At 34.2% G+C, this 144179-nt stretch overlaps 5 protein-coding genes and 2 non-coding genes across 19 annotated transcripts; 4 read left to right on the top strand and 3 right to left on the bottom strand.

The window, feature by feature from the left end:
* Positions 1 to 11859: 11859 nt before the first annotated feature.
* eve (homeobox protein even-skipped) lies at positions 11860 to 22791 on the top strand. The gene is made up of 3 exons (XM_077442343.1): positions 11860 to 12247; positions 15621 to 15829; positions 21587 to 22791. Exons 1-3 carry the CDS (start codon positions 12109 to 12111, stop codon positions 22496 to 22498), a joined length of 1260 nt encoding a protein of 419 aa, XP_077298469.1. The 5' UTR covers positions 11860 to 12108; the 3' UTR covers positions 22499 to 22791.
* Positions 22792 to 68408: 45617 nt separating this feature from the next.
* LOC143920381 (adenosylhomocysteinase-like 1) lies at positions 68409 to 108520 on the bottom strand. Of its 10 annotated transcripts, none has more exons than XM_077443257.1 (10): positions 108276 to 108520; positions 105064 to 105389; positions 76033 to 76232; positions 74373 to 74511; positions 74128 to 74295; positions 72813 to 72945; positions 72609 to 72735; positions 72281 to 72538; positions 72021 to 72188; positions 68409 to 70673 (listed from the first exon to the last, which is right to left on the bottom strand). In XM_077443257.1, the coding sequence occupies exons 2-10, from the start codon at positions 105302 to 105304 to the stop codon at positions 70515 to 70517; spliced, it is 1593 nt and encodes a 530-aa protein (XP_077299383.1). In that variant the 5' UTR covers positions 105305 to 105389; positions 108276 to 108520; the 3' UTR covers positions 68409 to 70514. The 10 variants fall into 10 exon arrangements, with proteins under 10 accessions (XP_077299383.1, XP_077299392.1, XP_077299387.1 ...); XM_077443266.1 differs by lacking the exons at positions 105064 to 105389; positions 108276 to 108520 and adding exons at positions 85964 to 86118; positions 89938 to 89973 and having other exon boundaries at positions 68415 to 70673; XM_077443261.1 differs by lacking the exons at positions 105064 to 105389; positions 108276 to 108520 and adding exons at positions 85964 to 86118; positions 89639 to 89719 and having other exon boundaries at positions 68415 to 70673.
* Positions 108521 to 125806: 17286 nt separating this feature from the next.
* On the bottom strand, positions 125807 to 129798 carry Dbp45A (putative ATP-dependent RNA helicase Dbp45A). Its single transcript, XM_077442392.1, has 8 exons — positions 129650 to 129798; positions 129363 to 129556; positions 129080 to 129291; positions 128700 to 129005; positions 128392 to 128619; positions 128193 to 128320; positions 126339 to 126492; positions 125807 to 126239 (listed from the first exon to the last, which is right to left on the bottom strand). Exons 1-8 carry the CDS (start codon positions 129726 to 129728, stop codon positions 125852 to 125854), a joined length of 1689 nt encoding a protein of 562 aa, XP_077298518.1. The 5' UTR covers positions 129729 to 129798; the 3' UTR covers positions 125807 to 125851.
* Positions 129799 to 131123: 1325 nt separating this feature from the next.
* Positions 131124 to 134095, top strand: Cks30A (Cyclin-dependent kinase subunit 30A). Its single transcript, XM_077443103.1, has 3 exons — positions 131124 to 131399; positions 132988 to 133115; positions 133212 to 134095. Exons 1-3 carry the CDS (start codon positions 131344 to 131346, stop codon positions 133271 to 133273), a joined length of 246 nt encoding a protein of 81 aa, XP_077299229.1. The 5' UTR covers positions 131124 to 131343; the 3' UTR covers positions 133274 to 134095.
* A 775-nt stretch (positions 134096 to 134870) lies between these two features.
* Positions 134871 to 143197, top strand: LOC143920281 (uncharacterized). 4 transcript variants are annotated; one of them, XM_077443099.1, is made up of 6 exons: positions 134871 to 135028; positions 135155 to 135230; positions 140226 to 140645; positions 140791 to 141110; positions 142390 to 142624; positions 142689 to 143197. In XM_077443099.1, exons 3-6 carry the CDS (start codon positions 140588 to 140590, stop codon positions 143033 to 143035), a joined length of 960 nt encoding a protein of 319 aa, XP_077299225.1. In that variant the 5' UTR covers positions 134871 to 135028; positions 135155 to 135230; positions 140226 to 140587; the 3' UTR covers positions 143036 to 143197. The 4 variants fall into 4 exon arrangements, with proteins under 4 accessions (XP_077299225.1, XP_077299226.1, XP_077299228.1 ...); XM_077443100.1 differs by lacking the exon at positions 135155 to 135230 and having other exon boundaries at positions 134896 to 135028; XM_077443102.1 differs by lacking the exon at positions 140226 to 140645 and having other exon boundaries at positions 134904 to 135028; positions 142689 to 143196.
* On the top strand, positions 137072 to 137144 carry TRNAM-CAU (transfer RNA methionine (anticodon CAU)). Its single transcript has one exon. It is a non-coding gene; the product is annotated as a tRNA-Met (tRNA).
* Positions 137514 to 137605, bottom strand: TRNAI-UAU (transfer RNA isoleucine (anticodon UAU)). The gene is given in 2 exon segments: positions 137514 to 137549; positions 137568 to 137605. It is a non-coding gene; the product is annotated as a tRNA-Ile (tRNA).
* Positions 143198 to 144179: the final 982 nt, after the last annotated feature.

Here is a 144179-nt window from a genome sequence, read left to right as displayed (position 1 = left end):
AGTGAACGTTGACGCAAAGTAAAGTGCCTCCTTGAGGAAAAAATCGCGGTTCATTACGCTCGTTTTATCGCACGTTAGCAACTCACGTGATCATATCAAATCGAATAATTGCGTAAATTCCCACCGTGACTCGTTCGTTACGATACATATTTTTCAACATTTGTAGATATAGATGGAAAAAAATACAGCGGAGTGCTTATTTATAGAAGTAGGAGTGCTCTAACAATACGCTAAAATCTTTTAGAATCGATAGACGCTTCAAAAACACATTAGTACCGAGACAATCTGTTTGGAATTAGCGCTCGAATAAAACAAAACACTTCATCTGGTTATATCGAGTTGGCGATATTTTGTCAGGTGTAGTGTATATCAATCGCCGACACTCAAATTAGAATACAGTGTACTCTCGATTATCCAGGCTAATGTTGGGGAGTACGGGGCCGGATAAATGAAAAGCCCGGATAATCCGAACTATCAATTTTTGATATATTTTCTATTTTTTGAGTAACAATAGAAATGATAGACATCCTCATAAATGATTTTCAAATCTTACTTTAATCTGCATATGATAGAGACTCGTTTCCCCAACTTTTTCGGTGTATTTCGTCGTCGAGTTGGTATATACATACATACATATAGTATACACAAAACACATCATATTTTATGAGATAAACATTAACTATTACAAAAATACGGATGTGACCAACCCATGACTAAATCTATATATTTGAGGAATATAAGAAGTATAAAAAACAATATTCGGTAATGAAGCATACATATTCGTTCACACATACCAGCTATGAGAGTACTTTCGATACAAGTTTGAGCGCTAATGTAGGGAAACTCACACATGACAAAAGTTCAACTTCCGGTTGTTTGATTTTGTTCAAAATTATTTAATCACTTAATATCACCATGAAGATTATAAGCATAAAATATCAAGAAGATAGAAATAATTTAAAAGCTCGAAATAAAATAATGAAATATTGTTGACAAAAACTAAAAAAAGTTAGTACATAAAAAATATAAATATAAATTTTCAGCTTGATACGTTCAGCTGCGTGGAAAATATCGTGTGGTCACAACATTTTTGACTTTTCTTAGAGGAAAATCCCACTTCCGGTTTATAAAATTTGATAATTTATTTTATTTTCATCACATTAATACAAGGATTATACTTGATTTTTTTTCCTGAAGAGTACAAATATATAAAGGTTCGAAAAAATAGTGGAAGAAAAATCGAACAAGAGTGAACTGCCACTTCCGGTTGACAAATGCTCACCAAATTTAATATCTAACTTGGCATTACGCTTAAACTTCTAGATGTGAAACTTAAGTTCAATACACTCAAAGGTTTCCGAGAAAAACCTCAATTCTCTAAAGTAAAAGTTGTACTTCCGGTTGAAGTAAAATATATAAAAACGTATAAACTTTATAATTTCTATTAAATTTACGTTAGGTTTTTGAGCTATTTTTCCTATTATGCTGTACATTAACATTAGAATGTTATAATACTATGATTACTAACCAAATTAAATTAAATTGTAAAATAGAAAATGATCAGTAGATCAGTAGCTATTAAAATAGATATAAGATGTATTGTGAACATAATTTCGTAATAATAAAAAGCATTTAAAAATTAAATTACATGTAAGAAAGTTTCAGTTAGATCCGTTGAGCGGCTTGGGAGATAATTTAATCTATAAAATTTAAAAAAGAGGACACATATAAGGGGAAGTACCATTGTCAATTTAAAAATTAGAAAAAAAATCATAAAATATCGTAAAGCATTTCAATAACTGATACCAAGTTTCAGTTCGATAGGACTAACGGTGTTCAAAAAATCCCCAAAATATACACACGCACATTTTTTCTATGTAGATCATAAAAATCAGCTGATAACTAAAAATAATTGTATGTGATGTATGTATGTAAGCTTATTGTAAAAAACTAAATGTATGTAAGCTTATTGTAAATCATATTAACAATTAGATACAACATGACTTCCTATTGAATACTTATCTCGCAGATAAAACCCAGTGAAGAGATATACTTTTAGTCGTGAAATGTCAGATCTGACATATTTGGCCAAAAATCAATATATATCGTGTATTACCTTACAAGAAGCTACACGCCAAATTTGAAATTTATATATACATATGAAAGTTAAAACTATAAATATTAATATATTAAAGATAACGAGAACCTATAGAGCAAATTTTATAAAATATAGAGTGAATTATAGTCGTTTAAACAATTAAAATCTGATATGGCCATATCAAGGCGAAAAAGTTGGAAGACACGGGACGAACGCTTGTTAAACGTCAAGAAGGTCTACGTGCCCCGTTTTTAAAACGCGTTGTATACGATATTTTATCTCCAACGTAATGGCAGACGATACATTAACGTATATTGATGACCAAAATGAGCAATATGGCAAAGTATGAAAACGATCGGATAAGAGATATAAAAAATGACCACTTACACGAAAGCCATGTGAAATGCAAAGGAAGTATGTAATAAAAACGTGATCATTCTGAGTTCGAATCAGTCAAAATCTCGAGCTCGAATTTACACATAATCACAAAACTTCATCTATTATTACTACGTACATAAACAAAGTAAAAAAGGTAGATATCTATATGCAAAGTTTTTTCAACACATTGGATGAAATATCATACTATATGTACATTGGAATCCCCTGTAATCCCGTCCTAGAATAGGCGCTTCGGTATGTTCGAGTTACTAAAGTCCCCTTAGCTTTTTTTTTATACTGTGCACCGCGTTAAGTGGGGCTAAAAAAGTGCACATGTGTAAACACGGCATTCGGATCGTCCCTTCGTAGGTGTTTTTAAATCTGTGCAATAAACGTGCTGGTAGGAATGGGAAGCGGGAAGTGCCCCGAGGCGCCCTTAGCCCTTACAACCGAATGCACTTCAATCGAGGCGCCATTTGACATGCCGCGCTTCCGTTTTTTAAACGAGCACGCTCGTTAGACAATTACCCACTTGAGTTTATTTGAATGCATACCGACACATTAGGGAAGTCGCATATACATACATACATATGCACATATACCACAGATTTGTCAGTCAAAAATAATGTACACATATAAAAGGTATAATGAACATTTATACGAATTGTAAAAAAAATAGGTTGTTGAGATTTTTTCTTTCTATTATGCACTGACATTAAAATAAGATCTACGATAAAGACAAGTAAAATTTGATAACGATGATCAATGGATCAGTATATATTATATTATAGTTAATCTGATTAGCGCGAGAATTTTGAGAAACAAACTGCTGTATCTTTCGTGCAATGTGTTGTAGCATTGTAAAGGCGTAAAATAATTTCTTTTTTTTCATAAAATTATTTCTTATCTATATATACATATATAATTGAATGTCTGTTTGTCTGTCTGTCTCGTATAGTCCTAAACCACTCAACCGATTATGATGGAACTTTCAGGATTTGTTGTATGCATATCCGGGAAGCTTACTGTGAAAAAAAAATGGGAAAAAACCTCTTAATAATAATTAATAGTCGTAATTACGATTTTGCTGACGTGAAAGTTTGAAGCGCCATTGTGTAGTCAAGGAAATGTGTTCGTTGGTAAGCACGTTACCAGTTGGTTTATGACGACACGGCTTTGAAGAGACACGAGTTGAACTCCAACCATCACTTGAAACGGGAATGGGAATTGCATGCCTTATTCTGGCATTGCAACGCATGCCGGGTTCAGCTAGTAATATTCTTACAGTATAAAGGTCTTTAATACTATTAAGTTTTGCTATCCATAACATGACGTTGACAATTACTTTTATCGTCTAAAATATATAAATGTCCATTAATATAAAATATATACGTATTCCATAAATAAATTAATACAATCAACAACTCCGGTATTTTATATTAAAATTTTATTATATGTAAATATTTTAAAATACGAAACACGAACTCAAAACTAACAAAAAATAAACGTCAATTTCTACCGACCGCTATACTCGCGAACAATGTTGTATTTCTTGACCAAAATGCAATGCGAAACTGAAACGAAATGTAATTGGCCATCGCGGGTCGAGTGCGGGGTGAATGCGATAGATGGACGAAAGAAGTGCTTCCATTCAAAGACTAATTTCGTCCATCTATCGTCAGTTCTTTTAGCTACGTGACCCGCCCATCGCATTGATTTCAATCTATTTACCCTCACTGTTAAATCAACTACCTTTGTCATACTTCTAACCCACGTATTCCGTTTTCTATCTCTCCTTGTTGTGCCAAGCATACAGCTTTACATACTTGTTTGAGTGCAGTGGATATTATGGTGTTCAATGTTTCACACCCATACGTCATCAGTGACGATGATTCATTACTGGCAGAACACACTGATCGATATCGTATATTTATTTGCAATAAAAATCATCTAAATATATACTTACATATCTATACATATTATTTTTATTTAAATCGTAAATTATTATTACATACCTATATACATTTTATTAAATCTTGGTTAGATCATTCTTATTATTGTTTCTATATTTTATGGGATATGAGCATAGAAGTAGAATGCACTTCTATGGATATGAAAAATGAGCAATTTTTACAGATGTTTTGGCTTTTGTAGTCTCTAACTCAAAATATAGTATTGCTGTGTCAAAATTGAGTGCTTAAATCAATAGTCAGATATTTTTTCTATTGATTGTGATTTTTTATTGCTTTAAAATACCTATAATTAATTATTTAGCGAATTTTAAAAGTCAAAAATATACTATTTTGTTTTTCAAATATATATGTATATTTTGAAAAACAAAAATATCTTAATATGAATCAGTCGAATATATTCATAAATACCATGATTTTGACAGCTTATTTTAACTCAGTTTAAATTTATGGATATTGTAAATGAAAGCTGCATGCTTCTATTTTCTACTTTTGCGTTTGTGTTCATATTTTGTCTTTGATTACTTTTTTTAGTGTAAATAAACTTTTTGCAGATAATTTATGTAGACTTGATCATTGTTTAATAACTAGAGGTAGGATAGTCACAGTGCTATCCATTGTTCGGCAAACCTTTAACAATGCATTTACAACCTTTGAACAATACACGGCCCCCTCAGGCTCTGGTGACTATTTATAACAATGCATATAATTTTGTCTCTAGAGTAATTTTCGTTTCATCTTTTAGCGATTTAGTACGATGAGTATGTTTTTTTTTTAATTATTAAATCTAATCAACTACAAGACACTTGTATTCTTATAACTAGTCACCGGAGCCTGAGGGGGCTGTGTATTATTCAAAGGTTGTAAATGCATTGTTAAAGGTTTGCCGAACAATGGATAGCACTGTGACTATCCTACCTCTACTTATAACTTATATTATAAGAAAACAAGTGTCTCAAGTTATAAGTTATAATTCAATAGACTATTTCTTAATATCTTCTTTTTATATTATGTGTATTTAGTGAAAAAGGTTAAACAATGAGCTGAATGAGAATGTAACTAATTTAGTTTTAAAAATATCTGAAGAGATATTAGAAAGTTATTGACTAAACCTGATAAACTAATCTTATTGATGATTGAAATACTAGTAGATATGTATTTTGATATTTATATGTTTTTATAGTTCATAATAGCTACTGATCCAGTGATCATTATTTATCAAATTTTATACGTTATACATATTTCTTGTCAGTGTTTATATTTTATTTTAATTTCAATGTATGTATGTACATATACAGCATAATAGACTCCAAAACCTATTTACATACAATTCTTATAAATATTCATAATACATTTTATATATACACAAATGATTCATAAAGTCATAGGAGTTATATTTGCTGCAATATGCAGTCTACATTTTAATTATGAATTGAATATTTGATTGCTTATTTTGCTTCATACCGAAACAGCGAGCAGGAAGATTCAAAATATACAAACTCCTCAAGGGCAATACAAAAAAAAAATCCTTATCTTACATTCAGGTACAGTTTGCCTCAATTCATTGCCGTCGCTTCTATTATCGCTATATTTCTGGAAACATTCCTACTTCCTAATTTTATTAGTGGTAATAAGTGACCGTCGTATATCATCTGCGAGCCGACAATGGCGACCGGCGGATGCGCCCTTTTCGCCCAGCGATAATTTCAGAAATTTCTTCAACGATCGTAAAACACTTTTGGAAGCGCTTGTTGTACCCTACGTATTTGGGTTTTGTTGTTCTAAAAGCGAAACTTTTCAAAAGTTTATTAGCCGGTGTCCGAACGCGATGATTTCAAAAGGCGTCGGCTCGTCAAAGGCCCTTTTTGGTCGCGTCGAAATTTATGTCGTTATTGTTGTGACTCGTCTTTGACGTCTATTTACCACGGCCAAAAGATGATGTCTCTAACCACGTCTACAGCATGTTCCAAACTTTTCACCCGAAACGTTCATTTCAAAATAAACAATCAAATGTTCAATTCATAATTAAAATGTAGACTGCATATTGCAGCAAATATAACTCCTATGACTTTATGGATCATTTGTGTATATATAAAATGTATTATGAATATTTATAAGAATTGTAAATAGGTTTTGGAGTTATTTTTTTATCATGCTGTATACATATGTACATACATACACTGAAATTAAAATAAAATAAAAATATAAACACTGACAAGAAATATGTATAACGTGTAAAATTTGATAAATAATGATCACTGGATCAATAGTTATTATGAATTATAAAAATATATAAAGATCAAAATACATATCTACTAGTATTTCAATCGTCAATGAGATTAATTTATCAATAATAATCAATTAATTTCTAATATCTCTTCAGATATTTATAAAACGAAATTAGTTGCATACATATTTACAATAGAGATTGTGATTTCAACAGCATAACCGCAGAAATTAAAATTAAAATTTTCCAATCAAACCCACACACACACTCGGATTACCAGTCCTCGTAAAAGTGATTTATCAACACTTTAGAAAAATTTAGCAATTAAGAAACGATCATTATTCGAATTCGCCTAATAATTTATCAAAGACATAAACACGTAGCTCACTAAATAACGTTTTATTGGCGCACAATAAAAGTAAACAATTTGTAAATCACTCTGTAGTTGAGTCCGAGTCGAGCTTTCGGCCGCATAGCTGTAAATAAATATCTCGCTAATGTACCTCGAATTTTGACCGGCAATATAAATATTTGTTGGCTATGAAGAAGACGGCGAAAAAAAAATATAAATGAAAGAAACTGCGTAATGGTGCTCCAGTAGTCTAATGGCCGTTTAGTTAAAGTTTTCGCGTTTCAAAAGAATGTAATGAGTCCAGTGCGATTATTTATGACCACTAAAACGCTCGACCGGTCCCATTGCTTTATGTCTTTATGATGAAATAAAATGTTGCTCTATAGAAGACACGTAAATTTGTGAAAGATCATAGCGAATTTGTTGTAGATATATGTATAATATTATATACTAAATCTGTGAGCGTATAATATCGTATAAAGAAATTATGGCAAAGGTTTGATTATATTACATTTTGTTGATAATATCGGATCGAGTGTGCTCAATTTGACAATTCAATAATTATCTTAAAGGATACACGTCTTTCAAGTCGGATAATAGTAAATAGAAAAGAAAACTTTTAAAAGGATTAACGATAACTTATACCCATTTCAATGCGATATACCTGCTTTGTCGGAAGTTTCAAACTGTTCTAAATCATTATCGTTTAAATTTTCAATAGAAATATCCTTTTTTAAGTGCTTTTAAGGTCGATGGAAAATTTAATAGCAACTAAATTAAGTTATTTTTGAATAAAAGTTAGGAAACAATCGAATCAATATGAATTTTCATAATAACAATTGAAAATAATATTTTTATTGCGATTGAATTTTTGCATCGGAATAAGAAGTTCAAGTATCTATTAATAAAATTTGGAAACCGAAATTGCAAATTATATATGTACGTACATATAAGGCTTTGATTTCAATTGTTCTAAATTTATATCATTTTATTCATTCAAAACCGGAATGATGGTAGTTTTTAAAATAATATTTTAAGTAAAACAACTATTCGTCTATTGTGATTTCGCAAGTAGGTATAATATATAATTAAAGTAAAAAATAAAATAAGTAAGAGGCAAATAATGGATATTTATAAACATAGATGGTGGCAATTGAGTACCTATGTAAATTCACGTGCGTTTGGGTCTGTAATTTGGAGTCCCACTGAAATTAAATTCTCTCTCTTGATAAAAATAGTTCAAAAAAAATTTCTTAGATGCCTTTATACGAGGAAATATAAACATTACCCCTATTTATTTCCTACTGCCTTTTTACAAGGTATGCTAAGCTTTGACTCACTATCTTCGAGAATAATTATTGCCATTTCCAAATATTTCTTTGGAGTATTAAAGTAAAGAATCGACAACCCTTCGATTTTATTAAAATTAAAATTTTCGGCGCCTGAATGCGGTAGACCTTTGCGTCACCATTTGCTTCTCCAACCTATTCCTGCGAAACCGTCTGCTTTCAATAACTCGTATTTTGTAAAGGCTATCCGGTTCCTTAATGTGATAGATTAACATTTGGACCTGTTCAATTGGCATGTTGATGGGTCAGTTTCTTGAGATTCAACACGAGACTGAATGATATGAATGATTGTTAATTTTTATTTTATTTTTTTGACTGGTGAGATGCTTTGGGGCAACCTGTCAGGTCACACTGGTCATTTTATTGTTATTATTATTATAACATAATAAATAAAATTTATATGAAAGATCGAACAGATATGTCGACAATCAGACAATCAGCAATCGCATCAAGTATTTATTAGTTCAATAAACTAATCAGACTGAATATCTATTAAAATAAGCTATGCTAAATAAACTATGCTAAATTCCGAGAATACCAACGATATTAAATTTCAAGCTTCCTGATGAACAAAATAATTGTATGATATAAATGTAAAGTCTGTCGAATGCTGATATATACAATTAGAAATTAATTATTTGTATATGATAATATTGATAATATATAAAACGTTTGACGAATTAGTGAAATCCGAACTATATATTTAGATAAAGGGATTATGAAGTGTGTGTGTGTGTATGTGTGCGATAGGATTCGCTCGCGCCGAAAACGTTATATAAAATTTGATGTAACGGTTACGAAGCACATATTTCCAAGGCAAATTTAATTTCCTACAACCTTCTCGTTTACTGCCTATTATTGCCGTTCAGTCGAGCGAATCGTGCGTCTCTCTCTCGCGCGTGTAAAAGTCGAAAGGGACGAAAGGGACGCCGCATAATTATCCTTATAATCCTCTGGTTAGCTCGTTTCGTTCTAGCGCGGCGCATATAAATTACGCGGAAAAGAGATGAAAATGTACCGAGGCAGCGGCACTTCCGGACGTTATTCCCGACTTGAAAATTATTATTATTATAATATTATACTTATTAATAATTTTTATTCATTTTAGAAATCAGTTTTGCCTAATATAACTGAATACACACGAGAATAAAAAAAACACCCTAATTCATTATTAATGAATCATTAATACCCACCCCCACTTTCACAGTGTATTATTTCAGTATCAGCTAAATAAATTTATTCGCATTAATGAAATTATCATGTAGATATGACCGACGATTTCAATACAGTAATTATTTTTATAAACAATACAAATACCTAGGAGCAATGATCAATACGGACGTCAGTTCCGAAATGGAGATAAGAAGAAGGATCGAAATAGCAAGAAATGCCATCGGCAGCATTAAAAATGTTTTATGTTGTCGAAGGTTGTCTATGAAATTGCGTTTAAGAGTCCTTCACTTCTATGTTTGGTCGGTGTTGCTGTACGGATGCGAAACGTGGACACTGTTAGTGGCATCCATGAACAGGATAGAGTCCTTTGAAATGTGGTGTTACCGGAGGATGCTAAAGATCTCGTGGAAGGAGCATTTAAGAAACGAAACAGTCCTCCAGCTTCTTCATAAAAAGAGAGAGCTTATTGACACGGTGAAGCGCCGTAAGATGGAATACTTTGGCCACATTATTCGCGGCCCCAAATATCGCCTTCTACAAACAATCATATAAGGGAAAATAGAAGGCAAACGGTGGCTTGGGAGAAAGAAGCTCCGGAACATCAGGTCATGGATGGGACTCGGTCTCGAAAAGCTATTTCGGCTTGCCCATGATAGGGAAGAATTCGCACGGGCCATAAACGATGTCTGCCCATGGTAGTCGCCTACGTCTGAATACGGATTCGGCATTAGAAGAAGAAGAAGAATTATTTTTGAAAACGCATTTGAAACTTATTGAAAAGTCCATGCGCTGAATTGTCATCCGCTGAGTTGTCGTTGCGCTGAGTTGTCTGCGCCGAAAGGTCGGCGCTAAGTTGGTTTGCGCTGATTTGTCGTGCCACCATCTAATATATAACTTCGAAAGAGACTTTGTATCTTTGATTGGATACTTCGTAAACAAAACAGTTTCTATGACCATTGTTTAAGTTGTTTATATTACAAACACTGAGCGAAGCCGGGTAAAACAACTATCATCTAAGTAAATTAGCCATTAAACAAAAATTAAAAAATATTATGTTAGATTTATACAAGAAGGAGCTGAATTATTTAGGTTTATTGTAAATACATTAATGTGTTGCAAAGTTTAAATAAATTATACAACTATTATAATAATAATAACATATATGTATGTGTGTATGTACGTATGTGTGTAAGTATGTATGTATGTGTGTATGTATGTATGTATATATGTGTGTGTGTATATTTATTTATTTATTTATTTAAAGTTTGGACCGTTGTAGCATTACAGGAATTCCTAATGCGCCACAATGGTCAAAAATATAACAGAAAAGACAAGAAACAAAATAATAGATTAGACATAACAAAAACAAAACATATATATACACAAACAACTAAAAATAATAATTATTATTATTATATATCGTTTATCGTCTTGAATTCATTCTATGTTTACAAGGTTTTTGTATTTCGTAATATTCTTTCTCGATTATGATTTTCAAGTTATGAATTCCATAATTCCATAAGTATATATATATATATATATATATATATATATATATATATATATATGTATGTATAGGTGTATGTGTATATGTATATGTATACATGTATGTATGTGTGTATGTATGTGTATATGTATGTATGTGTATATGTATGTATGTGTATATGTATGTATGTGTATATGTATGTATGTGTACATATATTAGTAAACAGTGGACCCAGAGCGCGCTGTTCATTGTTCACATGTTGTAAATGCATTGTTCAAGGTTTGCCGAACTAATGGAGCAATAGACGGCGCGCTTCCGGTCCTACCTCTATATATAAGAAAGCAAACTAACTGTTTGTGGTGTCGCGGATTTGTCACCACAATGGTGGGGATAAAGCCGAGTCACTAATTTATGTAGACATAGCAGGTATGTACATATATATAATACTTATATTTAAGAGAGCTCTCTCCGCCAACAAACTATTTGTTATAGTTTGGCGGATTTATTTATATATTTGTAATATGTGTGTTTGAAATGAATAAATTTCTTCTAATAAAGCGGAAAAACGACCGAAAGAGCCGAAGTGAGCACTAGCGCGGCGACAGTAAACGGCTATGATTTTATATGCCTCTTTATAGATTTTGTCACCCTTCTCTGTCTTTTTGCACGCGGTGGAAAGAGATAGAGTGCGTGATAATTTGACGGCGAGAATAGAGGCTTGTGATTGGTCCGCGCGGACACAGGAGGCGGAGCTGAGGGAGGGTCCACGGCCAGCTTAGAGATGAGCCGTACGTTTGCGACAGTAGTATCGAGTCGGCAGGTGCGTTGAGTGCGTTAATTACCGCTAACTACCGAACCGATAAACGCACTCGGTTCCCGCGAACCGCAACACATTCTCTACACCGAACCGAGCCTTTCTTCATTTTATTACCCAAACTATATTTCGGTGATATTCTGACATGACGCTCAGCTGACATCGCCCCAAGACTTGTTGATTTTATTTCGAAATATAATCAGTTGTTATAATAGTGCGATCCGTTGCTAGTATTTGGATAAACGACTGCTTATAGGGAAGATGCAAGGATTTAGAAATTACGGTGTGGACGTGCACAAGAACGGGAGCGGCTCTCAAGGCTCTATAGTGGTCGATCTGTTGCCGCCGCAGTATGCCGGTATGGGTGCACATTCGCCGCCGGAATCGCCGAAAAGTAAAGGTAATTTTTTCATTTTTATATCATAATATATTAAATAAACGTCCGTAGATCTAACGATCAATTTTTACAACTGAAAAATCAATTAGAAATACATTAAATATCAGTACGAAGAAAAAGTACAACATAAGTATATCTTCTCGCTATCTCAATTATGGTAAAACACATATCTATGCATTCATTAGTTAAATTTTCCACTAGAAAAAACAACAAAATAGGAATTTCTTAGAAGCTTCTTAGTAGTTTGTATAAAAAACTGTATCGAATTTTAAAATGTAATATTTTTAAGCTACAGATGAGTGTATTTCGTATATTCATAATAAAATATATAATTTCGAAAGAGACTTTGTAACTATTGTTGGTTCGTAGAAAAACAAATGAATATTCAAATAAATTTAAATAAAATAAAACTATTCAAATAAATTTAAATAAAATAAAACTATTCAAATAAATTTTATAAAATGTTTACTATTAGGCCATGTTTAAGCGTTTGATATAATACATATACCGAGCGAAGCCGGGTAAAAACACTAGTCAATTATAAAATGTAGAAAACTTGATTTTTTAATAGATTTGTATCAGCAATTAGATATATCATATTTAAGTTTTTTACTGCACCAAATAAGAGGTATGGATTATTACTACTTTTTTAACTTGCATAGAAATTTAGAATAGTATGCAATATAAAAGCATAATATAGGTTTTTTTAATAATTAAAGAAAAAAATGAAGTATTATCATAAACGTGTTAACCTTTGGATGCTCATCTGTCATTTGAAATCAATACATGAATTATATTCGATAACACTTCTATGTAAAATAAACCTGCACGGAATGCAAAAGCCTGCACTAAATTGTATGCAATAAATGCATTTAAAATATGCTAAAAGCATTTAACGACTTAATGATGCCATCAACTTTTTTCCGTCGAAAGGTTCGTCGAAATTTTTTACCTGTTACTTTTTTCAATGTGGGTTTTAAATAAGTCTGACGACATACAATTTAAATTGTATGTGTAAAATCCACAAATTTTTCGCCCCAATTCAATAACGTTAAATATCTCTATTTATTTATTTTTTTTGTCGACTAAATAATACCTTTCAGCGCTTTATTGTATCCACACGCATTGACCGATAAATTCAAAGCATTGTATGGCTTATTTTGCGACCGCAATTTGCAAAGCGAAATGTACATAAATTCGATTTATCTTTAGCGGGGGTGAATCGTTCATTCGTCGCGTATAATTGCCGACCGTTTAATTGACCGGTTCGCTCGATTAATTTCCGCCGTTGACCGGTTCGCGACCCACACATTAAGAGCCGATGCGAGGGTGGAAAAATTGCCAGGGCAGGGGTGCATCGGCAATTCGATTCGATAAATAAATGCCGTGACACGATTTGAGAGATTCCCATTTAGATATATCGATGCGGAGTAAATTGGTATTGTGCGTAATCTCTCGCTGTAGTCGCTTTTTCGGCTTCCTTTTATTACGAGCTCGCAAAGGGCGGCCGACGAGAGTGTTTCCGCGCGTTTTTCCCTTCGGGCGTTTGTGTTGTTTGCCGACTTTTAACCGATAATGAAACGTTTAAAGGGTTGAGATTTTTTTAATGTTTCCGAAGCGACCGAGGACGATGCTAAAAGCTACCGTAAATAAACGAATAAATAAATAAATTTTAAAAGATTGTTCAGTAAGCGAATACAAAAGCTGTGGGCGAAAGCCTTCTCGGAACTTTGAGGGTCGGAGCCGAGTGGAAATTAGCGAAATGAAAGGTTTCGCAAATGATTGAAACGAGCCGACTTGTTTGATTTTTCAACATTTCAACGAAACATTAAACACTTTAATGTTTCGTTGAAACATTAATTATTTTTTTAAAATAAATTTATTTAATTCACAAACAATAAATATAATTAAAGTTACATATGTTGGTAGTACACGTATATTTCTCATATTAACAATAAAACAAATTATTAAACAGCAACAAATTGACTTATTGATACATCCAGTTTGTCATGATTACAAATAACATATTAATGATTAATATCCAGATCATAGTAGATCATCCCACAGGTGAACTAAGGGTTTGCTGAAGGTTCCCTTTCAAAAAGATTCCGAAAATTATATTACATACATATATTGTTTGAACTATTGTTCAAACTCATTACTCATTTTTAAATTTAGTAAATAACAATAAATGGCATTATTTATTTAAATTAGGGGATGGGGACCCAAATCGAGTTGATCCGCCACTGTATATAAAGTGCACGATGTTGAACAATAAAAGCAAATAATTTGAAAAATATTTGAGATATTTAATTTAAATTAAATAAATAGTAAAAGGTTTAAAATTACTTTATTATTATAAGAATTGTTACAACAATTATATTATATTGAAATTAATTTATCAATTTTTAATAGAATATAAAGCAACAAGCATATAATTAGTTGATATTAAATTGAACATTACAGCACTTTAAAAAATTATTTATTTTTTATACAATACATTGACACGTTTTTTCCCAACATAATTTTCAAATAAACAACATTATTTAAAACTTCCATTTGCATTATACACCTTTCTCTTTTTCTAACGTCTACTAAACATGCAATCTCTTTCTGTTTTTTTTTTATAAATGAAAGTAAATCTTCCTATGAAAAATACTAAACTGCTGAAAAAACATCGTTTTAGCCGCTTTCGAATCACAACCTCACCTCTACACAATTAAATTACATCATAAATATCACAATCCAGTCGAAGGGCAACTACATACTAACTCAAGATATATTACACCAAGTAGTCATATTTAGTACGTATTTGTTTAAATTTATAACCGATTGATTTATTAAAACTGGAATGGTATTTAAATTGCACGCCGCTGTTGAGCCACACATATACATATAATACATAAATCAACACGAAACTTAGAAGATAATTAGAAATCTTAATCAATTTACAATGTCGATAACGTCTAGACTGCGGTGAATTACGATCACTAACGATCAATTAACCACCTGGCCAGGCTAACACGTATACTGCCTACGAGTAGGTTAAACGTTTTTTTTATGATTTCAAAACCCAAAACTACATACTAACCGGAAATGCATATCCGAGTATCATACATAGAATCTGAGCATCCTTGGTCCATTAGCGTGTTTTCGGTAGTTCCCAATACCCACATATGACCACTTGTGACGTCTAGACAGTAATTAGTCTGGAGTATATGTTTTTAAGTGGTGTTTTGATGCCTAATTTGTCAAGTTTTTAATTTTATGCCCTTGTCTGAATTTTTGCATTTCTTTTTGAATTTAATTTCGTGGCAGTAAACTTTGTTTTATGATGGATATTAATTATTCCACTTGTGGTTTTTTTTTATTCTAGATTGTACTAGTCCTGGCCTCGACCAGCATTCGTCGTCTATGAGCTCGTCTGCGACTTCTTCGGATCCGAATATACGTCGTTATAGAACTGCGTTCACTAGGGAGCAATTGGCTAGGTTGGAGAAGGAATTCTTCAAGGAAAATTACGTATCCAGGCCAAGAAGATGCGAACTGGCTGCTCAATTGAACCTACCAGAGTCGACTATAAAGGTGTGTATTTTGATTCAGTGAATACGATACGAAAAAACAATTTAGAATGGTGATAAAGCTTTGATGATTATTTTTGTAAATTTTAAATAAGTGTAATTTTATCTCAAATAGAATTGGGGTGAAATTTCTTAATCTTGGTTATATAATAAAACCAGAAACACAAATTAAGATTTTTCTATGCGAAATTTTAGCGTTCGATTTAATCTCCCTTTGAGTTTAGGTACATATGTACTTAATATCTTAAATTTTGTTCTCGTGCCTTGATTTAGAAACTGAAGATCTATGATATATATATATATATATATATATATATATATATATATATATATATATATATATATATATATATATATATATATATATATATATATATATATATATATATATATATATATATATATATATATGTATATATAATGGTTCATAAAATCATCTTATATTAATATTTATTATTAACTAAAGCGACCATTTTCGATTTTTATATGAAATTATACTTAATTATGAATTTATAATATGAAACTGATCTTTTAAAAGAAAATGCGCAGTTAAATAAATACAAATACCATCATTTTTAATATGATGTAATCAAATTAAATCTTTATATCCAAAGTCATACAGAATTTGATGAATTTCCATTCGTAAAAAATAGGACTTTACACCCGGAAAATTATCGTTTGACAATTTCAAATGAATGATTCAAAATCTAAGAACGCATTTATCACGATGATGATAATTTTCAGTTGTCAAGTTAAATTGATTAAATAATGACGGAATCGTCTTATGTTTTATGATATTTTTCATTCAAACAAACAATGTCACATAATTATAATGTATCAGAAAAACAACAAATACAACCAGAAAACAAGTTTATAATTAATTGCCTGAAATTCATTCGTAACTTTCATTTTAAATGATTTTAACTACAGATTGATCTCAAAAATTGTGGTCGGATTATTTCCCACAAAAGGATTGCTAACACTTGTGTTGTACTAATGTGTTGGTTTTATTATTTTATTTATTTTTAATTTTTATATGTAGAATCCTTGGGTAAAAAGCTTTGCACTATTAATACATGAGCCTTTTAAATAAGACCCCTTCTGATTAATAACGGCAAATTCAACGCGCATAAATACATACGTATATATCTACATATAGTCGACACAAATGCATTTTACGATCGCGCTAATAATTCGAACCTAATTTTATATATGAAATTACGCACATGAGTGCTAATCATCGATTGCCAATATAAAACATTCTCTTTTTATTTATACGTATTATTGCACTCAGATATGTATGAATAAATGTAGCGGTGATTTTTTTTTTATTTAAAATTTTAACATACGAACGAACGGTAGCGGATTTTATTTCGTTAATATAATATGTATAATATTAAAATAATAATAGTAAATGTAAGATAATACGACTTGTGGAAATTTACATTTGCCTGCAATAAACACGACGATGCTAAAAATATCGCAGACGACAAATTAAAGTCGCGTTTTGGCGGCATTTAAAAAAAAAATGACAATTAACACGTTAAAAGCCCGTCATCGAGACGCCATTTTGTTGACATTAAAAATTTTAAACATTTTTTCCTTCGTATTTGAATTACAATTATGTACGAAACTTTTAGATTAGATTTTTTTTTACTCGGACAAAGAACACATTAGCGACCCCATGAAAAGTAATCAAACGTTTTATTTTTTGCATATTTTCGCAATTTTTTTCGTCGTCGGCACAAATTGAACATAAAAATTGTCATTGTTTCGCCGCTCGAAAGAGAGAGACGTGTTGACTGAAATTATTATCTCGAATCATCAGAGCCGGCGGAGGAAAATAAATAATACAAAAAACGAGTTATTTCAAAGGTGTCGATTTTTTTAAGTGCTTCGCCGCCGGCATTTTCCGGATTTATAATCAATATAAAAACGAATCAACCGGTAGCCGAGGTGATTATGGCGATCCATCGAAACATTCAACACGGGTAGTCGATTACCATAATATGATACAAACGTATAGACGTATTGTAAAGTCACATACATACATACACACAATGGAAGTGGTGGAATTTTGGTCGTTTTGAAATGTGATTTTAATGATTCGGGAGTGTGTTTGGGATTTGAATTTGAGGGGTTATTTTGCGCGGGGGTAGACCGGGAGCGTGTTAGATGTATCATGTGGCTGCTAAGTGGCGGTCGACTTTGATCGTAGGCCGGTAGCGGCCCAAACACCATAAAACAACACCATAAAACGATACACCATTGGCGGCCGCTTTGTCAGAGACACGTGACGGGGATGCTGACCGTCGATGACACACATTAACCGAAGCTGAACTGATTTCTCATACAGTTTACGACTTTAAGTGTAGGTACTCAAGTTTCATCCGAGTTAATTTTGGCCGTACTTAAACTTGTACAATGACGTTTTATTGATAAAACAATTAATCGACCTATAAAATTGTATAATATGTAATAAATTTTAAACCAAAAAGTTCATCATCTCGAAAGTAATATCTAAGCTTTATTCGAATTTACGACTGGAAAAGTACATAGATATATGTATGTGCTAAGCTCGGATCTACGTGACGAGACAGAATGTTAAATTACAGAAAACACAAATATCGGAAGGCAAAGATCTTATGTCGAAAGATCTTACTCACTTAATTTGATCGAAAGAAATACATACTCACTTAATTTGCGCGAGCAGAATACAACAGGAATAAGAGGAACATGCTTTTCCTCCCGTATTCTGCGCACGCACATTAAAACGGGAGGCAAAGCCTGTTCCTGTTGTATCCTGCTCGCGAAAATTAAGTGAATATGTACGTGAGTATGTATTTCGACTTACGATCTTTCGATTTTCGATCTTTGCCTTCCGATATTTGCGTTTTCTGTAATTTAACATTCTGTCTCGTCACGGAGACCGGTTAAACTCATACAAAATCTTTTCAATATCAATCTTACATATTTTTTATTACATTTTATACCAGCAAGGCCGGTAAAAGTTGGAACTCTCGACAGGGTGGACCTTCTAAGCTCGGAAGCGAGGCTCGGTCGAACCGCTCCTTCCTGTCATTGGTTGCTCTTTGCAAGTGCTATAGTATTTACGTACCCTGAATTAACTTGACTTTTACCTAATGACATACTCCGACATATAATGCCTGGTTTGCATATAATTTCGGACGGTTGGGTAGCGTATGGAAATATTTTCTCCCGTTTTTTTCACAGTAATCTTCCCAGACATGCATACAACAAATCCTGAAAGTTTCATCGTAATCGGTTGAGTGATTTAGGAGCCTATACCAGACAGACAGACAAACAGACATTCAATTTTATATACATATATATGTAAGGAGATATTTCTTAGATACTATTTATGTATCTATAGGAACTAAATTAACTAACTTTCGGTCAATTTTTAAATATTTTATAAACTAGCTTTGTAAATTGAAACGTTGAATGAGTTGAACGATCTCTACGACTGAAAAATTGCATCATCTGTATGACAAAATTCCCAATCGATTAACCTTTTCTAAAAAAAAATTACAGTGATTGAGTATTTTATCATAAGTCAATATAAAAAAGTCAATTTTCAAACACACAAACTAAAAAAAAAAGTGATTCATATGAAGAATCATTAAAATTGAATCAAATGTTACATATTTAATTTTAAATTCGCTTCATAGTTGTGAAACCTTCATAAAAACGTACACATGCCATATTAAGGGCTATGCAACATTCGAATATTGAACAATAAGTTTTTAACTATTTATATGAAGTTTTGGTCAAGATATTATTAAAATTTCAACAGAATCCTAATGTGGAACGTTAAATACAATCAAATGTGTTGTAGATCGAAACAAAATAAATAAATTCATATAAAAAGTACTCGAATATACAGATTTAGGATCTATAGTCATAATTAATACATTGACATATATCCGCTTTATTGGGAAGTTTGGCTGACTATTTGGAACAAATACTAAATAACGAAAACCAAATGATGAAACTAATAGTAGTCTTTCAACTTATTAGAGGTAGCCGGCTATTTGGGTCACAGTATTGTGGATCAATGTGTCCAAATTAAGCAGAATTTGCTTTACGTCATTAAAAAAGTTTCAAAAGTTCAGTACATATTTGATTGAAATATTCAATTGTATCATACGGTATGATTCATACAACCGCTTCATAACTGACCCATCCATACCTTATAAGCTTTCGATCGCCTTCAAAACTCCAAACACTTGACCATACAAGGCGGTGAATAAGATTTTCGACAATTGATCGTACCGGTAGTGTCTGACCTCGCTCTCCTCCGCTCTCGCAACTCGGCTCGCGGTGATAATTGTCATTGAAGACGTTTTCAATTAAAGATATTTCTTTTGTGCGTCCCGGCCCGGTTTATTGGGATCCGATCCGACATATTTCCCAACATTTCGAGCCGTTCATACATACATATATTTAGATGCGCGTTTGTTTGACGACATAATGCATACACACTCTTGCCGAGGCTCAAGTGTTAATTAGCCATCACTGGCCGACAAAGAACTCCGATATCTCCCCACTCGACAAACACCCGAACATTATGTGAACAAAAAAACACTCATCGGGATTTCCCCACACCTCGCTCAAACACACATACCACTTTTCAACAGTGCTGTTCAACTTAAGCATACCTTATTGTCGTATAAAGCTGATGAGCCGAGAGTAAATCGAAAAACGGCTACGGAATATTATGTATTCATATAAGAAGTATGAACGCAATAGATAGGCAAACATACTCATATTATCATCGAGAAAATCGAATAAAAATTTAAATTTGAACCCACGACCTATTGTAACTCTGCTGGTAAAAAAAGCCTAACTAGTGAGCTACGCTGTGGTTCGAGATATATAACAGCCAAAAACCAAATAAGGCAACCAAATAAAATAAGATTTATGTAAGATTTGGCTTTGAACGTGTAAGGTGTGTGGTACAGAGCGTGTATGGGTGGAATTTTTGTGTACTACCTACATAGCTTGTAACCGGTGACTGGAAAAATGCACTCGAGATAGTTGCACTCTCGAGACATCCAAACTTTCAAAGATGCTCAAGGAGAACTAACGCAATAGAATTCCACAAAAAAGCGTCTAGGGATAGTTGTATGTTATCCGAGGGTGCTAAACTTTTTGTGCGAAATTCTATTGCTTAAGTTAGGACTTCTCGAAACTGCACTACTATTCAGTTCAATTTAGTACATCTTTCCGGGAACCCTTGTAACCATAGATAGAATACTTGCCCTAATAAAACACTGTATGATCTAACCCACGTGGATTATTTGGAATCCCTTTGAATCCTGATCCTACATATGTATATTACATTGAAAATTCAAAATATAAAAGTAAAAGCAACATGTAGATATGTACAGGATGCAATAGCTCAATGGTATTAGATTTAATGACGTTTAAATAGGACTTCATTAGGTAGTACCTACATATTTGTTTGAGGATTAGATATATGTATAATATAGAGCACATTATTAAAAAGGCAGGTCTTATTTCATTCCCCATATAGCTATACGCTTCATAGTTTTGAAACATTTTTACTAACCACATTATCCCAAGCTTAAGTAAGGGAAGCAAAACCAACTAAGTAACGAACTGCCTAGACATTATAGAGAAACAGAGTCCTGAGAGTCAGGTCAAATTCTAAATATTGATCAATAAATGTGAAGCTCATCAACATATTCTTATATTCTATCTCTTTTGTCCTCAGGTATGGTTCCAAAACCGACGCATGAAAGACAAACGCCAACGCATTGCAGTAGCTTGGCCTTACGCAGCAGTCTACAGTGATCCAGCATTTGCTGCTTCAATCCTTCAAGCGGCAGCCACATCAGTAGCACTTCCATATGCCTACCCAGGACTGACACATCCAGGCCTTCAAAACCCGGCTCTCCTCTCGCACAACCCATCTGCAGCCGCTCACTTCGGAAACCCACAACTTTTGAACCCGGCGGGCAACTTATTAGCCCACCCAGCAGCCAACCACTTCAACCCTTACAGCCATTACGCAAGATACGCCCCCTATCCCATCCCAGCCAACACATCCCTGTCCCAAAACGGAATCAACCTATCCCAAAACCACTCTACAAGCCCTCAATCACCCATAAGATCAGCAAACTACTCCAACAACTTACTCCATTCAATCAATCTGACACACCAAGCCCTGAATCCAGCACCGCAGAATGCTTATTTGGGCATGGGACGCAACCAAAAAGAAGCAGAAGTACCTAGAAGTTCCGTATCTCCGAACACTGTGTCGTCCAGCCACAGAATCAAGAACAATTCAAGCCCTTGCAATTCAGACATAAGCGTCAATTCAAACTTGAGCTTATCGCCTGCTAGTCATGCCGAGCACAACGACATGAACGAGTCTGGAGCGAAGCCTCACGTGGAGAAGATCCTGAGCCAGCTGAACCAGAATCGTCCGTATCATCAGCAATACAGCGAAGTTCTCCGACAGCATCATCTGGAAGGGTATGGCCTGTCAAGCTCGGATAGGAGTTTGTCTTTGCAAAACTCCATGTTGGATTTCGAGCATGGAAACGACCGCAAACTAGAGCCACAGACTACGATAACCCAAGACAAGCCAAAGCTGTTCAAACCCTACAAGAGCGAAGCTTGAATGATTGAATTGATCAAAAGCTGATGTACCAAATTATATTTATTTCGTGTGCGCGCATGTTCGATTTAATTTATTGTTGTTAATATTTGATGTATTTTTTATTATTATTGTATAATCGTACGATGTTGGTATTGTTGAACAATAGACTTATTATAGGTATTGTATTATTGACTAAAATATAAATTAATTAGGTAGTATTAATAAATTTATGTATAATCGTTCGGATCGTTATGTATGTATTTGTATATATGTATGTAGATATGTACGCATTAAATAAGATTAATTGCATATTTAAAAAAAATAATAGTAAAATTAAAAATGAATTTATTATAAATGAGTCATAAATGTTATAAACTTTGATGCTTTTCTATGTAAATATTATATTATACTGATTGTATCTATGATATTATTATAATAAGCGATGAAATAAAATAGGTAATATTATATGAAAATAATACACTTTTGTTTTATTTATTTATTTGTTTTACAATTGAATTCGGATATTACGAAAGTCAATCAAAATTTTATTATCAAGTATACATATACATATACCTATGTATGTATATACATATTATATATAGGTACTATTTTCTGCAAATCAATCGACTTTTAATAGTAAACGTGTTTCTAACTTAACATTTCGTTTCCAAGAAGATAAGTGGAAAAAAATCTAAAACATATGAAGACGTAACTGACTCAATAAATAAATAAGTATATGTTCAAAAAACATCTATCTGTAACAAGTCAGACTAATAAAAACCTTGTAAAATAAGAAAAGGTGACTATTTATTCCACGAGAAAATTCGACAAGAATATTTTGCCTCTGATCCAAATCTACATATTTCGCTTCTGATCTAAAGACATTCAAGGAATTGTCGATGATGATGCTTACAACAAAATCTTGAGCGTAATAAAATTCAAAATTTAATAATAGGAAAGACTTGCCACCTTACTACCAACTAGTTAATTTAGAAATAAAAACAAGATCAAATCTACAAGTCTTTATTTTAATTCAACGCCTTGGATGCACTAAGGGGGTTGACAGTTTATTGAATAACAAAAATCTATACTTCTATTCAACACGATATTCTAGTGAACTCATTGGATAAATAGAACATTATAAAAAAATCATATTTGATAAATGAAAAACAGCTTACAAAAAGTTTTTCTTTTGGAAAATCACTCGAGGGGGGGGTTTACGCATATATTTCAGCCCCCCCTAAAACAAATCCTCCCTACGGCCATGAGTTCAGACCTCTTCTCAATTTGATAGAAACTACATTTCAAATCTGCATACATTGGGTCACACTTAGTTATTAATGGCTTGTATTTTGCTGGGAAGTGTTTTACTCTATTTAAATATTAAATGGCCAGTATTTCTGGCCACAGTGTCATATTGGGGTGACCTGTAAAGACACTGTGCTATATTTGTGTATTAAACAAATAAACAAAGATTAAACGGCCAGTGACCATCGTTCAGTATATAATTGGTCAGTATCTAATATATCATTTCGAAAGTGATTTTGTATGTAACTATTGTTGGTTCGTAGACAAACAAATGAATATTCAAGTAAATTTAAATAAAGTAAAACTATTCAAATAAATTTAATAAAATTTTTACTATTAGATTGGCCATATTTAAGGGATTTATATTACAAATGACGAGCGAAGCCGGGTAAAAACACTAGTAAATAATAAAAGGTCAGTATTTCTATTAAATGGTTATTATTTAATGGTCAGCATTAATGTTAGATGGCAAATTTTATTTTGAGGAATGACTAGTATTACTTTTTCGTTTGTATCAATCACTGATCTGATAGACAATCCCATCCAATATTGGTTATTTGTTCTGGCGAATGTATGTATGTAGGTGTGTTAAATTTTTATTATTTTTAAAATGTCCATTTGTTATTTATATTGGTATTTAATAATATAATACTGACTATTTTTTAATTAAAATACTGGCCGAAAACTGATTTCTATACTTACTGAAATTGATTAAAATACTGGCCATTTAATTTGTTGCCGTTATTAATTCAATATTCATATACATAGATGCGTACGATTATGAAACATACGTACGTATGTTGTATGTATACTTTCACACATACTGGCTATGAGAGCATTTTCGATACTAATTGACCGACAAAAGTTGTATCGAAATTGACAAAAGACAAAAGTTCTATGTACTTTCGAATGTCGGAATTTGTTCAAATTTTTTTTAATACCTAACATTACTATAAATATTATACAATTTAAAAGGTCAAAATAAAATAATGAAATATTGTTTTAAAAAATATTACTACTTCCAGCTTACGAATTCTAACCAAAACCTTATCAACTCTAAGTTTGTACATAAAGAATACAAATATAAAGCTCGATACATTCAGGGGTGTGGAAAAAATCGCGATTTCACAACATTTTTTACTTTTCTAAGAGGAAAAAATCCTACTTCCAGAATATTTAATTTAATTTTTGTTTTATTTTCATCGCATTAATACAAGGATTATACTCTCGTGAAGACCATACATGTTAAAGAGGTCAGAAAAAATAATGGAAGAAAAATCGAGTAAACCGCCATTTCCGGTTGACTGATGCTTACCAAATTTTATATATAACTAAGTATAAAGCTTAAAATTCTAGATATGAAATTTCACTTGAATAAATTAAACGGTTTCTGAGAAAAACATAAAAACCCTCGATTCTCTAGAGTAAAAGTACTATTTCCGGTTCAGGTAAAAATATTCAAAAAATATTACGTTATAAAATTTATAATTTCTATTACAAGTAAAAAAAATTCAGTCCCATTCAGTTAAAGATTGGGAGATAATTGAATTCAAAAACTTAAAAATAAGATGACACCTATTAGGGGAGGTACCATTTCCGGTCAACTAAAAAATGTGAAAAAAATTAACGTCGTATCGATAAGAATTTTAGTAACCGATACTAAGTTTCAGTCCGATAAGACTAACGGTGTTCAAAAAATCCCCAAAATACACAAACACACACACACATTTTTTCTAGATCATGGAAACGTGATCAGCAATCAATTCCGAGTTCGAATCAGTCAAAATTTCGCATGATTATTGTTACTACATACATAGATAAAGTAAAAAAGTCATAGTCGGAGTCGCTTGATTTAACGACTCCATAGATATAGCCCTCTTGAAAACACCTACGAGGATTGGATCATGACGGTGTTACCTTATCGTTACCTTATTACCGATTTTCAGTTATAACTTTCAGATCGACCCTTTCAGAACACCCCCTACCCCATTCAATCGAGCCAACACGTATACCTTTACGTACCTAATATATCCGGTCAATGAATATAATGTATTAAAGGTGTCGATCTGGATTCGAACCTGCGTTAAATGGTTCGGCAGTCAATCACTCCATTTTGTGGCACAAAGCCGCGCACCATACTACCCAATAAATCCACACTAATTTATCGCCGGCTTCCTCTGCTTTATTGGAATTAAGCCTAATTTGGCCAACGAGCCCGCACTGAAAGGGCGCAAGCGACGCGTGACACTGCTCCGAACGTCGCCTCTAAAACTCCCTTGAATAAGGCTCACTTTCGCTCGCGCTTGTCGGAAAATCGTTCCGTACGCGTTCGTCGGATTTGGTTCGTGGGATGTGAGGGCGTTAGGTTCGCTTTCGCCGATGGTCGTGTCGTCTCTTACGTCGTTTGGACGTTGCGGTGAAACATTTAATTTAGTTAACCGCGGCCAATAAAGATTTTGCTCGAGGCGCTGTCGTCGCGTATAATAAATTCATCGCGCAGATGCAAAATTAGCTCGCTATAAACGCACTATGCAATTTCAATTAAGCCAAATTGCACACGTCAATTGTTGTAAATCTCGACTAGATATGTTTTGCATTCGAATGGCTTTACGGTGTAGGTGATTGCTACGATTTTACGGTGTAATTATATTATATTATTAGGAATGTTATATTATATTAAAGTTGTTTTGATGCACTTGATAATAAGTGGTATAACACCGATAAAAGATCAGCGCACAAAGTGGTATTTGGCCAATTTTTTTTACGTTGTTTTACCAGAAAATAGCTTTCTGTACGAGTTATTGACGATTGTAAACAATCTTAAAATTGTTGATAATTTTTCGAAATTCCTCAAGTTTCGCAGGAGGGCACTTCGTAAAAGTTACTAGTTTCTTCTCAATCTTTGAATTTTTGAATAAAAAGCCTTCCTATAAAAAATTATTATATCACGTAGATGTTTTCAGGTCATAATGCCTATGACAGAATCCTCAGAAGCTGGAATTTAAATAAAGAATGTAAATAAGTAAAAAATTGGAGTTCCAAAATATTATTAATTCTTTTTTTAAGGGGCGAATTCGGGCAAATTTTGTTTTACTAGAATAAAAGTAGAAATCCTCAAGTTTCATATCACATTATTTGATTCGGCTTAAATAGACACAATACGTTTAAAACCATCATTTGTACAAAAAAGTATAGAAATCCCAAGTAAAAATAGTAGGGCTTGTTGACAGGTCGAAACATGTAAAATAAAATTTTAATAGGAATGAAACTTAGTTTAATATAGTGTAAATATCTTATTCTTTAATGTATATACTAAGTTTTCTACCAAAAACACTTTTAGCATAAAAATAATCACAAGGAAAGTTGTTTAACAACAAAATGCGCGAACAAGCAAATTACAGGATTCGACTGCGACTACATTTGGCTAGTGAGCTTAACCCAGGTAACGCCATATTTATCTACACGTTTTGGGACCCCAACATAAACTCAATTTGTAAAAATTTAAATTTTTGATTTTTGATCAGCTTTTGAGGCCAAATACCAGTATGTGCGGCGTTCAATGTATGTTTTTGATTCACTATTGCCAATTTCTTAAATAAAACCTTGCTTTTTTGCTGTACAATTGAAAATAGTGAACCATTTTTTGTAGACTAAAGTATCCTGGCTGCCTAAGTCTGGCTATAACTTATAACCGGAGCCTGAGGGGGCCGTGTATTGTTAAAGGTTTGACGAACAATGGATAGCACTGTGACTATCCTACCTCTAGTTATAAGTAGATGTAGGATAGTCACAGTGCTATCCATTGTTCCATTGTTGTAAATCCTTTGTAGAAAAGGTTCGGCAAACCTTTAACAATGCATTTACAACCTTTGAAGAATACGCGGCACCTTCTGGGTCCGGTGACTAGTTATAAGTCATAACTTATGACTAGAGGTAGGACTGAAAGCGTACTTTTTACAGGAAACAGGGCGTTTTGGGTCTATTTTCCAGGAAATAGAGCAAACTACAAAAAAGGTGCAAAAAATGTGCAATCATAAAAATGAACAATGCACGGCAAACAATAAACAAAAAACGGCGCAAACTTGGTCCGCTCTTTACTTATGAGTTATGACTAGAGGTAGGATAGTCACAGTGCTATCCATTGTTCCATTTTTGTAAATCCTTTGTAAAAAAGGTTCGGCAAACCTTTAACAATGCATTTACAACATTTGAACAATACGCGGCACCTTCTGGGTCCGGTGACTAGTTATGACTAAGGGACGGTGGTCAGGTTGGTCGACGGCTGAAAAAAATGGTTCACTTTTATCAATGTCTATTGACAACCTTTTTTTTGGTCCCTTGCTTTGCAGGACAATAGTAATTGACAAAAGTGAACCATTTTTGTGGGCATATATTGGCATTGTGACTATACATACATACATATGTATGTATAGCCAGCATTAGCCAGCAGCATAGCTCGGACGTTAAGCTTCTGCTTACCGTCAAGAAGGTGCCGGGTTCTATCCCTGAATGAAAATGAATTTTTCAGAGTATGCTGTTGGTCAGACTTGGATTTGTGACTCCAGGTTGATCGTTTCCTATCAGAGTTTGCCAATTTTCTCTGATTTCATTGTTGAAACGGTTCCCGGAAAAAAAAATTGGCTAAAAATCCTTCCTACCTACTATGTCACCACTATTTGAAATTTGATGGATGTACAATAAAAATTTATGTACAATTCATAGATGTCTCGTTAATTTGCGAGTTTTTTCAGTGTCTCGCAATTCAACGACTTTTAATAAAAAAATGCTGCATTTGTATTTGTAATTGGCCAGGAAGGCGCATTGGGATTTACCTGTAAGGCCTTCCTGGTATAAATGTAAAATAAAAATAAAAAAAATAAAAAATAATATGTATGCATGTATATTACAAACAATCTTACATCACTCTTCAATCATACGTCATATAATAAAATGAATTGAATTCTCACTTGTATATTATATTGTATATTAAATTCTCAAACATATGCGTACAATACATAATGCAAACAATTTAAACCAAAATATAAATATTCATTAATATACGCAAAACGATATTTTATCCTTTACAAATTTGCCTACCATACGAATTTATTATCATAGCAAAACGTTATCCGACCGACAAACATAACAACAAATTATTCACTTCAATGCGAATATGAGCGATTTCAAGATCACACACTAACGCAATTTATTCCTCGGTCGGGAGCGCTCTAATAGTAACAATAAATACACACGTAGATACTTATTTATTACATCGTCGGTTTATACACACACATACATACATAGATTGTGTGTAAAATCTCGGCAGACAATAAAGCTGAACCGGTGTCAGGTTTATTGGCAGGATTTGAGGCGAGGCGTTAACCCCTCGCCCACCCCGTATTATTATTGAAAATGATTCGAAGGGTCGCCCGTCGGCAACGGGTCGAATCCCGGATTAATTAAAACAACATTCATTTACTATTCCGTCGCCACATTTAGCTACACCTGTTCACAGCTATTACATATACACGTATAGAATTTTAATGATTTCGGTAGCCATTCCTCGAGGTATACTCATAAAAATTATCTGAGAATTTGGCAGATCAATTCAAACATTATGTTATGGATGTAGTTTTGTATAATGGAACCAACTCACATGAACTATTTTATGTATATTTATTTATTTATTAGTACTGGAATCACCCCAAGGCGACACATATGGTTAGATTAATTTTAATACATAACCAGGACTCGAAATGAAAATTTCCACGAATGGGAACGCTCGATCATTTTCAAAACATGAATCTAGGTTTTGGTTTAAATATATTTTTGAGCTCTTTTTCCTATTATGCTGTACATTAACATTAGAATAATATAATACTATGATTGCTAATAAAATAAAATAAAAATGTAGAATAGAAAATGATCAGTAGATCAGTAGCTATTAAAATATATATACATACATAAGATGTTTTGTGAACATAATTTAGTAACAATAAAAATCATTTAAAAATCAAATCAAAAACATGAATGTGATATGTATATATGTTACAGTGAAAGCATATTTCAAGTGAAAATACATTTTCACCAATTCAAGCAGTGAAAATGTATCAAACAATGAATTTACAACGTTTAAATCTATAAATTTAATCCTAACAACCCAATCTTAAATGAATAGGGCCAACCCTTACTTAACCTAACCTAGCCTAACCCGTAAATAATACCAACCTTAACAATCTAATCTTAAATGAATAAAACCAACCCTGAAAATGTAACTGGTTATGATTTGACTGAAACCTCAGTGAAAATATATTTTCACTTGAAATATAATTTCACAAGTGTGAGACTTGCGAGAACCGAGCATGCTGTCACATTCGTGCTATGAGTTGTAACATTGTAAGGACGTAAAATAATTTCTTTATTTTTTTTTAATTACTTATTATTTTACTATATAATATTATTACAATATAATTCAATGCAAGGTCTTCATTAATATTACTGTATGTTTTTGACAATTACTTTTATCGTCTAAAAAATATTAATTTCCCTCAATATAAAATATTATACATATACACGTATTCCATAAATTCATTAATAATATCAACAACTTACGTATTTCATATTAAAATTTTATTATTGTAAATATTTCAAAATACGAAACACGAACTCAAACTAACAAAAAATAAAAGTCAAATTCTACCGACCACTATTCACGCACGAACAATGTTGTATTTCTTGACCAAAATGAAATGCGAAACTGAAACGAAATGTAATTGGCGATCGCGGGTCAAGTGGGGGGCGAATGCGATAGCATGTACATTTTACGTAAATCTCGTTTGAATATAATAACATCCGAAACTATATTTACTTTATCTATGTACGTAATAAGTTATTACGTATAAGTTATTACTAATAACAATAGATGAATTTTTGTGATCATGCGTTATTTCGAACTCGAGATTTTGACTGATTCGAACTCAGAATCGATCACTGATCATTTTTTCATTATCATGTGTGTGTGTGTCTGTGTATTTTGGGGATTTTTTGAACACCGTTAGTCCTATCAAACTGAAACTTATTGTATTGGTTACTGAAATTCTTATGAACATGACGTAAATTTTGACCGGAAATAGTACCTCCCCTTATAGGTGCCCCTTTTTTTAGGTTTTTGAATTTAATTATCTCCCAAACCACTCACTAAATCGAACTGAAATTTTTTCACATGTAATAGAAATTATAAATTTTATAACCTAATATTTTTTTTGAGAATTTACATTAAAAATAAACCGCATAATTTGCATTAAATAAAATCCACATAAAAAGAGACCCGAGTGTACGTATGTATGTATTATATTAACCATAATGTATTACAGTCGGTTTTATAGCATTGCAATCAACACAAATTAATACAAACTAAACTTAATGGTAAAAATTAAACACGACAAGACTTTTACAACATATATGTACTAAAACGATTACACAAGAACGATCAAAATTGCACAACGATTAACTTTGTAAGCAACAAAAAAAGCTCCACTCCATTCTCAATTTATCGCACACGCGGATTTCATTGAACCTGTACCAAGTCATAAATTATTTATTCAATTTTATTATATTTCACGTATCAATTCACCGTTGGTATATACATACATATTTTTACGGCACTGTATCCAATTTGTTTTGAATTGGAGGTCGCCAACTCCCTTACGACGATAAAAAATGTATTTCTACACACACACACACACACTGGACAATTATTTATTTAATATGAAAAAGGGGTGGCGAGGATTACGCGAGATTACTGTCGCCACCTGAGACCTGGCCCTAGAGGCCCCCAGAGTATCAAAATTGTAAACCCCTCGTAAAAAATCTCGTATGTGCATAATATGTCACCGACAATGTGCGAAATCGTGACGTGCTATAAAATTTCATGCTTATGTACATCCATACATACATATATGCTATTTCAATTGAGATACTCGATGTATGGATGATGTTGATGCTGCCACCAAAACGTTGAATAGTATTGCCACTTCAAATTAAACTATTAACTTGCTTGCATTTTTTGTATTTAGAAGTTGCATAGTTCCGTTGAATCTTTAAATACTTTATCTATATATTTATATGTATATAGATAAAGTATTTAAATATTCAACGGAACTATGCAATTTCTAAATACAGCTGCCAAGCCCATGATGTGCCGTTCATTGCTGTGTGTTTTCGCCCTTAATTCTGCTTTTCCAAGTTTCTGGACATACCGAATTAAAATAAGTGATATAAATTTGTGAATTAAGTCATACAATAGTGTTTTTTGAACTGAAGATTGGACTTTTCTCATTTTCAAATATAACGGCTCATATCTATATTGTATTTTGAGATTACCCTAATGCTGATCCGTGCTTTAGTTATGAACAGATAACGGCGGACAAGTTTCTTTTGCAAAAAAAAAAAATGGTTCACTATTGTCCTATAATTATTTTTTTGGCATTTGGTATTTCTGTGTGTTTTTAGTAAATACTCTTTATCTTAAGAGTTTTTAGCAATAATTGTCTATCTATCACATTTAAATTGAATCGTTTCATTATTTTGAATTGTGATTACAATGAGTTTTGACAAAATATGAAAATATCTTTCACCAAACAACACAAAAACTATTATTTTGAGCATTTTGATCGAATAAACTTTTAGTATCATAAAAATTGAAATAAATAGCATAAATATATTGATAATATTACCAATTATAATATGTAAAATGAATATTGATTAAACTTAAATTAATATATGTACATACATATGTACATACCTACTATTATGTATTTTCATCCCACCGTTGAAATATTAAGTTGCTAAGTTTTATCCCCAGTGATGATACCGATTTTATATTTTAATATTAATATATAATAATACAGAACATTAACATATAATAATATTTTATATGTTGATATTCTGTCCATACTGTACACTCTAATTATGTATGAGCTCCTGTTCATACTGATTGTCTTGACTATTTATTATTAGTCACCGGAGTCTGAGGGGGCCGTGTATTGTTCAAAGGTTGTAAATGCATTGTTAAAGGTTTGCCGAACAATGAATAGCACTGTGACTATCCTACCTCTATTTATTATACTAAACTAGTCTGATACTGAACTGATACTAATGTGAGGATAAAGTTTATATATATTAATGATTTGCTGATATCAATGTTTTATTTAGGCCGTGAGAACTAGAAGCGACGCCGATTTTATGATGATGTCAACGTCTGATGTTCTTGTCTTATCGAATTATTGCATTTGTGCAAGTCTCATATTAATTTAACTTAGAACGTGAGAATTTGATGATGTCGATATTTTGCATTTTTATATTACATATATATAGGTCTCATCTGTCTTTGAATTAGGACGTGTGAATCTAAATAATGTCAATGTTTGAAATTCTTGTCTAGTTATATTTGTATATGTGTTATATCACTGTGAGAATAATTTGTGTAGGGTCCATAACATATGTATATGTTAGTTATTTATTTATTATTTTATTTATTTTTTACATATAAATATACCAGGAAGGCCTTACAGGTAGCCCCAATGCGCCTTCTTGGCCAATTACAAACATTGCAGCATTTTTTTTTATTATACAAGTCGCTGAATTACGAGACACTGAAAAACTCGCAAATTAACGAGACATCTATGGATTGTACATAAACTTGTATGTACGAATGTATGTATGTAAGAATGTACATTAATCAATCTCAAATAGTGGTGACCAAGTAGGTAGAAAGGATATTTAGCCAATTTTACCGGGAACCGTCTCAACAATGAAATCAGAGAAAGTTGGCAAACTCTGATAGGAACCAATCGACCCGGAGTCACAAATATCCAGGTTTGAGCAGCAGCACTACAGATATACAGATTTCAATCAAGGTTTTTTACTGTGAGCTATTTTTGCACAGTAGTAATTGACAATGGTGAACCGTTTTTTGTGAGTAAAAACATCCTGGCCGCCGAAGTTTGCTCATCAGTAAAGAGCGGACCAACTTTGCGCCGTTCATTGTTCATTGTTCGTCGTGCTTTGTTCATTTTTATGATGAACCTTTTTTATGATTTCTAGCTTTTTAGTTTGCCCTGTTTCCTGGAAAATAGACCGAAAACGCCCTGTTTCCTGGAAAAAGCAAAAAGCTGTTTCCGGTCCTACCTCTACTCATCAGTAGAGTGTAAAATAAAAATGAACAATGCACGGCGAACAATAAACAAAGAACGGCACGCTTCCGGTTCTGCCTCTACTCATCAGTCATCACTAGAATTCGGCAGATGAGCGTGCTAAAATGGGTTCCTGTTGTCAATTTCTATTGTTAACGTTTTTTTTTTGCTCTCTAGAGAGCAATAAAAAGGCACCGTGATGCGCCGGCCAACTTTGCGGGCCAAAGAGCGAACCAACATTGCTACCAACAACATCTCGAAAAATTCTTTTCAATCGAGGTCAGCCCATGGGATCGAACCCGGCGCCTCTCGCTGCTAAGCAGAAGCTTAACGACCGAGCTATGCTGCTGGCTAATATGTAAATTAAATACAAATTGATATTTTTTGAAACATCTTCACAAAAAAGTTTTACAATTTGTAATTCCCTCCCACTTTTACCGCACCAAAATACTCTCAAGTCTAAATATTGTTTTGACACAGAAAATCAAAGTCAAGCGAATGTCATATTCGATAGTGCATTGCCCGTAACATATGTAGACAAACACAACACACTTAATACGCTGAGTGAATAATTATTTTTTGAAACTTGCCAAGAGGAATTTAGTCGGAGTTAATTCGGTAATATCACACACATAGGTACGGGTGTACATTGTATGTATGGACATATGTATATACAGGGTGTGTCAGAGGAGGGGGAGGGTGAGTGTTTTGTGTATGCGAATAATCGTATGGCACGTGACCGAACAATCGGATGGCTCTGGTCGGATTACGGAGTGTCCGGATAATGGGGACACAGCGATTCCGGCAATTGACGGGGTGCATGCACAATTAAGCGATCGGATATGACAATTGATTGTCCGACAATGAAAACATGGGGATTGCCCTAACTCATGTCTGGACTCACGAACGAACCATCGTATCACTAAAAATATCAACGACGAAGGTAAACTATACTAAATTGTAACTAAAATCGATTTTCATGGGTGAAAATGATCCAAAGGGTCGTTTTAGTATAGATCACTGTCAAGCAAGGATAAATACTATCATAGAATTTCAACGATATTTATTTATTTATTTTTTACATATATACCAGGAAGGCCTTACAGGTAAACCCCAATGCGCCTTCCTGGCCAATTAAAAATTACAATTACAATGCAGCATTTTTATTACAAGTCGTTGAATTACGAGACACTGAAAAACTCGCAAATTAACGAGACATCTATGAATTGTACATACATTTTATTGTACATTAATCAAATAGTGGTGACATGGTAGGTAGGAAGGATTTTCAGCCAATTTTTAGACGGGAACCGTTTCAACAATGAAATCAGAGAAAATTGGCAAACTCTGATAGGAAACGATCGACCTGGAGTCACACATATCCAAGTGTGACCAGCAGCACTACAGATGTACTCAGAAAAATACAGGTCTGATCATTGGATCGAACCCGGCGCTTCTCGACGCCAAGCGGAAGCTTAACGACCGAGCTATACTGCTGGCTATATCTATATATTTTGAAGAACTGTTTTCACGTGGATGTTTGCATTTTTATGGTTGTGAAAAGGGCCGACCCTGAGCATACTGTCTCAATTTGAATGTTTCGCACCTCGATGGGTCACTGTTCGAAGAAGAGTATCTTCAAAAGTCATACAGTTTTTCATATCTTCATCCAAGTTGTCGTATTTTAATCAATTTTGGTAACTATGTACATATATAAATCAGTTTCCAGACTAACAAAATGAGCAGTATTATATTATTAAAATGTCAGTATAAATTACAAATGGACGGTATACAAATCTGATGTAGTACATTCAACCAGAGCAAATAACAGTCCCTGTTGGATGGAATTGTCTATCAAGATCGCATCAACCTTGTGATGATCCCAACCAAAAAGTAATACAGGCCATTTGTCAAAAGCAAACATACCGGTTAAAAATAGTACTGACAATTAATGTTTAAATACTGACCGTTTAAAATAAATATTGACCTTTTATTATTTATACTGACCACTTGTATACTGAACGATGGATATCTACTAGTCATTTAATATAAATACTGACCTTTCATATTTGAACACTGACAAAAATTACATGTCAAATACAACCCGCATTAAAATATCTATCATCTAGTTGTAAATAGGTTTTTGAAATCATTTTCCTATAAGGTTGGCAATCGCTTTTGCGTTCATTTCACTTTGACAGTTCGAATGTCAAATCAAAGTTTAATCTTATTTCACCGCGGCGGTAAATGTACCGCGGGGAGGTCTATGAAAACATTGATTGTGTACTAACACTAAGAGGGTCCTTTATTTATGTTCACTTGTTACAATAGTAATTATATGTAAAAAAGATGGTCGTTTTCGTTTCTCAGCCTCGGAGCCAATGGGACGTTGCCAGAGATTCATTCTGCTTGTTTGTACAAGAGCGATGATTATGCCATCGTCTTCATCTTTAATATGGACGGTATCTAAAAGCGAATTCATCATTTTATAATGAACTTGTTACATCTCATCTACATAAATAAATCATCGGTAACATTATTTGTTTATCTTTGTTACTTTGTATAACATTTTCTATATGTCATCTATATATTATAATATATATTCAATTGTAAATAGGTTTTTGAGCTCTTTTTCCTATTATGCTGTGCATTAACATTTGAATAATATAATACTATGATTAATAACAAAATTAAAGTTAAATAGAAAATGATCAGTATATCAGTAGCTATTCAAATAGATATAAGATATATTGTGAACATAATTTATTGATAATATAAAAGCAGTTAAAAATCAAAAATATATCTACATATATGCAAAACGACTTGTTTTCATTTATATAGATTCAAATTTAGACAGTGAGTAGCTTGGCAAGGAAAAACAATACACGTTCCAAATTCTACGAACCACTCGCATATACATACATATATCTACATACAAACATTGATAATGAGTATGATGAACTAAAACAGAATTTAAAAAAAATATATACATATGTATATGAAAGTTTTCCCCTGGACCCATTTCATTCGACGATATCAGCGCGTTATTGTTCGGGCCCGTCCTTTCACGTACAAAAACATTAATTTTCCCCCCAAAATCGGCATGGACCTTAACATCAGTTACATCAGTCGACCCACACACGCACGACATATAATGTGGATAGAATAGCCGGAGCCACACGCACAATTAACACCCTCGATCCAATAAAAATGTAAATGCTTTTCGTGCGCACGCGCACTGGCGTTAACTGAGTTTCACCGAGATAATTGCCCTGTCTAACGGGAAGGGGAGCTCATTGAGCATCATCAATTAAGACGATCTGATGATGTACCCAGTGCCTATGTACTATTGAGTGTATGAATCTACTTCTGGTAGCTTTCGAGCGAGCCGAGGGAATCGATTGTGGAAGAAAGCGCGGGGAGATATGATATAAAACTGTCTATCTGTATTATATATTGTATATTATATAATGCCATTATTTAATATTGTTAAATGGTGGAGTGCACATTGAATCAATACATATTGGATTTTGCGATGTTTGAAGATGGAGAAAAAACGTTAAATTTTGTAACAACATAACTATCAGGAATAAGAATGTAATATAAGTTAAAGGTGAGGCAATTTTCCTGTCGTCTGCGATATTTTTATCGTAGTAAGTGATTTTACAAGATAAAATCTTTTAATTTTGAAACTCTCCCAAAGGAAAATAATTATTATCGCTGCCGCCATTCTTAATATAAAATTTTATAGTTATATTAGATATATTTAAAAGCAGATTTTTTCATATAAATCTATATGTATACTCTTCTAAAGAATCATTTAGTACAGGCCTGGGCAAACTTTTCGAATGAAGGGCCGTATAAGGAATTAAAAATGAACGTCGGGCTGCAAGTAAAATACTATTTATAGATATATTTATATTATTAACTGTCATGAAAAGGATTTCAACCTAAAAAATAAATGATCCTCTAATAACGAACAATTTGGCGGGCCGCACAAAAATTCAAATCGGGCCGCATGAGGCCCGAATATATATAATATATAATTTCGAAATAGACTTTGTGAGTATGTATGTAAGTATGTAATGTTGGTTGGTAACATCGATATCAAATCGAAGTTTCTATGACGATTCGATATATTTTTTCTTTTTGATTCAAATGAATTTAATAAAAAAACAAATTAATAATTTAGTATTAGATTCGCCATGATTAAGCTGTTTATATTATAAATACTGAGCGAAGCCGGGTAAAACAACTAGTAAACAATAAAAATGAGTAAAATATTTAATAAAAATTATAATCTAACTTGACCAAATGTGATTCATAGGCGAAGCGATTTGTCTGTCATAGAAATCACTGCTTACAATATTTGTCTAGTAGCTAGTGATTTTACTATGCCAAGTCATTTAAATTTTATTACAAATACTATTTTCAAAAAAATATTTTATCAATTATAAAACCACATGGAAGTAAATAAAAAACTGGAAGAGTTGAAAATACATATAAAATTTGAACGCAATAAAGCAAAATCGTTTGACAAATTGCCCAACCGATTGCTCGACAGATAGTTTTATATACGGATGATTATGTTAAGTATATATACATACATATATATATATATATATATATATATATATATATATATATATATATATATATATATATATATATATATATATATATATATATATAATAATAGATACATGTAATATAAATGTTTACAAATTTTCCTTCATTTGATTAAAAATTGGCTAACGTATTGCTGTCATAATCACTTGTATACTGATAATGATTGTAGCCAGTATCACAGCATAATAAGTAAAATTGGAAGTCACCAAATATACCTATCAACATTAAATATAATATAAAAAGCTTTCAGCTATCGTATAATTATTTATTTATAATTTACAATAAAACTATCAAGATGTAACAATCGGCCGAGTCTTTGCCGCGCTTGAAATCGAATAAAATTGTATAGCTTTTGATCGGGTCTTTTCAGTATTAAACTATTTAATATAACGATATTTAAATATAATATAAGAATAGCGTCACGATACTGGAAAGTATATACAGATGTACATATATATATATGGTTATGATGCTGTGCGTGCCAGTGTAGGTATACATGTATAATATAATATGGATAGGTATGTGGTGTGGAACCGCTTCTCCTTCGTCCTTATCTCCTATGATTCTGTTTCCAATTTGGGCCGCTGCCAAGAAAATAATAGTGAGCTATTTAACCCCCATCCCCCGAATCTCCATCTTGTAGCGGCCCTTCATCCCATCCCCATCCCTTGCAGCCGCTATGAGAGATTGGAGTTGCGCGATCGCGCTCGCAGCGAAAGCTCCATTCACACAATAAGCCCCCCCCCCAATAATACTTAATTATGTTATTATATTATACATATGTTTTTCCAATAATTTCTTGAAAGTCTACGAGGCGAGTCACTCTCTTATATTGTGTACAACGATTTTGGCTACTTTCATGTTTATTTATTTTAAATGTTTATCATAGATAAAGTCGTAAAGCTAATTTTTAAATACGGAAAATAGTAATGGGATTATATTTAAATTTAGTATGCGCCCTAGTTTATTGAAAGCATGTTTATCTTTTTAGAACAATGACTAAACCTTTAAAATTTTCAATTTATCTACATATGTTTGTCCAATGATTGCACCCCACAAAAGTATATTTTAAAAATTGTATCGAGCAAATTTTAATTACATATTTTTTGTTTAAGAATACTTGGGAAAGGCAGTAAAGCCATTGGACCCAAGGAGTTTGATAATATATTTTTTTGATTTTTAAATGCTTTTTATTATTATAAAATTATGTTCACAATACATCTTATATCTATTTTAATAGCTACTGATCTACTGATCATTTTCTATTTTACAATTTAATTTAATTTGGTTAGTAATCATAGTATTATATTATTTTAATGTTAATCTACAGCATAATAAGAAAAAGAGCTCAAAAACCTATTTACAATCCTTATTTGATAATATATAGATACGTGCAGTAAGTAATACGGAAATACAAATAGATATCAAATAATGAAAAATAAAGAAAACCGAAAAGAAATTATTAACAACTCAAAATAGACAAAAATAAAATAAACAAGAGAAAACACAAAAGTTAAATTCAACTTAAAAAAAGGAAGAACTACAAAAACCGATTTATTTTAAGGAAATCATCAAGTTTATTTTTAAAAAAGTTTAAGTTACTATATATAACTAATTCATTGGATAGACTATTCCATTACATCGGATCTTAATAATTGTGAATATCTTATACATACATATGTATGTATGTTCATAGGTACCTAAATATTATACATATGTAGGTACATATATGGAGAACATTTTACTTTTATGAATCACGATTTGTGACATCAAATATAATTTCACGAGATAAAATAGGCACATATACATAGCTGATTTTTTTTATTCTTTTTATACTTTAAAAGAATAAAAAAAATCAGCTATGTATATGTGCCTATTTTATCTCGTGAAATTATATTTGATGTCACAAATCGTGATTCATAAAAGTAAAATGTTCTCCATATATGTACCTACATATGTATAATATTTAGGTACCTATGAACATACATACATAATAAAACGCATTGAAATAATTTGCTTTGTGTTTGAAATTGGTACATACATACAAATTGTTAAGTTTTATTAACAAATGTCAAAAGTATATGACATTTGTTAATAAAACTTAACAATTTGTATGTATGTACCAATTTCAAACACAAAGCAAATTATTTCAATGCGTTTTATTATTAAAACAAAATTTTTTAAATCTTTAAATCGTTTGGTAAATATAAAACGCTTACGAATATTGCTAATTTTTTAAAATATTCGAAAATCAATGTTTTCTCTTTAATGGAAGGCAGTTTTGTAAGAAAAAAGATCCAAGCTTCATATTTGCATATGACTACATAGATTTTTAATTACATGAAAATATAACTCAAAAAGGTTAGATCTCGTTTGAAAAACCACATCCACATTAAAACAACAGATGAAAATTATATTTCATCAACGCAAACCAGTTGTGTGACGTGCGCTTTTTCGCATTTATACCCGAATTGTGGACTGTAACGACCGTAAAATAAATTGCTCTGTTTTTTTCCTCTCTTCCACATCCTCTCCCCCTCCCATTTTCCACTCCCTCGCTATCCCCCGCCTCTCCCACCCCTAATTCCGCTCCACCGTTTTCCACAATCCGAGGGAAATCGTTTTATTTAGCGGTTGTTTATCGGCAAACCGAATAAATAAAAACGAAATGAATTGTTTGGCCCTTTTTCATTGTTTTTCAACTACCTCATTCCCCGCCACCTCCCCCTCCCCCCCCCCTCCACCACCCATCCATCCAGTTTTTCCGGCCTGCGAAAAAAATTGGAATAATTACACGAAAACGACATTACACAAATGAAAATGAAATGTGACGCAACGATTTGCTCCACAGCAGATATTAATCATACACACTATTAATCATTTGTATTAAAACGAAAAAAAAAAACAGAATCAAAAACATAACAAGACGAAGTTGAATCAATTGGCAGTAAAGATGATCGAAGCAGTAAAAACGGTCGAGCTTTTCTCGCCGCGGAATAAATAAATCTTGTCGAATATTCCGATCACGTCTCCGTGTGACGCCATCTTGTCGAATATCGTTAAATAGCGTTTATTAGCGGGACTGTTGTGCGTAATTTATGTGTGTGTGCGATTCCCCGACAAAATGGCGCGTTTCGATTTTATCAGAGACAATAAAGAAAAACTATACACACCGCATCAGATAATATCGAATAAATTGCTTCGCTCGTATAAACACACGCCAGATATACAGACAATGTGTATATATTTATATATTGTATTAAGATATATACCTACATACATACATACATACATATAAGAACCAGCCACAAATACAAAACATTCCTGCGAGGCCCAAATGGAAGAGAGAAGATAAACATTCCACTCATACATCACATTAAATTAAGAAAATAATGATGAGCCCAGGCTACCAGACAAATATGTTGAAAGAATCTTCGATAAACCTACGCTCACTAAGGTGGGAATTATCACATTCAGGCTCAGCAGCATTGATTTCATTGAGAAGTCAGATAGCTCTTGGATAAAGAACTGTGCGTGCAGCAGGTACAATCAAATGATGATGTCTACCACGTACATAATTATTAGGGACATGAAGTTCCAACTTTTCCAGCAACCACAGTCATGACGTAGAAGCTGGAGAACAAAACGAATTAATGAGAAGCTTCTCCGAAGTTCAAGGGAATTATACCCAAGCATGCCCAACAGGAAAGGAGTAGGGCAGATATATGGGTAATACCAATTTATTAGTATGAAAATTACTTTGTTTTATGACAGCCTTCTATTTAGAATTTTTTTTATACTTATTACAGTCCAAGTGTTCACTCCAATTCGTTAATGAACATATCTACTAGTTTATTCATACTCAAACTGCCGGTTTTAGATTAAGTGCCAACAGTTAAAAGCTACATACATATCTTCAAATAGACTCATCAAGTGTCGCATGAACACGTATGTCTAATATAGTTAATGAATGAACAACTATGCAGTTCATTTGTCAATTTATTCTTTTGTGTGCACTATAATTGGCCAGATTGTTCGTGTATGAACAAATTAGTATGTTCATAAGCGAAAAAAATGTGCAATTAGACTGCAACATATATTCATGTACATAATATAATAACTCTTCAGTAGATCTGTGCTTAAAAATATAGCTCTTGAGTTGACTTATGATAAATAATATAGCTCTTCAGTAGGTTTGTACTTATGAAGATTGAGGCATTAAATTACGTATTTCAAAATAATGCTCAAATAAGATTACAGCCAGCAGTTGATTTATCATGTATTGTTAAGATGAAAAGCTCTTATTCACCCATAAGATATTGAATAGGAGTAACTTGATGTTTTAAGCCTATTAAAACATCAATGTTTCGTTGGATACTGGCCACTGGCTTAAATTCTGGGTCAACTTCAAAAAATAAATCAAACTTTAGGTAAATAAGAAATCGCACGAAAAGTATATATGTACATAAGTCTGATAAGCGAACATTTGATAAAAGGACTGAACTACGGCTGCCAAATATTCGAATATGGAGTATTTAGCTTTAAAATATTGAAGTTTTAGATACTACGGCAAAATATTATAAAAATTTAACAGAATCCTAATCTGGTAGATACGTTAAATTAAATCGAAAGTGGCGTAGGTCAGAAAAATAAATTAAGTTCGTATAAAAAATATTCGAATGCAGAGATTTGAGACTCCTAGACTTCACTGGACCGACGAAAATTGAAAATATCCATAGATTTGCGTTGAAGAATGTCTGAATATCTATCATGCACAAAAAATACCTTGAAAATTTAAGGAAAAAAAAGTAGAACCAAATTTTCCATACATTTAAAAAACTTGACAGGAAGATCCCAATGCGCCTTCCTAGACAATTAATTACAAACAATGCAGCATTTTTATTACATAAATCACTGTATTTCGAAAAGCTAAAAAACACGAAATTAACAATTAATGAATTAATCCATTGAGACCCATATGGATTTAGACTTGTACATAAGTTTTTACAAATTGTACATACATTAAATACATAAGATTTATGACAGCAGGTTGGATGATTTTTGCCAATTTTGAGGAACCGAAAATTGACAAACTCTGATAAGAAACGATCGATTTGGAGTCAAAAATATCCAAGTCTAACCAGCAGTATTAAATATTAGCCCGGGATCGAACCCAATAATCTCTTGGTGCTAAACATAAACGCAACTGTTGGCATGAGCCATACTGCTGGCTATGTGTGTATATATATTAAAAAATACATACGTCCACTTATGTAAGTAGGTATGTACTACATATGTATATATTTTGCTCATTGAATTTTCATTTAATTTAATTTTAGCTTATAGTAGAATTATAATCAGTGGTGTAGTGCTAAATAAAAAAGTATCAGGGTGGTGTTTAATTTTTACGACCCCCCCCCCCCCCCGCTTTTTTCGTTACTTAAAATGTATGTATCCTAATATTGGTAGTATAAATATTTATAAAAAAAAATCAAATGCTAATTTATTTGAAAAGTCAATCAAAATGGTCTCGAGTAAGGCTCATTATTTTTTGCAATATAATATACAGTTCTGAAAATTTTGTCAAAGTGTCATTTAATATATCTACAGTTCTGAAAGTTTTGTCAAAGAAAATCATTCAAAGTGTCTATAACTTTTTCAATGGGTTGTTGTTGGGCTATTTTAAAAATTTTCTCTGCACTCAAATGGGCATTTGAGTGAGGATACGGTTGTAGTCACCAAATGTTAAAACGAGAGTCTGCTAATAATATTTGGTATACAAAATTTCATATGAAATATAAGCAAAAATATTTTTCAATTTTACTCGAAAAACAATTTTTATATCAAGGCCGTGACCTGGCCCAACTAAACCACTGATTATAATGTTCTTAATGTGTCATAGACTTAGAGCCAGGATAACCAAGGTACCGTTTATTGTTCAAATGTTGTAAATGCATTGTTAAAGGTTTGCCGAACCTTTTTTACAAAGGATTTACAACAATTGAACAATGAGCGGCACCTTGGCTATCCTACCTCTAGTCATTGTCATGCTTAGAGGCAAAAGGTTCTATCACAACTTAGCAACACGACACCCTACCGAAAAATTCGCAACCTTTCAAAGATCCAATCATTGAATTTACCCAACATTGCATCTATCGCTGCACAAGGCAAAATAACACCTATACGTATAATACAAACGTTGATAAATTGAATTTAATAAACGTTGAAATTGCGAACGAGAACCTGATGAAACATGGCGGCCCCATCAGAGCCACCGACGAGGGTAATACAATATAACATATAATACGGCACTATAACGGAGACATCATTACGCGTTGAAATAATCAAAAAGGGAGGCGAGCCATTGGCGCGCGCGTTTTACGGGTATTAATAAAATAAAACAACAAAAAAAAATGGAGAGAGAGAGAGAGAGAGAGGAGGGGAAAAAAAACACAACACGAAATAAACACCTAAATAAAGCCGCCGTTTTCCCGAATAAACCCGGGGAAATGGCGGCGAGCTCGAACCGAACAACAACGTCACATCCTATTCGTATTGGCCTCTCGCTCTAACGCACGCGATTCGTCTATTCGCGTCTCTCTCCCACTCGTTGCGGGGCCGCGTAGAGTTGCGACGTTCCGACAGTGAGCCGTTCGCGCGAATCGCTCTCGCCTTTCATGATAGCTGATAATACAACGTGGACGGAAAGTGTCTGGGCGGTTTCGCCGCCGGAAGCTGCGAGGCAAAGACCCGCCACTTCCGGTCGATGATAATACAGCGCGGGCGCAAAGTTCCTGGTCGGTGCGGCGAGGTTCTCGTACGGCCGCTCGGGCAAGACTTTACGTCGACTCCAATTTGGAGGACGACACGGGGCTGGAATTGTTACGGAATCGACCGTGTATATATGTGTGTGTGTGTCTGTGCATTTTGATATTTTGCGCGAGCGTTCGCCGTTTTGAGTTCGTGCAATGTTGTTGCCACGTTGACGGTAATAGGTGAGCAATTTTTGCATAGGTGCGTTCGCAGATGCGATCACTCGTTTGAGATCGGCGCACGAGCTTGAGATACGCCGCATCGATCGTTCATTGGTTGATTGGATTCGGGGCGCGCTCTGATTGGCCGGAGCTTTTGATTAGGATTTTTTTATTTGAATTTAATTAATTGATTTCGATTGTTCTCGTTTTTCTCTTGTGGCGTTTCGCTTAAAAACTTATATGAAAAAAGAATCACAAGTTGAATTTTAATTTAATGAAACCTCTCAATGGCTTAGTTCCAAACTATTATGATTTTCCGGGAACAATTCACAAAATCAGATCAATTTGAATAGTTCAAGCTTACTGCGATTATTGTATTATTACTGCGATTGTGATCATGAAAAGTAAGGAAAAATGAACTTGAATGGTTTTCCGTTGGTTAATACACATAAATAAGAAGAGGTTAGTAATAAAAAGGGCGTACTAGAAAGAATGATATCGTTTATCACCAAAAACAAAAGAAACTAAACTAATTTCCGATCACTATCTTGTTATAAAATAATCATTTTAATTTTAGAAAATAGAATGAGTAGTTTGTAAACTATAAATTAAAAAAAAACGAACAAGAGTAAGCTGCCACTTCCAGTTGCCGGGTGTTCATCAAATTTTATATATGACTTGGTATTAAGCTTAACCTTCTAGATATGAAATTTCAGACCAATACACTAAAACGTTTCAATACAAAAAAAAACGCAAAAAACCTCCATTCTCTATAGTAAAAGTACTACTTCCGGTTGAAGTGTATAAAATTTATAATTTCTATTACATGTAAAAAAAATTCTGATCCATTGAGCGGTTTGGGAGATAATTGATTCCAAAAAACTAAAAAAAAGCGGATACCTGTATAAGGGGAGGTGCCATATCCGGTCAACTTAAAAATTTGAAAAAAATTTACGTCTTACCGATAAGAATTTCAGTGACCAATACTGAGTTTCAATTCGGTGTTCAAAAAAGCCCCAAAATATATACACACATTTTTTCTAGATCATGAAAACGTGATCAATTGTGAGTTCGAAGCAGTGAAAATCTAGAGTTCGAATTTTTGCATGATCACAAAACTTCATATATTGTTACTACGTACATATTTAGGTACATATATAAAGTAAAAAAGGATAAATTAATATCTATATATCTTATCAGTTATCACTCTATCTTATGAAGTTATGAGTGACTACATTTTTCAAGGAATGTTAAAGTTATCTGCGTAACTTTCAAAGTGATAAAATCTGGCAAAATTTCATTAACAGTTAAACGTGATTAAATCTAAAATAAAAGTATTGTATTATCACCAAAAAAAAAAGATCGAATTTAAATGTATTCTCAAATAATTAGGTGTTGATATTAAATTAATTTAAAACTTCACGGGCAGGTGAATAAGTCACCATCATCATGATTTACATTTTTTGCGGGCATTCACTGTCCACTGCTGGATGAAGGCCTCTCTATCACGCTTCCATAAGAAACTCATCCATCTCGTCCCACATATGTTTCTAATTTCATCCACCCGTCTTCTTTGTGGCCTATTTTGCATCCTTTGACATTCTATCGGGTACCATTAGAAGATCGACTATTGTCATTTAAATCACATCACTATATCAACTATCCTTGTCATCCTTCTCATCCACTATCTCTCCACGTTATGCCGAGTATTCAGCAATCCATACTTCATTGGACTTTGTGTAACATTTTGCCGTTCAGTACCTACCCAAGTTTCACATAAATACGTCATCATTCAAAAAACACACTAATCGAAGATCTTTTCCATCAGGAAAAACAGGATTTTGCCCAAATGCTCTCCAACATAATTTCATTCGTCTTTTTATTTCCTATTCTTTGCTACCAGACACATCAAATACGTTGTGCATAACTATTTATAGAGGTAGAAAAAGTTCTTATCTAATAAAGTTTTATTTTTAAGTTCTTACAATGTTATATATAAGATTGCCTCACCATTCTACTGTTTGAATATCTATCTGTCTACTCCAAAATGCGTACATTTGTGTGTCGAATGCAAAATTCAAGCATGGAACGTTTTGAATTCCATTGAATTGAATTGTCTCGTTGAAAATTGTTCCCGATCTTTAGAAACGCATCAATGAAAGCAGTCTCCAGGAAGACAAAGAAATTGGTTCGTTTTGACACGAATAGAAAAAATGTGGATGAAGATATGCGTGTGAACCGAATTTGAACGTGTCCGATGTGGTCAAACAAGAACTATTGTCGACGAGGAGAGACAACGGAAACCTTGTTCGTCATGGTCGATGGAAAAGCACATTAGGAACCTCTTCATTATGCCAAAATATATACGCTACAGTAGCTTCCAGTCTTTATGTTGTGCATGAGGTTAAGATAACTTAACATGCTGTGTACAATAGATGAAAGGCTAAGAAAAGCGTGAACAATTTTACTGGGCCATTTTTTTCTTATACGAAACGTGTCAACAATAAATTGCACTTGACTCGGTATAGATCTTATGAAAAAAAGATTTACGAATATATTCTTTTTAACAAAATCTTTGTTCAAATTTTACTGATTATAAAAACGGCCTGTAACTTTAAAAAATAATACTAAGAACAACTTCTCCATTCTGATACGAGCTATGTACATATGAATGTATTTGAAAAAAGTCGAATGTGACCAACCCATGACTTTATCTATGTACATAGATATGTATTTGATAAAAAAAACAATCGATAATGAAACATACGTACATATGTATGTATGTATGTACACTTTCACACATACTGGCTATGAGAGCATTTTCGATACTAATTGACCGCCAAAAGTTGTATTGAAATTGACAAAAGACAATAGTTCTACTTTCGAATGTCGGAATTTGTTCAAATATACTATAAATATTATACATATTAAATTTCAAGAAGATAGAGATAATTTAAAAGGTCAAAATAAAATAATTAAATATTATTTTAAAAAAAATGACTACTTCTGGTTTAAAAATTCTAACCAAAACCTTATCAACTCTAAGTTATTACATAAAAAATACAAATATAATTTTTCAGCTTGATACGTTCAGGGATGTGGAAAAAATCGCGTTATCACAAACATTTTTGACTTTTCTAAGAGGAAAAAATCCTATTTCCGGATTATTTAATTTAATATTTGTTTTATTTTCATCGCATTAATACAAAGATTATACTTGAATTTTCTCGGGAGCTCTAACTTGGGAATTCTAAGTTAGTATATAAATTTTCAGTTTGATACGTTCAGTGGTGTGATAGTCACAACATTTTTGACTTTTCTAAGTGGAAAAAATACCGCCGGCTAATTAAATTTGATGATTTTTTATTTTCATGACATTGATACAAAGATTATACTTAAATTTTATCTTAAAGAGCGCACACTTATTTGAAGGTTCGAAAAAATAGTGGAAGAAAAATCGAACAAGAGTATACAAATTTTATATAAAACTACATATTAATCCTAAACTTCTAGATATGAAATGTAAGTTCAAAGGTTTCTGAGAAAAACATAAAAAAACATCCATTCTATAAAATAAAACTACTACTTTCGGTTGAGGTAAAAATATAAGTGTGCAAAATTTGTAATTTCTGTTACATGCAAAAAAAATTCAGTCTGATCCATTGAGCGGTTTGGGAAAAACTTAAAAAAAAGAGGACACCTATAAGGCGAAGTACCATTTCTGATCAACTTAAAAATTTAAATCGTATCAATTAGCATTTCAGAAACCGATACTACATAAGTTTCAGTTCGATAGGACTAAAGGTGTTCAAAAAATCCCCAAAATACACAGACACACAACAACACACACAATAAAACGTGATCAGTGATCGATTCACACAAAACCTCGTGTTAAAATTTTCGCATGATCACAAAACTTCATCTATTGTTACTACGTACATAGATAACCAAAACACAATGGAAAATCAAAACTCAAACTCAAAATTACAAGTCCATATTCAATCAATTTAGATTCAATATTCTATAATAAATAATATTTGTATCTTCTAAAATAATAATACCATTATTTTACATAAACAGTCAATATCCATTCAATAGAGACAGGCTTTCTTTCACCAGCACAGCATTCCAAACCATGAGAACACCAAAATTTCACACTCGAAACCCATTTTTTTTTTCGCTCCGAACTAATTTGTCATGATCCACAGATCATTTGTTGCCACCGGCTAGAAAGTCGCCAAATACACAAACAAACAGACAAACAAAACAAACACAAACAATGGTCGCGAACCTAATCGGTAGCCGGGACCGTTCAATTATCCCCAAAGTGCAACAAAAACACCCCACGACGTCGTCGAAATATTGCCAAATATTTATGGGCACCCCACGGCGGGGGACGAGAGGACGACATTCGAAACATTGACAAATGACCCAAAACAGTGTGTGGGTATTGTTCGAATCTCGGAGGGCATAAGTAATTCAAACGAGCCGCGGATGGTGTCGCAGTGTGTTAATTATTCACGCCGGTCGCTAATAAAAGTGTCTTTATTGAATTAAGCTGGATTTTTAGGGGTTGCCGGTCAATAAGTAAGCAGTCCGGGAAGGGTTAGGTCGCGGCAATAAAGGGTGAAAGTGTTGCCGTCAATGTTTATTGCGAGAACGCGACCCGTCGACAAATTGTTAATGAAGATTTTTCACGGACTTTCACTTGAATATTATACGCATCGCACGTTCGAGTACATCTACTGACCACTAACGTAATAGTATAAATAAATATGTATACATAATAACCATTCTTACATATGTATATTGTCTTGAGACATTCTAGGTTATTCTGCAACCCTTTGTCTTCTCGCTTGTTTTTCAACTAGCTTGTGAGAAGCAAGCTAGAGTATAATGCGATTGTGTGGAATCCGCACGAAGCAGATTACTCTCTAATGATTGAAAAAGTGCAAAAACATTTCTTCGTTTCTTTTATAGGAAAGAGTATGGTATTATTACCCATATCTCTACCCTACTCCTTTCCTTTTGGGCATGCTTGGCTATAATTCCCTTAACTCAGGGAATTATACGTGGTAACACGCTTCTACGTGGTAATACGTCATGCCCGTCGTTTCTGGAACAGTTGGGACTTAATGTCCCTAATAATTATGTATGTGCGTGGCAGACATCATCATTTGATGGTCGTACCTCTTGCTCGCAAATTTCTTTATCGGATGGTTCATATTCCAAGAGCTGATGAGCCTGAATTTCGAATTTTCCACCTCAGTGAACCTATATGTATTTATCGGAGATTATTTTAATCTATTTGTTTGGTAGCCTGCGCTCATAATTATTTTCATAATTGAATGTGATGTAAGTATGAGTGAAATTTTGATATTCTGTCTTCCATTTGGGCCTCGCAGGGATTTTTTTATTTGCGATACATACATATATTGGTGTTGGATATACATATGTAGGTGCAAGACATTCCCTACTTATGTAATTATTTGATATTTTTACTTTATCTGCTGTTATTATAATGCTATTGTTTTTTATGATTATGTATAAATGTATTTTATGTATATATTTTTATTTTTGTCATCTCTCTGTATTTTTTCGACTATTGTCGTGCATTAGGAACTTCTATAATACCACAATGGTCCAAACTTAAATTTAAATAAATATTTCATATAAGTCGTTGTCATTGATAATTTAATATCAACAACAAGGTTTTTTTATAATAAAATATATTTATTTTAATTAAATGAATTATGTGTAACGCATTTATTAAAAGTTTTATGTAATATATGTACTTATCTGCATTGGAAATGATTTGAGGAAAAATTTCATTGACTAAAAATTTATCTCAAAAAAACTCGAGACACTTTAATACATATCTATTTATATTTGATACATTTATGTACATTACATTTAATTCAATAAACTTTATATCTATTTACATAAGATGAATACATTGATTTCTAAATCAAGAAGATATGATAGTTTTGTTGTACTTTATTATGATAAGGGGAGCGTTGTGGTCAGAAGGGTTGTGAAACACTGATTTGATTCAACCAGTGTTGTATTTCAATCTATTTATCAAATTTGTAAGCCAATAAAGCAATCAAAAACTGAATATAAGCAGTGCGGTTATCCATTTGGTTTCTAAGGGTTTCCTGAAATCCTTTATTCAAAATTCAAAATTCCCAAAAACCCGTTGTTATAAATATATAATTACAAATAAGTTTTGGATCGTCAGAAATACGTTTTTGAATTATCTGCTGGTAATAGAATATTGTCAAGGAAATATAAATGCATGTTAAATAAGGCAGTAAATGATCAGTAACTTTAACGAAAATTTTGTGATGATTTATGACTAAATCCATCATTGATAAATTATAATAGTGAATAATCAGAAATTTTTGCAGCATTTTATAATCAAATTGGCGAACCTGAAGACGCTGAATAACTTGAAATAGCAAGAGAGATAGAAAATGAGATGCAAATTTTACAAGAACCCTTTCAATGAAAATCAGTAAAATTGGCAAACCGATAAGAAACGATCGACCAGGACTCACAAACTAAGGTCTGGCCAGCAGCGGGACTCTAGTGGAACTAGAACACGCGACCACTTGGCTCGAAAGCATAAAGGCGAAATCACACATCGGTGAATGTAGTTTTTTTGATGGTTTTAAATATATAGAAAAAATGTAACGTTCATGGTACGCATGCATGCCACACGTTCAATCAAAACGACACTTTCGACGTATATCGTTGAAATTGTATGGTAGTATTTATCCTTGCTTAACAGTGATCTATACCAAAACGACCCAGCCTTTGGACCATTTTCGGTAAAATTGCATCCCTGCATTGACAGTGATCGATAACGAATATGGGATACACCGTTATCGATCACTATCAAGCAAGGATACAATTTTAACGAAAATGGTCCAAAGGCTGGGTCGTTTTGGTATAGATCTCTGTCAAGCAAGGATAAATACTACCATAGAATTTCAACGACACAAGTTGAATGTGTTGTTTTGAAAGGACTATCGCATGCACGCGTCGCACGAACGCCACATTTAAAAAAAAAATCACGTGCCACATTCACCACTGTGTGATTTCGCTCTAATACGCTAACCAATAGTCCACGCCGCTGACTCAATTCTTCAGTAGCTAAATACCATCAAATACATACGTGCATGCGTGCGGCTTCGCAATTATTCGCGGAAAGGAAAGGCTTTACATTAATATTGCAAATATATAATACAAATTTATCGGCAGGGTGTAGGAGAAAAGCCGGGATCGATGGTTTTTCAGTACAGCTCCAGTGTGTGTGTCCTAAAATGTTTATTGTGCCGGTCCTGGTCCCGGCGCGGTCATGAAAATAAAATCATGGCGGCCTCCCGTTGGCGCCAAATTGAAAAAAAGGACCCGCCCGAACGAGGGGGTGGCTGTGGGCGGTCGGGGGGCGGGGGATGGAGGAATAATGGCCGCCGAGCTTGTGATGTCGCTCAACTACCCCGACTACTACTAGCTACGTACGTACATACATTCACAGAAAATATGTATCTATATACATACATACGTATGTAGTATTTACCCATGTATACCTCGCACTTCAGCACGCCCGTGCATGTACATATGTGTGTATACAGCGGGACGAAAGTATTTCCCGATGCAATTTTAGTTTACATATCTATATCGGAAACTAGCAGAATTTTCCGGCGTCGCTCGGGCGGGTGAGTTGCGTGAATTCGAATTCAAAATATAATAAGGGGTGGTACCACTTCCGGTCGAACTAACGTTTTGAAAATAATTTACAGCGTGATGATTAACATTTCAATTACCAATTCTCAGTTTGATAGGTCGAATGGTGTTTAAATTATCTTCAAAATACACACACACACTTGTGTTTTTCTAAAACGTGATCAGTGATCAATTTCAAGTTGAAACCATTCAAAATTTTGTGGTCAAATTTATTATTTTATGACCACAAGGTATGTAAGTAGTAATTATCTACATACTGTTACTATTTACATAGGTACCTTGATACATACATAGATAGATATATAGAGTTAAAAACTCCCATAAGCATTTACCCCCTTCCAAAAACTATTTTAAATCTAAATTATGGTTTACCAAAGTAGTTTAACAAATTTAATAGTTCTAATTTCAAAAGCGTAAATTCGCAAGTCAAATAAATCAAAAAATAAGCGCTGAGATGTTCGACATGGTAAAGTACTACCATTTAAAGTTTTGAAATTTATTTTTGAGCATAGATGTACATACGTATAAAAATAATTAATTTGAAAATGGATCACTGCATTTTATTTTTGCAAAATGATTTGTTAAATAAGTTCGGTATTCATTTTGATAATTGTTATAGATAAAATGATTTAAAATTAAATTTTAAAAATTCAAATCAAAATTAGGGTCAACGCGTTTCTACCTGGTAAAAAGTCAACCGCGGCGCATTTTTTAATAAACATTACATTTATCAAAATATAATGAATTTTTAATATTTTTCTACAAAAAGTTACTTTTTTAAAATTTGATTGATGATTGATGATTTGTATTTATTTTTTTCGTTGACTTAAACTATGTAGTAGTTTTCTAACGTAAAAAATACACATTCGGTGCATTTTCTCCCAAAATAATTTCATCAACATATAAACAATTATAATTGAAAGTAGCATAAGTCCACTTATCTTCATTTCGAGAAATATACCGCAAAATATTTAACATAATGTTTGGCGTTTAACAATACTTAAAAATACTGGTGGCCCGTAATACGTTTATTCTGCTCTTCCGAGATTCTGGACATATCGGATTAAAATAAGTGATAACAATTTGTGAATTAAGTCAGACAAAATTAGTGTTTTTGGATCTGAAAATTGGACTTCCGCCACTTTCAAATATAACGGCTCATATAAGTAAGTAGGTACGTATCAAATTTTAAAAAATAAGTACATTTGCATTAAATCACATTTGAACATTGATCATCAAATATTACAATCGTTATAGAGACATCTACGGACAAATTTTGCAGCATATTTAAATATCAACAAACTATGAGCTCAACACTTTTGTGAGAAATAGAACAGGATTGCCAATTTGTTGAAATCGTTTCAGATAAATTGGCAAACTCTGAAAGGAAACGGTCGACCTTTGAGTCACATATCCAAGGTCTGGCCAGCAACAAAGCCAGGCATAGAATCCGTGACCACACAATCAAAAGCATTAGATGCTAACCAATGATTTAGGTATGTTGCTGGTTAAGTCACGTCGAAACAAAAATTCGGTCTATGTTGAAAGTATATCAATTGAGTGAGCAATAAAATTCAGTACTTAAAATTAACTTGTAATAAGAAACAGATGTGGTGACTAAAATGAAATATGTTCATACTTCACATAAAAACAATAAAGGAAAAATCATATACATGCTGTAGCTTAGTAGAACTACGTATATATGTATGTACATATGTACATATCTAGGTAGATTTGTCGCTTAGAGTTTGTTCGTACATCGGAATTGTCAATCGCACACCGGAAAAGGAAGTGGAGGTGGGAGAGGGGATGGGGGGAGGTGTGCGGGAGGGATTCTCCTCCTGCTTAGGATCCCAATAAAATATATGTAGCCCGAGCTTTTTTTCCAGGGTACAGAGAGGGTCACATTTACCTTTTCAATCCGCGCGAGATTAACAATTCAAAATTGTATCCGGTCGTAAATTGACGCTTTTGATATTTGATCAAACGAAACGAATGACAAACTCGGTCGAACAGGTGAGCCGATCGCACACACGTCACTTTTTCGAACCGCGAATATTATATTATAGTACATGCATAGATATATGTACCTACTTTTACTGAGCGGTATTCGAATCATGTCATTTTTTAGCACTAACCTCTTCTCAGTTCAGAAACGATTTTTTACTGTGAGCTATTTGTGCACAGTAGTAATTGACAATGGTGAATCGTTTTTTGTGGGTAAAAGCATCCTGGCCGCCGAAGTTCGCTCATCAGTAAAGAGCGGACCAACTTTGCGCAGTTCATTGTTCGTCGTGCTTTGTTCATTTTTATGATGAACCTTTTTTTATGATTTCAAGCTTTGTAGTTTGCCCTGTTTCCTGGAAAATAGACCCAAAACGCCCTGTTCCTAGAAAAAGCACGCTTCCGGTCCTACCTCTACTCATCAGTCATCACTAGAATTCGGCGGATGAGCGTACTAAAATGGGTTCCTGTTGTCAATTTCTATTGTTAACCCTTTTTTTTGCTCTCTAGAGAGCAAAAAGGCACCGTGATGCGCCGGCCTATAGTCATCACTAGAGGTAGGATAGTCACAGTGCTATCCATTGTTCGGCAAACCTTTAACAATGCATTTACAACCTTTGAACAATACACGGCCCCCTCAGGCTCCGGTGACTAGTCATCACTAGACTGCGGATAGAGAGCGTGCTTTTTCCAGGAATCGGGGCGGTTTGGCTCTATTTACAAAGCTAGAGTCCAAAAAAAAAGGTTCTGCGAACCTTTAACAATGCATTTACAACAATTGAACAATGATCGGTGCGCTCTGGGTCCGCTCTTGTGGATACTCCCATTTTTTGTCAAAAGCAAAGCCCATAATGACAATTTGCGAACCTTAGTTTAGAAACCCTGCATACGTAAAAGTTTGGATAGCTAAAAAACTATTTGAAAAAAAAATTGCTGCCCGGTTTAGAAAACCTGCTTAAAAATAAATTTTTGCGGCCTTAGTTGACAAACCCGGCTTGCGTAATATTTCAAGGCACAAAGAGTATCAAATAAATTTATTCGCATTTATGAAATTATCATGTATGTAGATATGACCGATAATTTCAATACAGTAATTATTATATTTTCGAAAACGCATTGATTTTGCGCTGAATTGTCGTTGCGCTGAGTTGTTTGCGCCGAAAGGTCGGCGCTAAGTTGGTTTGCGCTGATTTGTCGTGCCACCGGTCTTCCTGGTATATACATACATACATATCTATCTATGTAAATAAATAAAATAATCAAACTGGTCCATAGTTCAACTGCCATCAAGTCATAATAAGAACATTCAATTCTTCCAATTTCGCACATGTACATATGTATATAACTTCACACAAGCATACATGCTTTTTAGCACGTTACTCACTTCGACCTTCAACCCTTCAGGGACGACGACGGCAGTTAACAAACGATAGAGTGCACGTATGGTCGCTTGTCACCCCCGCAAGCATATTTATTGTCTTTGGGATTTTTCGCTCATGAATATGCAATTTCCAATCACTCCAATCCGCGGGTCCAGATCCACCACCCTCTCTCTCTCCGAACCCCCTGAGGAACCGACTCGCGTAAATTATTCACAATCGGCGACAATTTCGCACGATTCGATTCGATCGCGTGAACGACGCCCACTGTGAATATTTCCAATGATTCAGTTTTTTTGCTTTTGCGTTTCGAACGATAATTCGACCGAAAATTATTATGTCGATGATAATATTGTGAGCGTGATAATTATCGTGAGGTTCGGGCTCCGTTCCTTTGTGTGTGTGTGGATCCCCCGGTCGATGCTTTTATGACCCATTTTTCATTTTCGAGAATTTCTGAGGCCCGAAGTGGTCTTTTGTTGCCGGTGTAGCTAATATTATATACGGCAGTCAATAAAGTAGAAAGTTCGGTCACAAAAGAGAAACGTTTCTGAACGAATTGTTTTAAAATATGGGAAAATATCTGGTGTGGTACACATAAATGCTGAACGGCTTTCTATTAAGAGCTTTGTATACTTCGTTCGCTCAACACTTGCCGGGATTCTAATATAAAGTTTCGGTAATTGGATTATTCGTCACATTGAGGTGGTCACATAGACAATTTTTGCCATGAAAATCGCGAATACACAATATTTGGCACTCGAGTTCTCGTTAGTATGATAGTTATCGTTAGTTTGATGGACTTTTCGGCTGCCAGGTGTTCCGTTATAGAGATTTTAGTGACTTTGTGTCACTTTGTAATCACCGAATCATAATTTCGAAAGAGACTTTGTATGTATGTTTGTTTGTTTGGGTCGTAGATTCCATGACGTTCAATTTAATAAAAAATCAAATGAATAGTCAAATAAATTTAATAAAATGTTTACTATTAGATTGGCCATGTTTAACCTTTGAAGGACGGAGAGTCGAGATCGAACGAGTGTCCCAAACCGGGGTCCAGTAAGACTGCAGTATTTTTTAATCAAAATACAGCTTTTCTCAATACAAATGGGTTCAATATATATCTTATTAATCATTTTATACATGAACATAAAAAAGTTTTAGTCCTATAGCATGTTTTTGACTATTTTTGTATTAAAAAATAACGAAAAGTATCAATATGCAAATGTACATAGATAAGGCCAACAGGCGACTGCATGACTCGCGCCAAAAGCGACGAAAACAATAGCTTACGAAAATATAGCTGTCTCTTTCTCTCGCATTGATTCATCGATCAACAAGAATATGCAAGCGAACAGTCAAAAACATTATCGCTACCGCCTTTAAATCATACTTTGGAACGTAGAAATGTATAAATGTATTTTTTACGATGTGTACTTTTCGAAATCATACAAAATCTATTAAAATTTCTTGTAGTTCATTCTAAGAATACAAGAAATATAGGGTGTATAGCTTCGAAAGCCGCATAGTTATTACGAAAAACGTAAAAATTGGGGCACTTGCATACCCCACTTCGGTGAGGGAGGTTTAAGTGGTTTATATTACAAATACCGAGCGACGCCGGGGAACACACTAGTATATTATATATAAATAAATCAAATACGGTCTGAAAGTGTAAAAGCTTACATAAAAAATCGTATGTAATAATATTTTTGACTTACATATCTATTTGTGATGTCGATTCGGTTGATTGTTTTTTCAATATTGTATTCACTTTTCGCTATCACCATTCTTTTGTTTAAAAAATCGAAAATGAATTATTTTTATATGAAGAAACAAATGAAAATATTTTAATTATTTTTCATGCTGAAAATTTCGTCACTATTTTTAGACACAACTTTAATCACTAATTAAGCTTTAATAATGCTTATTTTAATCAAAAATTATCAATTATTTAAATTTAACAATTTTCAACGCGTCACTATTAGAATTAATCCGATTAATATACTATCCGAACTCAACTAAATATGTGCGTATATAGTTGCTAGGCAGCCTAGACTAACTGTTGTCCAGTTTGGCCATAATTATGCTATTGATTAACATGTTTGAATAAAAAATAAATAAATAAACATTCAGCAGATTCGATTATTCAGAATAGTACTTGATAAGTTGCGGATTAATTACAATGGAAGTAAAATAAGATATAGTGTGAAAAAGAAAAAGTTATATACAATTAAAATCTGACAAGAGGAGTGAGTGGTGGAAAGTCAAACATATAAGGTTATTTATTAACCTATTAAACGCCCCCGTCTTCAAAAATTTAGAATTGTTTATTACGATTATCGATTTAAATTAACATCGTTCACTTAATCGCGCAAAATGGCAAAGTTTCAAAACGATCGGAAGACTGTAGGAATTGTAGCTCAATCGTTTGCGAAGTGAAACATAGAAAAGCCTTGTAATGTTTCCATCCAACTCGGATGTGTACATTATATACCGCAGTTTGATGTCTTCTCCTGTGGCACGTACCAATTTGACGGCTTCATCGCCTGCCAAACTACTTAACCGGATTGCTGCTTAGATGTGTTCTCATATTATTTTTGTCATATATTTTTATTTATTACTAGTTTTTTTACCCAGTTTCTCTCGGTATTTGTAATATAAACCGCTTAAACATGGCCAATCTAATAGTAAACATTTTATTAAATTTATTTGAATAGTTTAATTTTATTTAAATTTATTTGAATATTGATTTGTTCGATGACGTCACGGATTTACGAACCAAAAATACTTACATACATACTTACAAAGTCTCTTTCGAAATTATATATTAGGTTATTTATACTTGGTACAGATAATAGATATGTCCGGTAGTAATGAAAAATAAACAAAGAGACGTATGAAATGAGGATGGAGTGCATTTGGACGATTGAATGCGGTTTTTAAATAAAAAAATGCCACTTTGCCTGAAGAAAAAGATCTTCAATCAATGTGTTTGTATGTAATCAACGTATGATGTGAAACTTGAACATTGAACAAGTTTCTACACAAAGTCCAATGCACAATGTTCTATGCTTGGCATAACGAGGAAAGACAGGAGGTGGAATACATGGGTGAGAAAAATGACAATGACAGTGGATATAGTGGATAGAGTGAAGAGATTGAAATAGAGATTGAAATGGAAATGGAATGGACGAACAGTGGACAAAAGAAGTGCTAGAATGGTACACGAGAGAATGCAATAGGGTAAAAGGAAGACCACAGGGAAGATGAGTAGACGAAATTAGGAAAATGTTTGGGGTGAGAGTGGAAACGTGTTGGAGAGGTCTTAATCCAACAGTGGATGGTAAATGGTTATGGATGATGATGGCATTTATACTAAGTTTTAGAGAAATGGTTTTTATGATTATGTATATATGTATGTAGGTTTTATTTTTTATTTTTTTTCTCATCTTTCTGTATTTTTTCGATCATTGTGGGGCATTGGGTACTTCTGTAATGCCACAATGTTAACTATGTTATATTATAATTGTTAATTTAAGTTTGAAATTGTTAATTTTGAAATTGTGAAATAATTCACTATTAATTTGCATTTATTTATTTAGTTAATAAATAAATAAATAAATGGTCTAAACTTAAACTTAAATACATATTTAAAAACAAATCTGATTTAGTGTGTATCTGTAAAAGATTGCTGATGAAATTATAATATTGTCATACATATGTTCATACATACACACACATTAAGTAAAATTCAATAATCAAGTGCCAAAATTTGCCAAAACTATGTTCAATAGCATTCACTCGTCGAACGAAGTGTACAGATCCATTTCGAGATGCCACTGAGATTTTTGTTTTTATCTTCCATTTCTTTTGGTGCCAACAATGTAAACAGGCATTGGGTTTATTGCGGTCAAAATATTTTAGCATCCCTTCGGCGTTTGTTTGGACGAAGCTGGGACAGAATGGCGTTTGTCCGCGCCCTTTTATTACCTAGAAATCATGGGGTACATATAATATAATTTACAACCATTCATCATCCATACACACAGGACGAGGACGACTGAGTTATGTATTTGTGTTTGGGACGTTTCATTCGACACGCCACCGTATTTACGTATACTTTATTATCTCACGGAAAGCTACCGGAACAATTGTCAATGCAACGACATCCCATTTTGCAACATGGAATATTGTATGCAATATGTAAAATTGCCCAAACAGGTACCTAATGCTCGCTTACCTGGAAAATGATCGATCGATTACATAAATCAGTTCTAAACTAGGCTGCATCGAAATTTTAAGTCTTTCAAAAATGGTACTTTTTCCGAATTGTATCAATAGCTTAATAGATACAGTGATGCCTCACTTAACGAATCGATTAATACGTTCCGATAGGACTAGCATACATTTCAATCGAACATGTACATACACTCGCCTTTACATATCGAGGAGTGTACTAATGCAAATACAATACAATTAATACAAGCATTATATACAATGCGAATTAATATAAACATCATCCATATTGATATTTATGGACACATTTTTGCGGCATTTTATTATAGAAATTGGCGAACTTCAAGACGCTGAATAACTTGAGATTTGCAAGAGAGATTGGAAAGGAGATGCCAATTTACAGGAACCGTTTCAATGAAAATCAGAAAAATTGGCAAACTCTGATAGGAAACGATCGACCTGGAGACACAAACCAAGATCTGGCGAACAGCTACTAGTGGGAATCAAACCATGACCACTCCGCTCGAAAGCATAATATTCTAACTACTAGTCCACGCTGCATACAAATTTTTATATTTATACAAAGTTTCTGGTTTCGCAGTTTTGCCTAATGGAACTAGCCGAATAAAACCTTAATTGATTGTACGACTTACATACATACATAGTTCCATTAGGCAAAATCTTCTTTCATTCCTTTTAATTTTAGTCTTAACTCTATTGAAAATGATAAAAATATAAAACAAAATTAATTTCCTAAACTTTCAGTTATTTAATGTTTCGAATTGATTTTTTTTAAAGAAATGAGCAGAAGAAATGCTTCAAATGTTGGACATTGTATTTATAAATATCAATGATGCTATTTTTCACTACTAATAATAGTAATAGTCATGTATTTCAGCGCCAATTGTCGTCAGCGGAATGTAAATTAAATTCAATCGGCCAAATAAAGTATAACATATACCGGCCAACAACTGTAGCATGTTCTCTAATATGTGGCAAAATGTTTTAAATGCAATTAATTACACTGAGCAACAAAAAAATCACGTTTTTACAAGGCGTATGTTTCACTTGCGATCGTTTTGAATCTTTCCCATTTTTATACTTTATTTTACTTACCGGAACGGAGACTAATCAATGTTTACTGAATTTGACCCACTTAATTCGAATATGAAAATGATTTTTGTTGGTTTTCTATCGAGTATGAGATATGAGCGTTTAAAACAATGCGCAATGTTTACAGATCTTTGGCTTCTGCAGTCTTTAACTTTAAATCTAGAATTGATGTTCCAAAAGTACATAAGTATTGGAATCAATAGTCAGGTACACTATTTTTTTTCTTGAGCCAGATATACATCCATTGGGCCAGTTTTAATTTTAATACATTTACAAGAATTGGTTTTCAATCTTAATATATATTTTTTTATCTGAACGTACTAATTCGAGCGATAAATGATTTGTACTAAATATTATATCTATACTAGTGGTTTTACCCGGCTTCGCTCGGTATTTGTAATACAAACAACTTAAAGATGGCAAAACAACCTAATAGTAAATATTCATTTGTTTTCTTATTAAATTTATTTGAATCGAAAAAAAAAAATAATCGACGATATCAATGTTGAGTTTTAGTCAACATTTTTCCATTGACTACAGAATTTGTAAATGTTCCTTCAAAAAGGCATTAGAAAACCACTGTTCAAATTAGTGGTGTTACAGAAAACAGTAAAAAATATATTGCTTTAAAATACATATAAATATTTATCTAGCATTTATTTGACCAGTTCCATATTTCACTACGTTTACAAGGGCTGCTTTTCAATCTCAATATTTATTTTATATTTTTATTTTATTTTATTAATTGAAAAATCAACAGACAGGATGTACATAGATATGTATAAAAAAACAAATAGTAAATAAATAATATATGTAACATCCGAGTCCAATAATAGATTTTTACAAAAATGAAAAAGATAAATATACGGAAAACAAATTAAAAAGTAAAGAATAAAGGCATGACAAAATATGTAGAACATTGCATAATTAAACTATAGTATTAAAATATTGGGAAAAGGTTATAAAATAGAATATAAGAAGAAATTGAAATTTACAAATATAAAACAAATGAAAAAGGTAAATACAAAATAAACAAATGAAAAGGAAAAGAATAAAAGCTATAATATGATTAAATAGCACATTACATAACTAAACTAAAGTGTAAAAATATTGGAAATATTGGAAAAATAGAATAGGAGAAGAAATGAATCAATCGGTCAAGATTCTCTTGATGTTAGACCTGAATTGATGTAGGGAAATACCAAATAGATCAACCTCATTCAGCTCTATATTATTTGAACGTATCAATTCGAGCTGTTAATGATTCAGAAATTACAAGAAGGTACAATCTGCAATTCTGCATAGATATATTGGGCATTGGTGAGTCACTTTTAGTTAGAAATTAAACATTCATTATTGAGTAAAAACATAAATGGAGTCAATGAGACGTCATATAAGCAATACAATTTAGAGATAGGTATTTAAAATTTTATCAATTCCCAACTAAACCATATCGAATCCACTAGTCCTTATGCCCAATCATTGCTCACCATCGATAATTAGCGGGCTGCTGAAGGCCCCAAAATATCTCCGAACAAAAGCACCTTCGACTTGTTTCGCTTATCCACGTTTCCAGACATAACATAATTTATGACCGGTTGGCCTGTGTCGGCTTTGCGGCAATAAAGCCATTTGCGTCTCGTCGCCATTGTCCTGCTGTCTTCCACTTGTCAGCACAGTTCTTTCTTCGCTACATTTCAAGGTTGCACTCCTCGTTCATCATCGTCCTCCTGATAATCGTGAGACCGCGACAAACCGCATCCAGCTTTCATCTTGTGGAGATAATGTAGATCAGGGGGCTTTTAATCTTTATTGTTACATTGACCACATCTCAGATTTATTCATTACAATTTTGCCATAGTGACGTTACAGTAGAGTAGTTCCAATTCGTCACTATGGTTAAACAAAAAAAAGAAACAAGTAGACAATAAGATGAAAATAAAATTAAACACAATTAAAAACAAAATAAGCATACATATAGAACAAATAATCAATAATAAATATAATAATAGAATAAGTTACAATCTCAAATTAAGCAATCCCTCTACCAGATCAGTATATTTTAGACTAAGCAAAACTAAACGGCCTCTATTTAACCGATCAGCAAAAAATTCAGATTTTGATCAATAAAAAAAAAACATTTGGTAGGTAAAAAAAATGGATCAGTTGCTATGCGAGCAGTTATTAAATAGACTGATAAATATTTAAATAATATGAGCACTAATTAAACCAAAATGATCAGTATATAAAACGAAATGATAAGATTTTAAAATAAATGATCAATGTTTCGGTAGTGTACTCTTCACCCGTGTGCGTTTCTTTGTCTACGCCAGATCACGCGTTGATAAAATCTGACATTCACTGGTGTTTTGATTTCTCGCTTTTCTCCTGGACTTCGAATTCATTTTTCAACTGACTTTTTCTCGGATATATGTTTGACCCAGCTTTAGCAACTTGAACAACGTTCATAAACAAATATTGACTCCCTCTCCGTTGTCAACCTTCTCGGTCCTCACCCCTCGCTCCAGGTTCATTTCAGTCTTACTGTCTGTTCCCGCGTGTCTGTTAAATTAATATATACTGACCCTGACAACCTAATCTTAAATGAATAGGGCCAACCCTAACTTAACCTAACCTAAGCTGACCCTTAAATAAATAAGTATTGGTTGCTAAGATCTAAGATGGGCGACACGCTATCATCCAACTGTCAAAAATTATAATTTATTTGGTTTTAATTATCATATATAACGCGAGGACGTGTAGCGACTTCAGAATAATTAGCCTAATGAGTCACACATTGAAGATCCTACTAAGGATAATACAGGGCAGAATTTACTCACGGTGTGAAGAGGCGATTAGCAGAGAGCAGTTTGGGTTCAGACAAGGCTTGGGTACCCGAGATGCCCTTTTCTGTATGAAAACACTACTCCAAAGATGCGGAGAAGTCCGTAAACCTGTGTACATCTGCTCTATAGACTTTGAAAAGGCCTTTGACCGTGTCGAAACACGCTCGCCTGATGGAAACATTAAAAAATATTGGCCTGGATGACAGAGACGTCAGATTGCTACGAAATATTTATTGGAATCAGACTGCAGTAGTACGTGTCGATAATCAATTCACTGATGAGATTCCTATAGAACGGAGCGTCAGGCAAGGATGCATCCTATCACCTACTCTTTTTAACACCTACACCGAATCCATCTTCCACGATGCTCTCCAAGAGGCGGAGGGCATCAAGGTGGGCGGCGAGACGATCACCAATATAAGATATGCTGATGACACGGCACTAGTCGCTGAAAATTTAGCAGACCTGCAAATATCTCTAGACCGTGTACACCAAGAAAGCAATCGAAGAGGTCTGCGCATAAATCTAAAGAAGACAAAATTTATGATAGTAGATAGAATGCAAACAGACACCGGGAATCTAACCTTGGATGGAGAGGTGATAGAAAGAGTAAAAAGATTCAAATACCTGGGTACCTGGCTGAATGAAGAGATGGACCCAGATGAAGATCTAAGAATCCGCATCGAGATGGCTAGAACAGCATTTGTAAAAATGAAGGCGGCGCTTACAAACAAGCATCTCAATCTTCATACGCGGTTGAGATTCGCGAAGAGCTACGTCTGGACAGTATTACTACACGGATGTGAGACGTGGACTCTGAAAACCAAGATGATCAGCCGCATTGAAGCTTTTGAGATGTGGGTCTATAGGCGTATGCTGAAGATTCCGTGGACCAAAAAGATATCAAACGAAGCTGTCCTCGGCATGATGGGGAGAGGCAGGGAACTTGTTTCTGTCATCAAGCGGAGAAAGATGGAGTACCTCGGATACATGATACGGGGTCCAAAATACGAATTTCTCCGTTTGATAACCATGGGGAAAATAGAAGGAAAAAAATGGATTGGCAGGAAAAAGTAATCTTGGCTTCGAAACATGCGCATGTGGATCGATATGAGCGCCGAAGATCTGTTCCGAGCCGCTGAAGACCGATGCAAATATATTCAAATAATCGACGAGGTGGTCGCCAACGTCCGGATGCGGACAAGGCATTAACAAGAAGAAGAATTATCATATATTTTATTTATCTGATCACTTATGTAATTAATTACTGATCTAAAAATTGTTATTTACTGATCATTTATATTATTTAACTGATCACTTATTTTAATAAATTACTGATCACTTATTTAATAAATTACTGATCATTAATCTTAATGTTTAACTGATCATTTTAGTTATTTTTAACCTACCAAATAATTAGCTCCCAATCCAAACTAATATAAATCCGGCTGAGGAGCTTGATGCCCCAACAGGCGACGTAACCATCAAATTGGTACATGACCCAGGTGAGGAGAATAAATTGCGGTATCTAATATATCCGAGTTGGCTGGGAATATAGAAGCTCAAGTCAACAAGAATTTGAGGACTGCTCACAAAACCAACCAGTAATTTATAAAAATGTTTCCTCAAATATACTCTACGTCGTGACTACGAGGAATTATAACCCAGTGTTCCCAGCAGGTACGCACTACGATAAAGCAGTTATATTGAAAAAATCTATCTTCTTCCTCGTTTGCTCAATGCCGGTCAATCATGGTCATTGATGTCTGGAATTCCTCTCGGATCTGTGCCAAGCTAAATGCAGCAGGGACGATCTCGTCATTTCTTCGATTTGGTCTGACCATCTCTTGGAAGACCGTCCTCTCACTCGCCTTCATTCCAGCGTTCCGGTGACTACCAGCTTCTCCAGACTCTACATTATTCCTGGCAATATGGCCAAAGTAGGAAAACTCTATTCTTACATGTTGTGGAGAGTCTCTTTGAAACTGCCAGCTCTTTGAGGATGGAGATGTTCATGGGATGTACTGATGTATAGCATCCTTTTCCAAAACTACGTTTCGAATTTCATTTTTATTTTACATACATATGTATATACCAGGAAGGCCAAACAAACTATCATACTAACGAGTGCCAGATATTCCGTGTTCGCGATTTTTGTGGCAACGAATGGCTTGTGGCGTGATCCCAATGTGCGAAATAGTCCGTTTACCATATAAACATAATTGTTGATTATCAATGTTTGTAATATACTTACAATACTAATGTACAATGTTTGACCATAGATGCCAAAATAAAAATAAATAATTAATTATTTGTACGCTAGCGAATAACTTGTACGATACCGTCTCACGGGCGGGTCGCGTAGATTGCTCTTCCGAAATGTACAATATTTAACGTTTAAAAATGGTTTTACAAGCACCATCTTTGGACGAACCTGAACACTAATAAATAAAAAAATTGACGATTTGAGCTTTTCGGTATTCAACTAATTTAAAATTAATGGCGCACAGGTAAAGATCAAACATGCGAGTGGCAATTAAGGTTTAGTATTTTACAAGGCAACACGCATGTTGCGTTACACATTTATTTGAATTCAAAATTTTGCATTTTACATACATATGTACAATGTAAATACCTATGCATTAAATACATTTTTTTTCCAAGATCAACGAGTTCATCCTTGGTTAGATCAGCATCTTTGATATAATGTATATATATATAAAATAAATAGTTTAATTTATTTACTTCAACTTTTACTTGCCTGAGCAACGCTGGGCAATTTGTTCACTTACATATTTATCATATAATACATATGTAATGCATGGATTTTGTAACTATTGATAGCAATTAGTATATATTGGAGGAATGTTTTGCTGGAAACTTGTTGGGTGCTGCTTTAGTATGCGGTCTACCTTCACATATCTACTTTAGCATGCGATCTACCTTCACGTTTTTACTTTAATATGCGGTCTCACTGTCTCAGTTCTCGCGTGTGACACTGAGACTGAATAATACCGATCCCAGCAACCTAATTTTAAATTAATATGGGGCCAACCTTAACTTAACCTAACCTATCCTGACCCTTAAATAAATAAGTGTTGGCTGCAAAGATATCGTTTATTTTTAAATTTTATTTCATTAATATTTTCACAAAAAAAAAACATATCTTAGCAGCCAACACCTGTTTATTTAAGGGTCACGATAGGTTAGGTTAAGTTAAGGTTGGTCCTATTCATTTAATATTTGGTTAAGAGATATGTATCTGCTGACGATATTTTGATAGAAATGCTTCGACAACATTATGGGGCGGCAGGAAAAAACAAAAATTGTAATAAACATTTCGTTGCTACGATACAAATAAAAAAAAATAGTCGACTGCGATTCAAAGGTAGACCGCATACTAAAGTAGCACCACTTGTTGTTATGGAAATCGGATGACACACAGGACCGAATGGCAAGGAGAGGACATCTTCAGAACCATACATGTAGCATTTGAGTTTTAAAAACTTTTTATTTTAAAACATGGCAACAATAATTTTTGTACAGTAGTACCTACGATGAACCCATTTGGACCTAACAACGCCGGGAATGCTCCCGGCTTCATATTCATTTAATTCTTTATACATAACAAACATATTATGCACATATACAGAGATAGTGAGGAAACTAAGCCTATTGTCGTCGGAGCAAGCAGGAAGCTGCCGCAATGTGCTGAAAATCATATGCGGTGTTCGACCGACGAAGTAAAGCGTAACGTTCCAATCAAGACATAATAAATCAATAAATATCAATTAAAAGATTCGTTGAATGTACAAGTCTATGCGGAATGCCAATCTGCGGTAAGATATGTAATACTTAACATTGCATTACGGCCATTCAATATATTGGATATTAACAATGTGTATAATATATTTGTAATATATTCAACAAACAGGCAGTTTTTAAATGCATACGTTTGATTTAAATTAAATCTAATCAATCATTTGGCTATGGTAATTTTTTTTTTAAGTAATCTATGAACTTAATATGTCTAATATAATAATAAATTAAATAATAAACTCTTCAAATTGTCTAAAAAACAGTGAGATTGATATTTTTTCGTTCAACTAATAAATGAAAAATTTGGACTATAGCAATATGTGATCAATAAACTATTTTACTAATAGGGAAAACTTAATAAAAGTTATTATTTGATAGTATAAAAGTGCACAAGTTGTGTTAATACTGAAAATTTAACTGTTTAAAAAAATGCATGTTTTAATGAGATTTTAAATTGATAAAATTAATGAAAAAAAATGTATAAACTAAACAAATTGCAACAAAATTATTCTAAAAAGGTAAAATTATTACAGTATAATACTAATACATTGTAGATATTTTTATAATAAAAATCAATAAGTACATTAAATATTCTGAATTTAAGTAAAATAAAGTTAATTAAATTAAAAAAATAAATACTGGAAACATTCGAATATAAAATTAAACTACAGATCTAACGTTGCATCTAAAATACGTGTCAAAAATATCAAAAGTAATTCTCAAAAATTGTAGAATTCAAAGGCAACATTAGTTCCGATGATTTTTCAGATTTAACGGTAGATCTATATTATTAATTGAATTTGTATATAAATAATAATTAAAACAATGAATGTATTGAAAGAATGCAAGAATAGAAGTACACAATGGAAGAGATTTTTTTTTTTTAAAATGAAAACATTTCTATAATAATATTAATTACATCTAAAATTCAACTCTCACACAATTCCATAGCAGTTTTATAAAACAAGAAAAAGGCAAATATTCAATCTAAAAATAAAACCAGATCGTTTGCGCGGCGAAAATACAACAATATGTGCAGTAAATAAAATTTTACGGCTTTTTTTATTCAACAAAACTAAACTAAATGTGTAAATTTTCAATTTAATCTAAGAAGATCTACCCTGATAGCGAGTTATTCGAAATTCATTCACAAACAAAAACCAATACCGGACAAACACTTCAAAGATCGTCAATTCGTTTTAAAAAATTCCAATAGATGGCATCGATTATTTAAATATATCCATATAAAATAAAAACAACTACGAATAAGTAGTTTTAAAGTAAATTCTCACACAACATGTATTGTATAATTTAATATATCCGGCTACGTTAAATGTAAGCGTAAAAAGTATGGAATAATTCACGTTATACCTTCTACGAGACTATCTCAATATGGAATAATTCACATGAACACTCAATAATTGTAGCAAATCATTTGTAAAAAAATAACTCATCGAATAACAAAGGGGGATATGGAAAATTTTTCATTATCAAATAATTGAAATTTATCACGGTTCAGTATATTTTAATATTAAGGCATATATACAGGACGATCGATTAAAATGCAAACCGTGAAATTTCAACAAGACTGCCCCCGTTTCATTTTTCGGGTCTACATCGAAACTGATCACCCGTTAGAGCGAAGTATATTTTTTATTTTTTTTTTATTATTATATTATATTATTTAATATAAACATCATCGTTCGACATTTCACGTGTTTCAATTTAGTGTTGGTTTTTTTTAAATTGACTCTGAAGTCGGTCGATGCGCTCTTATGTATCTAATATCGGTAGTAGTTGGGTTTGAAAGGTCCAACTTTGTTAAGGCCCAAGTATTTCGCTTGATCATCCGTCAACTCGGTGAGGTGAGCGTCGAACGTAGGAAGGTGTAAACTGGCCACATACTCGTCCATCTTTTTAGGAAGTAGATAGACGTCAGCCTGAAATAGAAACGATGAAAGCATTAGTCATAGTGAATATGATCAAAACTAGGAAAGAGCAATACGAATATACAAACTATGTACATACATATGTAGGTCTATTTCTGGACTATTCTATGAATAGGATCTACATACATATGTATATCACAGACTATTTTTGGTTAGTAAATTATACACATGTACATTAGTTCAGTTCTTCTACTTCTCTGATACAAAAGAAAAAAAAACAATAGACCAAAGATAGTCCCCATACAAATAGTGAAGTTTCAATTAATTTTCTATATTTAAAATATGATTCAAAACCAGTTCATTAGCGATTCGGAAAATATTGTAACGATCTAATACTATAATGAAAACACAAGGCAAGTTGGACTCAAACTAGTTTTATAACATGCTTCCTTTCATCTCTGTTTCCACACATTTTCCTGATTTCATTCGCATATCTACCTTGTGGTCTCCCTTGCACCATTTTACATATTCTTGGGTACCATTCGAGCACTCTCACCATTACATCAACCACCTTTGTCATGCTTCTAACCCACATATTCCGTTTTTTATATCTCCTCGTTATGCCAAGTATACAGCGTTCCATACTTATTTTAGTACAATGGACCATATGCAGCATTCTGGCGTTCAATGCCCAAGTTTCACATCCAGTCATAGCCAGCAGTATGGCTCGGTGATTGCATTGATACTAACCAACGAGAGGTCGCTGGGTTCGATCCCGTGAGCTGACCGTGATTGAAAATGATATAATCTTTAATGTTGCTGGTCAGACTTGAATATTTGTGACTCCAATTTGACCGTTTCCTATCAGAGTTTGCCAATTTATCTGAGTTTATAATTTAAGTGGTTCCTCTATCGAATTAGCAAAAACCATCCTACCAACTATGTCACCATTATTTGAATATGATTTCAAAAATTTATTATCTATAACATAGATGTCTCGCTAACATTCTTATATATAGTATTTGTATTATGCTTATATGTCTGGTCACAAAGACGCATTAGAGTATTCTGTCATGTCACTGGAGCTAAAATGTAAATAAATAAATACCATAGACATATTGAACGAAGATCTTTTTCTTTAGAACAAACGTAATTTGATTAAATTTAGTATACTAATACGTAGTACTCTTAACTTAGACGATTTATCGAAGCATAGAATCTACAGAATACTCCTATACTCTCATACAAAACTTTTTTCAAAGAGTTGAAATTACTAATATATCAGATATGTATGTAACTAGTTCCATTAGACAAAACTTCTATGAATCAGTAAATTCCAATATATGTATGATTCAGAAATATCTATTAATTCTTATTTCAATCTATCCCATATTATACCTTATATCGATTGGGCGGAGCATTGAAGAGCTCGATAAGGGCAAGTGCTTGTGTGGCAGCCGTTATGGAAACGACGAAAGACGGCAGAGACGAACACGACAAATTAGCCAAACGTCCTTCGGCTAATAATACTATGCGTTTACCGTTCTCCCAAATTACGTGATCCACCTGAAAAAACAAACGCACAAGGTAAACATTAACACGCATCACACATCAAAGCCAATCGGTCCAAATATATATATCATCTCGGCGATACAAACCTGGGATCGAACTCGTTCCCAAACGAGATCCGGCGTTCTCAGACTGTGCACGTCGATCTCCGTATTGGAATGTCCCATATTGCAAACTACACATCCGTTCTTCATGCGCTCCATGTGTTCCCTAGTCACCACACCCTTGTTTCCGGTGGCCGTTATGACAAGATCCACATTCCTGATGACCTCGTTCAGTTTTACAACCCTGCATCCGTCCATCGAAGCTTGGAGAGCGCATATCGGATCGATTTCAGTGACGTAAACCTACATATAAAAACAATATAAACATAAATGCATATACAAATTGTATAAAAAGTAATGTTATAATACTTACAACACAACCGAGGGCTCGGAGAGCTTGACAGCATCCTTTGCCGACTTCTCCGTATCCACAAACGACGGCTTGCTTGCCGCCAAACATCAAGTCCGTACTTCTTTTGAGTGCATCTATTATGCTCTCTCTGAAATGATTTTTTGAGTTTATGAAATAAAATAAATAATTTGTTTGTATTTTATTATCATTGTAATGTTGTTTTACCTGCAAGAATATAAATTGTCGAACTTTGTCTTCGTCACTGAATCGTTAACGTTCATAGCTGGTACGCTAAGTTTGCCTGCTTTACTCAGTTGATATAGTCGGTGGACGCCTGTTACGCTCTCTTCGACGATACCTTGAAAATTGATCACAAAATGATAATATATATCTATATATAAAAACGGACGCGATGTATGTTTTTGAGTATGTGGCGGATGCGTCAACAAGTATGGAGATTTAAAAAAAACAAATTTTAGAATGCCAGGAATATATGTTGTGCGTAGAGATATTTACTAAAATAAATACACGCGAACGAGACGCACAACCAATCAGCTTGAAGTGGCCCACGTGGACTAAAACCTTTGACCAATTAGAAGAACGTATCGTCATTCTCACCAATGGGTGCATTTTAAGCATCCGCTATAGGGATGTAGCGTCAAGAGGAGATGCGGGGTGACAAGGAAGTGGGGACCTAAGCGTCTGATATGTGCTCCTGATATTGAGCGCTGAGCGACGGATGTCGTCAGCGTCAGATACACACATACACGAAGTCACACACACACACACACATTCATTCATCATTTCGAACGAGTGAACGGGTTGGATCGGTGAGCATGTAATGCGCGCACTCAACTTTTTCTTAAATGCGTGCGCACGTGCGCCTAAAAAATTACTTTACATTATATTTATATATAACATAAATTTAGTCATCTCATAATGACTGAATTCAGATCTGTCTTGGTACATTTTGACACATTATTTCGTATTATTGAGTATTATTATCGTCAAATTTTGTATTATTGAGGTTTTTCTATGTTGGCTGCACCGCATAGGGTACATAAAATTTAGCGAATATGAACTGAATGGAATTTGCTTATTAGCAATGGCGAATATTTTAAGATATAAATAAATAAATTGACAAAATTTCCTCTTCATATGCATAGTAGACTAACGAAAGTATTCAGCTCTGCTTGAGTTGACTTTTCGCCTACAGCAAACATCATTAATATGTACAGTATATGGTAATTATTCAAACATTTTGTCAACATTTCAGCAAGCAACTATGTCATGATGATATTTGTGAACAGATGACGTACGAGTTTAATTGTTTCCCTTGAATGGTCTAATCTTGATACACTTTTCCTTCAAATGATAATAATTTTTGACAATAACATATTTTTTTTGGCACATAATCAACATTCCCAATGAATTATAATCAATTATACATACACGTGTACATGACCTTAACGATGAGTAAATTTTCACCACAAGGGACAAAGCTTTAAAATCTAATCTGACAACCTGGCAAACTTCGAACCTTTGATAGCTTTGAAAGCGGCCGGATGCTTCTTGAGCATCAAATGCGTGGCATCACCGCCATCATCCAGGATCATATTCGGCTGCCAACCCTCAGCGGCGATGCATCGGTCGATACACCACCAGAAATCTTCCTCCGTCTCACCGCGCCATGCAAATACACTGTAACCTGCAAAGTTTGAATATATAATTTACATACGCACTTGGTTCAAATCAGGAGTATGATAAAGCAGAGACCGAACTTACCGTTCTCCGCTAACGCAGCGGCAACTTCATTTTGTGTCGAGTAAATGTTGCAGGCCGCCCAACGAACGGATGCACCGAGTGCAACGAGGGTTTCTATGAGGACTGCCGTCTGGGCATTTATATGAGTGCAGCCAACTATCTGAAATTTAAATAGAAAACAATCAATATAAACATTCTATTGGGTATTTTGACTATAAATATTAGTACAGTTGAAATTCCTTAATACGGCTTAAGATCAAGGTTGTTACGAGGAAATAGCTGCAATCAATTTAGTTTTAACAACCGCTCAGGTATAAAAAAAGCTCACTAACTGGATATACAATTTTTCGTATGCAAAAAAGTCAAAATTTAATTTTCAATTTATAAGAAAATTATATTTTACTAATATAATCACTAAATATGCCATAACCAATGCTTTGATATTTCATCGGGCACAACACTAGTGTAATAATCAGTAAAGGGCGGATAGAGAGCGTGCTTTTTCCAGGAATCACGGCGTTTTGGGTCTATTCACAAAGCTAGAGGGCAAAAAAAATGGTTCGGCGAACCTTTAACAAAGGTTCATCATAAAAATGAACAAATGCACAACGAACAATAAACAAAGAACGGCACGCTTCCGGTCCTACCTCTAATAATCAGACATAGGCGCTGCGATGCGCCAAAGCCGAAATAAATGGGATCCTTTTGTCAATTTCTATTGTTAACCTTTTTTTGCTCTCTAGAAGGTCAGCAATAGAAATTGACAAAGAAACCCATTTATTTCGGCGCTGGCGCATCGCGGCGCCTGTGTCTGGTAATAATTAGAGGTAGGATAGTCACAGTGCTATCCATTGTTCCATTGTTGTAAATCCTTTGTAAAAAAGGTTCGGCAAACCTTTAACAATGCATTTACAACCTTTGAACAATACGCGGCACCTTTTGGGTCCGGTGACTAGTAATAATCAGTGAGCGGTACTAGAACCTAACCTAACCTTTTTTTTTGCTCTCTAGAGAGCAAAAAAATGGTTAACAATAGGATCTCCTTTCAGCGCATTTTCGCGCCTATCTCTGGTAATAATCCGGACCCAAACCACGCAGTTTATTGTTCAATTGTTGTAAATGCTTTGTTAAAGGTTCGCCGAACATTTTTTTTTGCACTTTAGCTTTGTAAATAGAGCCAAACCACCCCGATTCCTGGAAAAAGCACGCTCTCTATCCATAGTCTAGTAATAATAATAGAAGTAGACTTAGGCGTGATAGTTATGTAAAATTGTGTCGTGTGCGATGTTTGGTGTTTGACGTATGTCTGATAAACATGGTTCATATTACTCACAAGATGGGGAAATGCATCGTTAAACGCTGGACAATGCACACCAAATACGACTGAGGCGGAAACTAATTAAGTATGGCGACAGCCATACCGAAATGACGCCTAAAGCCACTTCAATTATTATTACATATTTCTGCCCCCACCTAATTGTATTTAAACAAAAATGTGTCGTTTAAAGAGTTTATATAAGCTAATACAAATCGTTCAATTCACGAAGGCCCACCCCCACTCCAGAGAACATATACTACCCATTACTTTAGCGCACCTTTTCCAAAGAGTGGGGGTGGGCCTTTGTAAGCGAAAAAACTGTGTGTAAAACACATTCTTTGAGATTTTCGACGTTTTGTTCACCTTGGCATTTTTAAGGGGTTTATCTTCGCTGGCTCTCGTCCTCAAAGCGACAATTCCTGGCATCTCCTGTTCCGCAATCTCGATCTCCCGTCTTCCGAAAGCATGCTGGTTGATATTGCGCACGCAAAAATCTGAAAAGTCTTTCGAATTCTTCTGCTGTTTCTCGCGGGGCGACACCTCGTCTTCCGATGAGCTCGACCCTGAAACAAATCGACCATAAAATTAGACTAAATCGTCGCAAAGCATCCGGTAAAATTTGTATGAGAATCGGAACGCAATTTCATCACAAATAATCATCACACATGACCGATTCGTATGATTTGTGATAGTAATAATATGCATGTAAGTATGCGTGAGCTTTATGTGGGGTTTTATGACATGATTTTGTATAATGGGAGAGTTGTTTGTTCTGATTTATATGCAAACTACTCGTTGCTGGGCTTTCGGGAGACGTAACGACAATGAAATGATACATGATGGCGTACAAGTAATACAATTCAACAATGTTGATTACTATTTGTGATGTTTTGTTTTGAAATCCACGGTGGATTGATGTCAAGTGAAGGAAATGGCAATTTAAATTTAAATAGATTATGCGAATCAGTGCTTCCAACCTTTTTTGGCAACCCATTTTCATACATTGAACCCCCCCCCATATTAGAAAGTTGTTCGAATATAATATACCAGTGGTTTTACCCGGCTTCGCTCGGTATTTTTTATTTTACATAGATATATACCAGGAAGGTCTGACAGGAAGACCCCAATGTGCTTTCATGGACAATTAATTGCAAACAATGCAGCATTTTTATTACATAAATCACTGTATTTCGAGAAGTTGAACAACACGAACTTAACAATTAATTAATTGATTATTCCATTGAGACATATATGGATTTTTAGACTTGTACATACAATAATACAGGAGATTTGTGATAGCAGGTAGAATGATTTTTTTGCCCATTTTAAAGAACTTTTTCAACAATGATCATATAAAATTGGCAAACTCTGATAAGAAACGATCGACTTGGACTCACAGACATCCAAGTCTAACCAGCAGTATATTAAAGATTAGCCCGGGATCGAACCCAATAATATCTTGGTTCTAAACATAAACGCAACCGCTGAGCTATACTGCTGGCTATTTGTAATAAAACAGCTTAAACATGGCCAATCTAATAGTAAACATTCATTTGTAAACAAACAAACATTCAAAATAATATTCAACGATAACGATATCGTCGTCATAGAAACTTCGATTTGTTTTCGATTCCACGAACCAATGATAGTTACATACATACATAAAAAGTTTCGTTCGAAATTATATATTAGATATCCACAGCGGAATGCAATGGTAAAGCTATGCAATGCAATGCAAACCAGTAGAGAGGTCGTGGTTTCAAGTCCCAACCAAAGAAAGCTGCTGGTGAGATATTGTGGTATTAAACACTTAATCGACATACGTTTGTAGAAACCGATTCGATTATTTTATTATATGTGTTTAGTGTTAACCCTTGATACTACCTCTTGAATATATCACAAACTAACGAAAAATATTGACTTTTTTAACTTTCATTAGTATCACAGGATAAATTTAGATGTCACTGTGAAGAAACCAAAATTAATTTCGAGTCAAAGCCTTAAATACGAAAGAGCGCACACCGGTGAGCTTATGGCGATGAAGTGGTTAAAACGCAGATCGACCATATCCTGCTAGAATTTTTCGATTCTTCTAGCTTAATTGTTGTGACGGATTCAATAAATCATTACCCTCCCCCTCAGTTTCTCGCAAATTCTAGTTATTGGCATATCAAATTGGTTGAATCTTATAAAATGCTACCTACATAATGCATTTCCCGCAAATTCACTATGTATCAAAAATTTTGTTGATTGTCAGTAGATGTCTCTATTGTATTCTATTGAATTCTATGTCATGTTATGTTCGAAAAATTGTTAGTATTATACTAAAATAATATAACTATGTATATGAGTCGCCTTGGGGTAATTCCTGTCATGGTAGATATGATAACCAGCGGCGTGGACTAGTGGTTATCATATTATGCTTTCGAGCAGATTTGTCACGGGTTCGAGTCGCACTAAAGTCCCGCTGTTGGCCAGACCTTGGTTTGTAACTCCAGGTCGATCGTTTTTTATCAGAGTTTGCCAATTTTTCTAATGTTGGTTGAAACGGTTCCTATAAAAATTGGCATCTCCTTTCCTATTTCTCTTGCTAATCTCAAGCTATTCAGCATCTTGAGATTCGCCAATTTGACTATAAAATGGTGCAGAATTTCTCTATAGATGTCACTGTGAATGTTTGTTATGAATTCGCATTGTATAAAATGCTAATGTATATTGATTGTGTTGTATCTGTCGCTTTGGAGTCATCTGTAAAGTAATAAAATAAGAAAATGGATTCTATCCGAACGTAATTCAAATTTACAAAAAATATCATTCATAATTTAATTTAAATATATACGGCAGCTAATGAATTTTCGATGTAGTACATTCATATTTTATTTTACATATATACCAGGAAGGCCTTACAGGAAAATCCCAATGCGCCTTCCTGGCCAATTACAAATACAAATGCAGCATTTTTTATTATAATTCGTTGAATTGCAAGACACTGAAAAAACTCGCAAATTAACGAGACATCTATGAATTGTACATAAATTCTTATTGTACATCCATCAAATTTTCAAATAGTGGTGACATAGTAGGTAGGAAGGATTTTTAGCCAAATTTTTTTTTCCGGGAACCGTTTCAACAATGAAATCAGAGAAAATTGGCAAACTCTGATAGGAAACGATCAACCTGGAGTCACAAATCCAGGTCTGACCAACAGCATACTCTGAAAAATTCATTTTCATTCAGGGATAGAACCCGGCACCTTCTTGACGGTAAGCAGAAGCTTAACGTCCGAGCTATGCTGCTGGCACGATTGAAGCTTCACTCTTATCGTACATAGTTGAACGAAACAAAACTGTCAGAACTACTGTTTTAAGTACAGAAAGTCTTGAGAGTAATGTACAGGGAGGGGGAGGGGGGATATAAAAATATGTAAAACACACGATGCAATCATCAATCATTTTTTACATCAAAGTGTGTTCAATGTACATGTATTTTTAAACATTTATACGTGTATGAATGCGCAATTGTTTTTATTGCGTACTTCAATCAATAAAACATAAAATGGCAAGATGAGGCAAAATGCATCTAAAAAAAATAACAATCGTAGTATACAATGTTTTGCATATTGTCTCAAGTAATACATTCCTACTACATACGTATATAATATTACATGGCAAGCATATTATACAAAAGTTTAATTGAGTTCAATTGAAATGGCACACAATGCGATATCAGTTTTTGGTGTGGGAATTAAATTTCTTCCCTGCGTGCCGACGATGATCTTGATCATGTGGCTTCCATGTCAACGGCTTATTGTGGCAACGATTTCATTATTGAACGTTCCTTGACACACAAAATAATCGTTAAATTATATAATAACGTACTTGCAGTTCTATAATGTGCTTTTTTTAGATAGTTTTTAATATGCATAAAAAAGTTGACATGCCTAATCTGTAGTGTCGTGATCCTTTCTAAAACTCACTTCCTGGAGTATTTTCCGTGATATTTTATCCTTATATTGACATAGTTGATAGCAGTGATTCTCATATTTGAAGAAATGTAGGAGAAATTTATCGAAATACTAAGATAGAACGAATTGACAATGAAATGAAGACACGCCTATCACAGCTGGAGTCTACCCACCGTGCCGCACGTTTGAGTGTCATCAAAACCGGATCCAAACCGTTTAAAGAAAATAAAAAATACAAAACGGTAAACTTATTTTAAATCCATAATAGAACAACTTTACGTTTAATATATGTACATATGTAATGTTCAGAACAATTGAAAATACACACAATAAACGATTTCTAAAAATATAACATCAAACCAAGGTAACTAAAAATTTACTTGGTAACTTAAAATGTACTTGGTAACTAAAAATGTACTTGGTAACTAAAATGTACAAGGTAACTAAAACTGTACAAGTTAACTAAAAATGGTCTGGCCAGCAGCAGCCAGTGGCATTCGAGCCCGAAAGCATTATATGCTAATCACTAGAGGTAGGACCGGAAGCGCGCCGTCTATTGTTCCATTATTGTAAATGCTTTGTAAAAAAGGTTCGGCAAACCTTTAACAATGCATTTACAACATGTGAACAATGGACAGCGCACTCTGGGTCCGCTCTTTACTAATCACTAGCCAATTTATCTGATTTCATTGAAACGGTTCCAACAAATCGGTAACCTTGTGGGAACAAGGTCTTTCCAACAGCAACCAGTGGGACTCGAACCCGACCACTCTGTTCGAAAGCAATATATGCTAACCACTAGCCAATTTATCTGATTTCATTGAAACTCTTCCAAGAAAATGGCAACCTTGTCCTGTTTTTCGCAAAATTCGAGTTGTTGGCATCTTGAATTTGCTAAATAAAATATAAATGTCATGAATTTTATTTATGAGTCTTTTCAGTGCAAATCTGTCACGTAATTTTAATTGCAGCCGTAAAATAGATTAAAACAGCAATTAAATCTATCACGATATCAAACATCTCACGTATTCACATCATGTGCACACTATAAAATACTAAATAAATCATTATTATTATTTTCAAATTAATAAGCGGGGGGAAATTGTTGAAATATAACATGCATAATGCACATAATAATAAGTCGACCTTAAACGGTTCGAGTAGTTTGCTTGTAAACAGTACTCGATTTGGGTCAACGATCACGAACATAAAAAAATAATCAAATAATAAAAGCTATGAAATAAAATCGTCAGGTTAACTTGTATGTAAGCTTTACGAGATGACTTCACGACTCTCATCGTCATTGTAGATCGTTCGATTGCTCGCAATGACCCAGATCGGTAGTATTAGAACCGCGTTTCGTTTGAACAGCACGTGATGATGCCGTTCTCTTAAGTCTAAACTGCACTGACGAATATAAAATCGATATATAAAATAAAATAGGGTTATTTCAAGACTATTGGTCATTGATAAATGGGTGAATCGGGATAAATTTCACAATCCCATGCGCGTGATGATGGCCAAACGACTTGCAAACGAGATTAATTTTTCGTCACAACTAGTGTTGCGCCCGTTGATATTTCAATGGGTAGTTTTGAAAAGATTTTGATGCACGAGTCACATCCGAGGCTATTGTCGCTAACAGTTTCATCATTCACGGTCCTTGCGGTTAATTCGTATCGCCCTCTCAATCCACCCCTGGCGCTGCTCCCTCATTCTGTCCCCGCACGCTCGCCCGCCGGTCTGCATACAAATCACTATGTGCATATATGTAAGACGCAATCTCCAGCATTATTATGTACTCCCGTTATATAAATAAATATTTTCATTCCATACCCGCGACTCGCCCGGTCGGTCATCCATGTACAAATGAGCATGTGTGTGTATGTGCGTTCTTGGCAGTGTTCGCGGCGCAATCATTCTTATTTATTTATTTACATATTAGCCACAGCGACATTACAGAATACTCTAGCGCGTCACTGTGGTCAGACATATAAGCATAATACAAATACTATATATACAAATTAGCGAGACATCTACGTATGTTACAGATAATATATTTTTGAAATTACTCAATCATTCAAACAGTGTGACATCTGAGGGTAAGATGGCTTTTTTGCCAATTTGATGGAAGAACCGCTTCAACAATGAAATCAGATTAATTGGCAAACTCTAATAGGAAACGATAGACGTTTACGTAGCCAACTAAAACCGACTCTCTATATACGGAAATATGGACCATTTTTTTATGCCTCGACTCTACTGACCGTCTACACTCTACATACAGCACCACTCGCAAGTGCCAGAGTAGTAGGCAAACTGAAGCTGGCGACCACGGGACCACGGTGAATAAACGACTGCTTCGAGTGAATACGAACCAGTTCAACTCACCACGTGGTGAATGTGATAACGAAATACTTCTTGACTCTTGCCGAGTCGCTAAGATATAAATAAGAAAATAATCGAATTCAAATGTAAAGGTATGCCCATTGTATAGTTCGGCGATCAGGCCTATTTGACACCGCGACGACCTCACATCCAATTGGAAAAAATACAACAGCTATTATTATTAGGTTTCAAAATATAAAAAAGTATGTGGAAATGATCTAGATATGAAATTTGATAAAGCCACTTGAAAATCAATTATGTACACGTGTCATACGCTGCAAGGAAATTTAATTTAAAAATGATGTTTGATAATGATGCAACTAGAGTGCACTTCAAATTGACAACGAAAACGAATTAAATAAATAGACAGATATCTACCATTGTGCAACTGCACAAATATCAACGATAAGCTCGATTATCCGTGCCGTCAATCAATTCGGTATTTTCCTGACGTAATCCATTTGGCGTGATTTGTTGACTCAATACGTTTTATATGAAAAATTAATGTAAAGTTAGTAAAGGTAAGGGTAAAGTTCCAGGGCCCGGACTACTCGAGGGGCCCTGTGTCGAGACGTTCCACTGACCGATATTGATATTTTGTATTATTCTACAAAAAATACATATATTTATTTAATATTAAATGTTTGTTATTTTCGATTCACCCATTCTTTGTGTCTATGTGAAATCGTACCTACATATATGTATGTACATACATATATCATACTTTCTGATTCAATTTTTTTAAAAAATAACATCCAACATATAGGTTTTTTTCTAATGGTACCATTTATCGGCTCGGAAAAATAACCCTATTTTCAGACAGATTAGGTATTTACCACGACATAATATGCAAATAACCATCTCTAAAACATTAACATCAAACAAAAATAGTGCCCCTCTCTAAAATAGCTCGCACGACGCAATCGGGGTCCGCCCGACAAGTTAAATGTCAAATCGGTTGCCAGTAACAAAAATAAAATTTGATAGTGAATTTATTATAAAATAAACATTGATTACAATTTATTAGTTGTAAATTGATGCGATGCGATTAGAATAAAAACCGATGCGAAATTTCATCAAACTGTCAAATGCATCATAGCCTACAATGTCAAAATCGTTCTCAGAAATTAACTATTAATTCCATCTATATATATAAAATTGAATGTCTGTGTGTGTGTGTCTCGAATAGGCTCCTAAGCCACTGAACCAATTACGATGGAACTTTCAGGATTTGTTGTATGTATGTCCGGGAAGATTACGGTGAAAAAAAAAATATTTGTAATTACAATTTTACTGACGCGAAAGCAAAGCTATCCCGCTTTCAACGCATCACACCGCGGGTGTGAAAATAATCGCGCCACGCCTACCTCGCACTCGAATGTACTGACCTTTCAGGGCTGTACCACAAACACACTGCGGATGGCCCACGTCAACAAATAGATCTATACCGATATATAAAATTGAATATCTGTGGAACGGGAATTGCACGCGTTATTGTGGCATTGCAACGCATACCGGGTTCAGCTAGTTTTATATATTTTTTTAATATATAATTTGCCAATTTTTTATATATTTTAATGTAATTATACATTTAAAAAATTATATTTAATGTTTAGTTTCTATAATAAGTTCACTATCAAATTTAATTTTTGATACTGGCAACCCATTTGACGTTTGATTTTCCGGGCAGACCCTAATTGGGTCGTGCGAGCTATTTTAGAGATGTTAATTTGACATTAAATGTCGTTTTGACATATTTCGTGTAATTTATTTTACAGCCGTGCAAAAACTATTATCCCTTCTTCTAATAGTTCTAATAGATTTTTTGCATAGTAAAAATAGATCTACAATAGGATCATGTTTTTTAGTTTGTCATAGGGCCCGGGACTCCTATCGGCGGCCCTGTATGTATGTATTTCTAAGCTGACAGTTCTAAGAGCGAGCCTGTCCTACCCATCAAAGTCAAAACATCAAGCTACAGAAATTCAATGCAATTTTCAACAAATTATCCATCGCAAATTTGGGAAGTCCGACTCATTACAAAGCAATTACGTTCGAGCCATTTATTTCCATTCCGGTCCTGTATAGTTTATGGCATTGTAATTAAAACGAAACGAACCAAACAAGCGGGATGTTAGATAACAAACCATATAAGAAGAAATCAAAGTCTAAATATGTACATATACATTTCATATCCAATCAATCACTTATTAAAGTGTGGACAAATCCTCGGCTTTGTATCATATTGTGTTTTATCAAAATAGTCAGCTGATAAATGTTGAAAAAACGTGGGCCCCACACGTAGGTGATTCTGATGATTGATTGGTAGATTAGTCATATATAATATGATTATTTTTATTGATAATATGAACTGATTGAGTTAAGGCGCAGATACACCGAATCGTACGGCACGTTTATGGTAAGAACACACTCAAAGGTGCGGCACGGTACGCCTAGTCAGACTCCAGCTGTGAAGGGCGTATCCTGATGTCATTGTTAATTCGGACGATCTTATTATTTCGAAAAGTTTCTCCTACATTTCTTCAAATATGGGAATCACCGTTATCGATCACTGTCCAACCTATTTATTTCAAGGATAAAATACCACCGAAAACCCTCCAGGTGGTGAGTTTTGGCCTGGATGACAATAGCATAGATCAGGCATGCTAGCGTTTTTTTATATGTGCAAAACTATCTAAAAAAACTTGATGTGTTTCTAAGCAGGCTGTAAGTTATATATATATGATCGAGAATTGAATGTGGTATAAATAAAATAATATATGTATATGCACATACATATGTTACAGTCCAAGCGTTCACTCCAGTTAATGAAAATACTAGTTTGTTCATAGACGAACTATTTACTTTTAGTTTAAATGCCAACAGTCAAAAACTATCTTCAAATTCCACCAGGTGTTGTATGAAACTTTTAGCTGTCAAAACCTTTCAGATGGTAAAGCGCCAAGTATGTGAAATGGGAAATCCTATGGAAACCGTATTACAACGTTGCTATAATTCAAATTAAATCAAAAATGCCACTTTGACTGAAGAAAAAGATCTTCGATCAATGCACGTTGCCAGTGATATGTATGGATGTGAAACTTGGATGTCCAATGCACTCAAATAAGTATGGAACGCTGTATGCTTGGCATAATGAGGAAAGACAGGAAGCGGTACACGTGGTGGACATACAGGATAGAGTAAAGAGATTGAAGTGGCAATGGGCGGGCCACGTGGATAGAAGAATGGAAAAAAGGCGGACAAAAGAAGTGCTAGAATGGTACCCAAGAGAATTCAAAAGGGGAAAAGGAAGATGGGTAGACAAACTTAGGAAAAATGTGTGGGGTGAGATCGGTGAGAGTTGCGCAAAACAGAGACGAATGAAAGCGTGTTGGAGAGGCCTTCATCCAGCAGTGGATGGTGAGCGGCTGTAGATGATGATAATGATGATGATATTGAAAATAAAAAAAGCATCGTTAATGTGTGTAATCAATGAATCAAATAAAAAAACCTAAAATGAATTAACAAGTGCACGGATGCGTTCACCTGGATACTGGTTTATCAACTTAATATAAACAATGACAAATAGAAGCCATTCGTCACACAATAATGGTTCGATACACAGTCATCCGAATAAAAATCATTAACTGAAATTAAAATATAAAGTCCGTTTCCGGAAACGGATATTCCTATTGATCGGTTAAGAAAGATTTTCTGAACAACAGAAATCAAATTAAATTGGCAGTAGAAAGACAAATACATACACGATTCCTATTGATCAATCAAGTGAGATGTTCTGACAAATAGAAATCGCATATTAAGAGGTTTGTGTACGATAGAGGCCCATAAAAAAGCTCGTCAATTGATAGGAACATAGACCTCGTATTTGTTTACTACCAATTTAACTGAAATGAAGTATAAATATAATGAAATAATACTTACATCGAGACATATCGACGAACTTCACAAAACTGTTTCAAAGTTAAAGCACGAACACACACTATGTATAGGTATTAATCACATGATGGTGCGAACTGGACCGATTTGTAAAATCTTATGACTTGGTGACGCCAAAGAGGTGTAAGAAATAAAATATCCTAGAACCAGATAGCTGTTTTTGAGGCTTGATTTATAACCTGCTGAGATAGAGATAAGGCGAAGTGCCTAACGATAATTATATTTGTCCATGTCGTTGTTGTGTTGGCTAACTAACTTCGTACAAACTGGGTAAATAAAGACACAATATAACATATTGTGGTGACCAAACGATGGCCGCATGTCACAGGAACTGTGTTGCATGACATCGAGCGAACTTCGCATCGCTTGACCGTGACCTGTGAGGTCAAAGTCTACAAACCGCTCGATACTTTTAGTAAGATTTGGGTATTATATTTGCAGAGTCGGTTTAGATGTTTACTGTTATAATGGCTGGCGTTTATCTAATGTAAGTGTGATCGAGAAATAGCTATAATGTATTATTAACGTGTGGATGGGCATCCACACGTTCGACGAACGAAGCATTACTACTACTGGTTCATTCGCCGAACGCTTTTTAGGTAAAAGATTCCGACAAAAACTTATTTATATAATGCGGCATAGATATAGAATATCTATATCTATGTAATGCGGTCTTCATTTGCGGCAAATAACTCGAGCATTTTCTCGAATAGTGTTCGGCGAATGAACCGCTAGTACTGGTTCGTTCGCCGAGCGTGTAGATGCCCATTTCGTATCACGAACGTCGAGTGCCTCTAACAAACTAAAATCGATTATGCCGGATTATAGTACTTTTATATGTTACAGTCCAAAGTGTACACTCCGGTAGGTTCATGAACTTACTAGTCAGTTCATACACGAACCACTGGTAAATAAACTTGAGTTCATACTTGAACCATCTTCAAATAAAGTCACAAAGCGTCGCAAGAAACTTTTTGCTGTCAAAACCTTTGAAATGTCAAAGCGCCAAGTATTTTAAAGGGAAATCCCATGGAAACCGTATTACAACGTTGCTATAATAACAGTTTCCAATAATATTTTAAATATTGCAAGCATACATAGAGGATGGGACAAACGATTGGGATAACTTAAACTGATGCCTAATAGTTTGTTTATCAATTAGTTCTTTTGCGCACACTATAACTGTCCATATTGGTTCGTGTATGAACAAACTACATAGTATATTCATGAACGAACAAAATATACACTTATATTGTAAAATATAAATATGTGTATACTAGTGCTATGCCTGTTGATATTTCAATTTTGGAAAGTAGTTGATACGTGAACAACACCCGAGGCTATTGTCGTTAGTGGTTTCAAAATACCATGTAATTGATTTGCATTGCCCCCTCACGCCACCCCCCTCCCCATCACTAACACTTTTATTACCTTACGGAATTTTCTTTGTCATTGGTTTAAGTTGAATTTACATAAATTGACGATGACATTTTTAAGATTTTAAATCAAAATAAAATTCTGAAAAATAAGTGTCGATATGCAAACCGTCACGCCTCAAATTAAATAAATGCGGTTAAAATGAATAAATTTCTTTAAAAAAAAAAAAAACGGGTCAATGACAACCTTAAAAATATAAATATATTTTTTCAAATAGAGTTTAGAAACGCTGCCTATACAAAGAAAGCTCGACAAAAGCAGTACAAAATCCGGTGACGGATTTAATCAAATAACTGAATAAATAGACTATTAAAATATATGTTTATTTAAAAAATGCATATTTTATTTTCCAATATAAACAGATCACGTTTATAACGAGCGACGCGCGCGCAAGCGATTAATTTAAGCAGTTGATTTAATAATTACAGTCGAATATGCAAACATCTGATACACAAACATATTTGTACTATACACAGAAGTAATCGGTAACCTTTACTTGTAAAAACATGTGCAAACTGCATACGCTTGATAGAGAGATATTGATATTAAAAAACCGCGATGTGCATCAATCACCTAATCTCTACGTTACAATATTAAACCTGTGCATGTATAAATTTATCTAATATATAATTTCGGAAGAGACTTTGTAACTATGTATGTATGTATGTAAGGTTTGGGTGAGAACATCGAAAACAAATCAAAGTTTCTATGACGACGATATCAATACCGTTGAATATTATTTTGAATGTTTGTTTGTTTACAAATGAATGTTTACTATTAGATTGGCCATGTTTAAGCTGTTTTATTACAAATAGCCAGCAGTATAGCTCAGTGGTTGTTTTTATGTTTAGCACCAAGAGATTATTGGGTTCGATCCCGGGCTAATCTTTAATATACTGCTGGTTAGACTTGGATGTTTGTGAGTCCAAGTCGATCGTTTATTATCAGAGTTTGCCAATTTTATATGATCAAATTTAATAAAAAAAAACCAAATAAATGTATACTGTTTTGCCATTGTATAGTTGTTTATATTACAAATACCAAGTGAAGCCGGGTAAATCCACTAGTAGATTATAAATTTGATATCATATTCAAATAATGGTGACATAGTGGGTAGGATGGTTTTGCCAATTTGGCGAGGAACCGTTGCAACAATGAATCTGATAAATTGGCAAACACAAATATTCGAGTCTGACCAGCAGCACTACAGATAATACTCGGAATATTTTTTTTCAATCGAGGTCAACCCAAAGGGATAGAAACTGGGACCCTCTCGTTAGTTAACATTAACGCAACCACCAAGCTATGCCGCCAGCGTAATTTTTTTTGATTTTATAAATTTTTTTTTAAAAGTATTATTTTTGAATTGATCGTCTGAATTTTCATAGATTTGTATTTAAATTGAAAAAAAAATTCAAATGCGGCGCACGTTTTTCTTTTGTTAAACATGAATTGGGGAAATACTTTGTTTCTGACATTATTCAATAATATTAGAAACAAAGTATTAGTACTGAGAATAAAACTCACTGTATTAGTACTGAGAATAAAATACATACGCAGTTGTTCGCGAAAATTCACATACGCAATATTGCGTTAAACGAAGATAAAGGCGCAAACACACTGAATCTTATGACATTTCATCGCAAGGACAACTCGCCTACATATTTAAAGCAACTCATTTTTAATTATAATACCATATACGGAAATAAAATTTTTCGAACAAAATATATAATTAATTGTTTTGTTGATAAAAGAAAGCTATAAAGTGTGTTCGGTAAAATTGTATCCTTGTATTAATCTTTGCTTGACAGTGTTCGATAACGGTAATGTATCCCATATTTGAAGAAAAGTAGGAGACCACACACAGCGGGGAGCCAAGCACACGACGTGCCGTTCTTCCCCGTGTGATTTCGCCCTTAAGCTTTCACATTTACATGTGTATTTCAAATTCATATCGTATAGTGACCGATTAAAGTCAATTCCTTCTCCGAAACCACCCATTCATTGAGCAAAACACTATTTTTCCCCCAAAATTTTTGTAAATTGTGTGTCGCGGAAATTTCAAGAGTACCGTGTGTGAAAAAAGGTTACGGAGCACTGTTTTAAACGACCCCGAGAATTCCGATCGGAATTCACAGCATTAGAATATAACACTATAAAAATCCATATAGTCTTACACAACCGTACAAAAACAAGTATCAAAATAATAAAAAAAAAACGGACGACGACAAGCCCATGTATGAGTGGATCGAAACGACACTCGACTCGAACTGACAATTCAACGAAAAGCGAACCAACCACTGCGGTGCAAACAAAACGTTTTGTTTGTATGTACGTACGTCCGTTTGTTTGTCGACTATTACGTGGACAGATGTCGGCGAATTAGGATCGGCCATTTTTAGGCCGCATCGTGAATAATCGCCATTTTGAAAGACAATGGCGGCGCGAAGAAGACACTATTGAAGGAAATTCAACACAATATGGCAAGTATTATATAATACTAAATACACACACACACACACACACACGACCGAGTCTCGTGAGAACAACCTCGTACTAAAAACGGGCGAATATTTTCAACTTTCAAATGCATATAGTAGTGTACCCGACACGTACCGACATGACTGCAATTATGAGAAGATCGTATCGAAGAAGATTCTAGGCGTTAACCGGTTAAAGGCCGGAGATTATAATTGCCATTGCGTAAGTTTCAATTCAAATGTATGTAAAGTGGCTGGTTTTTTTCTCAACGAATACTAAGTGTTGCGGCGCATTTGTTACCGTATGAGTGTTGAATTTTTTCATTTGTAAAAAAGTTGCTTAAGCTGTGTTGTTGCGATTATCCGAAGTTGGATCTAAACACTTGGATGTACATACATATGTACCTACCATCGTAAGGTAAAGGTGCGTTTCCATAGTCTACGACTCAACGTCGTTGTGTGACACAATCTTCTGGGTTTTGTAAAAGTGGAACTTTATAGCAACTACAAACTTTTTAAAAAACATTTGTGATATTTTCCACCTCAGTGAGCGTAGGTTATCGGAGATTATTTAGCCTATTTTATAATATAATAACCGCTGTGACGCATTGGGGTAACCTTTCAGGTCACAGCGGTCTTTAATTATTGTTATTATTATTATTATTGTAATTGTAATAAATAAATAAATATTTTTCTAATCACTCTGTATTTTTTCGACTATTGTGGCGCATTTGGGACTCCACAATTGTTCTTAAAATAAATAAATAGCAAAGAAAAAACTAAATCGAAAGACTAGCAAGACGGTTTTACCACACAGTATAGAGGTAAAGAGACAATTATTTATGTCCTTTTGTACTGGCCACTAAATTGGTGTACTATGGACGAAATATGGAAAAGGATAAAAGTACAATACAACAAATGCTACCGGGCTACCAAGGAGATGTTGCAGCGCGTCGCAGATGTTTGAGGCCATTCTCAGGATGAGAGCGGCCTCCCCACGTCGTCGTGTATTTGTATCCTTAAATTGTTTGCTTGCAGCCACCTTTTCTCATTTCCGCTCATCTCTTTATTTATTTTTAATTTATATTAGTAAGGCCTAACAGGTAACCCCAATGAGCCAATGAGAAAATGGGTAAGGTTGCCAATTTGTTGGAACCGTTTCAATGAAAATCAGATAAATTGGCAAACTCTGGTAGGAGACGATTAACCTGGAGTCGCAAAAGTTCAAGTCTGATCAGCAGCACTATAGATAATACTCGGAATAAATTCAATAGAGGTCAACCCAAGCCCTTAGTGGTTAGCATTAACGCAACCACCAAGCTATGCCAATAGTACAGCGGTTATGTAAATATGTATGTTGATATCCTTTTGAAATTTAGAAGAATATAAAATAACGAAGAATTGAGGGAAGATCAATTCCGTTGGGATTACAGATAAAGCGATTTGGCTGTCGTAGAGATTGCTGCGACATTTGTATCGTAGCTAGCGACAAAAAAACTTTTGTTGGATGCAATTTTGAATTCGCATTAGAAAAAGCTACATACATAGATCGTATGTATGTAGTTAACAAACGATTTACAACTGGCTGTTATAAGTTTTAAGTATCTACATACATACATAGTTCGTTGTTAGGTAGTTTGTCGCTACGATAAATTACTACAATAAATTGTTCAACTTTGTACTACTCTTTTATCTCGCATTTAAACTCTCTAAACTTAAATATAGAAATCGAATGCTGAAATATGAAAATATATTTAGAATAATCTCAGTTACGAAACAGTTAATATAACGATGATAATATTAATTTATCTTACATAAAGTCTAAAAGTAGACGATCTATGTATCTATCACTGTATCTATTTTTGAACGATAAAAATAGATTAAGAGCTCGTGTGCGATATTTTGCGTAAAATATGTTCTAAAATTGGATCAAACAAACGTCAATACTGTAAACAGTATTGGAAATAGCAGGATTTTCCACGCAAATATAATAATACACGGTTAAATATACCTTTTAGAATCATAAAATGATATAAGCCCGTCATATAATTTATTGACAACACTTTATATTGTATTTGCATGCATTTTATGGCCAATTAAAACATACTATAATAATCTTATATGTACGTAAACTTACAAAAGTACACTTTCAAAATAAATAAACGATTCTTATTTTATCATTAACGGGACACCAATGATAACTGTTCATTATGGTTACAAACTAGTAGTTTATTACGTCGTATAAAAATCAATACAATAAAAATATCGTGGTGGCGATCTCTACGACAGAAAAATCAGGCGACACATCGCATCATCTGTGGCCGCATAAGAAAAATACAAACAAAGTTTTCGATTTTGAGATAAGGTAAGCCTTAATTTTTCAACCGAATACTACAATCAAACCAAAATGGACAAATTGTCACAGAATAATTTGATTTAAAATTCAATAAAGTATTTTCTTTTAATACAAAACCAGTAAAAAAATATTACCATTACCATCATTGCCTTTTGTGGTATGAGAATTGGGCAATTTACCGTAGCTATAATGATCGTAGTCACAAACTAGAAGGTACTACGTCTTATAATAATTGCTACGATACAAATATCATACATAGGTAGCGACAGAGAAATCAGGCGAATTACCGAATCCACAAGAATAGACCAATGAAAGTATTCGATTTTTAGACTAGGCAAATCTTAATTTTTCAACCGAAAACTACATATGTACAATCAAACCAAAATGGATCAATAATACAAATTGTGGCTGAAAAAAATTGATGTCAAATACAATTTAAATTCAAAAATCTTAACCTCAGTATAACTTTTAATACAAAACGATTAAAAGTGTATTACCATTATCATCATTATCATCAGAGTTTTCGCCGGTATGGTCAGTGCTGAAGTTCTCACGCACGGCATCGGCAAATTTAACACTAGCCATGGTATGTAGAAGCACCCTACGACAGATTTCACACGGATCGAAACGCCGAGTGCGCGATTGTCGGATTCTCGACGAGAACTAACTAATTTTCAAATAAAAAAAATGACTCGGTATCAACATAGAAACATGGCTAGTCTCTCTCTCTCTCTGTCTGTCTCCCGTTACAAGCCAGCCAAAATGGGGGGGGGTGTTTATTACGTGAATAAGTTAAAAGGTTAAAAAGAATTCGATTTTAATCCGACCGGTTGAGTATCGGAAGCCAGTTTGATACAAGGTCGACTATGTGCAATTGGTTAACCGGTGTGTTGACGACTTTTCGATAATACGTATTATACGTACATAGAAATCAAACTCTCGTTATACGGGAATTTCCGAATTATAAAGTATGTAATAGCAGTTTCAATATAACGAATTTTAGAAGTTTATTATACCCATATATGTATATGTATAATATTTGAGTGGTAGATGATTAGGGTGTATGAATAGTGGCGCGACGCAACGAGATGCGATAAGACTTCGTCGTATCGTGTCGTGCTTAGGTACGCGTAGCTTTAGATTTTAGGTGTAAGTTTCGAGGACTATTGCAAAGTTTAGAGATCATTTCCAAAACCTCTCTATTTTCTCCATCACCTCTTTCCCAACATGCAATAAGTAAACCACAATCGTAAAACGATTTTTACGGCGAAGAAGCCATGTTTGAAATAGAGTATCCATTCAAAAACCACTTTTTATAGTTTCAAGCTTTAATATAAACAAACAAACAGGGCTTTGCTCGCGGCGCTTTTCGTGATATTTTACAATTGTATTGACAGGAGTCGTTGTATTACAATTGTCTCTGACAGATTCGGCCCGGTTGACCCCTAAGTCAACGCGTACATCTCAGTTAGTTTGTTCCTTAAAGGTCTATTCATACTATCCAGCACTGCAAGGCAACAGCCCGGCACAGCAGTGCACGGACAATACTACTTCTGCTCATACAATACATCAGCGCACGTTCAGACAAGTTTTGGCCGAGTGCAAAGCAAAATCGGATCACATATACATTACAGAGCGCAAGGACACAGCGTAATATTGCTTGCGTCGAATCAATATCTAATATATAATTTAGAAGGAGACTTTGTATGTATGTTTGTTTGGTTCGTAAAATCAATTTAAAAAATGAATATTAAAATAAATTTAACAAAACTATTAGATTGGTTTAAGCGGTTTATATTACAAATAACGAGCGAAGCCGGGTAAAAACACTAGTTTATTCCATATTTTAACCAGCGGCGTGGAGTAGTGGTTAGCATATTATGCTTTCGAGCAGAGTCGTTACGGGTTCGAGTCCCACTCGAGTCCCTCTGCTGGCCAAACGTTGATTTGTGACTCCAAGGTCGATCGTTTGCCAATTTTTCTGATTTCATTGTTGAAACGGTTCCTCATCAAATTGGCAAAACAATCTTACTTATCATGATTATAGGCCGGCGCTGCGCACCATTGTTCATTTTTATGGTGAACTTATTTTTTTCTCTCTCTAGATTTGTAGTGTGTTTTTGCTCTCTAGATTTCTGTTTCCCGGAAAACAGCCCCAAAACGCCCTCTTTCCCGGAAAAAGCACGCTCCACCGCCGAAGACTAGTCAAGATATGATTTCAAATTTATAATCTACTAGCTGAACCCGGCATGCGTTGCAATGCCACAATATTGAAAACAATCGACGTTAAGTCACACATATCCACGTCTGGCCAGCAGCACTGCGGAAATAATCGGAATAAATTCATTACAATCGAGGTGAACGCAGGGCTTGAACCCTCTTGGTAGTTCGAATTAGCGCAACTACTGAGTTTTACTACAACTTTTTCATAGCAAGTAGTTGACTTATGGTGCTTACGGACTAAACTAACGACGATTTTGGGCTAACTTTTTAACAAGCAGTAGCGTACAAAATATCGAAATAAAAATTAAATTTTAAAATTGAAGTTAAATATCAAAATCAAGCTAAAGAGCGAGATTGAGCTAAAATTAGATCATCGTTGATGTTTTGAATTACAACAATGTTTTGAATTACGACGATACCGCATTTAAAACCAGAGAAATATTATAATTTCTCTGCGTACGAGCGAAAAAAAATATTGTTAAAGTCGTCACGAGATGTTACTGTATTTCCACTTGGATGCTCGATAAAAAAAAAACAATTCATAAAAAAACGCGGTGTCGGATGTCGGTGATTTGTCAAAGGGTTTTTTTTCTTTCGTCGAAATAAAATTAATAATCACACATTATCCGATAAATTTTACCTCTGAAATGATTTAATTACTTGATTTATTTCGACGAGAGAAACAATTGAAGAATAAAAAAATCCGTTTGATGTGACCGACAACACCCCGGGTTAGCAAAAATCGTTGGATCACCCATACTAATACATGATATATTCTCAGTAACTGCGCATTACGGGGAAGTAAAAATAATAATTCTTTGATTTTTTTTCGATCTTAGTGCGTATCTTCGTAAGTCAAAACATCTTCGACAAACAAAAGTCGAAATTTATTTAAATTGTGCATGTTCTGTTTTAACTTTCAATATTTAATTTTAATTTTAATATAATGATTATAATTTTATTTTGATACTTGAATTTAATTTTAATATAATAATAATAGTTTTAATTTTGATATTTAATTTCAATTTTTAAATTTAATTTTTATTTCGATATTTTGTACGCTACTGGTTTTTAAAGTTGGCCTGTGGGCCGTTCGTTGGCTTGGTGCGTACGCACCATTATACATATGTACATATATTGGTTTCAACGAATGTAACCTCCGGGGAGATTCACGAATGAAATAGGTTATTGTACATATGTATGTACATAATAGACTGTATTGGTCTGGTCTTTTGATAAATTCAAAGCAAAGGAAACGAACCCCTCGTTAGTATTATTTATCGAACGAAACGAGGGCGTGTAAAGTTCTACAGTGTTGTTGTGAAAGGCAAGTTTTGGCACGATGCGACACCAATAACTGAAAAAATAAAATTTTTATTTCCCTTCGCAAAACTGCAAACACTTTATCAATACGGCGGCGCCATTGCAACAGTGCAATATAAAACTATGCGTTCAGACGATACGTGCTGAAGAACAAGTGCAATACACTCATCTGTGCGTGTCTCAAGTTCGTTCAACTGATTTTGTATTTAATATAAGTGTGCCATATGCGAAAGAGGCCGTCGCGATAGCTCGAACGATTTTACAAGCCTTCGTTGTATATTTGGGACACTTTCAATTACTGAACTAGTCCATTTGATAGTTCTATGATCGGGCCTATCAATGTGTACGCATAGCGACGTCTGTCTGTCTCGTATAGGCTCTTAAGCCACTCAACCGATTACGATTTGTTGTATGCATGTCCGGGAAGCTTGCTGTGATAAAAAAAAACGGGAAATACCTCTTAATAATAATATTCGTAATTACGACTTTACCGACGCGAAAGTTTGAAGCGCCAATGTGTAGTCAAGGAAATGTGTTCGTTGGTAACCATGTTACCAGTTGGTTTATGACGACACGGCTTTGAAGAGACGTTTTTGAGCTCCAACCATACTTGAAACGGGAACACAACGGGAACGGGAACGGGAATTGCATGCATTATTCTGGCATTGCAACGCATGACGGGTTCAGCTAGTTATAATATAAAATACTACTATTATAATTAGAGGTAGGACCGGAAGCGTGCCGTTTATTGTTCAATTGTTGTAAATGCTTTGCAAACCTTTAACAATGCATTTACAACATTTGAACAATAAACGGCCCCCTCAGGGTCCGGGCTTTAATTATAATACATTATTATAGAAGTACATTGGCCGAAATGGCCGTTGGATTGGTGAACGTGTAATGCGCGCACTTTCTATTACAATTGATATTACGTGCGCGAAAATAAATTACCTAACATTATAATTATATACATATATACATATGTATATAACCGGTCACCGTGATTTGACAGAATGTTAAATTACAGAAAACGCAAATATCAGAATGAAAAGATCGAAAATCGAAAGATCTTAAGTCGAAAGATCAAAAAAAAAATGGTGCATGGTAAACGGTACATACTCACTTAATTTGCGCGAGCAGGATACAACAGGAACAAGAGGAACATGCTTTTCCTCCCGTGTTTATGTGCGCGTGCAGAATACGGGAGGAAAAGCATGTTCCTCTTGTTCCTGTTGTATCCTGCTCGCGCAAATTAAGTGAATATGTACCGTTTACCATGCACCATTTTTTTGATCTTTCGACTTAAGATCTTTCGATTTTCGATCTTTGCCGTCCGATATTTGCGTTTTCTGTAATTTAACATTCTGTCAAGTCAAGTAGACCCGTATATAACATATATAACTTTATTTTAATTCAAATATCAAGTCCTCCCCGAAACCACTCGTTGAAATAAACGGGCACAACATTAGTCTACATTAAAATATGTAGATTTGTAAAGAGAAAAACAAATTTCTACATATATGTATGATATATAGATATATAGACGAAAGTGTTGCTCAGGCGAATAAAACAGCATACCAAATTTACCGTCGATATGAATCAAAAACTGTAGATTTGCATAGCGGACAAACATACATTTACATATATACACACATACATTTGTATGTATAATAGATAGTCTATTTACCAAGCGTTGCTTAGGCGAATAAAATTGACAATATTATACCAAATTCAGTGAATCTAAATTAAAAACTGTAGATTTACACAGAAAACAAATAAATATCTACATACATACATATGTCTATTATATAGTCGAATTTCCCAGAATTGCTCAGATGAATAAAATTGAAAATATTATGAGGATACCGAATTTATTCGATCTAAATTAAAAACTGTAGATTTGCATAGCGGAAAAACAAACATATACACGTGTATGTAGGTATGTATAACAGATTTTCCGCGCGTGTCTCAGGCGTATAAAATTGAAAATACTATGAGACGGAAAACCAAATTCGTGGTAGATATTAATCAAAAACTGTAGATTTGCATAGCGGACAAACAAATATCTATATATGTATAAACCTATATAATAGATAGTCGATTTGCCAAGAGTTGTTTGAGATAAGATATATAAGTATACCAAATTTGATGGATCTAAATCAAAAACTGTAGATTTGCACAGCAGACAAACAGAAGTTTACATTGTAGAAATATGTAGATAAAATAATAACAAATGCATTTCAAAGAAAAATTTCAAGAATTCAGAAACGTGTGCAAGTAGTATCTCGAAAATCGCGATTTCTGGTAGCATAATCTAATCATCATTAATTATGACAAATCATCAAAACATCGAACGTCACTTTTGATACAACAATATTTGACGTCATGACCATTCTTTCAAATAATTATAATCGCAATATATTTTTTTCGAAATCGAAAAAAAACGACAGTACGGATTTCGAGTTAAAAACGAATCCTATCTGTGAACGAAAGCTGACTTCAAATTCACAATGCGATTCGTTAACAAATTATAGACCGCAACGTTCTTAAGATTTCATACTCTCAATTGTGCAATTAGGATGCAAATTTTTTTTCGAGAATTAGCTGTATCCACAGCAAACAATTTATAAGACAGTGTAATTATTCTGAAAGACGAGCACGTCTTCAGCAGACGAAACGACTGTTATGCTAATCATCAAGCGTTGAACGATTCCAAATGTCGTTTTAGTTTTACTATTTACACAAATGTCATTCGAATACATCTCAAAGCGAGTTTAAAAGAATACCATATTCACAGCAAACTATGATACAAAACTTTTTTCAAAATTTAAACCCCTATACATCATCACTAGGGATTGCAATACCGGTATACCGGTAAATCGGAAAGTTTTTGCCATCAGCAAATACCGGCAATTACTAGAGATAGGACCGGAAGCGTGACGTTTATTGTTCAATTGTTGTAAATGCTTTGTAAAAAAGGTTCGGCAAACCTTTAACAATGCATTTACAACATTTGAACAATAAACGGCCCCCTTGGGGTAATTACCGTCAACTATTTTATTGCAAATAAGAATTATACAGGCATATTATTTCATAGGTTCGGTGATTATTGGTCACAAAGCGCTCGCCCAAAAGTCACTAAAATCTCTATAACGGAACATCTGGCAGCCGAAAAGTCCATCATACTAACGATAACTATCATACTAATGAGAACTCGAGTGCCAAATATTCCATATTCACGATTTTCATGGTAAAAATTGTCTTTTGGGTGATCGAAATGTGACTAATAATCCAATTACCTATTTAATAATACTATATTAAAAAAAATTGATGCAAATGGCGTATTGTGAGTTACATATGTAGGTTTATTTTGTGAGTTACATATGTACATATTTATTTTATTTTATATTTAGTTTAAGTTTGGACCATTGTGGCATTACAGAAGTACCCTAATGCGCCACAATGGTCGAACAAATATAGAGATATGAGAAAAATAAAAATATATACATATATACAGACAAAAATGTACTATACTGAAAGGGCTGCAGTCCGTAACCCATATAAAGATCATGAAAGCCTATGATGCAAATTTAATAAGAAAAAGTTAAATTTATAGGCGTTTAAACAATTAAAATCTGACAAAAAGAGTGGAGGGCGGAAAGTCAAATATGCATGGGCAAATACCTGGACGTAGTCGAGAGCTGTCATCATCATCGAGAGTTGTCCCAAGATTTTTTGAATTTTAAACATGTTAATTACGATTATATTTCACTATCGAGTAAGCAGAAACAATTGAAATCTCTATCAGGGGCCAAACCTCGCAAAATGGAAATGTTTCAGAGCAATCGGAAGAGTTTAAGGAAGGGAATACTTAACGTTGTACTAGTGAAACTAATAAAAACCTTGTAAAAAAATGAAACACTGTCTGGGCGAAAACACACTGAGTGGTACGTGGTACGTGTTTTTTTCTATTAGATACTTTTAAACGTGCGAAAAAACACAGCACCCCTAGCCTATATACATGGTACACAGTCCCAAAAATCACCCCCTGGAGTGATTTCGGTGATATTTTATCCTTGCTTGACAGTGATCGATAACGGTGAATTCCATATATGAAGAAATATATGAAAAAAATGTCGGTTGCATATGGATATGCATACACGTGCGACCTCCCAAACATATGCATTCTGCACGTGCAACTACACCCGAATTCAGTTTGGGAGGCACCCACTTGACGTGACGTCCCATACCACTCAGTGTGTTTTCACCTTATATAATCGCCCGTACTATCTTTATATCTGCACTATGCGTATATTTTGAGTGGAACTATACCATTTCATAAGCATGTCTAATTGGATTTCATCAAAACACATTTCAAACTTACATAGATCCACACATATCGAAGGTAAAGTGCGTATACATCTAGCAATCAAAATGAGAAAACTATTATACATATTATATTAGAGAGCTAAAAAAAACCAGTCGGTTGCAAAATTCAACACAACACAAAACCTACACGTGATCGTATAAAACTGGTAATAATTAATATTGAGCTGATGGAAAAATTTTTAAACATTAGAAGGAATTTCTCGTGCATATGTATATTTTTATTATATTCGTATTATAATTTTTGAGGATTGCCTTGAAAGAACGAGAAGTACCAGTGGAGTCGCGTTTATTCATTCAAATTCAAAACATCGATGATAACAACATAGTAATAAAAAAAAATATTAAATAAAAATGAGTTACCTAGGAATAGTACGTACGAAGTTTTTTCTCCCTCTCTCTCGTTCCGATCATCATATCAATATGTAGTGGTTTTTTTTTTATTCCGAGTATGCTTTGAATACGTTAAAATCACGTATGTATGCATGTACATACATACATACATACATATCCAAGGTCTCGAAAAATATAATGATCATCACAAAAAAAAATTGCCGTTTCCAATTAAGCCGGTCAATTGGAAGTTGTGTAGTACTATGAGATTGATGTATCGGAGATTGAATTTAAAATGGTTATGCTTTGAAAGCTTTCAAATGGTTCTGAATCGAGTTCGAGTGCACAGTGAAGGGACACGACGCGATAAGGTGCGACAAATTACTCGTCGCATACTCAAAAATTTTCATCGCCAGTTGTTTGACTGATTGTGCAAAATAGGAATTGCTGAATTCCACAGGTGAATATTATATTTACCTGTGGTTGCGTTAATGCTAGCCGCTGAGAGGATGTCGGGTTCGAGCCTTTAATTGATCTCGATTGAAAAGTGTTTATTCCGAGTATTTCTGCAGTGCTGCTGGTCAGACTCGGATATTTGTGTTCATGTTGATCGTTTCCTATCAGAGTTAGCCAGTTTATCTGATTTCATTATTGAAACGGTTCCTAATCAAATTGGCGAAAACCATCCCACCTACTATTTGTCACCAATATTTGAATATAATTTCAAATTTATATATGTATGTACAAGTTTAATACTGTAACCAAGAGATTAGGTGATTGTTGCTCGTTGACCACTGGTTCACCTGATCTCGCGTTCGCGCCAAAAAGGTCTCGACGTATGAACAAGCTGTATACAACAGCCAATAAGGTCTCACGACCCAATGACCAATGATCTCTCTGTGTTGAGAGTACACATTAGGTATAAATATTAGGCCATTTTATAGTCCGTGCTTATTCGGAGCTGACAGGCCGACGGATCAAGTACAATAAACTCTACCAATACTGTGCGTCTTTCACTCTAATCTAGGAAACCCCTCTACACGTCCACGCTACAATACCATAGGTTTCCCTCAGGAGAAACCTGTAATGCCATCATGGAAAAATATAAATTAAAAATATCCAGAAAAAAGCACAAATATTGATGAACATAGTAGTATGGTGCCCGTTGATATTTCAACGGGTGATTTTGAAAAGGAATTGATACATGAATCACACCCGAGGCTATTGTCGTTAGCGGTTTTAATGGTCATTTCACATCACCCCCTCACTTCCCCCTCATTCCATCCCCGCACCCTCGTCCGGCCGTCCGCGTACAAATGAGCACGTATACGTTTCTTTGTTAGTGGTCACTTTGCGATCTCTTGAATATTTTATATTCAGTTTTTAGAAATATTCTTAAGGTAGATAATGCATATAGTTTTTAAAACCATTTAGTTGGACAATTTATTTCGCCCATTCATCCCTCGTAGAGTCGTAGTGATGAACTACTACTACGTAGATAATAAGCAGTGGGACTTAATATTATTACATAATCAAACGTTTTAATTTTGAAACGGACAAAAAACACCTTTCTATAATTAGTTAATTTTATTTATGTTTTCAATTAATTTTAGACTAATTTTTGGATTTTACAAAATAAATTTAAAAATTGTCCCATTTAATTTGAGCGATTTGTCTCTACCAAAATTGCCAGCTACCATACAAACGGTTCCCGGAAAGATGCACTAAATTGCACTGAATAGTAGCGCAGTTTCGAGAAGTCCTAATTTCAAAAGCGCTCAAAAAGAACTTACTTATTTTTATTTTTTATTTTTTATTTTTTTACATATATACCAGGAAGCCCTTACAGGTAACCCCAATGCGACTTTCTGGCCAATTACAAACATTGCAGCATTTTTTTTATTATACAAGTCGCTGAATTACGAGACACTGAAAAACTCGCAAATTAACGACACATCTATGAATTGTACATACATTTTATTGTACATTACTCAATCTCACATAGTGGCGACATAGTAGGTAGGAAGGATAATTAGCTAATTTTACCGGGAACCGTTTCAACAATGAAATCAGAGAAAATTGGCAAACTCTGATAGGAAACGATCGACCTGGAGTCACAAATATCCAGGTCTGACCAGCAGCACTACAGATATACTCAGAAAAATTCTTTTCAATCGAGGTCAGCTCATGGGATCGAACCCGGCGCCTCTCGACGCTAAGCAGAAGCTTAACGACCGAGCTATGCTGCTGGCTAATTCTATGGCTTACGCAATAGAATTCCACAAAAAAAGGTTAGCACCTTCGGATAACATACAAATACCCCTTGACGCATTTTTGTGAAATTCTATTGCGTTAGTTCTCGTTGAGCACTATTGAAAGTTTGGATGTTTCGAGAGTGCAACTATCACGAGTGCATTTTTCTGGCCACCCATACATGGTAGGCAGCAATCTCTACTTAACTCTACTAAGGACAGATACTAATTAGAGCAAAATGCTACCATTGAGTTGGTCTAAAACCTTTTTTTACAACCCTCTTCTATACTGCACTTACTGCTCTGTTTACAAGTTTTCTTTTGCTTTCAACTCTGTTGGAACGTTTATTGTTATTTGCCATTACTCAAATGACCATCCGTCTTATAGACATATGTAAGACATTATAAAATTGTGCCAAATGAAAGCGAATGGGACGATTTCAATAAAGTTACAAATGTAGTATGACAACAGGCCAATTTGATGGAATGGGTGTCGGTAGCACGTATTGCACAAATTGGCTATCGAATTTGGAGACATCTATTGCCCATTACATTGGCAATAATAAGCGACTCAAAAAGGATAAAAATAGATTACACAACCCGTCGAACATACAGAGTGTTTCATACAGCCAATTATACAATTCAGTCCTACTCGGACACAATAAGAAAGAAAGGGATCAACTGTGAAGTGTCAACTGACAGCTAATTGACGCATGATTAATAACGGGTATGGAACTTTGTATTTATTTAACTTTGCTTATCTGAAAATACACTAAAGGGATTATAAAATAAATCTAGTGTTTGATATACACTTGAAGATGTGACGATACTATCGAAAGTAACATGATTTATAATCTTAGCTTAGATTTAGATAAAGTGTGTATTATATTACATAGAAAAAAACTGATATCGGTAAATATTTGTGTTGCAATCAAACAATAGCAGCGACGGAGCGTTGAACTTTAACAAGGATTGTTGAAAGATTTACATCAGATGTATGCTATATTTAATGGTATTTGAAGAGAATCAGTGTCTGAAATGATGTATTATTTATTTTTATTCATTTAATTCTATCTACCTTGTCCAGTTGTAATATTGAGTAGTAAAACTAAATATGTATGCACTGTACATATATTAAAATATATAGTATTATTTCCAACTTATTAAAATATGATAAATTAATATAAAATAATACATATTATTAGGCGCTTAATTTAAATAATACGTAGGGTTTTAAATAAAAAATGTGTTTTTGATCATATTCACTACTAATCGATAGTATTATATATATTTATGTACATATGTTGAAATAAAAAATGTTTAAATTAATTAATTTAATACCATTTTACCCTGAGCGACACCTATGGTATTAAACTTGTACATATATAAATTTGAAGTCATATTCAAATAGTGGTGACAAATAGTAGGTAGTATGTTTTTGTTGCCAATTTGATGAGGATTGGAAAACTCTGATAGGAAAAGATCGACTTAAAGTCCAAGTCTGATCAGCAGTTCTGCAGAAATACCCGGAATAAATTCTCTTCAATCCAGGTCAGCTCAAGGCTCGAACTCTAGAACCTCTCAGTGGTTAGCATTGATGCAAACAACGAGCCATACTGCTGGCTACTTTTGTGATCTTTAGCCCAAAGGCTAGAGTTTCATTATTTTGAACGTTTTAATATAAAAATATTTAATGTATCAATGAGGTGAAGACGCGAAATTTCTATACTGACTCATTGTAAGTAAAAGCTTTATGTAAATAAAAAAAAATAAAATTATTAAAGCATTTAATACAGACTTGTCATATGTATTAGTATTAAGAATCGTTTAAAACAAACATAAATTCGAATCTCAGGAAGCGATTCTGAAAAATTTTCCCCCCCAATTAGTTGATAATAAAGATTTAAATCAATAAATACGAATACAGACCATCATCAGTCATCGAAGAGTTTAATACAAATACAAATACATCTATGAGACTTGTAAGTTCCGTATAACGAGCAGCAATCTAAGAAGCGTTCAAATACAGATAATCAAAACACATATTTTTCTATCGTTTATAAATAGTAATAAACGTGGAAAACGAACGTGAAAAATCTAAATAAATACTCACGAAAAAAGTACATTGTATAAATTTGAGCCGAGGCAGCGACAAAAAGCTCTCACGGGAATTCATTTAACATACAAATAGAAAATCAACGAGTGTGAAAAATTTAATACATTCATACACTTCGTATTCAGCATCGGAACACATTCAATGCTAGGTGAAGAGAAAAAAATAGTGGTCTATTTTACCGGTGTAGGAAGCTGAGCTGTACGAGTCGGCGGAGGATGCGGAGAGAGACCGGCTCCGATACCGAGAGGACTTCTTCAGGGCCCCCGTCTTGGAGTCCATCTTGCTGCGGCCGGCGTAGGCGTTCGAGTTGTCTATGGACTTGACGGCCGAGCCGGGGTCCGTCACGGGACTGTCGCAGACGGATGCCAGGTTGCTGGCGGCCTTCTCATGGTGTATGCTCGGGTCGGAGGCGTCTGCCATTATACTATGTTCGGCCAATGGAACGTTTCAGGCGATGCTAAATGAGTGTCGCGTTCACCCGAATTGCCGTCGAACAATTCATGAGCTGTAACACGTACAAAAAAAAATAAAAATGTTATTATTATTATAGCCGTAATATAATAACGTCATTAGCGCGCTCAAGGTGAGCCTTTTTGATCAGATGATTTGTTAGCATTGAGAAGTTTGATTTTTTTTTTTTTTTGGTTCTATAGAAGTCATGTGATGTATTTTGTTGTGGTTGTAAATAATGAATTGACTGTTTGGTTAGTAAAAAATTGGTTTTTTGCTTTCGAAACATTGGAGTAAGTGGATTTGGTTTGTAGTGTGAGTTTATTAAATGCTGAGGAATTATTGGAATGTATTTATATAAATTATAAACTCCGGCCTAATTTTATGATTAATTTATATCTTGTAAAAAAGAAAAAAAATAGAATTTTAGTCTATTCGTTCAGTACTCAATTTTTTTTATCAATTTTTAATATGGTTGTTATTTTTGATCAATATTTTTAATAAATATTATATAATCAATATTTTTAGAAAATATTATACAATGAATTTTTTCAATAAATATTATACAATCAATATTTTTAATAAATATTATATAATCAAATATTTTAAATAAATAGTTACTAACTGAAAATGGTGTTCCCAATCTTTTTTTTTTTTTTGATAAAGCTATCTGAAGAATAATTAAAAAAAAGTCAGTATGTATTATTAATAGTAAATATTTTAAACATATCTTGACCTTTTTCATCGAAATTCAGTACAAAAATACTGAAAATATTATCTGCTTTTTAGCTTATAAATTTCATCCAATTTCGATATTCAATTGTATGGTCAGTAACTTTGTTTGATTCGGTCAGTAATGTTATATTATCAGTCACTAACTACTTTACTATTTTATTTGTCAAAAAATATTTAATACAATAAGCGATTTACTGACCGGTTATATTTAATTACTTGGTATACTATAATCACAAAATTTTCGTTAAAGTTATTGAAAAAGTCTGACCACATCTGCTGCCTTCAAAAATACATTGACTTAATATATACATATATGTATATATTAGAGGCTGGCATTTAAATGGCTAGTAACTTTGTTTGGCTGCTTTCACTATTGTCTCTTAGTCAAAAAATATTTAAAACAAAAATTAATTTACTGACCGTTCATTAATATTTATACGTTGCACTATTATCACTAAATTTCCACAAAAGTTGCTGACCATTTATTGAAAAAACTGATCATTTCATTTGTTGCCTTTAAAAATATATAGACTTAAACTATGTAATTTGGTCAGTAAATTTGTTTGAATGCATCACTATTGTCTGTTTGTCAAAAAATACTTCGATAAGCAAATATAAAATAAGCAAATTACTGACCGTTAATTATTATTCATATTGTACTCGCAATTGTATATAGGTTTTTGAGCTCTTTTTCCTGTTATGCTGTACATTAACATTAGAACAATATAATACGATGATTAGTAGATCAGTAGCTATTAAAATAGATATAAGATGTATTGTGAACATAATTCAGTAATAAAAAGCATTTAAAAATCAAAAAAAATATTGTAGTCAAGTTACTGAGCATTAAATACTAAATGAAAAAAACTGACTATTTAAATTGTTGCCTATATTAATTAAATAATATAACCATACTAATCAAAATTAATAATCATAAAAATAGTAACCAATATAAAATACATACATACAAACCAAATAGTTGAATAAATAAAATAAAAAAAAGCAAATACTCATGTAACAGAGATACAATCTTATCAAAAAGATATTTTTGAACTAAAAATAGCTTGCGTATAATTGCAATTATCAGTAGAAACTTAACTGTAATGATCTCCATTAATTATATGGATTGCGTGCGAAAAATAATAAAACATTGAAACGTAACGACAATAAAATGATACATACGGCTAATCAGCAAAATGGACAAGAATTAATAAAAATTTATAGACTTGAGCCATATACTGTTTTATTACTTGACTTCTTCAACTACTGATATTTTATAACACCCCTAGAATATCAACCTTTCCTTTAGTTCCGTTCCAATAGTCCTTACCGGCCTCGTCCTTATTGGAACAGATGATTTTTCTTCAAAAGCTTTCTTTTTAGTCAACCATAGAACATTTCAATTAATATTTAATGAAAATTGAAATAAAGATAGTTTATTTAGCATAGCAATATATAGAATAATACTATATACATATGAACTGGTACATACATATTTCAACAACTAGCTGAAATTTGACTTGAAATGTAAAAAAAAAAACAAGATAACGCACCTAAAATGATATATGAAGGAAAACACACACAAGTAATTGCTATACAATATGCGTATGACACTGTTTACAATGAATATACAAATTATGCATTGTATGAAATTAACATTTGAATGTCTGTTATGACAAACCATACAACGCATGAGTTATTATTAGAACTATAGAAGGAAATTGAAATCGGTGAATAATATCCCATTGAAAAGTATATGGTGCAATTATTATGTAAATTGATGTGACAAGTTTCGAGTCTACAATATGCAGAAGTCAAATGTATTGCATATATCGTGCTGAAATGAATTTTCATGAAATTTTCAGAAATCGATTTTAAAATTGCGCTGTATAGGTTTGGGGTTATGTCTGGTGTGACGTCACCGATGCGTAGTGTTTGTATGAGGGTTGAATTTTTCATCATTTTTTTCTGTAATTGTGAAATGGGGTATGTTTTGTAACGAGTGGTACTTTACAGGATATAACTTGGGAGGTGTAGTTGCAATTTTTTTGCTGATTGTTAGTGTTTGAATGATTTTTTGTGTGGAAAAGACAAGTTTGATTTTGATACTGAGTGATTTGTTTCTGTTTTTGATTGATGATCTTGTTAGTGTATTTATGAAATAAAATTTAAGGTTTGGGAAGCGAGGCGATGTTGGGAGTCTCACCTGTGTCAGGGCGAAGGGGTGGCTGAATGTGGGGCGGAGGCCTAGGCCTGGGGCTCCACTCTCCTGTCAATTTATAGTTGCGATGAACTCTGACAACAACCTCCCGGCACAACACTCCCGACCACACTGACGTCACGAACGCCGAGGAACAAAATTTGTTTGACTGTTTGGCCGAAAGAGCATAGTTGGCGGTATGAGAAATGCTAAATGGATTATTTGGTAAACGGATTATTGCGTAAATTGCGATCGCGCACATGATAATCGTGGCCACAAAAATCTCGAATACGGAATATCTAGCACTTGGGTTCTCGTTAGTACAATATTTCGATTGATGGAGTTTTTGGGTGCCAGATGTTCCGTGATCGAGATTTTAGTGACGTGCGTGAGATGGCTTTTTGCGGAATAATCACCGAACCGGATTATTTATAATCTTGGTCACGAAAATTGCGAATACGTATTATCTGGCACTCGAGTTCTCGTTCGTATGATATTTCACGTGGTCGTGAGACTTGGGCGAGATCGCATTTTGCGGAATAATCACCAAACCGAGAAACACATATTGTACAAAATACAAAAATGCATATTTTCGAGTCGAAGTTTTTAATTCTAAAATATTACCATTTTTGTTACAGTATGTGTGTTGATATATTTTTATTTTCTTTTCTGTGTTGCACATTCGAATCTCTTTGAATGTGTTATGTACAAAAAAAAAGATTCGCAGTATTGGTTACAATGCACGTGAACACTGATTCTTTTTTAAGCTAATCGTAAGATTATCGTGTTAAGTGTGTATTGCTTGTTAATTGAAACGGAATTAATCGCTCGAAAATCTGTTGATACAAGTCATTCGATGATTGCATGTTACGATTATTTATAATTATTATAATAGAACAATTTTTTTTTGCAATAAAATTGAGACATCTTGATTCTTCTCGTTTTGTAAGGATTTTGATATTGATCTATAGACAGTTTTTTTGTGATTTTACGTAATATTTAATACCTATTGTGAAGAATATGCACGAATTTTGAATTGAATGGTTGCAAAATATGATAATCTAATGCAGCGTTGCCCAACCTATGGTACAAAAAATCAATAATGGTGGACATTCAGGAATTAATGATTTACAATCATAAAAATAGAAATATTTTTTTAAATAATTAATAAACATTATCTTAATTATTCATTAATCATAGTCGACGTCAATATTTACAGTCGATGATTGAAAATCCGGCATATATGTGTGTATGTAGTCAGTGCCGGCGTTACAACCGATGGCGCCCTCGGGTAACTTTTTCTAAACACCCTTAGAAAGAATTTTCGCCTTTGGCGCTCTAATTTAAAATTTTGAATGACTTTTGGCGCTCTAATTTTAAATTTTAAAGCTTCTTTGGCGCATCGTTAGGCGCCCTAACTTATTTGGTGCCCTCGGGCGCCGCCCGACCCAGCCCCCCCCTCCCCTAAAACCGGCACTGTAAGTAGTATTTGCATGGTAAGGAATTGTTAAGAAATTTTATGGAAAAAAGTTATTTGCATAGTCACAATTATAAAATGCTCAAAGTTTAATATATTTATCTACCATTTCATCATACTTCTATTACTGATAAATGGTTTTAATAAAAACACAAAATTACAAAGCAGATATAATATATTTTATTTTTTTAATTAAATATCCTTACAAAATAAATTTAATGAGATCCTTGTGCTTGTTTCGAGGAACATAGTTTTTTTTTTAAATTCGATTAAAATGATACGAGGTATACCATTAAGTGCGCAATTCATAATTGTGACTCCGCAATTAATAATTGTGACCCCGCAATTAATAATTGTTTACTCCGCAATTAATAATAACTTTTTTTCGCAAAAAATCTTAACAAAACAGATTCATTGCGTCTACGGTTCTACCCTATCTTCAAATTCCTTACAATTCAAATACTACCTATATATATGTAATTACTAGATCGCGGATAGATACCGTGTGTACAGACTCCAGGGATGTTCAACTCGAGAGCACCCCGGAAGTCGGTTTTGTGAGATAGCTAGTGGTAAGCTTGGGCGGGGCTGGTTTCCTCAAGGTGCCTTCCTTCGTCGTCGGTGGTCTGGTCTCTGCTGATGTCGGCTGCTCTGCTATGTCCCTTTCTCCTTCGTAATGTGCGTGGGATGCGTGATGTGGAAAAAGGGAGGAAATTGTATAATAATAAAAACAGGTTGTAATTCTGTTTGTATGGTGACTGTATTTTATATATGTATAAATACAGAGAATAAGCAGGGGGGGGGGGGGAGTCCGTCGTGAAATTAGCGCGCACGTGTTCGAGAGGTTATGATAACCTCACTCCTCACGTGACTACGTGATCTGACTTCGACGAAGAAAGACCAGGATTTCCTCACTTCTCACCGGACGTATACTGAAGCTGTACTTCCAGTATCGTCTGCCGATCCAGGCTGAGCTGATCGGGACTCGGTGGTGGGAACAAACTCGGTAGCGAACAGAGATGTTCACTCGACCGAAGCGGAAAACGAATAGGAGGCGGGGACGCGCGCTCGGCGCCGATCTCCCTCCAAAACGGCTCCTTTGGTCGTAACGCCACGAAAGCTGACCATGAAGACTTGGTCGGAACATACTCCCCCCGTTGGAAGTCAGAGGATCGAATTCCAAAACAAATAAGAATTAATGGTGCACAAGCGACTAATGAAATACACAAAAACCAAGCAAATAAGCAAAAAAATAACAAAAAAACAAAAAACAACACAACACATAACCCAGTCAGCAAACAAAATAACATTAGTCCATCGTCAATTTCCCATCCTACATAAGCAGCTGACTAAGCCGGCAAGAAACAAACAAAAAATAGACAAACAAACAACCAAAACACCAACAAATAACCAACCCCAATGCTAGGTAACAATATTGTTCAATCGTTATATGTCCCAATCTATCCTGATAGCTCTATTACAAAGCACCAATCAAACCAACAAGAGAAGCATAAAAGAAAAGCAACTCAAAAACTTAAGTTAAAACACATAAACTGAATCCACAACACAGATACAAACAACGCGCCAACTTTAATGTGGGACGTTATGAACGTTCGCCACACCGTTGCACAAATTCACTGAGTGCTGCTCGACTGGCAGTCGAGCTACTCGCCGGACTGCTCGCTTGGTGCTGCTGATGGAGGAGTAGTAGGACCTACTCCTGTGCCCCTGTCTGCCAGGGGCCGCTGCTGCATGTGCTGGTGTGGTAGCACCCTCGCTCCGGGCTGATCGACCAGATCCTCCTGCTGTTGCGCAACTAGTGGTGCGCCAACTAGGAACTGGCCAGGAGTTATGGGAGCTGGGTTGGGAAGGTCGAAAGATGTGAGGGTTAAAGGGCGCGGGTACATTGCGCTTCGGCAAGCGGAATCTTCGTACCGCGGAAATACGCGATTCGTCCAGGGGACGCGTAACTGTCTTGACTGGACGTCTCGCGCCAAAACAAGATAACGGATCACGACCCGTTGTGTGATGGCAATTCCGAGAATCGCTTGAAACTGTGGGCGCTTCTAGAGAGCCGCCCAATATCCAGCCGAAAGCTGTATTCATCATCGCGATGCGTCCTCCTCTGTCACCGCGTGACTTGGAGGGAACTAAAATGGTACGTTTGCCATTGCGTAACATCGCATGATAGGCGTCGCTGCCTATCACCATATCCACTGTACCGGGAATATCGAATGACGGATCGGCAAGGGGGAGATGAAGCGGCAAATGGCTCCGAATCTCGGACACGTTGCGCGATGGAAGTTGATTCGCGATCTCGGGCATGATTGCGCAATCGAGATCAACACTGGAGCCCTGATTGGGGATGCGCGGTAGAATTCGAATTACCGCGCCACTAGTAATGGACGTCCTATTTGAACCTATTCCTACCAGGTTGACGTCCATCCTTTTCGACTTTAAGGCGAGTCGCCTTCTTAAGTCTTCAGAGATGAGGTTGAGTTCGGAGCCGTTATCTAACAATGCTCGAACCTTGTGCGAACGCCCATCTCCGCCGCGAACTTGTACTTCCACGGTGGATAACAGGACAGTTCGGGCGTGAGAAGGCGATACGCGTCTCACCGAGTGTAAAACCAACGATGATTTTACGGGTTTGGCGTTCTCTGATTTCTTGGGGCTCCGATAATGTTTGGCCTTATTTGAAGGCGAAGTTTGGTATGGAGTTGAGTCATGTAACATGGTGTGATGGGCATGACCGCATTTGAAGCATCTCTGCTTTGTTTGGCACGCGTGAACTATGTGCCCTGGTCTCAAGCAGTTGAGACATAGTCGACGTTTTATGGCGTTCGACCTACGCTCATCACCGCTCATTTGGCGGAATGATGGACAGGCTAGCAGAGAATGACTTCCGCTGCAACTGATGCAGGAGGGGCGTTCCCTCCTCACATGCAGAACTGCTGCCTTCGGATTCGTAATGGTTCTTGGTCGAGGATTCGACTCGCCTTTTAAGACGAAGTCGGCATTTGCCATCGATTGGCACTGGCACGTTAGAAAATGCATTATTTTGCTAAACGTGCAGTCTTCATACTTGGGAGTCTGAAGCTCCCATTGCAGAAGTGTACTCCGGTCGAGTTTTCTGGTGATAAACATCACCAGAATCTCGTTCCAGGTCTCGACCCGGACGCCCAAGTTAACGAGCGCACGTACATGCATGTTGGCATCATCTATGAGACGACGCAGACTGACGTGATTGTTGCTCACGACTGGCTCGGCTTCAAGCAATGCCTGAAGGTGATACTGAACAACAATTTTTTTTGTTGTTATAGCGTTGATCCAAAATGGACCACGCGCTCGTAAATGAATCTGAAGCTAATTCCAAGCCGTCAACTAAACGTTGGGGCTCTCCTTTTAGGCTTCCTAGTAAGTATTGGAACCGGGCGATTTGCGAACTCTCGCCGGCCATAGCGGCCAAGAAGCGTTGTGAAAAAAGCGGCCAATTTTGGACGTTGCCTTCGAAGGTGGGCAACTCCAAACGGGGCAATTTTATTGCCGAATTTGATTGCGGTACAGGTGACATTGTGAGGTTAGCGCCATCTAACGGTGAAGCGCTCAATTGCGGCTCACGCAAATTGATTGCTTCGGTGCATCGCACGAAGGCGGCCATATGCTCCCTATCAAATAGGTCCACGACGGATTCGGAGGCCTGCGCCTCTTCTTGGTCCAGCTCGTTTATCTGAGCTTGGATCGCTTCGAATTCAGACAGTAATGGTCTGATTGTTTCGAGCCTGATTCTGAGCTCGAAGATGCTCAGATCGTCCCCCAATTGATTCGCGTTTCTCGTTAACCGAGCGCGAATTCTTTTCCGCGTATTTTTAAGCGTACTCAACGACGCCATTATTGAAATGCGACGAAATCAAACAAAGGAAAAAATGGACGCGGGAAAAAACAGAATGGACGTTGACGACCAAAAAAATAGCAACAACAACAGAAAAATGCTAATTACGACCAACCTGGATTCGACGACGTTGGAAGACCAGCTCTGAAGACATACGGAATCGAAGGACCAATGTACAGACTCCAGGGATGTTCAACTCGAGAGCACCCCGGAAGTCGGTTTTGTGAGATAGCTAGTGGTAAGCTTGGGCGGGGCTGGTTTCCTCAAGGTGCCTTCCTTCGTCGTCGGTGGTCTGGTCTCTGCTGATGTCGGCTGCTCTGCTATGTCCCTTTCTCCTTCGTAATGTGCGTGGGATGCGTGATGTGGAAAAAGGGAGGAAATTGTATAATAATAAAAACAGGTTGTAATTCTGTTTGTATGGTGACTGTATTTTATATATGTATAAATACAGAGAATAAGCAGGGGGGGGGGGGGGAGTCCGTCGTGAAATTAGCGCGCACGTGTTCGAGAGGTTATGATAACCTCACTCCTCACGTGACTACGTGATCTGACTTCGACGAAGAAAGACCAGGATTTCCTCACTTCTCACCGGACGTATACTGAAGCTGTACTTCCAGTATCGTCTGCCGATCCAGGCTGAGCTGATCGGGACTCGGTGGTGGGAACAAACTCGGTAGCGAACAGAGATGTTCACTCGACCGAAGCGGAAAACGAATAGGAGGCGGGGACGCGCGCTCGGCGCCGATCTCCCTCCAAAACGGCTCCTTTGGTCGTAACGCCACGAAAGCTGACCATGAAGACTTGGTCGGAACACCGTGCTTTTTCCAGGAATCAGGGCGGTTTGGCTGTATTTACAAAGCTAGAGTTAAAAAAAAAATGGTTCAGCGAACCTTTAGCAATGCATTTAAAACAATTGAACAATGATGGGGCGCTCTGACTCCGCTCTTTAGTAATTACACTTGCAATAACTAATTTCATGAAATACAATAAATTGTATATGGTGGTACAATTAAGCGTAATGTACTACCAAGTGGTACGCGAGTCAAAAAGGGTTGGGAACCGCTGATCTAATGTATAATTTCGAAAGAAACTTGTATGTATATAAGTTTTGGTTCGTAGAATCCATGAAGTTGTAGAAAAAATCAAATTTTCTATTACGACGATATCAATATCGATTTCGATTCCATTTTCGATTTCAATTCCTTTTTCAGTTCTGGATCCCGATTTCTTTTTAATCGTTTTCGTTTCATTTCCGGATTTTTGTTTCAGTTCCGGTTCCAGTTCTGGATTCCTGGTTCAGTTCTGGATGAGGATTCCTGTTTCAGTTCTGGTTCCCGATTCGTTTTTAAGTTCCTGTTCCGGATTCCTGTTTCAGTACCGGTTCCAGATTCTTGTTTCATATTACCATCAAAAACATTGATCCACCCCATTTTGGATTGCGATCCAAGGCGTAAGGCATCTGTTTATAAACTGAAAATCAATTAAGCGATACTTATCAGGCCCTTTATTTTTTATAGCTGCTGTGAAAGTTCATATAGGTTTTCGGGTCACTATTTGAAGTTTTTAAATATAATAAATATGTAGTGAAACGAAAAGAATTGTTTTTGTTAACTGCGATAAGACGCCATTTAAAAATATTCAATAAATAAACCATAATCGTATTTCTTTTGTGAAATGATATAATGTAGTTAGCGTATTAATACTATTTTTATAACATGATACATATCGCATGTAAGTAGGTACACATATGTACTTATTGTGAAAGTTCTGATTTAAACACTTAAAATAACAAATTAAATGGAAACGCTACAGTTCCTAGTCAATGTATAATTATTGGTTATTACAACTACAATAAAATTCAATAGCAAGACTGTGGGGTCGCTTCAAAGCTTACCGACTCCGACTCTGACTACCTTATGCTTCGACCAGACTCCGAATTTGACTCCCGATTCGACTTCGATTCTTGTGTAAAATTTTTAAATTGTTAGTAGTAAAAATAATAGCGATTTTCAAAATATAAAAATTAAAAAAAAATTACTAAAATTTGACATGTACCCTAATTTATTGAAATAGTTATAAATAAAAATTAAATACACTGACGTCCCGTGGGCTTAGGCAAGTAAGACAACGCCATTTAGAGAAACAAATACACGGCAAACTAAAGAAGAAGAAAAATGTAATTATTATATTTCATTAAAAATAATTTATCATTCAAAAATGAATTGTCAATCCACACTTTTCTTAACGAGGATCCTAATTTATTTCATTCAAATATGTGTACATATTTAAAATGCATTTTATGATAATTGTGTTTCGAAATAAATTTTCGATATAAAAATATATATTTATGAATAAAAAAATCATTTGTATCGTACTAATAAAAATGACGACTTTTCTACTTCGCCTAAGGGCGGCATATAGTCCAAGAACGACCCTACAAAGAATACAAATATAAATTTTCAGCTCAATACGTTTAGGGGTGTGGACAGGATCCAGGCGACAACATTTTTATCCTTTGTAATAGGAGAAAATCCCACTTCCGGTTCATTAAATTTGGTGATTTAATTTTTTAATTTTACTTAAAATCACTATCTTTATTATACACAATAAATATCAAGACGCTTAAAATAATTTAAAAGGTCAAAATAAATTAATGAAAAAATAATGAAATATTGTTTTTAAAAAAAATACTACTTCCGGTTTACGAATTCTGACCAAAACGTTACCAAATCTAAGTTAGTACATAAACAACACAAATATAAATTTTCAGCTTAATACGTTCAGGGGTGTGGACAGGATCCAGGCGACAACATTTTTGACCTTTCTAAGACGAGAAAATCTCTCTTCCGGTTCATTAAATTTGGTGATTTAATTTTTTAATTTTACTTAAAACCACTATCTTTATTATACACAATAAATATCAAGACGCTTAAAATAATTTAAAAGGTCAAAATAAAATAATGAAAAAATAATGAAATATTGTTTTAAAAAAAAATACTACTTCCGGTTTGCGAATTCTGACCAAAATGTTACCAAATCTAAGTTAATACATAAAGAATACAATTATAAATTTTCAGCTTAATACGTTTAGGGGTTTGGTCAGGATCCAGGCGACAACATTTTTGACCTTTCTAAGACGAGAAAATCTCTCTTCCGGTTCATTAAATTTGGTGATTTTATTTTTTATTTTTACTTAAAATCACTATCTTTATTATACACAATAAATATCAAGACGCTTAAAATAATTTAAAAGGTCAAAATAAATTAATGAAAAAATAATGAAATATTGTTTTTAAAAAAAATACTACTTCCGGTTTACGAATTCTGACCAAAACGTTACCAAATCTAAGTTAGTACATAAACAACACAAATATAAATTTTCAGCTTAATACGTTCAGGGGTGTGGACAGGATCCAGGCGACAACATTTTTGACCTTTCTAATAGGAGAAAATCCCACTTCCGGTTCATTAAATTTGATGATTTTATTTTTTATTTTTACTTAAAATCACTATCTTTATTATACACAATAAATATCAAGACGCTTAAAATAATTTAAAAGGTCAAAATAAAATAATGAAAAAATAATGAAATATTGTTTTTAAAAAAAATACTACTTCCGGTATACGAATTCTGACCAAAACGTTACCAAATCTAAGTTAGTACATAAATAATATAAATATAAATTTTCAGCTTAATACGTTCAGGGGTGTGGTCAGGATCCAGGCGACAACATTTTGACCTTCCTTCCGGATGCTTCCGGAAGGGAAAAAATCCCACTTCCGGTTTATTAAAATTAGTGATTTTTTTTTATTTTAATCACATTGATACAAGAATTATACTTGCATTTTTTCGTGAAGACCACACATGTTTAAGGGGTCGAAAAAAATAGTGGAAGAAAAATCGAACAAGAGTAAACTGCCACTTCCGGTCGACGGACGCTTACCAAATTTTATACATAACTTGGTATTGAGCCTTAACTGATCGATATGAAATTTCAGTTCGAATAATCAAAAGGCTTTTGAGAAAAACATAAAAAACCTCGATTCTCTAGAGTAAAAGTACTACTTCCGGTTCAGATAAAAATATTTAAAAAATATAAAATTATAAAAATTATTATTTCTAGTACATGCAAAAAAAATTCAGTCCGATTCAGTTAGTAGTTTGGGAGAAAATCGAATTCAAAAACTTAAAAAAAAGAGGACACCTATAAGGGGAGGTACCATTTCCGGTCAACTTAAAAATTTGAAAAAAATTTACGTAGTGTCTATAAGAATTTCATTAACCGATACTAAGTTTTGGTTCGATAGGACTAACGGTGTTGAAAAAATCCCCAAAGTACACAGACACACACACAGACACACACACAGACACACACACAGACACACACACAGACACACACACAGACACACATACAGACACACACACATTTTTTCTAGATCATTAAAACGTGATCAGTAATCGATTCTGAGTTCGAATCAGTCAAAATCTCGAGTTCGAATTTTCGCATGATCACAAAACTTCATCTATTGTTACTACGTACATAGATAAAGTAAAAAATGAATCGAAGTCAGTTGATATTTTTTTACCCCGATTCGCTTGAAATGCTACAACTCAGCGAATCCGACTCCATAACCCTGATTAATAGTGAAAAGGAATACCACAAAGAGTATAAGGGCGAAATCACACAGGGAAGAACAGCACGTCGTGTGCTTGGCTCCCTGCTGTGGGGGTTCTCCTACATTTCTTCAAATGTGGGATACACCAAGGGATACGTCATCAAATATGGGATACGTCAAGCAAGGATAAATACAAGGATAACATTTTACCGAAAACACTCCAGGGGTGATTTTGGGGCAGTGTGTGCTAGGCGTGCCTTGAATATGTGCAAGGTATGCCACATTTTTTTTGCACGTATAAAAGTATCTAATAAAAGCCATGTGACGCGTTCCTTCCTGTGTGATTTCGCCTAAAACTTCTCGGCAATGTTGAAAGATACTATTTTTTTAATCCAAATGACCAATGATTAGTAACTGGCCATCAGCTGTAACGTTTTCCATAATAAAAAAATTGTAGACATATAAAAGCTTAATATAATAATAATTAAGAATTACCATATGATTTTCAGTTTTTTCAAATTTTGAATTTTTATGTTGTAAGTTTAAATTAAAAAAAAATTATTCGATACCATCGTTACAATAACTTTTAAAGTAGACGTCCATCAGAATCCAAGGACCAAAGGAAAGTGTTCTTTGCAAAATCGTGATCAATAATACGCTGATTAAGTGAGTATCACGCCATATTTTCAAACTTAATCTGTTGTTATTTTTTACAAATCGCACATGCAAAATAACAATAGCCACGCGTTGACAATACGATTATGACGTTGTCATACGTCACTTGATGAAATATAACATAACACTTGAAATGATCTTTATCATTCGATCGTAGGATTATCAGCACTGATTGTTTATTTTTTCGTAAAATAAAATGCAGTAAAGAAAACATGGCATGTGTTCGAATGAAAAATAAACTACTTATAATTTACCTGAAAAAATATATGGAATAGTTACTCGCAAACAAATCGACCCACAGACAGTCTTAGATTAACTGTGATTTACTTTTTCGTAACCAGCAGAATAGAGAAGTGGTTAGCATATAGCACGGGTTCAAATCCCACTGGTTTCTGTTGGCCAGACCTTGGATTTGTGACTCCAGGTCGATCGTTTCATATCAGAGTTTGCCAATTTATCTAATTTTCATTGAAACAGTTCCTACAAATTGGCAACATTACACGTTTTTATGTACTTTCAGGGTTGTACAATAGCCGGTACGGCATACCGCCACCCTTTTTCGGCACCGGTACGCAACCCGGCATAAAAATTAAAATATTATAAAACTTATATTTTCGAAAAGTTTTACCACTTTTGCAATATTTTTCACCCAAGCTCGTTGAAAAGGAGCGCTTTTGTGCATAAAAATGCTGTCAGGATCAAGTATACCACCAGGCTTTATGTGAGGCACCAAATGTCTCTTTAGCATATTTAAATATTGGTCCCCATTCATGCACCCATTAACGAAATAAACGAACCCTGGACTTTTTTTTTTCGCTTATGACGGCTCAAACCATTGTCTAGGAAGAAAATATTGTCAAATGAAGAAAATAACATAAATTTAGAATCTAGTATAAATATAATAAATTATAGTAGTGATAGTGATGCGGTATATGCGTCTTCTTGACCAGATGTTTGGAGTACGGAAATGTGGGATGAAAAAAATCGCAAGTATCCCAGGTTAATATATATGTAAGTCTAATGTTATTGGATGTGATATTTGTCGTATTGTAAAGTCTTTCAACTTTTAAATCTAAAGCAGTTACATTTCTAAAGAATGTAGCTCGATTTCAATTTCTACATACGGAAACAATAGGAGCGGTAAATTAGCATCTTTGGGAAAAAAAATTGGCTATCATTTTAAATCACAAGCGCATATTAACGCCGAAAAAATTATATTAATTTCAATAGAGCAGTCTTTTGAAAAGATTTTAGATATTATGAATGACTCGGAAATTGTATCAACCAGTAAAGTTTTTAGATCCGCATATTTTATAGCTAAACATGATCGACCATATTCTGATTGTTTTGATCTATTACTTTTACAAGAATTAAATGGATCGGAAATTAGTCGTAGTTTGCATTCGTGTTATAGTGCAACAAATATAATTGATCATGTCGGTCAAAACACGAAATCTCGGGTATGCGAAAAAATTATAGAATTAAATTGTGCAAAATCGAGCGTACCGGCACCTCAAAATTTAGCACCACACTGTGTACTTTGTATAATACTAATAATATTTGTATCAAATTTACAATGTTTCTGGCCAGGAAGACGCATTGGGGTTACCTATTAGGCCTTCCTTTTATAAATTAAAGATAAAATAAAAATAAATAAATAAATAAATAAAGTTTACCATCGATATACCATTTTTGACTGATTGCTGCAAGATTGCTAAAACCCCATAAAAAATTACAAGGAAAAACAGTTAAATATGTATGTATTTAAAACATTGTCAATCTATGAATTTCACAAGTGGTGAATTTACGATATGAATCTGCGCTAAAAAAAAACATAATAAGCGATATAACCACATGTTACCAAATCAAAAATATGTGAGATGGATCTTCGATTATATGTCGATCAAACGATAAGATTATTAACACAGATACATATATGTATGTATTGTTGATATTGCGCATAAAAAAACGTAGTATTATAATAATATACAGCAAATTTAACGATAAATGAATACGTCACGTAGATAATTTATCTATAAATAAAAGAATAAATCGTTGTAATCGAATTGTATGTGAAAATCTGTGCCCGAAAGCAGAGGTCTTCGGCCGATTGGACACATTATAAAACTTAAGCTGAAATAAGGTGATATTTTATTTTAATTTAATTTATTTTATATATATTATTAAGAATACTATGTTTTTCTCAAAATAAATAAAATCAGCTAAAAATATGAACAAAACAATAAATATAAAAAATAATAAGGTAAATCGTCAATTAAATTTTGCTATTTTACTATTGCCTAAAACAAAAACTAATTCGAACACATTGATTCGACAGTAAAAAATACCATCTGGTTAGGTTAGGTTATATATATGTTTTTTTCATTTTTTATTTTTTTGGATCTATACTTTTTTTCTTTTAATTTTCATATGTTATATTACACATTTAAAATAAAGTAATCAATATCCTGTAACTAATTTTTTTTGTAAATTTTATTTAATAATATGGAAAAACCTGAAATTTTTAACTCTTGTACTACTTCAAATAAGACTAATATATGTTTCTATTTTATTTCGTAGATGTCTTTTGTCTGACTGAAAGTGTATAACAATATATTCAGCCGAAAAAGCTTCTGAAATACTTTTGAAAAAAAAAATCAACCAACAATCAACTAAGATGGCCGCCTTTAAGAAAATTTTCAACTTTGCAATAAATAATGCCACATCAGTGGGAAGTGTTCTCTCTCAAAATCAATTCAGCTTATTGAAACAAAACGTAAGTATACAATTTAAATCATCGATTTCATATCACTGATTTAAATCAAAAACTATTATTCAATTACATTATTGAAGAATTTGTCATTGATAATCTTTATTGCATGATTAAACAACAATCCGATAATCGTACCACTTGAAATATATCCGAATAATCAATTTTTTCAGGCTAATTTGACCCGATCCATTTTGGCAAACACTCAAATTAGATACATTTCGTTTTATCCACTCGGAAAAAATTTACGGTATATTTCAAATGACAAAAACCTGGATATCAAAGTCGACCAGGATACCATGAAGTGAGTACAATACAATTTATAAATTAAAACGTAAATTTTACCCGTCGTTATTACTGCGTTTGTATATTTGTCTTATCCATTCAACACCCAACATATTTCAACCGACTATATAATTATTACTTACTCAAACAACATTGGGTATACCTTCCATATAATACATACATACGTTGCCAAATATATTGGCAACGATTCCAATATCTAGGCGATATATCTGCTCAACCGGGTTGCTGGTGAAACTGACCTGTTTAATGTAAGCTGCGTTGAACTGGTTGAGTAGTTGTGGAGCAACGCCCGTGGTTGATTTTATCAATTATATATATATCGTCGAGCACGGATGTTTTACATATCGATGCGGTGAAAACGATCGACAAACGCCAGACAGACTGAACCACAGATTAACGACACGTGTACCTTATGCGTGCGCACTGCTCGCACTTACACTAAGCGAAATCTACCTGAAGTCCCGACATACCTGCCCTGTATACGTTCTGTGCTTCTGATACTTAAGTTCCGAATTTTGCCTTATTAAACTCGCTAAAAAGATCCAACTCAATTTTAATGATTACCATTTTATTAATTGCATCTGTGCACATCGAAAGGTTACTCGTCATCTGATGTGCAATCTATCATTCGTGAAGTCGAGAATTGCGTTTAAAGCAGCCATCCAGTTAATCTGTGGTTCAGTCTGTCTGACGCTTGTCGATCGTTTGCACCAAACCCTTAACATATATACCTTTATTTGTGTTATGATTAAAGCCCGGACCCTGAGGGGGCTGTATATTGTTCAAATGTTGTAAATGCATTGGTAAAGGGTTGCCGAACCTTTTTTACAAAAGGATTTACAACAATTGAACAATAAACGGCACGCTTCCGGTCCTACCTCTAGTTATGATTGTGTGACTGGCCGCAGTGACGCGTCAGAGTACTCTGTAATGTCACTGTGGCTAATATGTTAAAAATAAAATATAATATTACCATAGTAACAAATTTAAATTATATTTTATTACGTATTTTCAATATCAATCAGATTTTACCAATATTGCATCAGATTTTTTGTTTATCATTATCTAATATTGTTCATTTATCATATCACAATCAATCACTTTTATCGATGACATTGAACTTACATTTTCGATACGGGTAATAATTTGAATATTGTATTTTCTTCATCAGATTAAACAAACCGATAGAAAAGCCATTGTGCTACATGTTTACTTGGTTACATGCTAAAGATGATCACATTACCAAATACGCTGAAATATATTTGGATAAAGGTTTTGACATATTCAACATTACGTGCACACCACTCCAAATTATGATTCCTGAAAAGGGCACACAGGTAATATAATTATTAGTTAATCATAATATATTCTTCGTCCTTAGCAGTGTTTATTATTTATGATGCCAGGTATATTTGCTAGTATATCAAGCGGCTTAAGAGGGCTGGACACCAGCGCCTTGTCCATACAAACGTATTTCACTTCTCCCTTCCTCAATTATGGCACTAGAGAAATTATTTTTTAATATGCTATGGATATCCACCATTGGGATGCATCTATCGTTTTATTTTTTTGATTAGTTATTTTTTATAGGAGCTAATAACCGCCAAACATCTATAAAATCGCCGCTTTTTTACACCTACGAAGAGTCCAGCGTGCTTATTTAAAAAAAAAAATACGCACATAGTTGCACTGAAAATATCTTTCTCATACCAATGATGAATTTTTTTTTAAATTTGTCCAGTTTTGGAGGAGAAAATAGGAGAATACGAAACCTCGATTTTGTCGATTTAAAATACGTATTATCTGTCGAAGCGCAACTGTCGCATTCACTCAATATATATGTACATTCACTAAATATATATCGAAGAAAGGAACGGCAACAAAATTAAGGTTTCGGGTGTACAGCCCTCTTAAGTAGCCTGGACATTTTTGAATCTAACTTATAAAAATTACTTTACAGTATCATTGCCAATAGTAGATTACTACATATAGTATTGTATATAATATTATATACAAGTTAAAAAGATTGTAGAGAAAGAGTTATTTTCTGATATTTGACCAAAATTCAAATTTAGGTTAAAAATACACGAATATTATAACCTACAAAAATGTCCCATTTTGTATATTATAACTAGAGGTAGGATAGTCACAGTGCTATCCACTGTTCCATTTTTGTAAATCCTTTGTAAAAAAGGTTCGGCAAACCTTTGAACAATACGCGGCACCTTCTGGGTCCGGTGACTAATTATAACCTACAAAAATGTACCATTTTTTTATATTATAACCTACAAAAATATACCATTTTGTATATTATAACCTACAAAAATGTACAATTTTGTATATTATAACCTACAAAAATGTACCATTTTGTATATTATAACCTACAAAAATGTACCATTTTGTATATTATAACCTACAAAAATGTACCATTTTGTATATTATAACCTACAAAAATGTACCATTTTGTATATTATAACTAGAGACCGGAATCTGAAGGGGCTGTTTATTGTTCAAAGATTGTAAATGCATTGTTAAAGGTTTGCCGAACCTTTTTTACAAAGGATTTACAACAATGGAACAATAGGCGGCACGTTTCCGGCCCCTTCAGATTCCGACCTCTAATTATAACCTACAAAAATGTACCATTTTGTATATTATAACCTGCAAAAATGTACCATTTTGTATATTATAACCTACAAAAATGTCTGAACATCTTTTGGTCCTAATCACTTCAAATGAAAAATGATTGTACTATAATTGTTGAAAATAATATTGTTTTTTTTTTTAATTTATAGCCAGTAGCAAAGAATGTACTCAAATTCATGGAAGTGAACACAGTGTTCAATCCAATAGTTTTGCATGCATTCTCCGTTGGAAGTTACATGTGGGGGGAAATAACCAAATATGCCCATGAAGATTTGCCACGGTGAGTACACAAAAGTCAAGGACATATCGGCAAATGAAATTGAATGATAATAAAATATTATTTTATTATTAAAGATATCAACCGTTGATGGATCGATTTGTGGTGCAAACTTGGGACAGTATTCCGGACTTATCTGAATTTACGGTCGGCGTTGCTCGGGGCCAGTTCCCTCACAATCCATTCATGCAAAAGGTTCTCACCAGTTACATTGGGTAAGCGTTTCTTTCACAATTAAGAATTTTCCATAATTTCATCGATCTTACTTTACCAGTGTATTCATTTCCAGATTCCATTTATGGTTTTTCCGCAACCAAGCGACGAGACATTACGAGATAGCGAGCACACATTTCCACAATAACTTGGTAAAAGCGCCATGCCAGTTTCTGCTTAGCAAAACAGATCCCGTTGGAGCTGAAAAGTCCATTATAGGCTTCAGAAAGTCTTGGTCAAACCTCGGCGTTCAGGTATTATTACGAAAAGTATATGTAAATGAATATGTAGTTGTTTATTTTTTTAAAACAACTTTATTATTGTTTAGACATACTGGAAATGTTGGGATGATTCTCCTCATGTGAAGCATATTCACACACATCCCGAGGAATACGTGAAGGTCGTTGACGCCCACTTGAAAGCCCACGTGCCGTTTTTGAAGAATACATAATTTATAATTATAAATTCAACTGTAAATACTATATGTATAGTTAATTTTACGTGTATATATTTAGTATGTATGTATATGACCAAGTACTAAACTATTTAATTAAAATTATTTTATAAATAATTAAAATTAAATATTATTAATTTTAAGAATTAGTGTTAAACAACGAATGTTATTTAATCTAAAATGTAAATATTTAAATTAAAATAGCATAATGTAATATAAAATGTACTTATTTAATGATAATAAAAGTATAATATGTTAGATTATTTTTACAATTTTTTTCAACGCACCCTTCTGTTTACGTTTGAATTTCTTTTTGCCAATTTTTTTACTGTCATCTTTCGATTTAGATATAAGATCAATCTTTTCAGGTTTTCCATCGGTCTTAGCGACCGATACGAGGAGTTTACTCTCAGCCGTCTTCTTGTTAATCTTTGCCAATTTACGAGGTATATTTTTAAATCTATCATCTGTTTTCATTATACGCTTATTTACAGCTTTCATATCGACAACTTTTTCATCAGTTGTAATACCTTCAGTACTATTTTTATTAACACTTTCCATGGCACTATTTTTCATCGCCCTAAATTTCTTGTTATTCTGTTCTTTAGTTTCCCTCTTTCGCCTTTTAACCATTTTTAAAAATCTGTAAAGTAATTTTAAATATAATACATATGTATTTACTAAAATAAATGAAATGTTTAATAATTTTAAATTAAATTGAATAATTTTAATGAAAACTCACTCGGCTTCCATTAAATCAGGATTGAGATCTTTCAATATCCAATTTTTACGTCTATACACTTTGGCTCTTTCATCAAATTCTTCATTATCTAAATTTATTTCAGCCTCTCTTTTCGTTACAGAAACTTGTGTAAATATTTTAGCAGCCTCCATTTCTAAAAATAAGTTATAAATACGTTAATAAAACTTCTAAAAAAATCAAATTACATACATATATACCAGGAAGGCCTAACAGGTAAACCCCTATACACCTTCCTTGCCAATTATAAACATCGATGTACAATTTTTAGAATAATTTTAAGAAAGCATCAAAGAGACATCTATGGATAAATTTTTAATACGCTTATATTTTCGGAGCATTTTTTTAATGTAAATCGTCAAATTTGGATATGCTGAAAAACTCAAAAATTTGCGAGACATTTCTGGAAAAAATTACACCATTTTCAATACGCAACAGCGGATTCCAATATGCTTAAAACTCGAAAATCTCGAGAAAATGGTTAAAAGTTGCTAATTTATTGGAAACATTTCATTGATAATCAAATAATTTGGCAAACTCTGATAGGAAACGATAGAACTGGAGTCACAAACCAAGGTCTGGCCAGCAGGGGGAATTGAACCCGTGACCACTATGTTCGAAAGCATATACATATGCTAACCACTAGTCCACGTTGCTGGTTACATATATTACATACATATTTAGTCAGCAGCATGGCTCGGTGGTTGGGCGTTTGCCTAACACCGAGATCCCGTGAGTTGACCTCGATTGAAAAGAATTTATTCCAAGTATATCTGTAATGCTGCTGGTCAGACTTTGATATTTGACCGATTCCAGGTCAATCGTTTCCTATTAGAGTTCGCCAATTTTTATGATTTCTTTGTTAGAACGGTTCCTCGATTAAAAATTGGCTAAAAATCTTCCTACCTACTATGCCACTACTATTTGAGTATGATTAATGTACAATAAAACTTATGTACAAGTTAAAATTCATAGATGTCTCGTTAATTTCGAGTTGTCGGTGTCTCGTAATTCAGCGACTTATGTAATAAAAATGTTGCATTGTTTTTAATTGGCCAGGAAGGCCATTGGGGTTTACCTGTTAGGCCTTCCTGGTATATATGTATATAATAAATAAATAAATAAGTAACGTGGAGATTTTGCGATAAGTGCTCGTTGATCATTGGTTGACCAGCACTGATCGCCTAATCGCGCCAAAAAGGCCACGGCGAATGAGCAAACAGTATAAAACAGCCAATAAGGTCTCGCGACTCATCGACCAATGATATCTCTGTGCTGAGAGTACACGATGTGTGTAAATATTCGGCGGATTTGTTCCGTGCTTCATTCGGAGCTGGCTGGCCGACGGATCAACAATAAACTACCTCTACTCACCGTGTCTTTCACTTCCATCTATGGAATCTATGGAAACCCCACCACACATTCACGCTACAGTATATATATTGTAGCGTATGCTAAAAGGAGCCGCCGTTATAATTGGTTTCGAGGATTATCTCCAGGCTTAGCAATGAGAGACCCCCGAATACACTTAGCGGCGATAGCGGCACTCGGTCACATTCCTGTGGAGTTCTTAGAACTGACAACGCCAAAGCGTGGGACTGCACATCCGAGTACATGACTAAACAATGGGGAAGTAACCGGACATCAAAGATGCCCTGAGCGACCTGTCCTTTATAAGGAGGTACTTAGGCGATATCAAGACATTCTGGACGGAGCACTGGCAGTGCGTGTATCTCCTTAATCATCAATAAATGCTGTGAAACGACTTTGGCCTTTAACTTGGATCCTCCACCCACCCCTACGCAACAATATCAATACAAAACAGAAATGACATACCATCTATTTTATACTCTGTGAGTTTAGTTTTGATTTTTTCCTCGATAGCTCCAAGACATAATAAATCACTAGGTGTGATGAGAGATATCGCCAGACCGGATCTTCCAGCTCTCGCCGTACGGCCGACACTATAAAAATTTCAAGTTAAAAACACAAAAACCGACAAAAAACATCAAATAATGTACGTAATCATTCTTACCGATGAATGTATTCGTTCGGTTCTAAAGGCATTTTATGATTGACGACCAAATCGACGGCTGGGATATCAAGACCACGACTTGCTACGTTTGTAGCAACGAGCGCTCGAGCTTCCCGACTTCTGAACCTTGTTAGCGAGCTGGTTCTTTCGCGCTGTCGCATGTAGCCGTGCAAGCAAACGTTTTCCAAGCCGATTGCATTGAGCGTGGTCGATAGCAATTGGCAATCTCTGAAATTATGCAATGAAATTAAGAGCTCAGTCATTAAAACACGTGATGATTATTTGGTGCTTATATGTAATTGACGTACTTTTTAGTGGTAGTAAATATGAGCATGTTTCCTTTTTCGTTTTCTTTCATGTACGTTCTTAGTACTTCGACTAAAAATACGTCACGAGCATATGCTGGACATATAACGTAACGCTGATCTAATGTGGTTACAGTGACTTGAGGAGCTTCTTCTGTCCAAGTTGCAAGGTTCTCGGAGTTAATTGTGAATAGTTGATTATCCTTTATATGTTCAGTTATAGTGGCAGAAAATAACAGGACTTGTTTCTTTGTCGGCAAAACTTCAAGAACTTTCTTCAAATCTTCATCAAAAGACCCACTCAATAATCTAAAAATATTATGAAGCATACATTGAATAAGCAAAATATCAATTCATTTTAATTTGATGTAAGAAAATGTTACCTATCAGCTTCGTCTATCACTAAATATTTAATTTTTTTCAACGTAAACGTGTCGCATCCTGAAATATGATCAGCCAAACGTCCCGGCATGGCTACGACTATGTGCGGTCTCTTCGAAAGGGCTTGTCCCTCGTACATTTGATCGCTACCGCCAGTTACGACGCAAACTCGAAGATTCATTGGCTGACCGAGTACGGAAAATTGTTCACCAATCTAAAAGTCAAGTGATAATTTAACATGGTGTTTAATTTATATGAACAGTTTCAGCAAAAATTGAGATTTACTTGATGTGCTAGTTCATGGGTGGGAGTCAATACGAGAGCAAATATTCCATAGGGATCATCAGACAAATGTTGAAGGATGGGAAGGGCAAAAGCGAACGTCTTTCCCGAGCCGGTTTTCGCTGCTCCTATGCAATCTTTTCCACTCAATATGTTCGGAATACATCCCATCTGTACTGGTGTTGGAGAGGTAATACCTAAGAATAATATAAAAAAAATTATAACCTATAATCCGAATCTACGTATAACCAAAATCAGTTTATACGCAGAATTTTACATAGTATAAATACCTAATGAATGACATTGCTTGATAAGCCAAGGTTTGATTTGAAGTTTCTCAAAACTGTCTCTAGACTCGTCAGTATCCATGTCGGCAATACATCGGCTGTCAAAATGTCAAACGCACGTGTGCCACAATATAAACCTAATCATAATGTTTACGACCATACCATTGATGGGATTCTAATTTTACAATTCTTGAACGCAACTGAGTAGGTGGGTAGTAATGTTGTTATGAATTGCTCTTTAGGGAATTGTACGTATTATAAATAAAAAATCATACATGGTAAGAATGGTATTATCACACACGTGTATGTACAAGGATGACCTCCATACCCTCCTTGGAGAGAAAGGAACAGCTCGCGGCCCACATCATAACCATTAGACATGGTCCAATTAGGACCCCTCCAATAACCAGGATGTCGAAATCTAGACCAGTTTCCAGATTAATATATACGTGCATCATATTATTTTTCAGTTCAGTTCAACAGTTACTCCAACGAATTCATATTTACTTTATACCGTTTGATCACTTCTTCAATAGGTGATAATCATCGTTTGTTCATCATCGGTTGCATATAATTCATTTTATAGTTTTGAATGAAAGAACCGAGTACAATCCGAATTAAGATTTTTTGGAGGCCCCAATTTTTATATGCACCAGAGCCCTCATCCAAAGAAAGCCAGCCTCTCCTAAATCCAAAAAATGAACATTAAATTTTTTATATTTATTTCTTTGTTTTTATCCAGTTTTCTCCAAGAGAGCTTATTTCCTTCTAAAACGTTCAGATTTGATTTGGAAATAATCCCGTAACTTCTCCATCATCGCATCTATGGTAGGCGTTAGGAATGAAACTATGGAGGATGAACGAATGAGACGACTGGCATGTTAATGCACGTGTTTATTATATGACGGCTGAAGACAGAGTGAGTAGTAGCTCTCCGAACCCAGCCGAGTTGGTTCCCACTCGCAGGAAGGCAACCAAACTCGACCATGTCGTATAAGCGAGCCGCCACAAAACTATAGAGTGGTTTGAAACACGACTATTAATCTGTTTGACAAAAAGAAAGTACTATGGGACCTAAATGCGAACATACTTGAACTTGTACCAACACAGGTTTAAACAATTTGCATGATTCCTACACATTTTAAATTTATTTTTTTCTCAATACAATAATTTAAATATAAAGTAATGATAAGAACAATAAATAAAATAAAGAAATATTGCATCCTGTTATCACACATGTAACCGTACTTCGTTTACACATGCATCTTTTGTGGATGAGGTTTTTTTCACAGATTGGGATCAATCTAAATATTGGGCATTATATTGTAAACGCATTTTAAATTCCATCCTAGTATTAACCTTCCCTGCATAGAATACAAAAAAATCTCAACGCTCCGATGTGGACACTGATTTGAAATGAAAAGATGTGTATATTCGTATTTGAACCAGTATTATACTTTAATTTCAATGGATTTTAGTGATTACTACGTCGCAACTACCAACATTGCACTGAAATAGTGTAGACGCTTTGACACAGACGACAGTTGGCAGCCGCGCGAGAGTTCAAAGCGGCCGTTGCTGTCGGCAGTTCGCGAGCAACACGCGACATTCGCCGCACGCCGCGACCTTCGACTCGTTTCACCAGCTGCCCCGGCGTCTCCGTCTCCAGCTTCATCGTCAGCTCCATCCACGGCAAAATGACCAAGGAGATCTACTACTCGGAGAAGTACTACGACGACCACCACGAATACAGGCGAGTGCGAGTGCGAGTGCGAATGCGACCCGCCAAAATGTGACACCTACATGGCGTCCCCGTCACTTCCAATAATCCATGCTCACTTCTCCATACACACTCCTACTGAAAGTGATCACCCATTTAGAACGACCCTGACAACGCTCTTCAACTACATTTTTCTAACTTTTATCACTTGTTAAAAATTGTATTAAAATTTAATAATCATTTTATACATATGTATGCATTGAAAATGTGTATTATTTATTTATTGATAGTTTTGTATTACAACTGTCATTTAAAGTTTTTGTATGAAACCAACGGCTCATGTGACAATCTTTAGTCTCTCTATGTATCTTTCTATTATATGAAGTTGAACTTTTTCTAGTACATTCTATATATATATATATATATATATATATATATATATATATATATATATATATATATATTGTAAGAGCTTTAAAAGCGTTTGGCTTTATATTTAAAAGCAAATTTTACTTGTATAGAATAATATTAAAATTAATTACTAATTAGACTGTATATGTATTATGAAAAATATGAATTTTAATACAAACTTTCAATACTGTTTTCAGATAAAGGTATTCGAATGAATCAACCAATCTAATGAAGAAAATTTGAAAAATAATGTTTACAAAATAGAAATGAATGATTTTGGTTCGGCATTGTATTTGAAATTGTTATTTTTGGGAAAAGTCTTGAAAAGTGTAATATAATTTTATTTTGGTCTTAACTTTAATGAGTAAACTATGATGTTTTTATCATATTGTAAGGTTGACGTTCAAATAACTCGTCTTTTTGATACATATTTTATTTAAAATAAAATTAATACTACAGTGACTTGGCAGGTAGCCCCCGAAGCGTCACTGTGGTTATAATACAAGTATTTTATTACAAAATACAGTAATTTATTTCTTTGTAGTCTTCATGCAAATTTGGGATTTAAAAATGTAAAAAAATTCTTTATGCGATATAATTTAATAACATAAGATAATAATTTCTCACAATTTTATTACTTGGCATTATTTATTTACTGATTTTTGATCAAATTTGATGAATAATTTGTTCCTAATTTAATTATTCATTTGCTTGAATACAAAACTGATGCCGAACATTGAAAATATTCAAATGTAAAAAATCATTATTTTTACAAATTTCAATTTTAGCTAGAATGAACATAAATTGAAATACATTTTCTATTAATTAAAAAAAAAATGCACTGCAGCTCAAATTTTTTGTTTAGTAAAGAGTACTTTCCATTGATAATCATATACATACATATATATAATAGCACTATTCCTATGTCTGTGTGCGATAACGCTCCCCGTACTATATTAGTTTTGTGACAACAGGAAAGATGATTTTTTTTTGCCAATTTTGAGGAACCGTTTCAACGATGATAGATAAAATTGGCAAACGCTGATAAGAAACGATCGATTTAGAGTCACAAATCTAACCAACAGTATGGCTGATCGAACCCACTGATCACTTGGTGCTAAACACACACGCTACCGTTAAACCATACTGCTGTCTATATGTACTGAATATAACATTGCACAAGATTTTAATTGACAATTATCGTTTCCAGACATGTGGTCCTTCCGAAGGAGATGAGCAAACTAGTACCCAAAAATCACCTGATGACCGAAGCGGAATGGCGAGGTATCGGAGTCCAGCAGAGTCAGGGCTGGATACATTACATGATACACTTACCCGGTTCGTTCTCAGTCTGAACACGCTTGAATACATACATACATGTACATATGTGTGAAGTCATCGTCTATTATATATTTCTTATATGCTTGATTTCAGAACCGCATGTGCTGTTATTTCGTCGTAAAATCACCACCCCACCAGAAATAAACCGAGCGTGAGATCGAGGAGAGAGAGACCGTCTTTTCATGAATATTCCATCAATTTGAAAATTGTGGTCAATGCTGTATATATTATCAATTACTGAATAAAATATTGTGATCATTAGGCTAATTTTAACGTATAGGTTTTTTTTTTATTAGTTTATAGTCTTTACTTTCTATTGTGTTACATCGTCTTACAGATATTTTACGTTTAATTTTAACCAATTATTATTTTACACAATGAATAAACATCCTTATCTAGAGTAAATGCATTTTTTTCTTTGTTTTAATTTTATTTTTAATGATTTTTTTTTTTGTATTATAAGACGGTGACTTTGAAATGTATGACTTCGATTATGTCTAGTATAATTTTATCTTATTGAATTGTATGTAATTTTTTTGTGCTGGACCAAATTAATACAATTTTTTTGTACATATGCAACTATTTGAATATATATTTTTTTTTGTTTAATTTTAGTGTTATTTATATGTTATATAAATGTATAAAACAGCATTCCACAATGTATGTAGTGCCTTATTACTTATTAGTGGTTTAAATCGTAACATTATTAATACTCAATAATTCAAGTGCCAATCATGCTCTATGCTTACTATGAATATATTCGTAATTATCTTTTTTTTTTACAGTTCTTTTGTATACATTGTTTCAAGTATTATTTGTGCGAGACCGCAAGTCATTAGTCGTTCTTGTTTAAATTTACCATAAAATTAATATAGACTATAACTTTATTCTTCAAGTTTGGAAACGTTGATTGGTAGTCAAATTGTGTTAATTAATCATAATAATAAATCATCCTTTTTTGTCAAGGAGTGTAGTTTGTATTGATTTTCCCTATTGTTTATCCTTTTCAGCTTGTTAACCCTTTGAGTGCTGAAGTCTTTTCGGTTGAAAGCCCGCCACGCTTAAAATTTCGCCAACATTTCCAACTAGAATTATTTAGAAATCCAATAGAAAGCAGGTATAAAAATTGTAGCTAATCCAAACAAACCCTAGATAACTACCTCCGAGGATTTCGAGTTTTGTAAAGGTGTGTTTAGACTCTCTAATATATCTTGCAACAATATAAAATAAACAACAAGTCTATTAATGAATGTTATTTCCCAAAACTGGTTCCATCTTCTTCATTGTTGTTAAAATGTAATGCTCACAATCTAAAATACTCAGCAGTTAGGGATTACCATCGAGTAATCTGCTATGGTTACAAATTCAGAAATTCTGGTGTAAACCAATCTTTATAAACGTTGACAAATGGATTACACGATCCATGTTAAATGTATTTTTTTTTTCAATGCTACCTTTAAAGGCTTAACAGGTATTATTCTTGTTAACTTTATACATGATCAATATACAACGCCTATCAGCGTATTTCAGGCTCATGGACTTGTTGGCAAAACGCCAATCGGCGTTGATCAGCATTCAAAGAGTTAAGAATTTAAGATCCCATTGCTGAAATGAACTACTGGTACCCATAATTGTATACCCGAAAGAAGTCAAAAATGATATTTTAAAAGACGGTTAAACAATTTATTTGTACAATATGTATTGGAATTACTTCAGTTCATTGAAGCGATGAAATTAAATAAAAATATTTACACAGTTGTGCGTCGAGACACGTGTTAATACATTACTTGTAATGAACCAGAATTGTTCAGTATCAAAAGTGCTTCATCGTGGAATGAAAGTTCCAAAAAGTCGCCAAAAATTTGTATTAACATATTCAATGGTGGATTTCTGGCAAAATATCTCATCCCGTAAGTACATATATCTTCATAGCATTGAAATTGGACTTATGTAAGTTCTGCAAAAATGATGCAACTCGTGTGCTAAAATATTAGAAAAAGACTCATAGTTGTGATTTTATTAAAATATTCATTTAGGTTGGATCTCTTTTGAAGAACTGGTGGTATAAATATACCTCGGATTTTGACCAGGGTAATATCCTTTTGGGGTGGGGTAAGTTAAACATTATATGAATTAAATAATATGTAAAGGTTAGAAGAAATATAACAAACAACGTTCTCTTCTTCCACTATCAACCTAAACATGTCCTCAGTACGTGCACTATTTTTTTTAACTAGAATTTTGGTTCTCACGGGTCATAAAAAATATTCAACGCTACCTAATATTAAGGTAAAGGGATTATTCCGCAAAAAGCGATCTCGTGCTAGCACTAAAATCTCGATCACGGAACATCTGGCACTCGAGCTCTCGTTTGATGGAGTTTTTGGGTGCTAGATGTTTCGTGATCGAGATTTTAGTGACGGGCGCGAGGTCGCTTTTTACGGAATAATCACTGAACCAATATTAAATGTCCATTGATTTGGTACTAATAATAATTACTAGAGGTAGGATAGCCAAGGTGCCGCTCATTGTTCCATTGTTGTAAATCCTTTGTAAAAAAGGTTCGGCAAACCTTTAACAATGCATTTACAACATTTGAACAATACGCGGCACCCTCTGGGTCCGGGTTTTAATAATTACAATCAATGTAATTATTAAGTTCCCTTTTTGTTTAAATTAATAAATTACTAGTGTTTTTACCTGGCTTCGCTTGGTATTTGTAATATAAACCTTTTAAACATGACTAATTTATTAGTAAACATTTAATTAAATTTATTTGAATATTCGTTTGTTTTTTATTAAATTGAACGTCAAGGATTCTACGAACCAAACAAAAAAAAACATACATACAGTCTCACGTAATTTTTTTAAATAAAAAAATGCGCTACATGATTTTTTTTTATAATAATTGCATTTTTGATTGAAATTAATTGTTCAATCACAAAATTTTGGCCAAACTTTTTGATTACATCTTATTTTGGAAACACTTCTAGCTATGAAAGTTAATATTAATTTACGAAAGTAATTGAAGTTTCATTGTGAAGATATGTATATTGGAAATTAAAATATATTAGTTTTCATCAATTTTCTCGAATCAATGCACGAACTTGGAAATTATTCTTAATTTTTCACATAAAATATCAAATCAATTTCTCAGTAAAATACACCTTTACGATTCAATGCAGTTTTTCAGTATTTTTCAGAATGTAAGTATTTTCTTATTATATAAAATACTAGTGGTTTTACCCGGCTTCGCTCGGTATTTGTAATATAAACCGATTAAACATGGCTAATCTAATAGTAAACATTTTATTAAATTTATTTGAATATTCATTTGTTACAAACCAAACAAACAAAGTCTCTTTTGAAATTATTTATTTTATTTTTATTTCATAGTTTTGGACCATTGTGGCATTACAGGAAGAACCTAAAGCGCCACAATGGCCTACATTTGATAAAGATTAAACAAAATTCAAAGATAAAACAAGTAAAATATAAAATAAAGGAAAAAAGCAAAAGCAGAAAACATGGTAAAATAAAATAAAAAAAAGTAACAAATGAAAAATAATACATTATATATTAGACTAGTGGTTTTACCCGGCTTCGCTCGGTATTTATAATAAAAACCGTTCAAACATGGCTAATTTATTAGTAAACATTTTATTAAATTTATTTGAATAGTTTTATTTTATATTTAAATTCATTTGTTTTTTTTATTAAATTGAACGTCACGGATTCTACGAACCAAAACTTACATACATACACACATACAAAGTCTTTCGAAATTATATATTAGAAGAGAGATTACAGCATAAAACTGAACGTTGATAAATTGTTGATTATTTTAGGATGAAAAGAAAGATTGATTTTTTCGAACTTTGACCATTTTGTTCAGCTACAATTTATTTATGTAAATACCTATAAAGTATTGTATTTAGAGCCCTCTGTGCGTGGCCTCGGTAGCGCAGTAGGCAGCGCGTAAGTCTCATAATCTTAAGGTCGTGAGTTCGATCCTCACCCGGGGCATTTCCTTTTGGTCCTTAATCCTTGACAATTGCCTACATTCGTTCATTTTCCTAAAAAGGACAAACCCTTGCAACATATAAAAAAATGTGACAAATTCAAATTCATCATTTTAGCACTTGAAATAATGGAGCATTTCGATGAACCATTCCAGTTCTAAATAGTAGTAGGAGGACGCGCTATGTGTCATCCGCATAACCTTTTACGGCGTGCGCAGCGTAGATATTCATCCAAAATGGTGTACGCGAAAATGGAATTATAACAAGTGCAATGCATGGATATTTGTGTGTTGTTTCGGTTTTTTGAGGATGATTAATGTGTTTTGATGATGATTCGTTTGGAAAAATGTAAAAAAAATGAGCCAAAAAGCAATTCCCCAGGTGAGGCTCGAACTCACAACCCCGGCATCGCTCACGACAACTGTCTTATAAGTACCGTGCGCTAACCGATTGCGCCACTGGGGACGATGAGCGGCCCGTCAAAATGTTCGCTTATGTAACGGGCGTAGGTTTTGGCCATCTATGAAAGGAAGCTCTCGCTATGCTGTTTTGGGAAATGTTGTTATTTGCAGATGAATTGTGAACGTTGAAAGTTTTCTGATGTGGAAAACTAGTTCGAATGGAATTTTTATTGTTTTTATCAGTGTTTTATCAGACTGGTGGTTCGGTGTTCAGATTTTTTTATTGTTCATAATGTTAGTACAAATGTAGGTACATACGTAGTCAATATGGTCGTATATCATGCTCTTTATAGATTTGCATTTAAATTGTTTAAATTAATTAAATTGAAAAGTTATTTTGTAATCGAAAAATTAGGTGTATCGAATCACTAGAAAAACTTTCAGAACTTCTCATAAGCAGGAGTCAGTTCAAAATTCACCGACACTTTATTTTATGATTCGACTCCAACTTGAACGATTTTAGTAAAAATCGATTTTTCTTGCTAACATATTAAATTGTTGGTAGTAAATTTAATAGCCATTTTCAAAATATATAAAAGTTAAATTAAAAAAAATCAATAAAAATTGACATGTAACTCAATTTATTGAATTATTGGTAATGAAATAGCTATAAATGAAATGTAGGTGAATTCATTGTGTTTTAATCAAAAGTTTAAAACAAATAATCAGTTTTGGCCACAACACATCAAAATATAAAGAAATTATTAAATTTCAATTTATTAGTGCAGTCTTAGTTGACGCATAGCGCAATACTATTAATTGAAGAAAATAATAAAAGGAGTCGGAGTCAGTTGATTTTTTTTACGATTCCACGACTCCGACTCCGACTTCACAGCTCAAAAAGACTTCGTCAAGTTTTTTATTGTGCAATATGAAAGCAATGTTGGAAAACTTATTTTGTTTTAAATATTTAAATAAATAGAACTTTTGTTTTAAGGTCTTTGACATTATTAATTTGTATTTGTTGTGTTTATTTTAATGAAATACATTATGTTCTACGTGTATTTTAAAGTTCGTTGATTTATTTTTCTCCTTTTCAGTATACTCGTAATTTTACTTGATAGTAAAAAAAAGGAATAGCAGCTCTTTGTAGCGAAATATCGGCATTTTTAGGAGTGTCAGATTTAGCTGAAATGAGATAACTCCGTGTTGGAATATTTCCACTTGGTGGAATCATACATAGGAATCAGTAGCGACTCGTGAGATTTCATAGTGGGGGGGGGGGGGGGGCTGCAGAGATTATTCAGGCTGTAGTAGCTCGTTAACCAAACCGGTGATCGAATGAAAACAAAAATAGCTTGAATATGTACTATACTGGGAGGTCTGCAGCCCGGAAGTACATACAACTTGACATATATGTATGTACTTCCAAGACACTCGTATTCCCCAATACTGAAAATTTCTTATAACTTGTGAACGCCATTTGGCTAAAACCATACTAAATTAACCACATTGGACTTTTGTTTATGTATTGTTACCATTCTTTATTACTAGGAAATTATTTTGCTTCTGTGATTCTCATAGTAAAATAAATTACACTGCTAGGAATGCATAGTAGACATGTTGCATAGATAGTGCAGTGGTTGCATTTGCTATCGCATTTCATGTTCTTTGAAATCGATACAGGATCAAGAATCGTCTAGACGAGGCGAACGCGTCCACTATACATATGTACATAATTCACTATAATTTTAGGTTGTGTTTCTAAAAGTTAAGAATTAGCATAATTAGCATAATTAATCCACTCTTTTCAAGTAATATCTCCAGTTCTTCAGTTATTCGTAGCAAAAAAAATGAGACCAGCCTGGTAAGACCTTAATAACACGTAGGAGTAACGAGTAGGAGAAAGATCCTCAACACGTTGGACCGATCATATTAATCGAAAGTCAGGCATTTAAATAGCCTGTCTCAATTCAATTTTCGTAAAACTCGAATCGAGAGAGTTCAGAAAGACTTGAAAGAATGGAGAGAAAGAATTGACAGCACTCCTATTGTATGAGATAATGATCTGTAGTCAGTGGTGTCACCCGAATGGTTTCCATATGTTTCCGGAGGTAATTGGATTATTAGTCACATTGCGGTGGTCACAAATACAATTTTTGCCATCAAAATCGCGAATACGCGATATTTGGCACTCAAGTTCTCGTTAGTATGATGGATTTTTCGGCTGCCAGATGTTCCGTTATAGAGATTTTAGTGACTTTGCGACCAGTAATCATCGAACCGTTTCCGGAAACCCGTTGTTAAAAATCAAATCTAATCTAAAAATTCATATAATTTTTGTCAAAAATTAACCAAATCTTGAAACAAAAGGTCTGTTAACATATAGGTAATTGGATTATTACGCACATTGCGATCGCCCAAAAGATTATTTTTGCCATGAAAATCGCGAATATGGAATATTTGGCACTCGAGTTCTCGTTAGTATGATAGTTATCATTAGTATGATAGACTTTTCGACTGCCAGATGTTTTGTTATATAGATTTTAGTGACTTTTGGGCGAACGCTTTGTGGGTAATATTCACCGAACCGTACGTATGTAAGGAAAGTATTTAATATTTTCTTATTATTTTAATATACAAAAATTACACAATTCCGTATTTTACATTTTTTTATTGCACAGATGAATCACGAATGATAGACGGGAATAAAGTAGAAGAAAAGTGAATGGACGAAATGAGTTGGTATATGACGCATTGAAGTGATGTGGCAACACTGATAATGGCATTGTTTTGAATGTGTCGGCGGCGACAAACAGTCGAGGTCGAGGCGAGAGACGTGGGTGCTGGAGGGGCGCAGGGGGCGCCAACGCTCACTCAGCGGAGCCCTACGAACGGGGGGGTGGAGCGCCCGGCCTCCATACCCACTAGCCACACTCCCGCCACATTCACCTCACCTAACCTCACACCTGTCATGTCACTTTGCATACAAAACCTAAATTTACCAACTGGCAACATTCAACGGCATCTCGCCGTTTAATAGGGAATGAAATCATTCCCTATTGGTCATTCATCAAATTACATTCAACCTTCTAACAAATTAGGTATTTATCTCAAAATATATACATAATATATTTATATTAAAACATTCACATACTATACACACATATATTTATAGCATATTCATAAATAAAATCATCTAGTAATTTCATATTATATTGCATATAATTTTCATCTGTTGGTTTTCAGTACAAATAAAAATGTCCGAGACTAAACACTGGGGCGAAATAGACGGAAACATCGATCAGTTGTCCTACGTGCCCAAGGTGGATTTCAGTTCTCTGATCGAATTGGCCATGCAGCCGAACAGCGAAGCCGACATGAACGGACGAGGCTCCTTAGTTGAGTTGCCCGTGCAAAATTTGACTTTGCAAACTGTAAGACTGGTTGAGCATAGTAGACGAGTGGCAGCGGCGATGAGTGCCGGTGAAGTCCCACCAGCTCCATTACCCGACCCGTTCATTGGTCATCAGCAAAATGGGAAAACCTTGTTTAGAAATCATGAAAAGGTATTGAACATATACACAACAAGGCTGATTTTATATTAATATTTTTTATTTATTTATACTAGGAAGGCCTTACAGGTAACCTAAATGCCTCTCCCTGGCCAGAAACAACGTACATTCGATATATAGATAATATAATACAAAGTAAATTCATATCAATTAACGTCCATAGAGACATCTATGGCTAAATATGTAAATTTGCACCATTTTATACAATTCAGCGAAATCCGAGGTTGCTGAAATGGGTAAAGTTGCCAATTTGTTGGAACCGTTTCAATGAAAATCACTTAAATTGACCTGGAGTCACAAATCCAAGGTCTGGCCAGCAGAAACCAGTGGGATTTGAACCCGTGACCACTTTGTTCAAAGCATTATATGCTAACCACTATTTATATTTTCAGATATTACAAAAAATGGTTTTGATTTGATTCATGATTCCTTGTTTTTATTACAAGGCTTTTATATGTTCACTTCGCTAATGGTTTAGGCAATATTCCTATATTCTTCCGATGGGTTTGAAACTTTGCCATTTTGCGCGGTTTGGTCACCGGTAGAAATTTAATTCGCTTCTGATAGTTCGATGGTGAAAAATAATCGTAATAAACACGTTTAAGAATGCAAACATTTTGGAGACGATGGCGTTTAGTCGCCAGTAGCCTTATTTTATCTTCAATTTATACCAGGATGGCCTAACAGGTAACCCCAATGCGCCTTCCTGGCCGGAAACATTGTGCTTATCGCACCGGAAACGCGGCTTAGCGACCAACCGCGCGGAGCACAGGTCCAACTGCGACTAATCGTTATATCTCTTTCTTATACCATTCAACCGATTACGATGAAACTTACATGAGTTATTGTATGTACGCCCGTGATGGTTTCTGCAAAAAAAAAAAAATCGCCCAAAAACGGGAACGGGAAAACAGGAATGAGAGGCATTGCAACGCAATAATTTCAAATGTGTTCGCCTCGCCACCTGCGTTGTTAGGGTAAAATAAACAAACAATTGAATAGTTTCAAATGTGTTCGCCGCCTGCGTTTTTCCGACAAATTATCATTACTGTAATTTAATTTGATTATTAAGTATTAATTTGAAACTGAAACATTCACTCATCGAAACACATTGAGAAACGGGAACGGGAATTGCATGCGTTATTGTGTTTAGCTAGTATACGATAAATTTTCTATTCATTACAATACTGTAATGTTCGACCTATACTTATACCCAAACTTGAATAAACAACCTTATTTAAAACTTGATAACGGTGTATTCATTTGCTTATAGATATATTTACCATGGACGCAAGTCAAACAAAGATCCGTAGCACCTTTGGGAGCTTCAGCCCGTCGGCAAGCCCTCACTCAAGCAGCAGCTTTAGTACTCTCAACCAGGCCGTACGCAGTGAGTGCCACTCGAGCAACCCTGGACGCTTTAGCCGACGCCGTAGACCATTTCCTACGGATAATAACATCGACGATGCGAACAGTCGTCGACAGAGAATCGGCCTCACAATCATCAGGTATACTTTCACACTGAAACGATACCCGAATCGGCAACAGTGATGCAATCATTAAATTTTCCAGGCTACGCGGATATAATGAGCAGAGTGTTCGCCGAGTTGGGAATAACCGGGTTGCAGTCGTGGTATACGAATTGCGTGCTCGGCAGCTACGAAGCAGCTCAGCAGAGCTTCGTGGAGGCTCCCGTCACCGACGTTCCACAGTTGCACTTCCCGGCAAGCTTGGAGGAGCTCGGAGACTCGCTCGGTCCTGGATTTCAAATGCTGCACACGCTCGAGAGCGGCCAGCTTCCCGCTTTGCATCTGTTGGACGGTGATTCCGACAATCTGGAACTGGGTGTTCTTGCCGAAGAGGAGAGTCCACCCGTGTCGCCGACGGCCAAAAAGAAAATAAAATTGGAATTCAAATGAGAAAAACATTTTTTTAAATGAATAGTGAAATTGTGATATTTTGTAAATATTAACGTATTCGATATTGATTATTTATTTTTAGAATTTTTTTAAGTTGTATTTTTTGTAAGGCGAAATATATCATATAAGCGATTATTTTGATACTAATTGTTTGAAACATTATTATTTTTTTTTATCGTCTGTATGATGTCACACTGTAGGAATCTTCTCGTATCCCGTCAATTTCAAATTTACTCTTCCGTTAAGAATTAATTGATACATGCGGGAACGTGTGTAACCAGAGACCAATTGCTAATTACAGACACATACATCGACCATGTGTCCGAGTGTTTATGGGAAATATGTGTTTTAATTTGAGCGGTCGCTTGATGTTGCACAATAGAGTGTAGAGTTGCCCTTGGATTTATTACTTGGCAGTCGTAATCCAAATTGCATTTTAAACTGTGTTGCAGTGTTAAGATGATGGATCTGTTTACTTGATTTGTGGACAACTTTTATAAGACAAGGTCTGATTGATACTGTTGCTTAACTGTTTGCCCGCGGCCGTCTTTGGGCGACAAGTCTGTAGCGTGGCTGTCTTCCATAGAATTTCTGAACTTTGCACGGGATTTTGAGCCTTATATGCGCCTATTTCAACTGTTTTAAGGTTCAATATTGGTTGAATATATTACTGAGAGTTGAATGCCATCAATTCAATTTGCTTAAAATTCTTATATGTATGTATACCAGTCAAAATTAGTTTTTGTGGAACCATACTGAAACCTCGTTTATGTGACGTCACATAGCATGTGTGAGTTCTGTTGAACAATGGCGATGATACGTCTCAATTGTATGAAGAATGATTATTTGACAATTAAGCCAAAACTACGAGATATATTATGTTATTTATTGTTTAAAATAATACTTTGTGTTAATTAACATATCTGGTTACTTGAGTAAATATTAAAATCTGTATTTAAGGTCGAAAACTCGATTGCCAAATTCGCGAAAAAGGTGCCGCCGCGTACAGGGCTTGTTCGCTATATTTATTGCCGCGGGCAAAGGGTTAAAAGTGGTTTCAGGATCCAAATGAAAGGTCAATGTCGCTTCACAGCATTTATTCAACGATTCAAAAGGTCCACACGGATTCACTCCAGAATAATCG

Source organism: Arctopsyche grandis, chromosome 12 (assembly GCF_051622035.1).
Source record: "Arctopsyche grandis isolate Sample6627 chromosome 12, ASM5162203v2, whole genome shotgun sequence".
In the NCBI taxonomy this organism is placed as follows: domain Eukaryota; kingdom Metazoa; phylum Arthropoda; class Insecta; order Trichoptera; family Hydropsychidae; genus Arctopsyche; species Arctopsyche grandis.
The sequence above is the reverse complement of the archived record's forward strand: the minus strand, read 5'-3'. Positions and strand labels throughout refer to the sequence as shown.

Bases quoted from the DNA above. Each gene is read 5' to 3' on its own strand.
- eve (XM_077442343.1), top strand. From the start codon at position 12,109: ATGCAAGGATTTAGAAATTACGGTGTGGACGTGCACAAGAACGGGAGC. The intron at 12,248-15,620 runs GTAATTTTTTCA...TTTTTATTCTAG, and splicing joins GGAATCGCCGAAAAGTAAAG to ATTGTACTAGTCCTGGCCTC. The intron at 15,830-21,586 runs GTGTGTATTTTG...TTTTGTCCTCAG, and splicing joins TACCAGAGTCGACTATAAAG to GTATGGTTCCAAAACCGACG.
- LOC143920381 (XM_077443257.1), bottom strand. From the start codon at position 105,304: ATGGCAGACGCCTCCGACCCGAGCATACACCATGAGAAGGCCGCCAGC. The intron at 72,736-72,812 runs GTAAAACAACAT...AAATCATTTCAG, and splicing joins GACAATTTATATTCTTGCAG to AGAGAGCATAATAGATGCAC. The intron at 72,539-72,608 runs GTAAGTATTATA...TTTTATATGTAG, and splicing joins TCCGAGCCCTCGGTTGTGTT to GTTTACGTCACTGAAATCGA.
- Dbp45A (XM_077442392.1), bottom strand. From the start codon at position 129,728: ATGGATACTGACGAGTCTAGAGACAGTTTTGAGAAACTTCAAATCAAA. The intron at 129,006-129,079 runs GTAACATTTTCT...TAATATTTTTAG, and splicing joins GTGATAGACGAAGCTGATAG to ATTATTGAGTGGGTCTTTTG. The intron at 128,620-128,699 runs GTACGTCAATTA...GCATAATTTCAG, and splicing joins ATATTTACTACCACTAAAAA to AGATTGCCAATTGCTATCGA.
- Cks30A (XM_077443103.1), top strand. From the start codon at position 131,344: ATGACCAAGGAGATCTACTACTCGGAGAAGTACTACGACGACCACCAC. The intron at 131,400-132,987 runs GCGAGTGCGAGT...TATCGTTTCCAG, and splicing joins GACGACCACCACGAATACAG to ACATGTGGTCCTTCCGAAGG. The intron at 133,116-133,211 runs GTTCGTTCTCAG...GCTTGATTTCAG, and splicing joins TTACATGATACACTTACCCG to AACCGCATGTGCTGTTATTT.
- LOC143920281 (XM_077443101.1), top strand. From the start codon at position 134,911: ATGAACCAGAATTGTTCAGTATCAAAAGTGCTTCATCGTGGAATGAAA. The intron at 135,029-140,790 runs GTAAGTACATAT...GTTGGTTTTCAG, and splicing joins CTGGCAAAATATCTCATCCC to TACAAATAAAAATGTCCGAG. The intron at 141,111-142,389 runs GTATTGAACATA...ATTTGCTTATAG, and splicing joins TGTTTAGAAATCATGAAAAG to ATATATTTACCATGGACGCA.